General features: G+C 40.7%; 3 protein-coding genes across 3 annotated transcripts; all 3 read left to right on the top strand.

The window, feature by feature from the left end:
• Positions 1-27,950: 27,950 nt before the first annotated feature.
• Positions 27,951-53,433, top strand: LOC139312975 (phospholipid phosphatase 3-like). The gene is made up of 7 exons (XM_070938222.1): positions 27,951-28,227; positions 28,628-28,869; positions 40,479-40,636; positions 41,350-41,630; positions 43,871-43,928; positions 46,348-46,524; positions 51,857-53,433. The coding sequence occupies exons 2-7, from the start codon at positions 28,686-28,688 to the stop codon at positions 51,893-51,895; spliced, it is 897 nt and encodes a 298-aa protein (XP_070794323.1). The 5' UTR covers positions 27,951-28,227; positions 28,628-28,685; the 3' UTR covers positions 51,896-53,433.
• A 31,049-nt stretch (positions 53,434-84,482) lies between these two features.
• Positions 84,483-99,600, top strand: TUBB4A (tubulin beta 4A class IVa). The gene is made up of 4 exons (XM_070938221.1): positions 84,483-84,647; positions 95,881-95,989; positions 96,493-96,603; positions 97,964-99,600. Exons 1-4 carry the CDS (start codon positions 84,591-84,593, stop codon positions 99,019-99,021), a joined length of 1,335 nt encoding a protein of 444 aa, XP_070794322.1. The 5' UTR covers positions 84,483-84,590; the 3' UTR covers positions 99,022-99,600.
• A 13,799-nt stretch (positions 99,601-113,399) lies between these two features.
• Positions 113,400-143,968, top strand: DENND1C (DENN domain containing 1C). The gene is made up of 23 exons (XM_070935250.1): positions 113,400-113,416; positions 115,061-115,125; positions 117,228-117,271; positions 121,141-121,190; positions 125,663-125,782; positions 127,096-127,165; positions 127,290-127,370; positions 128,062-128,151; positions 129,917-129,967; positions 130,343-130,453; positions 131,081-131,181; positions 131,866-131,911; positions 132,156-132,257; positions 134,343-134,468; positions 135,742-135,843; positions 136,641-136,728; positions 136,994-137,034; positions 138,048-138,119; positions 138,895-138,945; positions 139,811-139,948; positions 141,251-141,306; positions 142,790-143,000; positions 143,098-143,968. The coding sequence occupies exons 1-23, from the start codon at positions 113,400-113,402 to the stop codon at positions 143,674-143,676; spliced, it is 2,412 nt and encodes an 803-aa protein (XP_070791351.1). The 3' UTR covers positions 143,677-143,968.
• Positions 143,969-144,179: the final 211 nt, after the last annotated feature.

Raw genomic sequence — 144,179 nt, 5'->3', positions numbered from 1 at the left:
AATCTTTGATACCATATGGTTATGGTTTGTTACCATAATGGAGGGTGGGCAGAAGTGACTCGAAAGAGAAGCTAAAGAGGGAAGGTGGCAATTGGCAACTGAGGACAAGAAATGCTAATATAGTTTTCTGCTGGCTCAAGAACGAAAGAGTTGTACCATAATTCCCTAATGGGGAAAGGCCCAATTATTACATTTTTCAAAGTCAAAATCAAAGTGAAACCCAGTGGATAATTTAATAGGGGAACCACCAACCCAGTGTGAAAATACCTCATGTAACTTCTGGAGAAGGGAAATTCAACATCAAACCAAATTTTCTGCTTTCACTCACTCTCTGATCACTAATTGGAAACATTGGCTTTGTCTGTAGGAATAAAACGTTATGCACAGATGTTTTATTTCATTTCTCCTGAAACCTGGCTCTCCACTCATATTTTGAAAGGCACAGGGTTTCTACCTACTCTCTTGCATATCTATGGCATTGTATAATATTCAATAACTCCATGTGTTATTTATGGAGATGAATGAAACTCCATGATTCAGAAATTATTGAGTTGCTTCTTCTACTACCAACCTGTATCAGAGTTCTAAACTGAATTTTTTAAAATGACTTCTCTGTTTTAATCCAAATCCTGTTTGTAAATTTTTGTTGACTAAAGAGCTTAGTGGAGTTCAGAAACCAATGTATATTCTCAATAAATGTTTTTTTATCACAGTTTGGAAAGAAAAAAGAAAAAGAAACCAATGTATATTCTCAACATACATTGAGACACTTATTCGCATTAATAAGTTGCTCTGTCATCAAAATAGGCAGATAGATAATTTCTGGAAAATAGGAACAAAAGACATTTCCCCTATTACTGTATACCTTGCTCTTCCTCAGCATTACTTGAAGGTGCATTTTTCTGCTCCTCTTCCAGAGTGCTCTTACTCTTTCCATACAAATTCCATGTTATGTCAACTTGCATGTTCTTGTCAATTTGACTTTGAGGTTGTTTGTTTTTCTTAGGAGTTGTGTTTTTTGTTTTGGAGGGTTTGTTTTTAGTATGACCAATACATTTGCTTTATTTTTATTTATTTTTTAAGGTTATACAGAGAATGAAAATAAAAAAGTGGGGGGGGAGAAAAGGGAAAGACAATACATAAATGAACTTCAAAATTTAAAAATTACATAAACAATTTATAAAAGAGTAAAAGAAAATTAGCAACTTTAAAGATATTTATATGACAATTTAACATCTTAAAAAATTAACCAAAACTAATCACAAAAACAGTCCAAAATAAAAAGAATTAACAAGAATTTCTATCTAATTGGAAGTAAACGATTCTTTACAACAGTGTTTGATCAATCAGACAAAACTGAATAGAACAGAATAGAGTAGAGTAGAGTAGAGTAGAGTAGAGTAGAGTAGAGTAGAGTAGAATAGAATAGAATAGAATAGAATAGAATAGAATAGAATAGAATAGAATAGAATAGAATAGAATAACTGAGTTGGAAGGGACCTCGATCTAATAGACATTAGAAAGAAACAGGATTGTAAGGAAGGCATTTTTTAAAAAAAGTGTTATCCATGGGTATATACACATTTGATGCTTTATCTTTGTATATATATATATATATTCAATTCATTTTTCTATACATTCTCATTCTTTATCACAATCAATGATCTATACACATTAACATATAAAAGAATATAAAAACAATTAGACATGTGGTAATATATTATTGATGATATGTCTTGATTGCTGCCAAGAAAAATTTGCCTAAGATATTAGTGATGTTATCATTAGAATCAGAAAATAGAAACTGTATCTGGAATGTTGTTGCAACATAAGTAAAATAAATGAGTTCCTTAGATCCAGATAAAAATTACAACACAACAATTACATGAGATGGTTTCAATTTAACTTGAACTCATACACAAGTCCATTCAAATGTGGCGGTGGTGTGTGGGGGTGGGTGGGCACCCGTGTGCTTGAGTATTTACCCAGCAAGAAATTGCCATTCCCCCAAATGTCCTTCTTCAACTTAGGGAGAATGGAGGATGTCAGACATTTGACCAGCACAGCAGGACACTTTGGAATCCAGTTCTACTATTGTATGGGACCCTACTGACTTCCTGTTGATGTCCCGTATCATTTATCCTCTAAAGGAGTAGACTAGAGGTCTGGTATTATTGTACTTGTATTGTATTGTATTGTAAGGAAGTACTGTAAGAAGTAACTCAGCTGAAAAATCATTGGAAGCTTATTTGGCCCTTGAACTACAAGAGGAAAAGCTGGTAGGGAAAAATGCAAATTTAAATCAATGGCTAATTATCTGTCAGGCATGAACATGACAGATAATCTTCATGTGAAGAGTTCAGTTAGCTGTTTTGTTGCTCAAGTGCTATAACAGGAATCTTCTCAGACTGACGGTTTGAACCTGGATAAAGCCAGATAAGGTGCAATGACATTTAAGGAGGATCAACTTTGCCCTCTTGTGCTCACATAGGGATTCCAGATTAATTTTCCATTTTGACTCCTTCCCCTAGCTCACCCAGCCTCTCTTCTACACCATCAGTCTGGGGCAGCAGGGCTGGCAGGATGAGCAGAGGGCAGGGCAGCAGAGCAAGTGGAGCCCACAAGGGCAGGGCATGTGGAGCTCAAGGATGGCAGAGGTGGCAGAGTGTAGGGTGGCCAAAGGGTAGAGATGGAGGAAGATAAGCAGTTGAAGAGGAGGCAGAGGAGACACTCTCTTATTTTACTCAGACTGAGGGTTGGGGATTGGGGTGTTACTACATAACAACAGCAGGATTGCTGTTGTTAAGTGGTGCAGTCATGTGATATCATATCTTATAACAACATCGCTTAGCAACGGAAATTCTGGTCGCTATTATTGCTGTAACTCAAGGACTACCTGTACCTTTCATTTATGTTCTTTGGGACATCATAGCTAATATAAATATTGTTCGTTTGTTAATTGCAATTTTATTTTCAGAATTTTCTGGATGTTTTCATATATTTCTTTTCAATATTTTGAGAGTATTTTAATCTAACCAACATATATAGTAAAACATTCCTTTCTTGTTGTGGCATTTCTGACATTTATTGTTATTGGATGGAGTTATATACCATCTACTATTCGCGGAAAATTGTGAACCAATTTTCCATCAGATTGCTACTTGGTAAAATTTTATTGATTTTTTTCCCCTTATCTTTTCCCATTGATCTACTGGAATTACTTCTTTGAAATGTTGCATCCATTTTATCATCTTTTTTTAATTTCTTTGGTTTCTATTTCATATTTAAATAACAATTTGTAAATACATCCTAATAAATAATCTTGATTCTGTAGAACTATTTCAAATTCTGCCATCTTTTTCGGGGCCCCTCTTTCTTCTTTAAATCTACTTTTTTATTTTTCCAATTATTTGCAGATACAGTCATGTCATATTCCTTCCTTCATTAAGCAATTCTTGTTGTATCTTTAGTCTATTCCTTATATTCAGATACATGATGATGGCATATGTAATAAAATCTTTCTTACTATAATTATCTTTGAAATAGAAAGTATTGGCTGTTGATTCTAGAAGTAAAAATATTGGAGTGTCTGTGTGTGTGTGTGTGTGTGTGTATACCCTATGCCTCCAAATCAGTGTTGACTCCTGGCCTGGACTAGTCCCTGAAGTTCTCTTAGCCAGAATTCCCCAACATTTCCGGCTTTGTGGATCAGTGGGGAAAAGAGGTGATGGTTCAGTGGTGGGTTGCTACAGGTTCGCCCCGAATCAGGCAAACTGGTAACAGCAGCGGCAGGAGGCTCCGCCCACCCACCTAGACTTCTGTGCATGCGCAGAAGCATCGCACGCGCGAGTACGCACATGCCCATTAGCAAACTGGTTAGCAAACCAGTTTGAAACCCACTACTGTGATGGTTCCATACAAAATGGCCTGCAAACATGTCCGCATTCATGCAGCTCCAGTTGCAAGAGTGGTGTGCATATATGCCTGCTGCTCAAGCAAATGGAACACGCACGCATGCGCTTGCCCACTGCTTGCGCAAGTGAGGATGCACGTGCATGCTCTTGCACTCGCTGCCGTTTCCATGGCCGAGTTGCAATCCCCTCAGTATTTTTTATGTTTATAAATCATTTTTTCTCCAGGAATCAAAGGTTACACTCATAGCATTTCCTCATTTAAATACAATAGAGTAGATATAACGCCTGTCATGAAAATGATTCAAAGGTTGTAATACACTATTTCTGAAAAAAAAACATTCTATCCATTTTTTCTTGTTAAATTGACAAGATGAGGTAATCTGGATATTAACATTGAAAATAGCCCACCGTATTAGATGGACGATCTGGAGCAGAGGTAACAGGTAACAGAGTTGGAAGGGACCTTGGAGGTCATCTAGTCCAACCCCCTGCTAACACAGACCTGTACTAGGGATTCGAAACTCAAGGCCCGCAGGCCAGACCTGGTCTGCTGGGTGCTTAAATCTGGCCCGCAGGGCCGACCTGGAAACATCAAAGGACCAATCCACGGTGCCTCTGCCAAAATGGGCTGTGGGGGGCATGTGCAGCCCCCAGCGGCCAGTTTTCAGCCTCCACAATCCCCTGCAGCACTCTGCTGGCCAAAAACGGGCTTCCACGCAGCCCGTTTTCAGCCAGCAGAGTGCTGCAGAAGGACTGGATTAGACTGGATTACAATTATGTGGCCTCAAGTAAGTGCCTGATCTGGATAGAAAACAAGCAATTTCTTATGTTAATACTACAGTTTAATGCCAGATTTTACACACTGTAGGTCCATTTAATCTATAATCAACAATCTATAATTGACAACCATTTCTATTTACTATCCTGGAAATTTACCTCTGCTGTTAGTTCTTGTATTATCATGTTATTTATGCTATTGTATTTTTATTATTAGTTGAATAATAAAAATGCAATAGTATATAAATAGCTTTTCTGCCTGAAAAAGTAATTTACTATTAAATAATGGGGTCTAAATTTAGAAATAAAAAATTTAGTGGAGTATGAAGAATAAATAATAAATGTTTGCCAGTAATATCAAGTAAAAGAGATAGGAAAATGGTCATTGTAAAGAACTGTGGAAAGAAAGAAGGGGGAAAAATCCATCTTGAGCCTGTGTCAAATGCCCACCATGGCCACGCTCACCCCAGCCATGCCCACTGTTACTATGCTAAACACCCCCCACCCCCAGCCACCCACACCTCAGCCCTCCAAGGTCAAACACTACCTTAATGTGAAATGAAATCGAATTTAATACCCCTGATCTGGAGAATTGCTAGGATTTTTTACTCTAAACAAGCACTCAATAATAATGAAGTGTTTTGTTGCCTATATTAAGAAATAAGTATAATTTGTCTTTTGTCACCCACTGGCAGCAGTTACAACTACAGCATTTACTGCCCTCAGTTTGGACTTCAGCAGCATTTTCAGCTTCAGAGATGTTAGGTTATTAAAAATAATCACCAAATTTTATGAGATTAGAAAAGTCAAAATTAGTATTATAAAAATACTTGATGCATTTTTCTGATAGCAAATATTAACAATTGAATGGAATAAATTTTGCAGTTTCCGATTTTATCTAAACAACAGGAAGCAGAACTAACATCTATGATAAAAATTTAAAGAGTTCTTAGACTACAGCTTATTCAACAACAAATAATATTCATGATTTGTGGACCCTGTTGTACATGAATGAGTAAACGAGTAAATCGTCATATTGTTGAAGCTGCAACAAGAATATTTTTCCAATGTCCTAAAATTGACACGAGTACAACATTCTCCACATCTCTCCAATTACTAAGAAATTTGCTCTTCAAATTTAGAAAGATGAATTACATTTCATTGAAAATGTTGTGTATAATTTTTGTATACATACATTCATATGCATTCAATACATATGGTATTATATATAAACAATTGTTACTTTTTTTTCTTTCTGTTTTCATTTTTACTATTTAATTACTTAAGGGTCAAATAAAAAAGTAACAAACACAGAATAAAATTGTTTCTCAATCATTTGGCCAAGATCTAATGTAAGTATGAAAGCAAACTATTCAATACGAGTTTGACAATAATAACCACAAATTCCTATGTACAGTAGTGAATTTTTCTTTTCTTATTTCTTTTCCTTTTTACATTATTGTGTTTGTGTGTGTATCTCTTTTTAAAAATATTTATCCATTTAAAAGAAAAAAGCAAGAAAAAGAAAAAAATGAGAAAAGCATAAATTAAATAACAGATTTGCGACCATCATAATTAACTCAGTGCAAATCTTCAGAATAATGTTAATGTAATTTGATTCATTCAACAGGTAGTCCTTGAGTTACAACCATTTGTTTAGTGACTATTCAAAGTTACAACAGCAATGAAAAGAGTGACTTATGATCATTTTTCAGTTACAACTGTTGTAGCATCCCCATGGTCATGTGATCAAAATTTGGATGCTTGGCAGCTGTTATGTATTTATGATAGTTGGACTGTCTCAGAGTCATGTCATCACCTTGTGTAACCTTCCAACCAGCTTCCAACAAGCAAAGTCAATAGAAGAAGTCAGATTTGCTTAATGACCGCATGATTCACTTAGCAACTGTAGTGATTCACTGAAGCACTGTGGCAAAAAAAAAGTCAGACAATGAGGCACAACTCATTTAACAAGTGCCTTCCTTAGCAATGGCAATTTTAGGCAAAAATTTTGGTCATAAGTTGAGGACTACCATAATTATTTTTTAAAATTATCTAATTCTCTGGCTTTACAAAATATGGAAATATCATCTAGTCATTTCCATTCTTTTTTTTAAAAAAAAAAGCAAAATAATAGTTTTAGCAATAAATACTGGAATAATATGTCATTAATAAAAACTTTATACCATTTTCCTCTAAGTGTGGTATTCATTGCAATTTAATATTATTTTTCCATTAAAATTCCCAGCCTTGCTTACCTTGTTGTGCCGCAAGTTCTAAAATTTTTCAAAATCATACACTCTATAAAATTGTTCAGTTTTTGAGTCATATTTCAGCAGCAAGTTATAAATTAAACCAAGTTTTGTATGTTATGCTTTTCAAATTCAATCAAATTTCTAAAGATTCTGCCTGTTTTTGCAATAACTTTAGAATAATGTTACCTATATTATCAGAAGATTTTGGATCCGGTCACATGATTCTAACCATATGAAGTCTCAGAAAATTTCATTATTAGTTGACAATTAAATCTTGCAATTTGTATTTTAAATTATTTCTTCACTACCCAAATTCTTTCCATTTTCATCTTAATGAAAATACATGTTTAGGATTGAAGCAAGGAGTAAATCTGAGCTAATTCTCTGTTTATGTTAGTCTGCTGATATGCTGCTTGTTACTAAATGATCTCTTGCAAATTATCTATTACTGTTCATATCAAGCCAAAAATATTTATGAAAACCATCTGGAATTCCCATTCCCATCACAGAGTCATTGTCATATGATCCAGATTGTTATCCAATTTTTAATTTGTACCATATACTAGATTTCACAAAATTGGGTTGTTCGGCATTGCCTGTAGGTATGTGTGTGTGTATTTAATTTATGTAATAACTGTGATTCCGTTATGACCAAAAATACATAATAAAGTATTTAATTTCTTTATTTTCCTTGGAAATGTTTCCATTTTTCTATCATTACTAGGAATGATTTCAGTTGCATACAAATTAATCCAATATGTATTCTTTAACTTTCTAATTCTTTTCTTATTTGCAGTTCCTGCACTTTGGAGCAAAATCCCCTGCAAATACATACAAGTGTCCCAGAAGTCTCTTAAAACCTGACTCTGTCCCCATAAACTTGAATATATAGCTGTTTCACTTTGATATATTCATGTGTATTAGCATGCACGCATGCATGCACACATATGTGCGCATACACACACACACACAGAGGATTGTTTCACAGATAATTATGAAATGAACAAGACCGGGGAGACAGGCAGAACAGATGGGCTTAAGATCCAGAAAATGTTGTCATGCCATAAAGGAACTGAGCAGGACATTAGGGTTCTGTATAAGGAAAAAATATTGCTTGCTGCTTCTCTGATGCCACTAAATTGCTAGTCAGTTTCCTCCATCAGAATATACCTCCATATGGATTATAGTGTTCCTTTGACTTGTAAGCACCATTATAGCAAGCAGAGAAAAGGAATAAGAAGCCAAGAAAATCAAGTTCCCGTGAGGCAAAGGAAAACGGCAGGACATGAGGAGAGAGGAGATGCAGCTCTGCCCTCTCGTTTGTCATCTGAGTCTGGTGACTTGGGTTGTTCATTATACCGTTTTGTAGATTTCAAAATACACACATCTGTGACTACAATTATTACTAAAAGTACAAAAGTATAGATTAAAGGTCAATTTACAGTTGTTTCACTGCAGATTCATCTGAAACTGTTTCTCTTTTGCATAGAAGCTATTTTGTCTTCTGAAAACAGTTTACGATTTCTGTTCAACTGGACAAACACATCCCTCTGAGTTACCAGAGTTTTATTTTGGCATTTCTTTCCATACATGTCTGCTGCATGACAAAAACTTCACAGAATAGTAGTAATTTCTAAAATAGTTCAACTGAATATGATTCTCAATAGCACTCATGACTTCACACGCATGGAAATACAAACATGTGATCTGTTTTTTCCTTTAGCGTCATGCATTCATGAAAAATATATACTGATTTTCATTTAGTGAATAGAAACAACAGATGCTGAGTTTCCAAGTCACAATTCATCAAGGAAATTCAAGAGAAAGCTCATAGAGAAAAATCAAAGAAACATAATCTCTTCCCATCCCTCCACACTCTGCTTTTATACACACATATATTACTTTATAAGAAATGTGCACCAACATGATGCCTAAACTGAGTCTTAGCTATTGATCTAGGGTACTGTCTTACCACAAAAGAAGAATACAAAACTGTTATAAATGAAATAAACAGTTCTAGTTTGGGAGCACCTCTGAATCCAGCCTTGATCTTGGATGCTCAATAAATTTTAATTTTTTAGCTGCCTCATATTACAAAGAAATTGAATCTAGATGCCAACATTATAAAAAGAAATTTCATGAAAGGAGGAATCCATGCAAAGTGAAACTAAATAATGCAAGAATACTTTCTAATTCACAATTGATGAAATATCAGACATATCAGATGAAATAACAAACATATCATCACTTGGAAGGCTTCCTAATTACTTTTCCACTAGACTTCACTGGAGATTTCACTGTAATTCAATGGGATTAATAGATTTTTGCCAAATTTTGTAACTTAATTCAAATCAGATAACAATATCACTACTGCTATAATGACAATCTAAGGACAAAATTAGGGACATCAGAAGTACTACCCTTTTCAAATTGAATTTGATAATATTGTGGATCCACTGGCCATGATTATCCAGCCAAATATACTCATTAGCCTGATACTAACCCATCACTGATTATACATAGTGCTGCAGAGTCTAATATCTCTAAATTTACAGTTGCCAATTGATTTGACAGTGACCATTTTGTAAATATTTTATATTTAATAACATTTGATAGCTTTCTGATATCATCTCCCCATTTTCAACACTAAGAGATAAAATTACCTTAAATTTTCTCATCTTGAGGTTAAGATCATCAAATTTACTGTATCTAAGCCAGCTAAAATACTCATGTAACAACTGTGAGAGGTATCACCAATGAGGCTGTTGAGAACTACCCATAAACTGATAGTTTGGCTTCAGCCCTCAATAACTATCCACATTATCAGAAGATATATCTGTAAGACTCAAGCCTGGTTCAGTCATGATTGTCAACAAGTCAGGAAAGATCTGAACTAATTTTCCACACTATAATTTTCTACTGCATAAAGGAATTCTACTTTCAGAATTACTAAGATTGAATCAGAAGTATAAGCAGCGGCTCCATCAAAAAAAAAAAAGAGTTCATGGCAGCAAATAATAGTAGTTGCTTCTTTAAAGAACTCTGCTATTTTCTGAACACTAATAGTCTGTCCTTCTGAATATTTCATGCCATTCCTCTCCTATATTAGATTATTTTGGAAAGAACCCCTGTTATTTTATGTACCCAGATAGAGCCCTTCTTTCTAGATTTAGACTTACATGTGAACTCCTTAATACCATGTACTCCAGTTTTATATTCTGAAATAACTGTATCAAGGAAGGCTCCCCATGGTGGTTATATAACTTACTAATTGTAAGCATTCATTTGAGTTGGTGACCACTTTTACTATCTTATTTATTCACAACCACAGACAATTCCAAAAAAATCTAGAAAGATGGGTGCTTGGCTATTAAAATTACAATTTATTTATTTATCAAATTTCTGTACTGCCTATCACACTTGCATGCCTTTGGGCAGTATACAAATAAAACAGTAAAATCATATAAAAGCCATAGTTAACAACAAAGTTAAAAACCAGATTAAAACAAAATTAAAAAGATTTGGTTTGTTATATTGAGTACAAACTCCATCCAATTATAAGCTATACTGTAGTTGCTAATGGTTATGTTGCCTTATTTTTTGTTCCTGAGAGCAATTAGCCTTTGTTTTCCTTCCAGGGAATAGCTGAAATGTAGCTAAGGGAATCCACCAATTTCTTTCCTTCATTTATCCTGAATTAAAATGGTAAAGGGCGGCTTACAGTGCGTTAAGCAATAGCCTTCATACTTTTGTATATTTATACAAAGTCAGCTTATTGCCCCCACAAACTGGGTCCTCATTTCACCTACCTTAGAAAGGATGGAAGGCTGAGTCAACCTTGAGCCTTGGCGAGATTCGAACCTGCAGTAATTGCAGGCAGCTGGTTTTAATAACAGGGTGCATTAAACCACTGTACTACCAAGGCTCTGATTTTAGTCACTGACTATGTTATAGGGCAGAAGAGAGGTCACTGATCTGGGTTAAGGTTGCCAGATATTTGGAAAAAGACAGATATGTACTTTTTTGTCCTCATTTTATCTGTCCAGCAGGCATAAAATTAAATATTGTCCAGCTTTTTTAGTTCTGTATCTTGGGATTCCTTTTTTTAAATGGACTGTTTTCATAATAATAGTCATCCAAATTTTTATGTATATGAATTTTGTAAATTATCCACTTCCTTCTTTTCCTCATCTGTTGGTAGAATCAACAGCCTAGATTTATGTTATTTGATTTATTTCCCGATCCAAGTAATCACCTTCAATCCAGCCCTTCTAATCTATGGCTAATGTATTCTATGGTAAAATTTGAAAATCAAATTGTCATCAATTCTACATTATGATTAGCCAGTATTCTTGAAAATAAAGTTTTACTGGAAAATATTAAAAATGAAAAAAACAGTCTTCTGACGTTGGAAAAGATAATTTCATATACATTTGGGCCTAAATTTTGGTCATCACCTTTAAAGTCCTTCATGACATGGGACCAGGTTTCTTGAGGAACCATCTTGTCCCATTTACATTGACCCATCCCACCCAGTCAGGCAAGGAGGGTATAGTATGGACCCTGTTGGTTAAAGAATTTCAACTGGCAGAGTCTACAAAGAGAGCCTTCTCTGCAGTTGCCTCTATGGAATATTTTACCCCAAGAGGTTCAGCCTTCTGGAAGAGTGTGGAGACTTGGTTGTGCCAATTGGCAGGAAGATTGAAAAATACCATGTAACCTTGGGATTGGTTTGTGGCTTGACGGCACTCCCTCTGCCTTTTAATTTGCGTTTTTAACTTACTGTATTTTATTCTTCATTTTGTTTTAACTCTATTTTTAATTATACCTCTTTTTATGATGTTGTGGTTTATATCCGTAAACCACTCAGACTTCCTTGGATAGTGAGATAGGCATCTTTAAATTTGATAAATTATTATTATTTTTTGCAGTTTTTTAGTATAACTTTTGTTGCAGATGTGAAGAAACAGTCAATGTGTCCTCTTTTTCTTCCCATTTGTCCTCCTTTCCAATTGTCTGCTTTCTTTGCCTGTTTTGACACCCGGTAACCCTAACCACTGTAGCCAATTTTATGCCACCATATCTTCTATATAGCACTTTAAGGCTGCCGTGAGGCTAGGTTTACAGAAGGACTGAAAGGAAATTATTTCCATTATGGTGCTTGCTTTATAAATAATTCAGAAGTGCTTTGACCCTCCACACACAACAGAAAACGTATCAAAGGCAGGGGGGAAACTGTGTGATAATATTTGGGGGGGGAAATCTTTGTTAAGAACAATATGCTTACCAGCTAAGGCCTTTGAATTAGAGGATTCTGAAAAATTACTATGTTACTATGAATGAATAGGATGCTGGTGTGTCTGTGTCAGAATAATTTGGGGTTCCAACTCAAGCCAGAGTTGGGCAAGAATAAATAAAATGAAAGCCAGATAGCTGAGAAAAGGAGAATTGTTAATTCCCCAAAGCATAGAGATTTGCCTATGGAGGAAGCTGCAGAGAAAATGAGGTACAAAAGGGTTGTTTCGTAGGGGAGTTTGTCCTAGGTGTGGAAGTGTACATGTACTGATTCTAGGGTGACAGTTGAGGGGCATGGCTGTGTGTAAGTACATGTCATCTATGATGTTTATTCTTGTGAACATGCAATTTCCTTGGGAGACCATTTTAATTAACTCTATTTGTGTATACAGACCTTCTCCTTTTATACGTGGAGTAGGTCTGAGTAATTTATTTGGGGGAGCGTGGGATTAAGGAAGTTTGAGTGAAATATTTTCTCCCATTTGCTATTTTTAATTGATTAACTTAGTTTCAGCTTGACTGGAGAAATAGAATTAAGTGACCGGAAGATTTATTTCTATCACTGAGAATGTGTTGGGAAACACCCAGCCTGGCAGGAGGGAAGCCTCAAGAGCAGAATTAGTCTTGAGTCCTTGCATAGTCGCAAGAGCACCGGAACTGACACCACCCACCCTCACCCACACTGCCGCCTTAATCTCTATATATATCCGTATTTATTTGTTTCCAGGCTAAGGCTGGTGTTCTGGGGAGATTTCTATATAATACGCAGAATATAATAATGAGCTTGAATCTTCTACATTAGGTCTAACAGAATGTTCTAGAAGGCTTTTCAGTATCAGCTGCTTTGAGAAATTCTTTGCTTATTCACAGAGACTTACAAAAGATGGGGGGGGAACTAATCACAATGGTATATTTTCAAGGATCAAATTTTGCAATTTTTAGAGGGAAATCTCCCAATCAAATTGCTGGGTATATGTGAACTTCAGCTTCATTGAATAGCCCCTTGTCCTAGAATTTTAAGAGAAGTGGGGAAATCCTGTCTACCGGCTCAAGGTCATACACCCTTTGTTCATGTTCCCCCTGCCCACATGTTAATCTAAAGCAGTTTTAACCCCTGCAGCTGTAAGATGTGTGGACTTCAATTCCCAATTTTAGGAGCTGAAGTCCACACATCTTAAAGTTGACAAGGGTCTGGTTTAAAGCATCCCAAACAGTTTACTTTTTCTTCTAAGAAAGCTGTTTGCCATCATGATTATGCATTATTGAGCATTTTCTGTTATATCCCAAACTGTACAACTGTACCAGGGATGAAATGTAAAATTTGTTACTACCGGTTCTGTGGGCGTGGCTTGGTGGGGGGGGGGGGTAATGTAACTGGGTGGGCGTGGCCAACTTTAAAAAAAAAACTTTTCAAAGCATTTTTTCTAATGCTTTGAAAAGCCTCTGCCGATCAGGCAACTCAGCTGGGATCGTCAGAGACTTTTCAAAGCATTTTTTTTATCACCTCTTCGGCTAAGAGGTTGCAGAAAAAAATGCTTTGAAAAGCCTCTGACGATCCCAGCTGAGCCGCACGATCATCAGAGGCTTCTTTTTTTTTTTTTTACTTTTAAAAGCATTTTTCCATCAGAAGAGGTTGTAGAAAAAATGCTTTTAAAAGTTTTTTTAAAAAGCCTCTGATGATCGTATGGCTCAGCTGGGCATGGTGGGGGGGGGAGCGCAGGGATTTTTGCTACCAGTTCTCTGAACCACCCGCCGCCATCGTTACCAGATCTGGCGATCCAGTCCTAACCGGGAGCATTTCACCCCTGAACTGTACACCATACTGTACTTTTGTATAAGGGCATTACTATGTTGGCTTTGAAACAAAGATGAGCACCACCCACTAGAGTTGGAAACGACTAGCACATATGTGCGAGGGGAACCTTTACCTTTACCTTTATGTTGGCATTTTAATTTTCAATCTCTTTTGCAATGATAGGATGGAAAAAATCATTACGAACCCTCATTCTTTTTCCAGCTCAGACCACAACAGCAAAGATGTGATGCTGGAATTTTGCTCAGACTGCTTCTTACCATTGTTGTTGAGGTTCACCAATTCAGTTACTTCCAACTTTTTCTGACCAGAACAACATTGTTTTTGCTAAGTTTATCAGTAGATGGCACTGTGTAACTATTGATCTCAAATCAGACAGTACATGCAAGTAAATTAAAACCTTAAACACAAGAGATTATAATTAAGCATACTGAAATAAGTGAGATTTAATTATTACATATTAAATATATTAAAATAAATTGGCCTAGACTGCTCTATGACAGAGCTCACACTTGTTGCTAATTCCTTAATTATGATTTGTTGAATAAATGGTAATTGGCTGAACTCATAGAAGAAATTATATATATTATTCCAATTTTGCATAATATAATCTGCATTCCTTACTGTTGGCATTTTTTTTCTTGCCTCTACTGTAAGAAGCAAGAATGATATCATGTCACTAGCTCTACACTGGAGCATTTAGGACAGTGTTTCCCAACCTTAGTAACTTTCAGATATGTGGACTACAACTCCCAGAATTCCCCAGCAAGCAGAGCTTAAAAGTTGTCAAGGTAGAGAAACACTGATTTAGGAGAATCAATAGATGAGAAGGTGAGGTCAATGTTCTCAAAACTCTCCAGCAACAAAGTTCATTTTTGTCAAACTGTATCCTTTGGCTGAGTCTTTATGTCTAAATGAATTGTCTCCATCAAGAGACAAAAATTAAAACAAAAGAAGTAAAGCATGAGTGGAGTACTAAAGAAACCCAATAGTTGCACACTCCATAAAACTGTTGCAATTAAGACACAGGTTGCACCTAAAGATAGCAATGTCATGCTCTGTCCACAGCTTTCTAGAATATAGGCGCTTTGGACCAATGAAAAAAGCAGCAAACTGCAGTCAGTGTTTGCTGTTCTTCTTAGGATGTAGCTGGATGTTGGCCAAAAATAAATAAATAAGCTTTTCCATTTTGAGTGTGGTGAGAGAATAAAATCTATTCAATATTAGGGCTTGGCAGCTTTTCCAAGCAGTTGGAAGACTATATAATACCAGCCCTTCTCACAATACAGGTGGTGATTTCCTAATTTCAGGAAGGGGAGGACTTGAAAAACAAGCAGAGGTGTAGAGTTTCCCCCCCCCCCTTCCAAATCTGAAATTTCCTTCCAATTACAGAGGTGAGAAGGAAATCTGATATATCCTGTGGCAGGAGCTACAGAATTATGCCCTTAAGAAGAACTTCTGGCAGCAACCAAAACAAAGTTGAAAGTCAGCCCTAACTGGTTCAAACTGCAACTAACACAGGCTGAACCAGTTGTGTCTGTTAAGTAAATCATTACAGAACAGAGTTGTGGCTGTGTTTTGTTTAGCCAGCTATGTGGAAAATAGAGTGGGCCATCCTACAATTGCAAGGTGGATGCCTAGCTAATCAACCATGGAGCAGACTAAGGAAATAGCATGTGGATATGTGGAGAGATTAAAGAATTCAGGAGCAAAATATTAATTATAATTAATTATGACATTGTTTTAAAATTTAAAATATTTTCATCTACACACTGTAGAAAATTATTTGTTTCTTTGAAATGTTTGTTGCTTCTTCGACTTCTTTGCAGATCATCTTACTTATTTAGCCAAATACCACCAAGCTTCGTTGCTTCAGACAAACGAATGGTAGAGTTGGACTGCCAACTGAAAACTGCTCTTCTTGCAGACAAGGGAGATTGGTTTTTTCCCCTCTATCCAGTGATCCATGCTATTAGAACCATTAACTTGTTTTAAAAGATCTTATTGACATCACAACTATGCCAGTCCCATTCAAGATTTATTAACAGGGTCTCTGTGTGTATGTGACACACATTGGCATACACATGAATTGCGTGCACATGAATTTTCTACCATTCCTTGCAAGTTCCCCTTTGTATGTATTTAATCCTTGGGCCAACGTGACAGCTGGAGCACCAATGTGACCAGCATACCTACAGATCACTTATTTGCTTGGAAATGCCCCATTCTTGTCCAGGAAAAAGAAAGCTGAAATGGTAGATTAGCATCCTGAGAGGCCACAGGAGGCAATGACACTCTTTTTAAAATTATTTTCATGGTTAGGTTAATGTGTAATGTCCTTCTGTGACAGCACATATCATATGCTCTCAGAATTGCAAATGTGTCCAAAGATTGGAGACGTTGGACTTAAGTAAAGAGAGAGAGGAAAACAATCTACAGAAGAAGAAATGTCTTTCTCCTATAGCCAAATGGGTTTCAGATTGACATTCTTTTTCTTTATATACTGCTCAAAAAAATAATGGAACACAAGCAGAAGACGTCCGAGATCTGAATGAATGAAATAGCCTTATTAAATACTTTGTTCTTTACATACAGTAATTTATACACTGCTCAAACAACTAAAGGGAACACAAAACTACTGTATGTAATGAACAAAGTATTTAATAAGGCTATTTCATTCATTCAGATCTCGGATGTCTTCTGCTTGTGTTCCCTTTATTTTTTTGAGCAGTGTATATATTTCTTTATATATTAAGATTCCCTCTTGCAGATTTGAGGGCAACTGCACTGATCAGAACATCTTGGTTAGAGAGGTAAAGTAAATTACTCTTTATTTGACAGGAACAAAAAAAAAAGAGGGCAAGGAAAAAAGGAGTGTCTGTAAAGTCATTAAAATGATAACACGTATCAGAAATAGGAAATATTTTTTTTAGTTTTTAAATTTTTATTGGAGTTTTTCTTAAAATAAAATATAAATTGAAATAAATAGGAAAATGAAGAAGGGGAAAGAGGGGGAAAGAGAAAAAATGCAGTGACTTCCAAAAAAAATTTGATGTAAATTTTTAAAAAATTACAAAGTAAATTTACAATCTCTGCTTTTTACTTTTATATAATTCCTAAGTACTAGAAATCCATTTTCTTGTTAAAACTATGTGAGTTTGATACTGTAGCTTCAAAATCTGCTACTCTACTAATATTCTTCCTAAAATCTAGGCAAGAATTCTTGTCTAAACAATTTAGTAAGTTTATTATTATTTTAATTACAAAATTACACTTGCTCCACACAGCTGGAGTTTAAGTACTAATATTTCAGAGTTTTTCAAATTCAGAATATCAGAAAGGTTGGAAATCTAGAAAAATATGTGAACTATTTAGAGAGAAACATAAAAAACTGGGGGTTGAAAAAGGCCATTGAGTCTGAGTTTCTTTAAAATTTTCTTATTTATGTTTGTTTGTTTGCCCTGTTGGCACACAGTGGCTAGAATGCAGTATTGCAGGCTGACTCTGCCAGGAGTTTAATCCTAAATGGCTCAGGATTGAATCAGCCTTCCATCCTTTCAAGGTCAGTAACACGAGGACCCAGATTGTTGGGGGCAATATGCTGACTCTGTAAACCACTTAAAGAGGGTTGGGATTAGGATTATCCCAAGCATTTTAAACTCAGATTGGCCAGCTACCTCTGCTGGAAGTTGGTTCCAAGTTCTCACTAGTCTTTCTGTGAAGTGATACTTCCTACTGTTACTTTTGAACTTCCCTCAATGACAGGTTATGTTCCCTTGTTCTTGATTTTTGCTTAATATTGACAATACTGTCTTCTATTCACACCCTTAATATAGTGAAAGGTTTTATTCATGTCCTCCCTTTCTCTTCTGTCCTCAGGCTGTACATATTCAGTTCCTCCAATCTCTCCTGATCTGTTTTTGTCCCTCAGACCTTGCACCATTTTTGTTGCCAGTCACTCAATATTATCATTATTTTTAAGTGAAGTCTCTAGAATTGGATACACTATTCTAAATGGGGTCTGACTAATGCCCTATATAGCAGGATTAGGACCTCCTTTCTCTTGCTGGTGATCCATCCCAGAATTTTGTTCCCCTTCACAGCTGCCTGGCCACACTGTTTGTTCATTTTGCAGACATCTGCTATGAGCACACCTAAATCCTTTTCTTAATTGTTCTGCCTTACACTGTACCTCCTATACTGTACCCTTCCAGGGAATTCTTTTTCCCCTATGTTCATGATCTTACATTTAAGAGCTTACATTCAAGAGGACTATCTAGAGGGATCTCTTGGCATGAAAAAAGATGAGACACTGCTTCAGCAAGAATATTTAGGGTGCCATCTGGAAGACAAGCAAATGAGGCATGCAGTTGAATAGGAAATGCTTCAGCAAGATGGGTCTTTATTTGTATAGGAGCAACTCCAGGTGAATCTTGTGTCATGTAAAGGAGCACCTGTATATGTGTACAAGGATCATTGTAGAGTATACAGTATAGTTCTTGAGAGAAAAAGGGAGGGAGGGATCAATGGCCCTGGCCCAGAGAATGTAAATCACTTCTGTTTCCTGGAGCAGACATTCAGGTGAGTATTTTTACCTGACAACTCCAGGCAGGTGCTTGAGCTGGAGCTTAAATTTATTTTCAAGTATACAAGATCCCCAAGATTTGACCAGACCAAGAAATCAATTCTACAGGAAAGCTAAATCTACTTTTATTAGGATTGGCTATAGTAACTGTAGAAATTTTTATTTTATATTCTATTTTTTATTTTTTGTCAGATGATGGACATATGTTTATCCCAAACATATTTAACCTGGTCAGCATTCTTTTCTTCTGTGCCCCTGGAATGTAATTTTCATCTTGTCCTCAGCCCTGAAGAAGGCAAACTTATTAGTGATAAAGCAGGACACTATACTGATGATCTACCAGAATTGTGCAATAGGGCATGACTGCTCTGTCAACAGTAGTGTAAGTACTTTAACTTGATGAATTGTCTCTGATTTAGGACAAGGGTGAAGTAGTGTAACAGTGAAAATGTGGGTTCTCACCCCCACACCAATTGTCTCCCTGATACAACCTGGAGGAAGTTACATTTCTTGTCATTACAAAGAAGAGGGAAAAAATTCTAAATAAAAGTAATGCTTGCAGTGGCACCAGGAAAATTCATTCTGGCATATTTTTCTGCTGACTCAAGGAAGAGTGGATATCACTTTAACTCAGCAGTAGGGGGAGGCCCTTTCTCTTTCAGTGGCACCAGTCTTAAGTATTCATTCAAGAAACCAATTAGTTTTTTTTTTTGGTTTAGTTTAAAATTTTTTAGTTTTGTAGAACCTGCTTCTTCTTTTCTTAACTTGTTGTGGTTTAGATCTCCATCCTGGTTGCCTTTCTAAGACTTGTATATCAGCTGATTGAATTACATGCTGGTCTGTAACTTGATAAGACATCAAATCGAAATCCAAAGCCGCCTCTCTTATATTTATAGGTGATCCAGCTATAACCTCTGAAGGAGAATCCAAAAGCGGCTCATCCAAAAAGGCCTCTGTAACTTGTTGTTTTTCCATTACCTCCATCTCCATCTGCTTAGCCTGAGTTTCAATCTCTTGTTCATTTTGCTTTTCTTTATCCCCTTCCTGTGTTCCTAACACTGATGACATACGTGGAGATGTTGGATCCATTTTAAAAACCTTGTAGTAAAATTCTTCCGCTTTTTCAACAGTATTTAGTTGATATATTTCTCCTTGATATCTCAATATTATACCAACTGGAGCATCCCACCTAAATGGGATGTTTTGTTTCTTTAATTCAGTCACCAAAAATCCAAAGCCCTTTCTATCTTTTAACATCTTGGACGGCAGCTCTTTATATATCCAAATCTTCCTTCCATTCATTTCTAGAGTGGAGTTAAAAGACTTTTGCACAACATCATTTCTTATTCCTTTATCAGTAAAGTAAATCACCACATCTCTGGGCAACTGCCTTTGCTTTGCCACCCAAGAATTTACTCTGTAGGCCTTATCAATCTTACAGGATACCTCTTCAGGATTAACCTTTAAAATCCCAGCCAGAACTTCAGCAGACATCTTTCTCAAATCATCTCTGTTATTTTCCTGTATTCCCCTCATCCTGACTGCAAATTCCATGGATCTGAATTGCATCATTGTGACTTCATTTTCAATCCTTTGTTTTATATTATCTGTATTGTAAGTCTCGTGATCAGCTTCCTTTATTTTAGACTCTACTTCTGGGCTATTTTCTTGAATATTTATCAAATCATTTTCAATTCTTTGTATTTTATTATCCAGATTATGAATCTTATAATCAGCTTCCTTCATTTTAGACTCTATTTCTAAGTTGATATCTTTATCCATCTTTATAATTATTTCTGAAAAGTTTTTCAAAGCTGTTACAATATATCGTTTCAGGTTATCATACTTTTGTTGTACCAACTCTTTAATTTCCTGTCTAAATTTTTCAAGATTCTGGTTCACAATCTCATCATGTCTTGCCATCTCCTCCAAAACAAATTCCTTTAGGTCTTTAAAGCCATTCTTCTGCATCTGCAAGCTCAAAACTTGTTCATATGATTTATAAATGGGGGAGCCCCCCCACCACCACAGCTTGGTTGTCTGGCTTTGTCAGTTTTAACGCCATCCTGCCACACAAACAGACTCTTTTTTAAAAAAAAAGGCTTCTCTCCAAACAATATCAATATCAAGTCTCTAAGAAGGAAGAAGCATGAAGTAGGAATTTTTCTCTTCACTTCCAGCCAGCGCTATTGTTTCAGATACTTTGTAACGTATTAAACTATTCAAACGGAAGGACTTTCGCTTTCAGCTTTCTTCTCAAGCCTCAGCCAGTCGCCATTTTAAACTTTCTTTTTTTTCTCCCGTTTCACTCTTTCTTCACTTTTAAAATCACTCATAGGGTTGTTAGAAATACTTGCAATTTAAAGTCCCAGATCCGGATTTCATCCTGCTTGTTCAGACAATCTGTTAGTTTTCGTTGATTGGGTTGGTCCCATCGCCTGGCTCTCCAAAGCGCAGAGTTCCCCCGAAGCCCGGAGCAGTGGCGAGCTGAATAGGGAGCCACATTCTGCTTCCTCCCCAAGAGTAAAAAAAAACCTCTGGGGAGTTCGCAGAGGGCTCTACCTGTTCTTGCCAGCTCTCTCTCACGTCTCCTCAATGAGACAGAGCTTTTTGAGCCGTCTCTCAGCTGTAGAGACGGCTCTTTACAGGTGACGAGGCTGGCGGTCCCGAAAGACTGTCTGGCGACGACGGAAATTTAGAAAAATTTTTTCTTTTTTTTTTAACCAACAGACTAATGCCAGTTACTTAAGAGATGATTAAATATAATAAGCGGGATTTATAGAAGGCTGATACATGAAAATATAACTGAGGCAAATCATAGACTTATACTATTTTGAGAAGAATAACAGATCTCTGCAGTGCTGGTGTTCTTGGGATGTGGAAGATGGCCTTTCATTGAGCGGATTGGAACTTTCTATTTTGGACTCTTTGAAAAATGGATTACGTATATGTTGAGTTATAAGGCAAGAGAACTATGGAATTGGGGCATGCAGAAGATCCGGTTGTTACCCTAACGTGGTGGTTGGAATTAATAATCTAGACAAAAGACACTACAGAAGATACTACATGGAATATAAATATAAAGTCACTCGGGTGGTTTTTTATATATGAAAACATTTATTATTGATGGGGGCAGATGGTAATTGAAGATACTGAATATACTGTTGGAAGCAGAACTTGGTGTTACCCTAACATGGGCGATGGAATTAATAATCCAGTTGAAAGACATTACAGAAGATACTATATGGATTACAAACTTAAAGTCATTTGAGGATTTTATATATATATGGAAATATCTTTTAGTGGTGTGGGCAGAAGAACAAAGATATTAAAAATATTATGTATGGTAGACCTGTAGGAAAGTGGGTGGAGAGAGGTTAGGTTACTGATTGTTTAGCTTAGGAAAAGGGATGTTATGTTCAGATATTAATATACGTAAAAGATTTGAATTAAGAGATATATGTATGGGGGTGGAGGAAATGGGTAGATTATGAGTTGAATAAATGCCAAATTAGGATTTATTATATAATTGTATAGCTGAAAGTTGCTTTGAAATGTATAGTATAGGGGGGATATAATAATAATGTTAAAAAGAAATGGTTAGCATATGGGGGGTGGTGTAAAAGGATGGTAAAGTATTATATAATGTGATATCAATTTGGATTTTATTTTGGAGAAGCCATGGGGGGAGGGGAGGGGGAGGGGGGTTAGGGAGGAGGGGGGGAAAAAGGGGGAAAAATCTGTATTTGAAAAACTTTTTCAATTAAAAAAAAAAAGAAACCAATTAGTTCCTTTGTTTATATTCAATCCGTGCCTGTTTCTTATATTGTAACAGAAAGCTCAGCTAACTTTGACCGGCTTCTGAAGAAACATTCCTCATACCATCAGCACAAAGCAAACTATTATTTCAGGGATAGCCCAAAACACTTGTCAACAAGTCCTGGTTTTCATCGTCAGAAATGTTTATGTGGGAATGGGAATTTTACTGAGGGTCACTCATTCTTGAGTCAGCAAAAATTATTGATGAATTAAGTGCCAGCAACTCCTAATAATGATATACGGTACATAGATTTTTTTTCCTCCAAGATGATTTGCTGCTGGTTGTCCCCTTGTCTTTCCTTTCACTTTGCCTAGACTTCTCCAGACAGCTAGTTCTTTGGGGTCCTTGGTGCTAAGTTTAGTTGCTTTCTTGCATGTTTCATTACCAAACTAGATATCATACCTAGTTTGGTAATGAAATTACTGCAAAACAAAAAACAAAAACCCCAAAACCAGCCAAGCTCAGAGAGCACCAAGGATCCCACAGTTCAACCTTGAGCTACATATTGTCTTCCATTGGTAGCTAGTTCTTTGCATGATATGCTGAAAGTATGATAAATTGAGCATACTTGTTTCAGACTTAAATGGGTTGATTTGTTGATTTGTTGTACCCATTTGTTAATTTTTTTTTGAGGGGGCTACCATGATATTCTCAAGAGTCTCCTCCAACACTATAGTTCAAAAGTGTCAATACTCTTTTCTATCTTGTTTCTTTAAAACCTATTTTTAAAGTCTATATTTTATTTCCATAAATGTTACAGGGCATTTATTTATTATTCTGATCTTTTTAGGTATAAGCAAATCACAGCACCCAAAAATATCTTCTAAGGCTTTCACTGCTACTCAAGTACTAATCTACATGTCTTGACTCCTGATTCTTCTCTGTTGATCCTAAAAAGCAAAAACTACCCACCCCTTCAGTATTTTCATTATTTATTCTTAACTGCTTACTATGCCTGTTATTAGTTTGGTCTTCTTTATATTTAATCTTAGACCCATTTTTTTTCACTATGCTCCTTGAATTTCAGTATTAAAATCTGCAAATCATTTGCATTTTCAGCAATAAGAGTAGTGTCATCAATTTAGCACAGGATTTGAGATTTCTTTCTCCAGTTTTAAAGTCACACGCGTCTTCTTTCAGTCTCATTTCCTTCAATATACATTCCAGATAGAGGCTAAATAAATAAGAGAGTTCACAGCCTTGCCTTACTTTATTGTTTCATCATCTTCTCTTCATACTGTGGCTTCCTAGCTTGTATATAGAACAATGAGATGTTCAGGGATGGATATATTTCACACAATCGGATACCTTTCTAGAATTAATGAAATGTGTATTGACATCTTGGATATTCTTTGGCTTTCGTAATTATCCATTAATGACTCTTGTTGCTCATCTTTTCTAAAGCCATCTTGAACATCTAGTATCTTCCTTTCCCATGTGGGTTTCTAATCTGCGTCAGATGATCCTAAGTATTATTTTGATAGCGGGTAAAATTCCGGATATTCTCTAATAGTTACACATGCTGATATATTTCCTTTCCTGGATATATAATGAAACATAGATATATGTATCTCTTCCAATCTCTTTGCCAAATCTCCAGATTTGCTGGCATAGCTTAGTGAGAACCTTCACTGATTCTTCTTCATTGCTTGACATATTTCTATGAATGTGGCATCAATTCCTATAGCCTTTTAATTTGGGAATGACCAGAGTGCTGATCTAACTTCATCTTATACTAGAAACTTTTGTAAAGTAGGGAATATCTTGTGAGGTATCTTGGATGATGATATCTTTACTGTCCAGAGCTTCTGAATACTCCTTCCATTTTGATTTTTTTAAAAAAATCAGTTATGATCTGTTTATTGGTATCCTCTAGCATACCTATTTAAAGTTGGAGTATCCTTTTGAGTTTAGGGGTTTTGGGGGGAAGATTTTCTTTGTTTTTCCATGCCTGTTTCTATCTTCAGAGGTGTTGCAATACTGTTTATTGTCTCTTCTAACAGTTGTCTGAAACTCTTTGTTAAGTTGCTTCCTGAGATCTTTGTCTTTCTTGCATAACAGAATAACAGAGTTGAAAGGAACCTTGGAGCAGGAGATCCTATATTGTTCTGGACAAATGGCTGTCCAATCACTTCTCAAAAACCTCCAGTGATGAGGTACTCACAATTTCTGAAGGCAAGCCACTCACTGTTTAATTGTTCTCTAGGTTCTTTTCTGCTTGATGAGTTTCTATCCATTGATTCTTGTCTTGCCTTCTGGTGCTTTGGAAAACAGGTTGACCTCTCCCCCCCCCTTTCTTTGTGGCAACCCCTCAGATATTGGAACACTGCTATCTTGTCACCCCAATTCTTCTTTTCACTAGACTAGACATACCCAATTCTTGCAACTGTTCTTCATGTTTTAGCCTTCAGCCTCCTAATCATTTTTGTTGCTCTTTTCTGCACTCTTTCCAGTGTCTCTACATCTTTTTTATAACATGGTGACCAAAACTGGAAGCAGTATTCCAGGTGTGGTCTTACTAAGGCATTATAAAGTGGTACCAACACTTAATGTGATCTTGATTCTATACCTCTGTTAATGCAACCTAGAATTGCATTGGCATTTTGGCTGCTGCCACACACTTCTGGCTCTGCACTTTCTGGTAGAAACTGGATGGCTTTCTTTTTTTACTTCAGCTTTACTGGGAACTTGCACAGGAGCAATTAATTATCTCTTCCACCATCAGTCCCTGCCCATGTCTTGGATACTACAACTCAGCTCCTTCACCTCCTTCTATTAATAATATAATCAGTTTATTTCTACATACCCCATCTAGTGATATCCATGTATATAGGCATTGTTTGAAGACTATGTTGGCAATGAAGAAAGGAGTAGATTGCAGAAATGGTAAGTTATCCTGATTAATTTTAATTTCCTAGGTCATATGGTCCAAATATTTTTTTCCAAATTTGGCATTGCAGTCTCCAACCACAAACAACACATTTTGCCTACATGTTCTGTCAATTTCAAATTGAATTTTATCACAAGACTCATTATCCTCCTCATCTTCTGTATTAGTGGTGGGAGAACAAAGTTCTGTTCTTTTCTCACTATGAAAACAATGCCATTGCTTGTTTTCCATTCCTAAATAGTACACAGCGTGACCTTTTGACTGAAAGAGTCCAATTCAATCAATCTCAAATCCATCAATCAATACAATGATGCCCAAGATGTCAATGTACAATTGATGTCAGGCACGAAAAACCAGGATCGCATGTGAAGGTTCAAATTAGCTGATTTGTTGCTAAAAGCCTATGCACAGGTATCTTCTCAACTAATGGTCAGCACCTGGTTAGAGTTAGATAAGGGACAACAGCAATCAAAGAGGGTTGGACTTAGTTCATTTGTGGCCACTAAGGATTCTAAGTTAATCCCTCTTTTTCTAGTCCTCCCCTGGCTCTGACAATTTATTTTAATTATTTAGCATATGCCAATATTACATTAATCAGGAGTCTACAATGCTAATACAGAGTAGTGTTTTGGCTGCCTAACATGCTAGTCCATTTGGTTCATGCTTGTGCATTTTTCAAGATGCACCACAGGGACAAGCTAGCTCCACCAGAAAGCAAGACAAATAGCATCCTGCAGCGTCATCCAGGGCCTTCTCCCTCCTTCGAAGTAGCCTTCCAAATGGGTGTCTCATCTGGGAAGGTCCAGCACCTGCAAGTTCTGATCATAGTAAGTGCTGGCTTGTCTCCCCACCAAAGTGATACCTATTTATCTATTTGCATATAACATACTTTCAAAGTGCTAGGTGGACAAAAGCTGAGATAAGTGACAGGAGCTTACCCCACCATGTGGTGCTAGAACAAAAACCATCTCATTAAGCCACTGAGCCACCATGCCTCCGCCAATCTTTCTCAAACAGTGAATTCATTCATTTTTCACTGTGTAATTTTACTATGTTCATACTTCTTATATGCCATGTTCCCATTGTAATTCCATCTTTGCAGCTTCAGATTTTCTTTTTCTACATGGCAACATCAGCCACTGGATGTCTCCAAATCTAACCACATCATAAACACCATTAATATTTCAAAGGATGTTTAGGTCTTTCTCAGTAGCATGTTGAGTGCCATTCAAACTTTGGGGCCATCATCCAGTACCATATTGTCAATTGTTTTATACTTTCTATCCATGTGGTTTTGTTGAAGTACAAGAGTGGTTTACCCTTGCCTCCTCCTGTGCAATATGAATGATAACTTTACTATCATAACAAAACTGATCATCTGCCTCTGGCAGCACCTATGTCACTGCTGCCGAATAATAAGTGTTGGGTGACCCTATAGTCCCAACTTATCCCTTCCAACCACCCCACCACCACCACCACAATAGCATGTGGAAGTTTTATAGTATGTCTATGATGATACCATTGGTAAATCTGGAATTAAGTTGCCTAGAAGTCCTTTTCAGTTATAAATAATGCATTTTGATAGTAAATTCAACGAACTTTTCCTTTGGTGAATAATTGACTTACAGGTTGGAAACTTTATTGAAATTAACCCATTCTTGGGGATCAAAATTTCCCTCATACTTTGTTTTATCCCACTTCAGTCCTGAACTGCTTAACTCCAATAAAGGCTCTTTCCTCCCATTTCCTGTAATGATAGTCACTCATCTCTGCATACTTTGGCCATTCTCAGTCCCACCTGTTTCAAATCACTGTAGTCGTTTAACTTAACTAAGAGGTAATAAGGCAACAACAGATTTTAAATGCTTGAGGTTGTCAAAATTGAGGAAAATACTATTGAAATGCAGGTACCATAAAGACAACTTAAGACACGTTACATGGGCTGGGAAGAAACTAAAGGGAACACCAGAGGATTACTGGAGGGGGCGTTGCCAGATCAGGATTGTGCTTTGATTAGGTACAAGTGAGGAAGACCCATAAGTTTTTTCCTCCGTGGTGCCCTTTATGGGTTAAACTACAATTCCCTTTCTCTTCGGATAACTTGATTGGATACACCTGACCTTTGCTCAGGTAGAGCAAAGTTCCTCGGCTAGCAGAAGGCAAGCTGTGCCCTTGGCTCCCACGCAGGCCAAATGGTGAAGCAAGAATATGAGTTTTGAGAAGGGGACGGAGAAGAAAGTGAGTAGCGTCGGTGAAAATAGGGACTATTCTTCGATTTAAACTCCCAGAACTGCCACCTGACCCTGCCTCATGACAGGGACCGCCCTCGGATCTAGGCGTGAGGAGCGCGTCTGCTGCCAGAGGGGAGCTGCTGGCTGATGCGGTTTCTCCCATCTTGGGACTCTTTCGGCGGCTCTGGGCACGGGACGCTTCCGACGATGGCCCATAGCGACGAGGGGCAGAGGGTTGGCTCGGGGTCCCACCGCGCACCGCCCCGATCTCTCGTCCTTCGCCCCTCCCTGTTGATTTCTGCTGCTTCCCAAGAGTTCAGCAGCAGATCGATTCGGAAGTAAACCGAGGGGCTTACGCGCAAGTGCACGTGCGATCCAATTCGATTGTTCTATGACGTGAATTGGATCGCAGCCGCTTCGCGACTTCCTTTCCCGCTCGGACTCTCCGGCAACTCAGCTGAGGAGAAGGGAGGGTAGAGCGGACGCGTCAGGAAAGGAAAGAAACCGACGAAAGACCAGCAGAGACGGAGTTGAGCTAAGCCGAGATTCAGCCCAGCCGGGAAAGAATGGTCCTCCTCCTTCCCGTTCTAGCTCTGCAGTCGCCAACCCGGACGCGCGCGGTTTGAAGGCGAAAGCGAAGACTCCAGGTGGGTCTCTGCCCCGAAGCAGCTGCTTCCTCAGAAATTGCCCCATTCCCTCACAAAGTTCGGTTAGCTCGATTACTCCGGATCTGCCACCTCGTGGCAGGGGAGCTAACGTAAGAAGAACCTTGCAAAACGCCTCCTTCGCGACGGGGCGCGTTGGGCTAATAACTTGTAGCGAAAAGTTACTGGTTGTAGTTTAACCTCGCCCTAGCCCAGCCCACCCCGCCGCCAGGCCCCTTGGAAGGTCGGACAGAATCGCCCGAGGATTCTCAGAAGCCAGGTTTGCTTGCTTTGCCGAACCTGGCATCGCTTTCCTTATTTTTCTTCCAAAAGCTACTGACTGGATCTCAGTTAATCATCTCTCCACCTGGAACCAAAGCTCTGGATTCTGTTTTCCTTGCAGGGGCTAAGAAATTGGCTCCAACTTGATCCTGCAGAAGGCAAGCTGACCTGAACGGACCATGCATAACAATCACGCTGAACTCCTTCATAATCAGGCCCTGCAGCCTTTACAGTGGCGGAATGAACATAGAGAGGTCCGGGTGACTGTGGGGAGCGCAGCAATTCAACCCACTGCCTTTGCTCCTCCACGAACATTGCTGAGGAAAACCTTGGTGGCCGTGGATGTTGTGTGTTTACTTGTGGGTGAGTGAAGGATGGGGGCTCTGCAATTTCCACCTACTAGTACATGACAATTGTTTACCAAGAGATGTTTTGCCACAGAGGAATGAGAAAAGAGAAGGAATTAAATAGTCAACTTCTCTCTGCAATAGAGGTGAGGGACCAGCTTATTTTGTGCTCCTACTGCTACCTCCTTACGCATATAGCTGGGCATTCTTGCGTCTATCATGTTTCTTCACTGAACCAAAGGGAACTGGGAATCTCCAGCTTCCCAGACTCTGAGTAAAAGCATATCGTCTAGAGTTCCCACCATCCTGTGCTTGGCTAGAAATAGCTAGAAATGACAAAGGTTGCAGCCCAACATATCTGGTGGCTAATGGAGTATGGAAGGATTCTTGCAGTTGAATTGGTCTTTATCTGAAAATCTAGAAAACAGAAAGTTGAATCATCTCTGTTTTCATCTCTGGTAATTTGTACATGCTTAATTTATGTGGCAGTCCATTTTATATTGGGTTTGGATAATTGGGGATCTAGGAATACAGGACCAAACTTATTATCATATGGAAGAATCAGAGTAACCAGTACTGGGTGCTCCAACTGGACATACCCAGTTATGTCTACATCAGTCCTGTTCTGAGGACTGAGAACATCAGGCTGTTCTGAGTTGGAACATGCAGCTGAAACTGCTGCTCAGATATTCATTTAATCTTCCATAGAGGACTTTAATTTAGCATCTGCTGTGGAAATTATGACACCATGAATCATAATGGTCCATGGGTGAGATGGAGCAGACAGCTCTTGAGCAAAGTCAAGACTTCTGAAATAGCTTTCTGATAGGGTGTTAAGTTTATGACACTCAGTCATCAGGTTCACTTCCACTTTCTTGCTCTGCAAGTGCTCTGCTATAGAAGTTGCTGTTGGGAAAGCAGTAACAGTGAGCGGGTGCCACTTCCTACAAGATATGTGGAGACCACGTGGCAGTATCAGGAGAGATTGCAATGGATGTCACTTTGCCCATTGTCCCCTCCAATGAGATAAACATCCAATAAGTAGTTGCTTTCTTGCTAACACAGAAACCGCCTATAGCAGTGATGGCTAATCTTTTTCAGACTGAGTGCCCATAGCTTGTGCACACCCCCAAAATGCAATATTGCGCATGCACCCTGCCCCATTGCAGGAACCCCCAAAATGCAATGCACATGCAGCCCAGCGCATGCGCCCTTCCCCCCATACATGCATGTGTGCCCCTGTGTGTAACCTGCACATGCCCCCTGCATGCACCCCACCACCACCCCCGCATGCATGGCAGAGATCCAAAGACCAGCTGGTTGGCAGGAGGCATATGTGCATGCGTAGCACAACTGATCTGGGGTGACGGCTCGTGTGCCCACAGAGAGAGCTCTGCATGCCACAGGTTCGCCACCATGGGCCTATAGAATGGCTCCCTGAAGGTTGAGAAGGTCTGTCGGGGAAGCCAGCTGTATAGCCATTTGTAAGTATGGTACTTTTAGGAGTACTAAGAACCCTCATGCACAGGCACCTTTTCCTTTATTCGAGGGGAGGTGGCCATTTGGAAGTCAGAACAATACATATTTCTGCACATTTGTGCTTCCTGGTTAATGATCTTCTGCTTGTTGGTTAATAATTGTATAGAGATGAGAACAAATTCTTGAGAAGAATGGGCAATCACAGGAAGCAGAACTTTAATTCTGCACTCTACCCACTGATTCGCTTCTCCCCTAAGCATTTCCCCCACCTTCTGCTGGATTCGTCTTCTAGTTAAGCCTAGCTGTCAGAAAAAAAACCACCTAGGGAAGAAGTTTGAAACCTTTTTCCACAGGTCGTTCTCTGCAACTATCCTCAAACCCATGTGGATATTAATAACAAACAAGAGGGTCAGGCCCCTTTTGATAACATCTGATTCTGCCCTGTGGAAATAAATCTTGGTTATAATATATGACGGAATATCTGGAGAAGTTTTGGGTCAAAAGAAAGGGCTATTTGAAAATCCCATCGGAATTAAGCCTAGAATCTGGGTTGGATGAAACTTTCGGAGCCGTTATTGCAGGTATCGGGGTCCTAAAAAGAAGGAACTGGGCTTTATTTTTCCTTGAAGACGTTTTGCTTCTCATCCAAGAAGCTTCTGAAGGAAGCTTCCAAATGACCACTCCTCTTGAATTCTAGTTGCTTTTCAAAAAAGCACCTTTGGTGCTACCATGACCTGGATGACTGAGAATCTCCACAGACTAAAAAAAAGGGAGTGGCAGGAGATCAAGTGATAGTTTAAGATAACCCAATTTTGCTGATCGTGGCAGCAAAGATCAAGTTTCTACTTCTGCTAACCATATGGTACCACTCAAGTCCAGACTCCATTGAACTCGGTTCAATCATATTTCTGCCTTCTGACATTTCCTAAGGCTCTACCCACGCACATGCAAAGTTTATTATTGCCTCCAACCCTAAGGGCTGCTTTTTAAAATGAATGTGGCATTTTCCAGGAACTTAAATTCTATACTTGTACCAGGTTTTGTGCTCACAAACAGCCTCAATTTTCTGCTAGATGATTCTGCTAGATGATTTTCTGCTAGATGATCTATCTAGATGATAGATAATAAGGAAACTTTCAGAAAGAACTGATGAAGGAAAGCTCAGTTTAAATCCAGCCCATCAGAGAATTTTGGCTTCTTCCCTTTTCAGTCACCTTCTGACAGGGTTTTAGAAGTGAGAAGGATGGGTGTGTTCAGTACAAAGAGAAGTGTTTGGTGCTTGGAGACAGAACAGTACACCATCAGAAAGGGCATTAAACAGAATGGCATAAATGGAAAGACAGAATCCTAGGGCTGGAAGGATTAAATAAATAAGGAGACCTTATTTAAAATCTTATGTCCCTGATTCCAAGGGGGATATTCCATTTTTGCATTTCAATAAACCACTTTTTTTCTTTCTGAACTGTGTTGTACATTTTTGAAGGCTAAAGAGTTGTGTTTCAAAACACAAAAGCTGAGGCTGGCCACAGTCCTGATGAGGATGTCTGGGTTAAAAACAGACTACTCTCACTCTCTTTCACTCTCCCTCCCTCCCTGCCTCCCTCTCTCTCTCTCTCTCTCTCTCTCTCTCTCTCTCTTTTTCTCTCTCTCTCTGTGTACACACATGTGCGCCCTTATGTTACTGAAGTCCTTGAAAAAATTCCTAAGGGACTTAGAAAATGACCTGGTTGGTCTCCAAAGAAGCCATATTTTATTTTTATTATTTTTTTAAGTAAAAAGTTCTGATATGAAAACATAGCCCAAACTTGATGGTCTGTTGTGTTCCAAGTTGACATGGAGCCTGAGAAAGCAAAGGGGAAAAACAAGAAAGGCAGACTGGAGCAAAGGGAAAGAATTATTTTCACTGTTTGCTGCTACTGTAGTGACATCAGTTTTCACTGATTTGAAGGAAGCCTTGGGGGACTTTAACCTTCAGGGTAGTCTGTTTTTAATAATAATCACAAGCAAGTATAGAATGTTGTCCAGAAAAGGACAACTCCAGTGTTCCCCAACTAGCACACACACACACACACACACACATTCTAACCATACTTTAAGTAAGGGAATGATATTCCAAGCCATCATGGAGGCAGCAGGTTGTGAGGCTGCTTTGAAGTATTCAAAGACCTTCAGATCTTTTATCTTGTAGTTCTTAGAACAATCTTGTTATCCCCATCCTGCAGATAAGACTAAGAGAAGAAATTGCCTGAGGTCACCTAAGGAGTTCCAGGCAGATATGAATTTTTAGTAGCTAGTTGTAGATTTGGGAGATCAAAGGTATCACTTCAGTTCACAACTGCAGCAGAACAAGGGATAAAGTATGTGACCACATTTGAAATGTGACTCTATCTTTACAAGTGAAGCAGAAAAAAAATGGATGCTAGGAAAGTACCCATTTTTTTCTTCCACAGAATTAGCTGTGAACAGGACCAGGTCTTTGAATGAGAGAACTACATACTATATAGCCTTATTTTTCAGTATAGTTTAATAATTAGGAATTCTATGTGGGAATTCTGGAAGTATTGTAACAATATTGGATTGCAGTCTAGTGAGATTCATTAGGAAAATACCCTTTTAATAGGTATACAACAAATCTCAAACAAGCAACTTATAAAAGAGAATGTCTTTTATCACTGTAGAAACTAGTCTTAAGTGTCAATGCTTCCTTAAGAGTCCCCTGTCTCCAATATATAGCCCAGTTTTTTGTACTAAAGGTATTCGCCATGCTGGTTCTCCTTGTGTAGGAATTAGGAATGGAACCTTCATAAACATCACAGAGATAGAAAATGATACACTGTCTACCATATGTCAGATGGAAATAGGCACACCGGTTTTAGATTTCATTCAGAAATAGTTCTCCTGTGTGGTACGTATACTGTCAAACTATTAGCATGTGCAAACATTTATTTTAAAAAATTGGAAATTGTTCAGCAATGGTCGCTTTAGAAAAACCACAAGGCAACTGCTGCCCTCCAGTATCTGAAATGTCAAGGAGCACTTTGAATAAGGAGGATTCATTTTTAACTATTGCTGCTAACCTCTGTGATGGATAGTTCTGTCTGGGTGCCTGTTATCAAATAATAAAGCAGGAATTCTACATAATAATAATGTGCACCATATGATATAGTATTTGTAGAAGCTAATCCTGAATCTTTTTGATACATTTCATTGGTTCTAGAATTTTAATATTTGAAAAGAATATTATAAAATTTCCATCCAGTTTCTTCATAGTTCATAATTTTATAAATGTCTTATTCCCAGACAAGTGCGTATCTATAGTCAGAGACAGATAAAATAATGCCTTTGGGACAGATCTGGGTGAAAGGCAGAATTAAACTTTGTCTATAAAGCAGGTCAGTTTGAAAGTTTGGGTGATCTTTCCTGTAATGCTGGAATACTGGGAAATTGGGGGTCTTTTCATCCATGTTGTATCAATAATCCTCTTTTGACTTGATACAATTTTAGCCGTGCATTCGATATATGCTAGAGCCAGATTGTTGGGAAATTTGGCCAGACCCTAAGAAGGAAATTTGCACCAAGGTTGTCTAGGTGGATTGACATGGATGGCTAGTAAGGAGCTGACTTGTTCAGGCCACTACTTCATCTGCAGAATTTGACAGAGATCTGGAAGGAGCAAGGGTTCAGGTTGCAGGCAATTTGGCAGGCTGGTAATGATAACAAGGTTGACTCAGTGGTTGTGGGCAGTATTTCAGATAAAAATTGGATTGTCCCTCAGATGGTGACCCAGAAGTACTTGTAGCTAGCAAAGCTCAGGTTGACTTGGGACAAAGTGAGTTCAAGTTGTAGGTAGACAAAATCTGTTCCCAGAGAAGAAAGATTTTGGTTTTATCCTCAGCTGGAACTCCAGACTGCTTCTGTTTCTGCAGCTGATCCCAACATAGTTTTATGAGCATCCTCCAGCCTCCCTCCACTGCTTTCCTACTTTCAGTTCTTCATGAACTTTCTCCTCCTTCCCTGAGCTCAGAAGACATCATAGGCTGAATCTTGCTGTCCTGGGTGTTGCTGTGAGAGGGGGCCAAACAGGCTGCTGCCTGTTTTCAGAGACCAGGAGTAACACCCTGCCAAATAATGTCAAAAGAGTATCACTCAGGACTCAGAGCAAGCCCTCTTTCTTGAACTGTAGGAGATAGTTGCTTTGCAGTTGAAGGCTGGTTTCATGCATTGTGCTAACCCACATATTGTTTCTATCATGGTTTGTTGAGGAAGCTAGAATCTGTCTTGCAAAGAAGCAAAACAGTTGTGGCTTGTTTGGCTTACTTTGTTTTCCCACTTTTTTAGCTGCTCTTGTTTTGTACTTCTAGTGAGTCTATTAGAGGAGAGTGAAACACACAAACAAGCAAACCATGTCCCCCATCTGCTTTGTTCTAAGCCGAAAATGGAATACATTGTGCCTTAGATTAATGTGTGAATCCAATTAGTTCTTCAGATGGGGACCTTCAACTTGGTGGAACTGCTCGGCCAGTCTCACTGTTTGTTAGGGCTGCACCTGGGCAGTTGGCCAAGAGAGGCAATGGGAATACCTCAGGGCGCCAAGAGAAGTGAATATTAATAGCTCCCTCCAAGTGCCAGGAAAGATCTACATGCATGGCAGGACTGGGGCACCATATAAGGTGGGCTTGGAGGGAGGGGGGAGATGATTGCAAGAGATGAATATTGTGGGAATCTGGAAAAGTTATTGTGAGATAGTAAACAAGACCTTCAGAAAATTAGGAAAGGGGGGTTAGGAGGAAAATTTGGATAAGGCTTAGGAATATGTAGCTTCTTAGAAATACACATCAAATAAGATGAAAATATTGAAAAGACACATTGACATAACTGAAACATGTGAGGGAGGCTTGTGTATGACCTCAAAGAATATGGGGCTGTTATTAGCCTCACCCCAGATAATCAACATGTCATCCCTGAAACCCACCTCAATCAGCAGCTGGGGAGAGTGGTAGATTCCATTGCATTTCAATGAAGGAATATGCTCAGGAGCTCTCAAGGGGGTGAGGCAGGCCTTGCCTTATTTTTCTAGTATCTAATTCTAGGTTTGTGGTTCTGGTCTCTGAGTTTTTTGTTTGGTTCACTTCCATCATGTTCTATGTACTGTTGTCTTCATTTTTCTCCTTCTGCTATTTGCTACTCCCAAGAAAGACAAACGAGTTGGATTCCCAGAGGAATCCAGTTGGCAAACTGTAGCCTTATCAAGGCATTCTAGAGAAAGGGAGATTACTTGGGGGTGGGGGAGTGCATAGATGCATATGCCCAGCTCAGCTGTCCCTTCAAGGCTTGGATGGTTGACAGAGAAATCCTGATTGTCATCCTGTGGCATTCTCTGCCTTGATGACTGTTCTGTCCCAGCTGTCTGTAACTTGACCCTAGTTGGATTGCAAAAGGTATTTCTACTCCTGCACAAACCTCATTTGCTTAGTCTACCTGAATCCCATGCTGGCTCCTAGAAGGCTCCCAGTTCTATTAGGTAGAGAATCACAGTTCAGTCATGTCACAATGCATTTGATTTGACCTTGTTTTTGAGCATTGCGCAAACCAAACCTTGTTGTTTGTAAATGGTTGTTTTTCCCCGAGATACTAAATGAATCTAGTCTCAATACTGTAGTTGATTCAATAATCTCAATTGTGGCTTACTGCATTGTGTCAACTCAACCAATGACTTGCCAAAAGCGCATCTATTAAATATTGTCATGAAATCATAAATTTGGGGAACTGTTTCCCAAGTTCAAGTCTAGAGGCAGTTCTGCACTACTGTTGTCCTGTGCTGATGCCAGCTGAACTCTAAGCTAATTTGAAGAAATTCTATGCAGGTTGGGACACTTCAGCAGCAACTTGTCAGGAATTCAGATTGGACTGCTGGCTGCTATGCACACTCTCTCCCCAGACAGTTCCCCTGTTGCTGTGCCCTCCCAGCTTCCCATGCCAGGAAAGCCATTGCCAATCGCTTTATTTTCCATGGAGGGGGAGGGGAAAAGCAAACAAAAGCTGCAAGAAGGGCAAGAAAGAAACTATTATTTTACCAAGTCCCTGTATAGGTGTGCTTTCTGATACTTTAACTTTGAAAATAGTTTTTCAAAAAATTATATAATTAAACAGAAGCAAAAAGTTGTTTTGAAAATGGGGGGAAAGAAAGTTACACTGGTAAGAGTAGCATGCAGATCCAAAATGGTGCCCCAGCATTCCTGCCACTACGCATAGCAACCAATAAAAATGCAAGGGATTGCTTAGAAGAAATGAAAGTGGAGCAAGCAACCTGGGCCTCATCAGTCCAACAGGCACTAGCCAGAAAAAAAACATGTTTAATGTGTAGCCAGGAAACACCAAGAGGAGTTGCATTTGAAGATGATATCATCTGTTTCTACTCTCCAGAAATGGTGGGTGGATAGGTGGCCTATGGTTATGACAGGACAACATGGCTGTACAAATGCTGTGTGCCTTTGTGGCTGCCTCACATGCCCTGCCTTTGCTGTTCTTCCAATTCTCCCTGCTGAAATATCAACACAATACAATGGTTTAGAACAATAAATTTCAACGTTGGTGGCTTTTAAGATGTGTGGATTTCAATTCGTAAATTTCCTAACCAGCATGACTGGCTGGGCAATTCTAGGAATTGAAGTCTAAACATCATAAAGTTGCCAAGATTGAGAAATGTTAGTTTAGAAGCTATTGCTGTACAGTAGAATCTCTGGTCATGAATGCTTCTGACCACAACCAAATTGGGTTCTGCCCAAAAATTCATGATTTTTTTTTTTTTTTTGCAGCCAATTTCTCCTTCTGCACCATTTTTTTTGTAAGTGCCAAATTTCCAAAATTAGGTTCGGGTCACGACCAAATCTGTTTGCGACCAAAGTTATGGAACAAATTATGGTCATGACCAGAGGTTCTACTGTATATGTATCCATTGCACTGAAAGCCAGTGGTTTAAATAGATGATGATCCTGTCCTACATATGTGACTGGTGGCAGCAGAAGAGAGTTTGATTTGCTGCCTCCAAATAAGAACTTCACCATGTGCTTAATCCCATGTTGGAACCAATTTGAGCCATGTTGAGAATCTACGAATAGCCCTAATTTATCTGAAGAACCCAAAGTTGGGGAAATCTCAGCAGTAGCCTTTTCATTAAAAACCCTGTTAATGTGCTGATTATTCAAAATGCAATACTATTCCTCATTATATTGGGCTATAAATCCAATCAATTACAAAAATGTCAAAATTAATCAGACTCTGAGCTACACAATCCTTTTTAAGTGTGGTTCAATGATTAAAGAAATGTGTTCTTAGCAACATTAGCCAAAACAGTATGGCTCCAAATACCCAGTAGAATACCGATTGACAAATGATGCGTTTCAACTTCTGTTTGTATTGGGGGGGCGTGGAATGTGCAGTCGGTTTGGGGGTGGCTGCTTTACGTGACCAGGCTTCCCAAAACTCCTACTCTTGATTGCTAAATGTGATAAGAGCCGTACAGAAATTGATCTCAGGTGTGGTAGCTAGCATATCCCTCAGACTAGGATGGAGATTCTTTGTGCCAAGAGCCCCAGAGGTGGGATAAGTGACACCCATTCCAAGGTTCCTGAGCAGAAAGAGCCACGAGGCACCTTGGCTCATACCTCAAGGTTTATCTGCTTGGTTTCACATTCCACTTCCTTCTGTGTGGCAAGCAGAATTCATCAGCCCTTCCCAAGGAACCTGATGACAGTAGAAAGAAGAAGTAGGGAAGGGGGATGGAGGCTGAGGTAGCAGCAGTTGGTTCTCTGCAGCCATTTCAGTTCAGAGATGTTGCAGTGGCTTTGAGGAACATAATCCTTCTCCCTTCGATGTTCTGAGCATCTCCATTGCTGATGCTCAGAAACCTTCTTAATGTTAAGCACACTTTCCCTGTCCTCTCCATTTCTCTTCAGCCAAATCCCCCTGACAAGAATGTCATAAGATCATTCTCAAGGTAGCTGCTGATGGAAGAGGAGCATTGCATGGTAAAGCCTATGCTCTATGGCAGCATTTCTCAACCTTGGCAAATTGCAAAGTATGTGGACTTCAACTCCTTCTGGGAGTTGAAGTCCACACATCTTCCAGGTCACCAAGGTTGAGAAGCACAGGTCTGCTCTATGAGAAGGGTGTCTTCAAGAGTGAAAAAAGCTTTTTCTGATAAGTGTAATAATGCTTGGGATAGCCAATTAATTATAAAACAAAAATACATTTCATGAGGGTTGTTTATACATAGCATGTTGGGCAAGCCTTATTTGACAAATCATGGATTTTTAAAAAATGGCTTAGCACAAGATGTGAACCGGGACAGAGACTATAAAACCACCATCATTTCAGCAGCAAATTTTCCTTCTATCATTCTTATTTCTTTCCCCGTGGTTGGGTTAGCTTCCCACCTACCTAATTTTGTTTTCAATGCATCCAATCACTTGTTTGTTCCTTTTTTAAAAAATGTGATTTGGAATTGTGGGTAGGCTTCTTGGCAATATTATGGCTCCACTCAAGCAATACACTTAATTAGATTACTAAATAAGGCCATGTTCTTGGTTTGTACATACAATCCCTTGAATCATGTTCAAGATTCAGTGCCAATAGAAAGCTAATCAAGGAGGAAACAAATTGCAGCCTGTTAGGCTTGAATCTGATCTAGCTAACCTGAACATAACCAGTGGATATTAACCAATGGGAATCAGTTAGAGCTACTTTTTCCCACAAATCTAAGTAAATCAAAACTGTAATTTTTTAATTCCTTTGCAACTGCATTCAGGGAAGGAGGCGAACTTAAGTTGCAGAAGTGCTTGTCCTCTAATCCAGGTTTAGATAGTAGATGGGTCTCAACAGAAGGAATAGGACAAAAATGAGTAAACTACAATATAACATAGAGAGAGAGATTTACTTTAAAGTTCCAAAGGAAAATCCTGCTTAAGTAGAGTGTTGGACTAGAAAACATCCAAGGTCCTTTCTCAGTCTGCTATGCTTATTCTGTATTCTAAAACTCTTATATGTATTATTTATTAGCAAAATGTCCGTAATGGCTACAGGTGTTGCATACTTGGGAGGAAGGTCCTGTGAGTTGCAAGAACATTGTTGGATATATTTCATATCCTTGTAGACACTGTCTCGCTGTGCATCCCCACCCCCCACCCTATCCCACGGCAGGGCAGCATTTTACATTTCTCAGAGCAAGGAATACTGCTGGGTGTTCCTTTCTACAGGAGGAATTTAGCCTAGACAGGGATTATATCTGTCTCCTTACTGGGGATCAGCCAGGCCCCCAAGAATTAGGCCAATTTTGTATTTATATGGATCCATATCTTATTCTTGTCATAAAAAAGAATACTTTAATAAAATGTAAGGGCTAGAATTGTTCTCAATACATGACAGCTAATACTAATAGTTCTGGAAAGCACCAAACTGGGAAAGTACATGTGTGTTGTTTTCTTTTCCCCTTTCTGAGGGGTCTTTGGTGCTCTCTGAGCTTGGTTGTTTTCTTCCAGATGTTTCATTACTAAACTAGGTAACATCATCAGTCCTAGTAAGTTTACATTAAATGGCCTGACCAAAGAACCTTCCAAAACAACTCCCATCCACACTGAGAGGGCAAGCCACTAGAATTTAAATTGAGAGCAAACCCCACACCTTACCAGCATTGATGATGTTAGCTAGTTTGGTATTTTATGTTTACAGCATTGTTTACATTTTTCTATGCATTGCCCTGTGATGTTTATATGATATCATTAGAGATTATTAACATTGTATTATTTACTGGCATATAGAGAAAGGGAAAATATATCAGTGTTAATTATCATTTAGGATTTTGTATTACAAGCATAAAATTATTTGGTTTTTTTCCATCCAAATGTAAACATAACACTAAAAAAGAACTGCAACTCGTATCAAATTATCAAATAGATGCTAATGGTTTCAGTCTTAAGCTAATTACTTAATATTAAAATCTCCATTGAATTGTTACTCTGTGTTGTGTGTGTGTGTGTGTGTGTGTGTGTGTGTGTGTTTATATGCTGTTAAAAAAAAAGATAAAGCAAATTTAAAATTATAATAAGTAACAAAGAAAGGAAAAAATAAAAATTTGTCCTGTTTCTGTAGCCTCCATCCCATTCTTCATCTGTGAATTCGGCCTCGTTTCTCCAGTGCGTCGTGGCTTCTTCTGCAATGACAGTAGCATCAGCTACCCCCTGCAGCATCCTGAGACCATCACTGACACAATGCTCATTTCAGCAGGCACCCTGATCTCCTTCCTAGCAGTGAGTCAGGAGGGAGGCAAGGGGAAAGGAATGCTAGGCCTTTTTCTACGGCTAGTGACTACAGAATTCCCATAGCCAAATGATCAAAGAATGAATTGTGTAATTGAACACATTTCCTTCACCAAGATCTAAGCATAATGGCCTCTAGAGGTTTTCAAGAAGAGATTGGACATCCATATGTCTGGAATAATATAGGGTCTCCTGCTTGAGCAGGAGGTTGGACTAAAAGATCTCCAAGGTCCCTTCCAAACCTATTATTCTATGTTTATTAATATTATTTATTTATTATTTATTTATTTTATTATTCATATTTCTATGCCGCCCACTCTCTGAGGACTCTGGGCGGCTTACACCAAAGATAGTAAACTAAATAGCATATTGCCCCCAACAGTCTGGGTCCTCATTTTACCCACCTCGGAAGGATGGAAGGCTGAGTCAACCTTGAGCCGGTGAGATTTGATCCGCTGATCTGCTGAACTAGCAGTCAGCTGAAGTAGCTGCAGTACTGCACTCTAACCACTGCGCCACCTCGGCTCTCTGGTCTAAGAGTCTTTATACCAATGTTCCCTACTTTTTTCATTAAACATGGCCCCCCCTGTTCTCTTTCCTAGTGCATATCCCATATTCCATTACTTAAGAAACATTTATTCTCCTATTTCTACTCCCAAATTTCAGAATTGCTTATAGACCACCATCTCTGTTCTTTCTTGCAGATCACTGTAGGCGAAATCTTTCATGTGCATCATCTGCCTTGTAGATCACGCTCTACAATCTCCAATCCTTATGTGGCTGCCCTCTATAAAGAAATTGGGGCCTTCCTTTTTGGATGCTGCGTGGGTCAGTCACTCACTAACATGGCAAAAGTTGCTGTAGGTCGCCTCCGTCCATATTTTCTGGCTGTCTGTCAACCTAATTTAACTCACATTGTCTGCTCTGCTGGATACCTGGAGGACTATGTTTGCACTGGTAGCCGCTCAAAGGAAAAGGAGGCCAGGTATGTATCATGACAGTCTCTTGAAGCCCAGCCCCCCAATGGCATATAGACAGTGATTCAAAGAAAAGTGATAGTGTGTAGATATTTTTTATTTCTGTTATTTCACATGCAACATAGTCAAATTGCTTATGAAAAAGGACTGAATCTTTGTTTCCCATTTTCCTTCTGATGCTGCATGCAGCAACTTGCCTTGATCTGATGGCCTCCAGCTAAGTTAGTTTACAACCCAGGCAGTGGGACACACTAGCCAGAAAAGATAAGAATTGTGTAAATCTAGCTCAAAGGTGTGCAAAGTGAGAGCCACCTGCAGGTCCCAAGTACCTTTTAGTAGGCCCTGGAGCCACCAAAAAGTTCCCCAACAGAAACAAAAATATCTATTAATGTGTGCAATGGTATGAACTGCAGCCTCAAAAGCTTTTTAAAAAGCATGACTATTAGCCACAAAAATGTGTCCATGCTTGATCTGGACTGTGAAGGAGAACAAATAGGCTCCAACTTCCAAAGAGATGTCAAGAAGTAGTCTAACTGTATCAGGCATCAGTGCTAGGTATGAACCTGCATTCAATTTACTCGCTTCTGTCACTCAGGTTGCAGGTTCATCTCTCAAGTTAGAATAGGTATGGAGGGTCCCATTAGCTTTTATCGTTTTATCACAGACCATAAGAAAGAAATCTCAAAATTGAGAAAGTGAAGCCAATATATTAGGATACATCTCTAAACCCAAGAAAGAGAACTATTTTGGTCTAATAAATAGGAGTTTAAAAAAAAAAGCTTGCCCACAAGGAACATTAGAAGTGAAATATAAGAGAGGCAGCCATTTTCTTGCCCCAATGGCAAGTTTTGTTCAATCAGACTATTGAATTGGATGGACAGTCTCAAGGAGTGGCAAAATGTTTGTCCATATCCATGGAGAAGGATGTAAGTAGTATATCCCTTGCAGAGACACAAATCCAAGGGAGTAGATAGAAAAATCTAGGATTTCTCATTCTGCCATACTCAGTCCTGCAAGCTCCAGCCAACAGGGTAGAAGGCAATTCTTATGGCATCCAAGGTTTGCATTATCTTTGGGGAGTAGGAAATCTCCTTTTTCCTTTGTTTTACCATTATATGTTTCTCCTTCTACATTCAATCTACTCCTCTGTCATTTCCATTCATGTCTTCTGGTTCTTCCTGCTGAAACACACTTCTGCAAATATGTTTCATGTAAGTTCTGGAGAGTATCTGGACTGAGGAGATATAAGATATAAGGAATGATGATGAGCAGTTAATCCAGTCAGAACTTGAGGGAATGGTGGGGAGGTCTATGCAGTTCAGTCTGTCATTATCCCACCCTCAAAGGAAGAATGGGATCAGATTTCATTTTAGAACAGGCAAAACATATGCAGAATCTGTTTTCTACCTGCATCTTACCTCTCTCCAACTTCTCTGTTCTATCCCTGTCTGGCTTTATCTCTGATTTGAATAGGTTTTCTGTCAGCTTAATCATGATGGTAGTCATGAGTAGTGGAGACAGAATGCTTTTTAAAAAAAACAGGACTGATAAATAAAATGGATCAAGTGAGGCTTCTGTTAGAGAACAATGAATTTATTGTATTGCAGTCTTATTATTAGCTTGACCCAAAAGCTACAGTCAAAACCAGCCTTAGCCTTCACTGGGTATCAAACCTTTCAAGGCTGACAAACTGAAGAATCTCTTGGATTTCTGGAAAAACCTTTATTGTTAGAGAGGTAATGTATCAAATTCTCAGAAGTCTATCAAATCACTTCTCTAGATCAACTTAAACCTAGCATAATTAAGATGGAGTTACTCTCTTTCTCATATTTCCCCCTTTCTCAGTATGTTCCCAGGGACTGTTAGACATTCCAACACACTAAAGCTATCCTATCTGGACTACAGAAATCTGTACAAATAGTCTTTTCTCTGTATAATCAAATTAATCTGTTCTCCAAACTTTCAGCTCAATGAAAATTTATGAGCATGTAAGTCTCTCTAAAATAATGGATTTTAATGAAATAGTTAACTGCGTTGAGTCCTGGGGTACTTATGATTAATGTTGGTGGAATTGGAGCCTTACAGGATAGCCATCAAACCATGAAAAGGACATCAGAAGGAAATAGTTTAGGGTAGTCAGAGTAAGGTTGTGTAATGATCAAATTTCATTTGTGGCTGGAGTCAGTATACCAAACTAAGCAGTACATCTTGTGTCCTCTTCAGAGAAATATCTTGTTTTCTCTTCCAGAAAATCCTTTTACTCTGGACATGCCTCCTTTGCCATGTATACCATGATGTACATAGTGGTAAGTTCCTCTCTTCAGGTTTATAGGCGTGATGTTTGAGAAGGGGGCAGATCATCACCACACTACATGAACCACAAAAAAAAAAAAAAAAGACTCATGCAGGCAGCAGCCCTATGTGGTAGCTGCTTAAGCATAACCCAGTGGAGGAAAAGCCTTGTGACATGGGTGGAGGTGCTCTCTTCAAAATTATTAATTAAAACAAACACCCTCAAGGTTTATACTGGTGTGCAAAATACAATTGGAAGATACGTCATATGAAGAGTTTGCTTTATGGAGTAATCTCTGCAGAGCTTGTTTCGTTTTTGCCTATGTAAATGGCAGTCTTCATAGCAACACAAGCCTTCTAGATAGCAGAAAATTCTAGAGACTAGTCGGAAAAAATGTTTGGTGCTGAGTTAGCAGGCATCCTGAAATGTATTTTTGTCTGCCCTCTTCTTGCTTCAGATTCTGATTTTAGTTTCTGAACTTTCACTGTCTAAATACATTGAAAGCATAATTTCATTCCTCTTCCAGAAAGGCAGATAGATATTCTATGCTTTTTTTAAATAAGTGTTATTTTAAAAATAATAATACAAAATAAAAATTAACAAGAACTAATATTTAGAATGAAGGAGAAATGAAAGAAGAAAAGAGCAGAAACAACAGTGCAGTAATCAAAGGAAAGAAAAAAAAGAATTATAAAGAAGTGACCTGATATGAAACACAAAATAACCTCTTACTCTGTGTTTACAGCATTGTTTACATTTTTCTATATTACTTTTATTCTAATCTTCAGTACCATATAACATCATTTTTTTTCCTATTTCCCAAAAATAAAAGATTCCCAATCATCATTACATATAGACATTTAAATCTAAAGCAGTCAGTTTAGCCATCTCAACAAATTCCATCACCTTCACCATCCATTCTTCGTTGTTGGTAAAATCGAATCTTTCCTCCTTTATGCATATATTAATTTTGCTTCCGTCATCATATATAAAAACAAGGTTCCATATTTTTTTTCCAGCTGCTTATCCTTCTATCCTAAAATAAAAGTCTCTGGCTTTAATTGTATATGAGTCTTTAAAATCGTCTGTATTATTATATCTAATTGAGTCCAAAATCTTCTGGCTTATTTTACCCATTCATCAAGAATGATAAAATGTCCTTCTTGTTGATTACATTTCCAGCATAAGTTTGAAGAGCTTGGAGATGGGTTTTCTAGATCAGGGGTCCCCAACCCTCAGTCCACGGACCAGGACCGGTCCACAGCCCATTGGGAACCGAACCGTGCAAGCTGCGGGTGAGCCTACAAAGCTCCATTTGTGCAAGCGGCACATGCAAAACCATCCCCTGCAGACCAGATCTATCCACAAACTTCCTCGATTTTAATATTCATCGTCTCTTCCCAGAAAACTTTGGAATTGAAATTTGGATGGAAAGCTAGGCATGCAGAACTTAATATTCCTCCTGAATTGCCATTTCCATTATGGAGAAAAAGAGCAGGCTACCTGATTTATTGTATGAATTTGCAGTATAAATGGAGAATGGGTTAAACATAATATGAAACAAAATAGTGGTACTATAGATTTATTTGAGTTTGGCCCATTTAAGTGAGCCCAGCCAATTGTTGTGAATTCATGTTCAAGTTGAAATGTGAGTTGCTTGTGGAAATGGATTAGACCACCACCCTGAGATCTTTTTCTAAAACTGAGAAAGGACCTTTTTCCTCCCAAAGAAACCGATTCGGATTCTAAGCCCTTCATCTGAAGTGGATGGCACAGAGGTGCCCATTTGGGATGCCCCATCTCTGCTGTTGGAAAAGAATCTTCCCAATAGGTCCAGCATACACTTTTCTAAAATCTGTCTCTGTCACTTTTGTCATCCTATGCAAGGGATCTACAAAATGTAGCACACTTGGGTAGGGAAGAGGGCAAGCATCTACTACTCTCCCTCTGTTCCCCTCACATCTGTGTTGCTCTCCATGTGTAGAAGGCAGTTATGAACAACTAATTTTCAAGGCAATATGAAATCTGGAAAAATTTTCAATTCTGCATAAATTGTCTAACTTTGCTTTTTAAGATGTTGCCATTAATCGTTTTTAAAGCTGGAAAATATAGAAGGTGAAAACGGTTAAAGCTGTTGCTTTCATCCCTGCTTTCCTTTCTCATAATAGAATCTGAAAGATTTCTGATTGCCAGCATAAGGCATCAATTGGTTAATCTATTAAGATAAGCAAAAAACTCCATTTATTTGTGTTTCCATGCTGAATCTAGCCAGCCCCTTCCTTTAATTCTCTAATTTCTCTGGAGTATTGCTCTGAGATTGCTGGATCATTTGTCATTGCTTCTGCCACAGTGCAGATTGAAACAGATTGGAAAAAAACTTTCTGTGGAGCTACTGTTTGCTAAATACTCAGTTTCCACTGTTTGTCCCCCAGTTCTACCTGCAGGCCCGATTCACCTGGCGAGGCGCTCGACTGCTACGGCCACTGGTCCAATTTGTGTTACTGATGCTAGCCCTGTACACGGGGCTGACTCGCATTTCAGACTATCAGCACCATCCATCTGATGTGATTGTGGGACTGCTGCAAGGAGCACTTGTAGCCTATTGGGTGGTAAGTTACAACCTGTGTTTGTTTGTCAGTCTTGTCTGGCCCTCTTTTGCCTCTCTGCCTGCCTTTCAGAGAGTGAGAAGGAGTTAGTTGATCAATATCTGATATTAATACCTGGGAAAATCCTAAAAAATATAATCAAGCAGCAGATTTGCAAGCACCTAGAAACTAGCAAAGCTATTACTAGAAGCTAACAGAAGTGTGTTAAAACAGATTATACCAGAGAAAACTTATTGCCTTCTTTGATAAAGTGACTTAATTAATGGATCAGGGAAATAATGTGAACATAGTTTACTTAAACTTCATTAAAGAATTTGGCAAAGTAGATCACAACCTACTCCTTGGTAAGGTAGAAAAATGTGGGATAGACACCATCACCACCAGATGGATTTTCAAATGGTTGATCAACCACACTCAACATGTAGTCTTCAATAAGTACATCGAAATAGAAGGAAGCATGAGGTGGGGTACCTCAAACTTCTGTAATAGGCCCAAAACTCTTCAATATCTTCATAAATCATTTAGGATAGAAGAGGATAGAAGGAGAACTCATATAATTTGCAGACAACACTAAGCTGGGGATAATAGTCAACTTTGGAAGATAGACTCAAGATACAGATAGACTTGACAGATTTGAACACTGGGCCCTATCTAACAAAGAGCAATTCAGTGGTGGGAAAAGTAAGGACTTACACTTAAGAAGGAAAAACCAAATGCACAGGTATAGAATAGGTGGTACCAGGCTCAATAGTAGCGACTATGAGAGGAACCTATGTGTCCCAGTGGACAACCACCAAAAAAAGCCAATGCAGTCATAGACTGTATCAGTAGAGCGATAGTTTCAAGATCATGTGAAGGACTGATTTATCCTGCAATAGTAAGACCACACTTGGAATACTTTGTCCAGTTCTTGTCACCATGATATAAAAAAGTTGAAACTGTAGAAAGAATGGAGAGAAGAGCAACAAAGATAAGGAGTGTGGAGGCTAAACTGTATGATGAACAGTTGCAGGAACTAAGTATGTCTAGTCTATCAAAAGAAGGATTAGAAGTAACATGATAGCAGTCTCCCAATATTTGAGGGCCTGTCATAGAGAGGAGGGGGATAACCTATTCTTCAAAGCACCTGAGGGATAGGACAAGAAGTAATAGGTGGAAGGTTATTAAAGAGAGATCCAACCTAAAACTATGGAGAAATTTCCTGACAGTGAGAACAATCACTCAGTAGAACAGCTTGCCTCCAGAGGTTGCAGATGTTCTTTCATTGGAGGTTTTCAAGATGTTCAACAACTATTTGTCCGGAATGGTATACAGTCATCTGCTCAAGTAGAGGGTTGGACTAGAAGACCTCCAGGGCCCCTTCCAACCCTGTTATTTTATGCTCTTTCTGTCATGCAGGAGGAGAGTGATCTAAAATTAATTGAAGTTATCTAGAAAGTTTATTAGTACTTTTTTTCTCTTATAGTTCTCAGAATTCACCATCGAACATGAGTCTTTGGGGAGTTGAATTTCATTTGTGTGGTGGAGAGCAATCCAATTTTGAAAGGCTGGTTTACCTGTTCCTCCCTTAACCTAAACTCTGTCCTTGTTTGTCCAGCATGTTTAATGGCGGTGGGGGGTGCAGGAAAGCATGTCATGCAAACAGCTAAGCCTAATCAGCATTGGATTTAAGAGGTTTAGTTTCTAAGCATCTTTAGGTCCTATGTCAGCTTTAATATCCAGACTGAGGCCTGCTGAGGGCCCTCTGATCTGGCTGTTGAAACAAAGTTGTAGAATAGTCCCCCACCCCAAAGGGGACTTCTGTAGGAATGGTGTATTATGTTTCACACTCCCACAGTCAAAGAAAAGAAAAGGCAGGGAGTGACAGTCTTCCAGCCACTTCTGCAGCAACTGTGAGGATGGTGAAAATTGATCATTCCTATTTGACTAAACATTGTTGACTGTGCCACTGGAAAAGAAGAGGTGATCAGGTTAGCCGTATTGGGCAATAGGGACCCTGTATGGCGATGATGCTTAAGAACAACTTCCCTTAACTTCAACTGAGGCTATTGCCAAAATAAAGCAAGAGATAAGGGCTTCCAGAGTGGGTCAGGACAAGAAACAAATAATAGGCTATGATGGGTTGGGTATAATGGAAGGTGTAGGCCAGCTGATGTGGAAGTGAACAGATGGGGAAAGCTGTTCTCTAACCTCCATTGTTTTAAGTTCTTACCTACAGAGACTGGCCTTACTTATTTTAATTCTATATTAAATTCTATAATATTCTATACTAGTTGATCGAAAATAAAATGAAATTCTGTGCAGATTGTGCAAGTTAAGTGTTATAATTTCCTTTTTATTTGCATTATCTATTTTTCTTGAGAATCCAAGTGTTATAGGATATTAGACTAAGATCAGAAACACAGGATTAACTCTCTATTTGTCTGTGAAGCTATCTAGAAGAATTGGGGCCAATCATTTTTTTCCCATCCTAATTCATCTTCCAGTGTTCTTGGATGCACTTGGTGAAGGAAAGACATATAAGAAAATCTTATCTCTAGACAAGGGTATGCATCCATGGTAAAATAAAGGACAACAGCATGATAGTGATAATAAAAAAACAATATTGAAAATAGAGCCCCAATATATTAATGCCCTTAAATAAAAACAGTAAATGGTGCAACCACATCTAGAAATATATAGGAAGTTCAGAGGAGGGCAACTAAAATGATGAAGGGGATGGAGCAGTTTCCCTATGAGCAAAGATTGCAAGTATTTGTGGCTTTGTAATCTAGAAAGGAAGCAACTAGGAGGGGACATGATTGGAGTTTAAAATTGTGTATGGTTTTGAAAAAGAAGACAAGTTTTCCCCATGCTAGAACCAGAGGTCACCCAATTAAACTGAATCCTGAAAGATTTGGGACAGATAAAGGCAGGGGAATTACACTGCATGTATTTAAACTTTGATATTCATTACTACAAGATGTGGTGCCGATTACCAGTTTGGCTAGCTTCAAAAAAAATGTTGGACCAGTTAATGGGGATCAAAAGCTATTAGGCTCCAAAGCTGTGGGGTTGCCTCTGAAGGCCATCTGCTGGGAGACTCGTGGGCTTCTTTCTGCAGATGGTTGGCTGCTGTGAGAACAGGCTGCTGGCTGATCCAACAGGGCATCGCTTATGCTCTTACTTACACAAACCTATTTGATCAAGCAAGCTTGAAATTGTTTTACGTAAGGCTATTGGTATTTGGGTTACAAATATCATGACCACAAAACTAAAGCAAAGATTTTCAGAGAATTCTAAGCTTTTCCTGCCATCTTAATAGTTGCTGGATGTTTGCAGTCCAGATATGGCAACTCCTAATTTGCAGTTGAACTGATTCTTCAACCAATTGCTCTTCATGTGTTAGTTCTGCTCTCATAGGAAAGCCCACAGACATCCTTCTAGTGTGCAGGGTTGTGCAACAGATAATCCTTATTTTGCACCAGCTAATAAATACTTTTACGCACTAAATACAGAATTGCATGCTGATTGGGCAACTATATAGTACAGCAAAGGCTCATCCGGTTTTGTATCCTGTTTCAAAGGTCAGACATCTGTCTGGTGTTTCTAGACACTCAGAAGCTCAGCTCAAAGGCCACTGACCTATGTTCCCATTTGCCCACCAGTGAATTCTCAATGTGCAGGTTTCATTTGGCTATAGTATTATAGAAAAGTGCTGTTGATGGGTCTGCTATTGACTTTTCTCACTTTTCGAGCTGTCAGTGCTAGTGGACATTGTGGCAGTGAATCTTTAACCAGGGTGGATAAAAATCAATAATTTTTTTTAAAAAAATAAAAAAAAATCAGATTTTTTTTTTTTTAATTTGATTTATATGCCGCCCTTCTCCGGAGACTCAGGGCGGTTTACAATGCGTTAAGCAATAGCCTTCATCCTTTTGTATATTTATACAAAGTCAGCTTATTGCCCCCACAAACTGGGTCCTCATTTTACCTACCTTAGAAAGGATGGAAGGCTGAGTCAACCTTGAGCCTGGCGGGATTCGATCTTACTTTAATTGCAGACAGCTGGTCTTAAATTACAGAGCTCTGTCTGTTGAGCTATCCAGGCTCCTAAATTTAATTTAAATTGGATTTTTTTTTATTTAAATCGGGTTTTTTTTATTTTTATCGAATTTATTTTAATAAAAAACTTTTGGGGTAAAAATCTATCGTAAGATAGTTTTCTATTTAAGATACATAAATAATTTAGTTTATTCAGCATGAAATGGAGCTTAGTTATGTAGCATGAGGCTGTATATTCTGCAACACTGGGACTATCGGTGAGTCAACAGTGGGTCAAAGGAGTAGCAGAGATGACAGTTGCTCTTTAAAAATTATGATTTAAATTGAGTTGATTTAAATCAAGCCTTTTTACTAGTGATTTAAATCATGATTTAAATTGTGATTTAAATCAACTCGATTTAAATCAAATCCACCCTGTCTTTAACTATTAAATATAAGGAAAAACAAGATTCTTCTGCATGTCCTATTTGTAGTACCAATAACATTATTTGAATATAAAATGCATGAGGTCTGCTCTAAACATTGTGAGAGAGGGACTGAATATTTAACCTATAGCAGCTAGGTATCATTTCATAAAATTCAATCAAGCTCCCTCTTTTATTATCCATTTTTTCCCTCCGGCTCCAATATCCCCCCAATGCCTTCACTGTCCTTTGTAAGAGAGGTCCTCCAATTCTTTAATTCTTTCACTTGCCCTTTTTCATTAGCCTTTTCCTGCTTTTTAAACCCCATAAGGATTCTGTTGCTGTGATGTGGAGGAAATTGATGAAGGTTAGCTCAGTTAGAAGGAACTGGTCTGGGAAGTGAGCAAAAACACAGGACTTAGCACAAGCTGCCAGGAAACACACACCCTTGTAAGTATTGTCTGTAGACAGCCTGGAGGAACTCATTCCATTTCCTAGCCAGGTTGTGTGATTCCAGCCCCTCCCATCTGCCTCCAGCACAACAAAGGGAGCATAAGGCTGAGATGTGCTGAAATTCAGAAAATTATGTATGTTTTAGGAAGACACAAACTGAAAGCTAATTTATGGGAATTTGAAATTCATAACATTTTGATCAGTTTCTTCTATTTCTAATATTAATAGTCTAGCCAGTAAATCAGAAAATGGGTATATTTAATAGCTGTATCCAAAAGTTGGAAGGGGCCATTTTGGCCAGAAATTTAAACTGTAGACTCAGTGCAATAATAGTGGAGTTGGATGTTATCTCTTAACTGTGCTGACCTCCTTAGTAGTTACTGTTCAAAGTGGTTGGCTCCCTTATGCCATTTTTTTCATCTTTTCCTCTGCAGGCTTTCTATATTTCCAGCATGTTTCACTGCAAGCAGTAGCCTCATCCTGTGCCATCAAGCATTGTTAATTGCAGGACCTCAACCAACTGAGCCACTAGCTGGACATTCACTGTTAAACAAACTGCATTGGCAAAGTGGCACAGTCACGGCCAGCTTGAGGCTCCTTGGAAGCATTTGATCCCTGTTGTATCAACAGCCACTGCTACATCAATTTCTGGAAGCACCAGGAGGAACAGCAAATGATGCACTGAAGATCTCCCCTTTCTCTGAGTGTTGTAGGGCAGCCTTGTTTTCATTGGGATGGGAAAACATTAGACCACTCTACGCTTGAGCCTCTCTCCTACTGGAAAACACCATGTCCACATCACTGTTCCTGTTGGGCTTTCCTTCAGAACACAAAAATCCACTTTTTACAAACTGGTATTATTCAGGAAGACTCACCCTTCCTCTTCACTGATATTGAGATGATCTCATCCCTGAAGTATTATGCAGTCAAATGATGTTGCTTGGAGAAGGATAACAACTCTGGAATATTTAGTACCTGTTGTATTAGTGGGGCATTTCTACTGCTTTGAAGGTCCATTGAGTGTCTTGCAGAAATGTACTATTATAGAGAAGGAATTAATCACAATTCTGAAATTATAGGATGGGAAGAAAGTACCTAAGAACCTAGCCATTCTAGGCATCTTCCAATTATGTTGGGATAGCATCTCCCAACTGTGTGGCCAAATTTTAAAAATTCAAGGCGTTCAGACCTAATCTATCTCATGATTGCAGAAAACTGGTATAGAAAAAATCATGAAAGACCTGATGAGACCTTCCTCTTTTCTAAACCTGATCTCTTCTACTCCTTATAATGTGAAAGGTTTTTTTTTAATAAATGGTACTGACAATCACATAATTTAATGGTTGCAATTGGGTAAAAGTTAGTTTATAAACCTGAAATAACTTTTTCTGGACTTCAGAGTATTCCTGTCAGCCAAGTGTGTGGAGTGCTAAAAATGAGCAAATCTCTTTTTGTTTAGTATTGATATATGTAGGATTTTGGTATCTGACACAGGATACATTCCTAACATACTTAGTTTTCATTGAAGACAACTTTGTGGTTCTAAGGATATGTAATCTCTTTCCAGCCACGATTCCCTCTAATCACACTTTTCACAGAAAACAGCTGCAGTGCTGGCCGAAGAAGAACCTGGATCTCAGAAGAGATTTTTATGAACAGAATCTTACCAATTATTAGCAATTTCAATGAAGCAAGCAGGAAAGATTCAGGGAATCTTTGCACAAGGACTCATAAATTTAAGGTCCAAATTTAGAAAAGGAGACAAGAAAGAAGGATGGGTATTCACAACATTGCCTAGCAATGATTGAGTAGGCTCACTAATTGTTAATAGACAAGGGTGGATGGCAGAGAAACCAGAAAATGATCGAGAGAGAGAATTGAAAGACTTACCTAGTTCAATTATGCTTCAACATTTTGTTGGTGTTAGCTATTACAAAATAAATTGACTGCTTAAGAGTAAGCAAAAAAAGGGTAGGAACAATGTTTATATCCATTAAATTCTTATTCTGGGTGCCTGTAATTTGGTTTTGAAGTACACTTAAAACTGGGAGATACCGTGTGTCCCCGAAAATAAGACCCTGTCTTGTATTGTTTTGAACTCTGAAATAAGCCCTTGGCCTTATTTTCGGGGAGGTCTTATTATTTTGGGATGCGCGAAGCAAGATGGGGCTCTTCTTGCCATCTTACCTGATTTCCAGCTCTGCATTTAAATATTTTCGGGGAGGGCTTATTTTCAGGGGGAGGCTTATTTTAGCGCATGCGCTCAAAAGCCCGATTGGGCTTATTATTAGAGGATGTCTTATTTTCGGGGAAACAGGGTAGTTACAACCTAACAAAATATGTTTACAAAATACGGTACCTCTTGAGTTGCACTACTAAACCTACTTGAAAGTAAGTATTTTTAGATGAACTGACTGAATGCAGTCCAGGTATGACTGGTTTGCTTCTGCTCATATGCATCACAAAAGGGAAATTGCACCACCAAACACTCAAAAGAATCCACAGATTCTTTGACAATTTTTGAACTCAGAGGCATGAGGAGAGGAAGTGCACAAAAATTACTTATTTTTCATTAAAACAAATACCCCAAACGATCCTTGAAAAACCTTGACTCCCCAATACTTATCCTATCAAACCCCACCACTGTTATTTTTCCTAACCTGCTTCATACCGTATGTCTACTCAAAAACAAGCACCACTGATTCCAGTGGGTTACTCAGGAAGGTCCTGTACAATATTGCCTTAAGCATGACTCCAAGCAGGCAAAATATTATTGGAACCACAAATTGTGGAATGGAGCAGAGACTAGTACAACCATTTTTTTAGTGACTGTTCAAAGTTATGATGGCACTGAAAAAAGTGACTTGTGACTGTCTTCACACATGGCAAATGTCACAGCAGTCACATGATGACAATCCAGGTGCTTGGCAACTAGTTCATATTTACACAAGTTACAGCATCCTAGGGTCACATAATCGTTTGTGACTGTCCAAGCCAGCTTCCAAAAAGCAAACTCAATGGAGAAGCTGGCAGAGAAGATCACAACAGAGATTTGCTTAATGATCACAGCAAAACAGATCATATAATCAGGTTCAGTTATATGATGTCTTGTTTAATGATTGAACCACTTAACAATTTTTCCAGTCCCATTTTTGTCATAAGTTGAGGACTACCTGTAATTCTTCCCTATGCAAGCCTTTACCTAGTGGGTAAACTCTGGACACTGGAGAAACCCATGTTGAGAAGGGCTGTTCTTTGCCTACATGAAAGAGAGAACTAGGAGAAGCTACTGTAGAACTGGTGAATGATAGGACCTTGAGTCAGCCTTGTGTTTCTGTGTACTTAGCTTAATTATTAATCAACCCCTGAATGGAAGCAAACTCTGGAACAGAGTAAGGAGCAATTCAAGTGGGAATGCAGAAAATACGAAATGGAATCACAGTTTGTGGTGGGAACCCATTAAAACAAATGCAGTCCAGCTGAGGGTCAATTGGGTCCTGGTTGCATGTCTGTTTCTTACTTAATAAACCAGCACAAAGGAAAAGGAGTGTCCAATCCCTGGGAGATTGTGATCTGTAACAGATGGACTGCAGGTTGTGCTGCCAAAGTTGGAGACCACAGGCTTCTGGAAAAAAAGATTCTGGTGTTATATGTAGCCAACATGTCACAAGATGCACTGCTATGGAACTTTGAAAAACAAATGAAGTTACAGTTCTTGTTTTTTCACTGATGTGCTTAGTTTGTTATAGACTTTCCCATGCTAACCTTCTGGACAAAAATTGAATGAGAAACATTCTGAGATGAAAGGAGTTTCAGCTTGGACATAAGCTCCAAGCGTTAAACCACCTGCTGCCCTCCAAATATGAATTGTAATTCTTTTCTTCTCCAATCATCAAGAGCTATTTTGGCTAGAAATGTTGAGGTCTGTAATTCAGTGCTTCAGGTTGAAAGCATTTTTGCTCTGAAATCGGATGTTTCAAAATACACTCAAAATGTTTTCAAGCCTCAGACCTTGATTTAAAATGATCTGATCCTAATCTAAAGGTGAATTGGCTAAATGGAAAGTAATGTTTTTACCCTGAGATTTGAGAGAGCTTTGTTATTCCTGATCTGTGGGCTTCTGAGCTTGAGAAGTAGCTGGAAGAAACCAATGCCAGTTTAAAACATACAAATCAGGGGAGAAGGAGTTATGCTGGAAAAAGCTAACATGATAGGAAAGGCAGACTCAGGTTGGTTTGGGGGCTGACTTTATTGTGTTTTAGAAGAACAAGTTCCCCAGGTATCCTTGGAGAGGCCAGCCAGCATGGGGAGTTCTGGGAGTTGAAGTTCACAGGTCTTAAAGTTGCCAAAGTTGAGCACCCCTGGTCTAGAATATCTCAATTTTCACTGAGTGTAAACAGATCAATTCAAAAATACTCTCATATTGTTTCAGCTGGCAACTATAGAAACAGACAGGCGGCTACAGTGCCAAAGATAGACACAATTACTTGTAATTTACAGCACACCTATTCATTACCTGAATGAGAATGAAATGAGGCTAATTATTCCCTGCCTGAAGTCAAGCTATGATTACAAATCCTTTGTAGCATGTACCATGCTGGATTTTAGCAGCAATTGTGCCTGATTTTTTTTTTTCCATTGTGGAAGGAAGTTTAAATTTGTATGGTAAATTAATTACAGGTAATCCTCAAGTTACAACAGTTCACTTAGTAACCGTTCAAAGTTGCAATGTACCTCCGCAAAGTACTTACGACACAGTCCCGAGACTATGAATGTTGCAGCACCACGGCAGTTGTTCACCCTTACGAACAACCGCAGAGGCACTGCAACATTCGCTCTATCTATTCCACCCTTCTCGGGGCCGGGTCCATGGGGCCTGTGGAGGCTCATCTTCCAAAGATCTAGCAAGCCTTTGGTTTCTTTGCCTGCTTTGGTGCATTCACAGAGAAACGAGGCCTAAAGTACCGCGAGATCGCACAAAGATCAGTAGCTGATGTGTGATCTTTAGGCCTCGGTTCTCTGCAAACAGAGGCCTGGATGAGATCCTCAGCAAAAGGCTTTGCAAAGAGAGGGAAGGCTCCGTTTGCAAAGTCTTTTGCCATGGATCTCATCCAGGCCTCCATTCACAGAGAACCAAGGCCTGGATGAGATCTGTAGCAAAAGGCTTTGCAAGCCAATGGGAGGCTTTGAGGCAGCAAAATCACACTGCCTCAAAGTGTCCCATCGGCTTGCAAACACTTTGTGCCCTGAGACTGAAAACTTTTGGGGGAGACTCACCATGGCTGCCCGCTGCTTCTGGAGCGGCAGGCAACCTTGGTGAGTCAGCGAAGCCGAGCAAGGTGCGCTTATCCCGCTCTCCCTCTGCTCTCACCAGTGGTGGGTTGCCCCTGGTTCGCACCGGTTCTATAGAACCGGAAGTAAAACCGGCGGGATGCTCTGCCCACCGACCCCTACGTCATCAGAACACTTCTGCACATGTGCAGAAGAGTGTGCGCGCGAGCAAAGCAAGCATGCACATACGGCCCCATTGCGAACCAGTAGTAAAGGTAAATAGAACCCACCCCTGGCTCTCACCACTCCACTTTTGGAGCTCCAGGAGCAGTCAAAGAAACCACAGCAGAGAGGAGACAGCTGGCTACATCTTCTCAAGGTAAGTGTGTCTCCACAGGCCCAGTGCCTATGAAGACCAGCGCAGCAAGATGGGGCAGGGGAAGCAATTGTGGGGAGCAAGCAGTATTTCAGTGGGTCAGGGGACGCCTTGTGTGGTCGGAAGCACTAGCCCCCCGCCCCATAGCCTTCCCCACCCTGAGATGCCTCGTGCACTTAATGACCCACTCATTCGATTATCGAATGTGTGGGTGAAAGCAGGGAGTTTTCACGTTCATTTTATATGATTCACTTCAACAAATTCTCAGGTTATGAATGTAATTGGCAGACTCCATTACATTCCTAACTCAAGGACTACCTGTATTTGTTTTTTTAATAAAAGGTTATTACCAGGCTCAACCCATCCAAGACCGAGTGGCTGTGGTTTCCAACGTCCCGATATAGTCAGCTGGTGCCATCGCTGACTATTGGGGGCGAATCATTGGCCCCCACGGAAAGGGCTCGCAACTTGGGTGTCCTCCTGGATTCACGGCTGTCTTTAGAAGAGCACTTGACGGCCGTGACCGGGAGGATTTTTCATCAGGTTCGCCTGATCCGCCAGTTGCGTCCCTTTCTGGATCGGGACTCGTTACGCACGGTCACTCATGCCCTCGTCACCTCCCGTCTGGACTATTGTAACACTCTCTACATGGGGCTCCCCTTGAGGAGCACTCAGAGGCTCCAACTGGCGCAGAGTGCGGCCGCGCGGGTGGTGATAGGAGCGACGTGGCGCTCCCATGTAATGCCTCTCCTGCGCGAGCTGCACTGGCTCCCGGTGGTCTTCCGAGTGCGCTTCAAGGTTTTGGTTATCACCTTTAGAGCGCTCCATGGCTTAGGACCTGGTTATTTGCAGGACCGCCTGCTACCACCAATAGCCTCCCACCGACCAGTACGCTCCCATAGAGAGGGGCTTCTCCGGGTGCCGTCGGCCAAACAATGTCGATGGCGGCCCCCAGGGGGAGAGCCTTCTCTGTGGGGGCACCTACTATCTGGAACGAGCTACCCCCGGAGATACGGAGGATCCCGGATCTGCGTACCTTCCGTCGTGCACTTAAGACGTTCCTATTCCATCAAGCTGGCCTGACCTAAATTTTCCTCTTTTTAAATGGGAATTTTAAATTTGGTTTTAAACTATTGGGGTTTTAAAATGGTTCTGCCAAATTTATTTAATTTGTTTTATCTCTATTTTAAATTTTGTATCTATATGTTTTATTTTATGGCTGTTCACCGCCCTGAGTCCTTCGGGAGTAGGGCGGTATACAAATTTAATTAAATAAATAAATAAATAAATTACAATATTATGAGCTTCCTTGGGAAGGCAGAGCACAGATATGTACTGCCTTTTTAAAGAATAATTTATTAATTGTTTTACAGAACATACACATATAAACTAACAATCAGAAAGAAAGATGGAGAGGTGCAAAAAGATATATATACATATATACAGAAAACAAAAATATATACAAAGAACGTCTTGTTATTTCTTTTTCTGAAGATGTAACAACTTCTTCCTACTGACTTCTGAATATCCTTGTCCATATGAAACTGCAACAAAGCCAGCATTTTGTTTTTAATTTGTCTGGTTCTACAGAACCTATGGGCTACCCACATGTTCTACTGATGTGATGTTTTACCTCATCCTGCCTCCGAGCCACCTTTACCCGTCTCCTCTTTCCACAGGGTTTCAGTATCCTGTTTCCAAAGCTTGTCTCTGTTTCTAACGTATCCCTTCTCTCCCAATCTAACCAACCCAGCAATATGCAACCCGGATCACGGTAAATGGGGAAGGCACCCTTGTTGCACAATGGCTGACTTGCTGTCCTTTCACCACAAATCACAGGAGCTTTAAAAAGCAACAAAAGGATGGCAGCAAGTCAGTCAGGAATCTTTTAGAAAACAGTCAGTGTTTTTGTTTACTTTTTTTTTTTACTGTAACTGACTTTCCCTCAGATAACTTGCCACCACAACAGGTGTCAGCTTTCTTGCAAACCTCAAGAAAATGCATGTGAACAGTTTGCTTCCTTTTTATGAGACTTGAAATCAGCTTGAAAAGTGATTCCCACTGATGACCTATCAACTCTTCTAGAGTTATAACTCATAACATTTAACTTGGTGAAGCTTAACTTCGTATCCTCATAAAAAGAAATCAGCTTTTAAGCTCTTGGAATCTACAATAATGCTTAAATTATTTTCCTTCTGATTCCAAAAGAAAGAGAGCCTACCCAAAAAGAACTTTTCTAATTAACATGTTCCCATCACACGTCTTGCAACATCAAGCTCTACTACCCTTTCCCTAGCACATTTGTTTTTTAAGTGGGGAGAATGCCATGAAAGTTGTTCACAGTCTGAAGCATTAAAACACTCCCTCTCCCTCCTCCTCCCTTCCTCCCTCTCCCTCTCCCTCTCCCTCCCTCTTCCTTTCTTTCTCTCTCCCTCCCTCCTACTCCCTCTCTCCCTTCTTCCCCCCCAAGATAGAGATAGATAGACAGATAAAATTGATAATAGATTGATTCAGAATGAAATGTTATATTTTCTTGTGTTTCCATTTTTCCACCCTTTCCCAGCCAAATGTCCTACAAATACATTGGACCAAGTCAATAACCCTTTAGCCAGTCTGCTGGATGATTAAGAGAGTTATCCAACATATGGAAGACATCAGACTCAGGAATCTTAATCTTTGCCTTCTGCAATATACAAGTGTGGAAAACAACAATCAGCTGTTGTTTTCCACACTTGTATAATTCAGACAAAGGGCCATTTCCATGACCTCTGTATATATCAGCCATTCAGATAATACCCACAGAAAGTCCTGGCAGAGCACAAGCCAGCCTGTGCCTCCCTCACAAGGGAATTGAATAGCATAGCCAAGATGCCTGCCTTTGGCGGCCCAACTCTCTCTCTCAACCCCCAATTTGTCATTCTTCATCGCAATCTTCTCTTCTGGGAGAATTTAGGCCTCCATTTAAGATCATGCTGAATGGTTCCTTTATCTACAGATTGAGGCTGTTGGGGGAAGGAGAGGCATGGGATTTCTGGGGCCAAGATGGGAGTAGAAATAGACCCAAGCTGGCACTGCCAAGTCCATCTGAGCATTGAGCACAGCTACTGTTTCACTGTAGGGACAAACACTGATGTTTACTTTTGTTATAGTCATTTACATAGGCTTTTTCATAGGCAAAGCACAGAGTCCAGCCAAGAAGCATTAGCAAGAACAGAGCTGCAGGGATTTGAAAGAAAGCTTTCCTATCAGTGCTACTTCTTTCATCTTAACAGGTAGTATTGACTTTTTGTTTTTTGTCCTCTTGAAAAGAAACTTCTGGAATCCTGGGTGGCAGCGAGGAAAAATTCTGGGGGACTCCTTGCCTCTTCCATATAATGCTTTTCCTAGTTTCTAAAATAAGGGACACAAGGTCTTCCCCTCTCCAGTTCATTTCCATTCTAAGGAAAGCAGGTTTTCTCAAAAATTCCCCTCCCCCCAATCCCAGTGTCTTGGTAACGTAGGGTTTTGATGTCGCTTCAACTAGTCTCACAGCCAACCTATCAGACTAATGCAGCTCCAATACTGTAAACTGAAAACTGAGCCTGAAATGGAAACTATGAGGGGAAAAAAGAATTGGCTATAAAATCCAGAAGCTGCCTCAGGAAGTAAATTGGGAGTAGATTCAGGATGAGCACTGAAGCACACAATAGAGGAGGTGGAAGAGGAAATATATAACGGATGAGGCACGTAATAGCCTCAACTTTTGTTCTTGGAACTGGCAACACAAAAAGCAACTAGTCAGGAATTGTAGAAAAGCCACTGAGAATTACAATTCTCAGACATGGTGGAGCAGCTTGTAAAACCTGACCAATATAGCTCTAGTTTTGGTTTTTCTGCCGTAAATTAGTGGGGCCTGCTTTCCGAAGGGCAACAGAGATCCTCTGGCTACTGAGACTCAATCAATGGCAGGAAAGAAGCCAATGCCTTCAGATATAGGCCTTTCCTGTCTAGGGAGTTATAACGCCTTCCAGCCATCCTTGAGTGGGAAGAAAACATCTGTCTGTGTTGCCTCTCTTTCAAGTCAATGCAGTCCCTGCCTTCCCTTCAACATAACAAATGACAACAGATTTTACAGCCTCCATTCAAGTCCTTCCTCAGTGACAAAAGCTTAGGGAATGACTCTCTTCAGAGAATGGTTACAGTGGGGGGAAATAGTAGAGGAGGGAGTGCAAAATATATCACCTTGAGCTTCTGGAGGAAAGGTGGGATAAAATCTCACAAATAGGAACAATAAAGAGGTGTTGCCTTTGAGGGAGGGCTGCTCTGGAACTTCAGCTCATTTTCTCCACACAGGCACTGGCAAGGTTTGGAAATTCCCCTGAGGTTGGCTGGATTTGGCTGGTTTCAAGATGGGCCTCAGCAGAGAAGGGTAGTGGAACCCAGAACAATGCCAGGCTGCTTGGGTTAAAGTTAATCACTACTGATCAGGTTCAGGTGTTTGTATCACATGCTAAACCCATTCTTAAGCTTTTTGTGAAAATGTAGCTGATATGTATTTGAACTTTGCTGACAACCTTTTTCTTGCATACAGTGTGGTCTCATTTCCCTGAGCACAGACTGTATTTGACAATGGTGCAGTTAACTTGCATTTCAAAACTCCTTTATGTCTCCTCTTATGCTGCATTTTGGAACTGTAGATTCAGGATCCCATTTTACCCTTCCCTTCAATTAAATAAGGCTATCTGAAAAAAAAAAGATCTTGGGGAGATATTTTTAAAGGATTTTTTTTCCTTTTTTTCTGGCAGTCTGGGCTATTTCTTTGTTCACCCTCCCAATCTGTACTAGTGGTTCCATCCTAGCTTCACGAGGCAGGTTTCAAGTGATACTGCAGAACAACTAATCTTTTGTATTCCTGCTGAATCCTGATGCCTCCCTTACATTTCTCCCAGCTAAGAAGGCAGAAGGAAGTGCCTTCCTAATCAGCTCCTGGAGATTTGCTGAGCTTGTCAAAGCAGTCAAAAAAAAAGTGACAAAGAAAAGGCTCATCTTCCTAACCTGGATGGAACACAGTCTGTTTTCCCGGTTTCTTTCTTCACAAAAGGGTAGGGCAATGCACAATTAACCAATGGAACTCATTGCCAGTGGCTAGTTAGAAGAGGCAGTGGTGCCAGTAAACTTAGAAAGGCTTCTATGAAATAAATATTTCCAGTTAGAGATGGTTGCTGGAATCTTCAGTTATGAATACCATTTCACTTAAGCAAATAACACAGTCAAGTATTAAGGGGATACAAAATTTATACTGTACCACGAAAGGCTTTACAAACAAAGCAACTGGTATGTGTGAAAAAAGGGGTTGGATTCCATGCCTCCATGGTGTGAGATGGGAAATTTGGTGGAATGGATATATCATAACTGAGTTGCAAGAAATCCAGACAATTGCTAGATAGCTTCCCTGCCATCTAACAGTAACTATTGCAGCAGATACAATAGGTCAAAAGCAGGTCTATAATTGTCATAAAGCCTTCTTCTAAATAATATTTATGTCAAATCATAGACCAGTATTTCTTAAACTTTTTGCTCTCAAGATGACTCCCCACTTTTAGAAATTATGGAAGAACCTCAAAAGGTTTTTGTTAGTATGAGTTATATTTACTGCTATTTTGATGCTGTTCAGATGCTAAGTTATGTCTGATTCTTCATGACCCCATGGACCATAGCACATCAGTCCGTCCGTCCCCATCCTTCACTGTCTCCCAAGCATCTCATCCTCTGCCATCCCCTTCTCCTTTGGCCTTTAATCTTTCCCAACATCAGAGCTTCTTCCATTGAGCCCTCTCTTCTCATCATATGACCAAAATATTGGAGCTTTTGCTTCAGTATCCCTATTGATATTTACCACATTAAAAATTAAATTGATGCATTCCTAATAGAATCATGTAAAATAACAATATTAAGTCCATTAGATATTAACAAATATTTTTCATGATAAAAACCTATATTTTTAGAACAAATAAAAATAATGAGAAGAGTGTCATTGTTTTAAATTTTTGCAAATGTCTTCAATATCTAGTAAAAAAAAGATTTTTCAGATTGGAGAGGATCTTAGACAAGGGTCCTCAGACCACACTTTAAAAAACACGATTGTAGAGAATCTCCTGGTTTATTTCTGGTAATTATATAGCCATAGTTGCATAACTACATTTCTACCTGAGATCTTGATGGAGGGGAAGAAAAAAAAATCAATAGGTATTGAATAGGCAAATATTTAATTACATGACCAAACAGCCTAAACAAAAGAGCTATCATGCTGGGAGACTTTTCAGATGTGTGGATCCGCAACTGTCACAATTCCTAGCCAATCTGAGGCTTGGGAGGTTGAAGGCTGGTGTAGGAGTTTAATGCAAATGAACATTGCAGCTCTGAAGACATTCTTGCCCTAGAAAATGGGGAGGATGCAGCATGTGATTCCCAGAAATCATGTGGCTCAATGTTGATGTCAGTGTTGATTTCAGTGGTTGAATAGCAGGGTGGGGAAGATACCACGTAACCCTTCATTTGGGATTTTACTGTAAGCTAACCAACATGAAATGCCTCTGTTCCTAACTCAAGGAAACCATGGCTGTACCCACTTTAATGGCATAACTACCAATCCACAATAGCCCTTAGACTCTTCCACACACAGTTTCTTTTAAATTGCTGCCTCTGGTTCTTACTACCTGCACTTAAATTGTGCTATAATTGGCTGCTTAAAGACTTGATGAGAGTTGATGTTATAGCTGCATAATTAACAGGGAGACCACAGCTACTACTGTTCAACTCACAAGACTTGTTCAAGTCAACATCTGTATGTTGTGCTTCTATGCTGATGTAAGCAGAAAGGTGAAGTATTTCTATTATTATTATTATTATTATTATTATTATTATTATTATTATGGTTGGTCGCATAGTCAGCCTTATTATTATCATCATCATCAACCCATAAAGTCTGCTCCTTCTAGGATTGGCCTTCCATTCATTTACCTCTCAGGCACAGAGAGCTGCTTGGGATATATCCCTGTGGAGACAGGGAAGACTCATAACTGGGGTGAAGTTGATGCCTTGGGAAAAGATTCTCTTTGATATCAATAATACAAGTTCTTTGGGATGTCTGAGTAATCATCATTATCCCAGAGCAATTTTAAGAACTTCCCCATTCATTTTAAAGAGGTCTTCTGCTGGGCAGCTTCCTGGGGGTGGTAATCAGCTCTTGACCTTTTTACTTGGTTCTCATTTTTCCTACTGCAGTGGCAATAAATGAACATCTCAAGAAAATGTCAAACACAAAACAATGAAATTAAGGTTAGAGAAAGTCTGCAATTTATGCTGCTTTAATGTAAGTTGGTCAATCATTATTGCTCTGCATTTAGAGTATTTTTGCTTCTTTTGTTCCTCCCATTGTCATGTCTCCTCAAACAGGTTTGACAGGCTTTTGTAGTCCTTCAGAAATCTGGAAACCTATTTGGCTAGCAATGATGGAGAGTATATATTCATGATATTCAAAAGGACCATCAAATAATTTTCACTTCCAATTTTTAAAAAATGCTTTATCTTATGGGTACATTCCCATGACACTCTGGCCCATGGTTAAAAATCATAATTTTAATCAGTTTTCTGAGTTCACTAAGCCATAAACCAAGACAGCCTGGATTCTTTTTTTTTTTAACAGATTAACAGAGTTGGAAGGGACCTTATAGGTCATATTATTATTATTATTATTATTATTATTATTATTATTATTATTATTATTATTATTATTATATTTCTATACCGCCCTTCTCCCTAAGGACTCAGGGCAGTGTACAGCCTATTTAAAAACAGAATCAACATCAATTTAAAATAATTTAAAAATATTAAATAAATTTGGCTTAATTTAAAACCCCAAAAATTTAAAACATCCAATTTAAAATTATGTTGCTAACCCAGCCTGGCGGAACAACAGGGTCTTAAGTGCGCAGCGAAATACCCGGAGGTCAGAAATCTTACGAATTTCCGGGGGCAGTTCATTCCACAGGGCTGGGGCTCCCACAGAGAAGGCCCTCCCCCTGGGTGTCGCCAGCCGACATAACTTGGCTGATGGCACCCTGAGGAGAGCCTCTCTGTGGGAGCGGACTGGTCGGTGGGAGGCTATCGGTGGCAGAAGACGGTCTCGAAGGTACCCGGGTCCTGTGCCATGGAGCACTTTAAAGGTGGTGACCAACACCTTGAATTGCACCCGGAAGACCACCCTCCAACCACCCTCCAACCCTCCACTCAACCCTCCACTCAAGCAGGAGACCCTACACCATTTCTGACAAATGGTAGTCCAATCTTTTCTTGAAAGTCTCAAGTGATGAAGCTCCCACAACTTCCAAAGACAAACTGTTCCATTGGTTGATTGTTCTCACTGTCAGAAAGTTCCTTCTCATTTCTAGGTTGAATCTCTCCTTGATCAATTTCCATCCATTATTCCACTTCCGGTTTGCGAGCCTCGGCGACGGCGGTGTTTCTTTAAAGACCGCCAGCCCCGCCGCCTGTAGAGCCGCCCCGCGATCGAGGAGCGGCTCGAAAACTCCAAAATCTTGAAGATTGAAGGAGAAGAGATAGCAGGGTACAGGTTGAGCCCCTGTAACCCCCCAGGGAACTGTTTCTGGGGAGGAAACAGGCGCGGCTCCCTTCCAACCTGCTGAAACTCCGGGCGGCGTGGGACGTTTCTGCTAATTAGCAGAACAAGCCGGCAGCAGCAAACTCTTAAAGCGAAAGGAACTAATTTTAACAAACAACGGAAATATCAACTTGAATCCAGAAACTTGAAAACTGCAAGTATCAGTGCTTTGTTGACTTTCTAATTTAAAAGAGAAAGTGAGTGAGTGAAAGTGATTTGAAAAAAAAATGGCGCCCAGCATTTGAGTTAACGAGCTAATGAAAGTGGATTTGTGAAGCCTTCCTGCTTTGTTACAAAGTTATAAAGCTGCTACAAAGCTGCTCTATCTAAAGAAAAAATTTCTTTTTCTAAAATTTGACTTTGTTTTACTTCAGCTTCACTTGATTAAATCTGGGGGACTTTTTTAGAAGCTTTTGTGGAAGAGGGAAAGGAAAAAGAACTTCCCTCTTTAGAAAAATTAGCCTACGTGGCACAATGGCTTCAAAGAAGCAGGAAGGGAAGGCATCAGGGGGGGGATCCCCCACACATAAACATCAAACGCAACTTCCCCCTGCTCAACAGTTACAAACTCAGAAAAAAGAACTTGATGTGGGAGATTTAAAAGACTTTATTTCTAAAACTTTGGATGAAAAATTTCAAGAATCTCAACAGGAAATAGATCATAAACTTCAAAAATCACATGAGGAATTTCTGCAGGAAATTAATGAAGTTAAAGATATGGTGAAGCAGAATCAAAATATGGTGACCAAAAAAATATCAGAAGTGGCGTCTGGCCTGGCAAATTTTATTGGGAAAGTTGATTTTAAAGTTGAAGAACTCAAATTAGAAGTTAATGTTAGGATGAAAGATAATGACTATAAAATTGAAGAAGCTGATAATAAAATGCAGAGAATTGAAGATGAGATTGTCATGATACAATTCCGGGCGATGGAATTTGCCATACGGCTTCGGGGAATTCGAGAGGAGGAGAGACAGGATTTGAGACAAGTTTGCTCTGAAGCCCTGGCTAAGATCTTATAAGTTAATCCTGATTTGGTATTTCACAAAATAGATAAAATTTACAGAGTGAACTCTTGGGTGGCCAGACAAAGACAACTGCCTAGAGATGTGGTCATATATTTTACTGAGAGAGAAATTAGAAATGAAATCCTCCAAAAATCTTTTCACACCTCTGTACAAGTGGGGGGCTCACGACTTGTAATTTTTAAAGAATTACCTCCTAAAATGCTGAAAGCTAGAAAAGAATTTGGTTTTCTTGTTAAGGAATTGAAAGACTTACAGATACCCTTCCGGTGGGATGCGCCAGCTGGGATAATTTTTAGATATAAGGGAGAAGGATATCGATTGAATACTGTGGAGAAGGCACAACATTTTTATAGTACTATTCTTAAGGAAAGAACACCATCTCCACGTACATCTACAGTTTTGGAGATTAAGGAGAGTGAAGAGAGGCAATTGGAAGAACAGCCTAAGCAGGAATTAGAAAATGTGCAAGGTGCAGAAGGAGGTTTTCTGAGTGAGCCCTTGCTGGATTCTTCTCCAATTTTGGATTTGATTCAGTTGACTGAAGTTAAAGATCAACGTATAACTAGAGCTCAATCCAAGTTACTTAAACAAAAGCAACAACAACAACAGGAAAGACAAGACAAGAAGGCAGCAAAGAGTACCCCACAAGAGAGTGGAGCTATGGGAGGAGCAAGATCGAAGCTCTTGGATGAACTTCAAATATTTTGCTCTGCGCTCCAGAAACAGGCCGATGACCCTTAAGTGTTTATCTTGGAATGTTAATGGGTTGAATTCAGCACAGAAAAGGAAGAAACTATTTACATATTTGAAACAATTTAATAATGATATAATATGTTTACAAGAAACGCATATTACAACTCAAGATCAGAAATATCTGATAAATTCAAAATTAGGAGTACATTATATATCTTCAACTTCGCAGAAAAAGAATGGTGTGGTTATTTATGTAAATAAAAAATTAACAGCAAAAGTTATAGAAGTAGATCAAGATGGTAGGTTTGTAGCAATTGAATTGCTTACAGCAAATGGTCAAATTCTTTTGATTGGAATTTATGCTCCCAACCAACAACAGGATTGTTTTTACAAGATGTTACATACTAAAATAGTGCAATGGGACTATAGATCTATTTTATTTATGGGAGATTGGAATGGAGTAATTGATTCTAAATTAGACAAAAAGAGTTTGGCAAAGTCTAGAATTAGACTACCGCAGACTTTTTTTGATTTGAAAGAAGATATGGAACTAAAAGATGTTTGGAGAATACATAATCCAAATGAATTGGATTACACTTTCTTTTCCGATAGACATAGATCCTTTTCTAGGATTGATTTTATCCTGTTGTCAAATGATCTACTTATTAAGACAAAAAGAACAAAGATTTTTCCAAGAACTTTGACTGACCATAGCCCTGTATGGATAGAAATTGAGATGGATAAGGTTGAGAGACGTTCTTGGAGATTAAATGAGAATTTGTTTAGATATGAAAAAAATACAATAGAACTTAAAAAGCATTTGAAAGAATTTTTTGAGATAAATTTGAATAAAGGTACCCCAATTGAAATTGTTTGGGACGCTAGTAAAGCTTATATGAGAGGGGTACTTATCTATATGAATTCTAAACATAGACTGTTCCGACAAAAGAAAAGATCTGAGTTGGAAATGGAAATAAAGAATAAGGAACAATTACTTATTAAAAACCCAACAGATGAAAGAATACGAAGTGCTATAAAACTTTTGAAAGACCAATTTCAAATGCTTATGGCGGAACAAGTTGCAACAAGTTTACAATACGCGAAGCATAATACATTTTGCAATGCCAATAAACCGGGCAGATGGTTGGCTTACACACTGAGGAAAAAACAAAGTATACGGACTATTGATAGTATTAACATTGGAGGGAAAGAAATTTTTCAACAAAAATTAATTAAAGAAGCTTTTGTGGATTATTATACTAAATTATATGCCAAAGAAGAGGTGCAGAATGGACTTATAGAAAAATATTTAAAGGATAAGAGAGTTACAAAAATTACTGATCAACAAAAGGAAAGAATGAATTATCCTATAACAGAGGAGGAGATAATAGCAGCAATTAAGCAGCTAAAAACAGCCAAAGCTCCTGGCACGGATGGTTTGACTGCAGTGTATTACAAAACTTTACAAGCTGAAATGGTGGAACAACTTAGAGATTTATTTTGCAATATTCAACAAGGGGGTAAAATACCCCCATCTTGGACAACTGCTTATATATCTCTGATACCAAAGGAACAAGTTGGTCCTAAAAAACCAGAGAACTACAGACCAATATCTCTTTTGAACACAGACTATAAAATTTATGCGAAGGTATTAGCCAACAGGTTGATGCCAGTAATCCAAAAAGTAATTCATGAGGACCAAGCGGGATTTATTGAGGGTAGATATATGAAGGATAATGTAAGGCAAGTAATAGACTTATTGGAATATCTTGATAAGAATAAACAGATTTCTGCAGTGCTGGTTTTTTTGGATGCGGAGAAAGCCTTTGATAGAGTGGATTGGAACTTTCTACTAAAGACTTTAAAAAAGATGGGCTTTGGGGACCAATTTATACAGTCGATTTCAGCAATTTATCAAGAGCAAAAAGCACAGATTATTATTAATGGAAGTTTGACGACAGAGTTTAAAATTGAAAAAGGAACAAGACAGGGATGTCCGTTGTCCCCACTTTTATTTATATTAACATTGGAAGTCTTGCTAAATACAATACGGGACTCAAAAATTTTGAAAGGTATAGTGATAAGGCAAGAGGATTATAGAATAAAGGCATTTGCAGATGATCTGGTTGTTACCCTATCACAACCAATGGAGTCAATAATCCTGATGAATGACATTATACAAGACTATGGTAGAGTTTCAGGTTTTAAACTGAACTCAAAAAAGACTAAAATGATAGTTAAGAATATGACACAAGATCGTAAACACGAGCTTGAAAGGAGGGCAGGTTTTGAAATTGTACCTAAGGTAAAATATCTTGGAATTCAGGTTGCAGAATCAAATATGAAATTGTTTCAAAATAATTATGAGGTGTTGTGGCGAGAGGTTCAGAAAGATATGGAGACTTGGAAAAAGCTGCAACTGTCTTTACTTGGAAGAATAGCAGCAGTCAAGATGAATATTTTGCCAAGATTTCTGTTTTTGTTCCAAATGATTCCGGTGCTTAAAAGTGATAAACAACTGAAAGTCTGGCAGTCTGGTGTGAATAAGTTTGTCTGGAACGAGAAAAAGCCGAGAGTGAAATTGAAAATTATGCAAGATGTTCCAGAAAGAGGAGGCCTTAAACTCCCAAACCTACAGTTATATTATGATGCAGCAGCTTTAACTTTAACAAGTGACTGGTTTGGAAATAAAAAGGCTGGAATATTGAATGCAGAAAGTTTTGATCTTGAATTTGGATGGCATGCTTACTTATTCTATGAAAATAAAGTGGATAAAGTATTTAAAAGTCATATACTTAGAGACTCCCTGATGAAAGTTTGGAAGAAGCACCGACTCAAATGGGATTATAAAATACCGCTATGGCTGGATCTTGGTCATACCTTGTGGAATACAAATATAATGTCACTCGGGGGGTTTTTATACAAAGAGGTTCTTTTTACAGATGCGGGCAGATGGCAGCTGAAGACATTGCAGACACTGTTGGACGAAGGGATTAATTTAACCTGGTTACAATATAATCAATTACAAATGAGATGGAAAGAGGACCAAAAAACTGGTATTATGTTGCATGAGGAAGAATTGGTTAGACATATAAGAGAGAAAGGTCCAATGCATATTAAAAGGCTTTATAATGTTTTGTTAGAAAGAGATTCAGAAACGGAATTAGTTAAAGATTGTATGATTAAGTGGGCACAGAATTTTGAAGAACCAGTGATGCTGGAAACTTGGGAAAAAATTTGGGTTCAGAATGTTAAATTTACACAGTCGCAAAACCTGAGAGAGAATTTTTATAAAATGTTTTATAGATGGCATTTAGATCCTAAAAAGTTGTCATGTATGTACCCTAATGTTCAGCCAAAATGTTGGAGATGCGAATGTTTGGATGCTACGTATTATCATGTATGGTGGACCTGTAGGAAAGTTAAGGCTTTTTGGATAAAAATTTGGTGGGTCATGCAGAATGTTTTGAAGAAAAAAATTCAATTTTCTCCACAATTGTTTTTATTGGGTATAGTTAAGGGTTTTACACGGGGTGAAACAAAACTAATATTGTATATGATAACAGCAGCAAGATTGTTGATAGGTAAATATTGGAAGAATGAAGCTTTGCCTACTATCGAGGAATGGACTTTGAAGATGGCCAGTTTTGCAGAGATGGCGAAGATTTCAGCGTATTTAAAAGATTGTTCACAAGAGACTTATGAATGGGAATGGAAAAGGTGGATAGAATATGTTCAGAACAAATACCAAACTAGAAAGTATCAAATAGCTTTTATTTGAAAATAATGTATTAGAAATATCTTAATGTAAAGAGACAAAGAGGAAAAATTATATAGGGGGAGGGATGGGTTCAGGTTTATTTATTAGTGTTATTAGTTATGAGTATGTAATAGGGAAGTCTGGGGGGGGAGGGTTAGGGAGGGTTAGGGAGGATGGGAAGTTTGGGGAGGGTGGTGGGGGGGTGAAAAAAGGGGTGAAAATGTAATTGTAAAACTTTTGCAATAAAAAAAAAAAAAAATTTCCATCCATTATTCCTTGTCTGGCCTTCAGGTGCTTTGGAAAACACACTTGGTTAAAAGGTTATGTGTTATGTGACACATAACACAAGGCTACACAAGGCTTCTAAATATTTTGGTTAGTGGAACATACCATATTTCTATGTTAAAATTTGAGATATGCACCACTCTAAAAGACTCCCCCATTTTTTTTGCACTCTATGGCAACCGGATTGCCCACCATCAGCTGTATCAATGAACTGGTGCTTTAAGAAAGCACTGCTATGGACTAAAAGCATTTTGCCTAAGATATTGATTTTTGCCAAGGCAGAAGAGGCAAGGTGATTTCCTTCAACAGCAGGTAGCATTAACTTACATCTGTCAGTCATTCCCAAGGTAGACATAGTAAAATTACTTGCCTGGCAGAAGCCTGCCTGGAAGGAGCCAAGCCCAGAGTTACACAGAAGCATTTAATTAGTTAATTAATTAGCTTCTCATAGCACTTTCATGATTCCCTCTGGAAAAATATCTGGTTTAAACTTTGGACAGAAGCTGTCTGCAAAGCCTTGGGTGCTGTCTTCTGGTACCACACATGATATTATTTATTTATTTATTTTGTCGCATTTCTATGCCACCCAACTCCCAAGGGACTCTGGGCAGCTTACAACAAAGAATAAAACAATGCGAACAATCCCATAAAAAATGTTAAAAAGAAAAACATTAAAACATTAAAAACTTTAAAAACTCTTCCACTCTTGTGTTCCTTTAAAAGCATCTAAATTGCCTTTGTACTTTTGAATGTTCAATTTTTAACAATTAATTGAAAAACTGAGTTCCCTGTCATTTTATTTTATTTTATCATTGCATTTTATTTGGCAGAGGGGATGTTTTTTTTGGTGCTGTTGAGTCAGTGTTAACTCCTACAGCTGTCTGTCCGGCAGGGTTTTTTGGCAAGATTTTTCCCTTGCCTCCTTCCTTGGGTTGAGAAAGAGTTACTAGCCCAAGATCACTCAGCTCTTTTTATGCCTCAGGCAGAACTAGAACTCACCATCTTCCCATTTAGCCTGGTACCATAATCACTATAGCAAACTGGTTCTCTCTTCTGACACATTTTTTTAAAAAAATAGATTGTCAGGATGCAGTTCAGATGCCACTTTCTTTCCCCATTAAACAGAGGATTCTTATCAGGGGTGGGTTCTACTTACCTTTACTACCGGTTTGCAACGGGATCGCACGTGGCAAGAAAAGTCGTAAAATGGGGTAAAACTCACTTAACAAATTGAGCTTAGCAACATAAATTTTGGGCTCAATTGTGGCCGTAATTCGAGGACTACCTGTATATCTAAAGTAGGTCTAAAACCTGACTGAGTTAAAGTGCTAGTTATCTTTCCCTAGACCTATCTAGACACTAAGATCTGCAAGAGAGGCCTTATGGAGGACAACTCACTGAAGACTCTTGGCTCTACATCTGGGAAGGAGCTCTTCTCCTGTGTGCCTCACTAGCTGTGGATTGCTCCCACTTGAGAGCTGCATTTGGCAATCTTTCCCTTAGTTTTCAGCAAAAAAAATTTAAATATTTCCTCAAGTGTGTCTCTTAAATTGTTCCCTTTTTTTAATTGTGGAATGAATGTTTTAGAAGCGATTTTCCTATTATTGCTACTGTGAGGGTTTTTATGCCTCATTAAGCATTTCCCAACAGAAGGGTAGTAGGGAAGTAAATTATACCATAGAAGAAGCTCCCCTCATTTATAATATCTGTTGCCCAAGAGATAACATGTGGAAACGCGCCTGTGGTAGTTCAGGTAGAAGTGTATTTGGCTAGACTTGGAACACTGGCAGACCATCTGACACAATCAAACTGAATGCAGCCAACCACCCAGATAGATACTGGTGGTTTTATAAACCTCCAGGCTGTGTTGGCAACCTGCTATTGCAGAATAAAAGCTTATCAGGCATTTGCTTGATCGAACTATAAACTTCTCTCTTGTTGACTTAATGCTACAATGGGGAACCTGGAAGTTTCACCTGGAAGATGGCACTGAGTGCAAAAAACAGGAAAGAGGCAAATGTAGAAATTCAAAAATAGAGCAAGGAAAATCTAGAGGAAAAAAAGAACTGCCAAGTAACCCATAACGTGGATTTGGGTCCGGATGTTTATTTTTCTTTTCTTATTTTTTTCTGTTATTGGTTCTTTTGCTGAGCAAAGAATCTCTGTCCTTTGAGGCACTTTCCGCAAGAGAATTGCTGAAAAAAAGACTTATGAGAAGAATAATCTGGGAATTTTGGAAAAGAGACTCAATATGAAACCAAACATGCAAGTTGCCTGGTCTGTGGTCAGAAAGCAGAGAAGCCCTTGTGACAATCTCCTGGCTTTTAAATGTGGCGCAACAGTGCCACCTAAAGCATCTGGTAAACTTGACCGTCTTATGGCAAATCTTGCTAGCTTTTGTTTCCTCAGAAAGCCTCTTCAGAGAAGCCTTTATATCCAAGGGCACAACTGGAAAAAACTAGACATAAGGATATTTAGGAAGGTGACTTCAGTCACTACCGTATTTTCCGGCGTATAAGACAAATGGGGGTATAAGACAACCGCCGACTTTTTTTTGTTTTAATTTATATGCCGCCCTTCTCCGGAGACTCAGGGCGGCTTACAATGCGTTAAGCAATAGCCTTCATACTTTTGTATATTTATACAAAGTCAGCTTATTGCCCCCACAATCTGGGTCCTCATTTCACCTACCTTAGAAAGGATGGAAGGCTGAGTCAACCTTGAGCCCGGGGAGACTCGAACTTGCAGTAATTGCAAGCAGCAGTTGTTAATAACAGTGCTTAGTCCACTGTACTACAGGCACTTTAACTTTTCCTCTTAAAATATAGGGTTTGGGCTATACTTGCCGTATAAGACTACCCCTCTTCCAATGCACACCAAATAAAAATTAAAAAACATCAACTGGCTCACCCACAATGTAAAAGCAGCTGTGCTAGACCCAAAATGGCTCCTGCAACAAGCAGGAACCTCACACAGCCACAAAAAGCCCAAAAACCCAACTTTCACACTTTACACACACAAAATTCCACATACAGCTTTGTGAGATTTTGTGTGTTTGTGTAGTTAGAGTGAAACACTACAGAAACACACTAAATCTCAGAAAGCTGCACAAATACTATTTTATTTTATTTTATTTTTATTTTTATATGAAAGCTAAATTTAAAACTTCCTAAACTTTAAATGGCTAGGTCTAAAAAAGAACAACTAAAAAAAAAAACCCAATTAACTATTTTTTTGAAAGCTCCCAAAGGGGAAAAAAACTTACCCAATAGAACAGGGGTCTCCAACCTTGGCAACTTTAAGACTTGTAATAATAATAATAATAATAATAATAATAATAATTATTATTATTATTATTATTATTATTATTATTATTATTATTATTATTATTATTATTTTATTTCTATACCGCCCTTCTCCCGAAGGACTCAGGGCGGTGTACAGCCAATTTAAAAACACAAGACAAAAACAACGATTAAAAATTAAAATAATTAAATAGATTTGGCTCAATTTAAAACCCCAAAGATTTAAAATACCCCAATTTAAAATTATTATGTTGATAGCCCAGCCTGGCGGAACAACAGGGTCTTCAGTGCGCAGCGAAACACCCGGAGGTCGGAGATCTTACGTATTTCCGGGGGCAGTTCATTCCACAGGGCTGGGGCTCCCACAGAGAAGGCCCTCCCCCTGGGTGTCGCCAGCCGACATAACTTGGCTGATGGCACCCTGAGGAGACCCTCTCTGTGGGAGCGGATTGGCCGGTGGGAGGCTATTGATGGCAGAAGACGGTCTCGAAAGTACCCGGGTCCTGTGCCATGGAGCGCTTTAAAGGTGATGACCAACACCTTGAATCGCACCCAGAAGACCACTGGGAGCCAGTGCAGCTCGCGCAGGAGGGGTGTCACGCGGGCACAAGTTGCGCCCATAACTACCCATGCGGCTGCATTCTGGACCAGTTGGAGCCTCCGAGTGCTCCTCAAGGGGAGCCCCATGTAGAGAGCATTACAATAGTCCAGCCGGGAGGTGACAAGGGCATGAGTGACCGTGCGCAAGGCGTCCCGGTCCAGAAAGGGCTGCAACTGGCGAATCAGGCGAACCTGAAAAAAGCCCCCCCTGGCCACGGCCATCATATGCTCTTCTAAAGACAGCCATGCATCCAAGAGGACATCCAGATTGCGAGCCCTCTCTGTGGGGGGCAAAGATTCACCCCCAATAGTCAGCGATGGCACCTGCTGACTACATTGGGATGCCGGCAGCCACAGCCACTCGGTCTTGGACGGGTTGAGTTTGAGCCTGTTCCTCCCCATCCAGACCTGCATGGCCTTCAGGCAGCGAGACATCACATCAAGGGCATCGTTGGGGTGGTCTGGGGTGGAGATGTACAGCTGAGTATCATCAGCGTACAGATGACACTTCACCCCAAAACCATGGATGATCTCACCCAGCAGCTTCACATAAATGTTGAACAGAAGGGGCAAGAGGACCGACCCTTGTGGCACTCCCCATACGAGGTGCCTCGAGGTCGACCTCTGCCCCCCTGCCAACACAAACTGCGAGCGGTTGGAGAGGAAGGAGGAGAACCACTGCAGAACGGTGCCCCCTATTCCTAACCCTCTCAACCGCTGCAGCATGATACCATGGTCGATGGTATCAAAAGCTGCTGAGAGATCTAATAGGACTAGGACAGAGGAGCAACCCCTGTCCCGAGCCCTCCAGAGATCATCCACCAATGCGACCAATGCCGTTTCTGTGCTGTACCCCTGTCTGAAGCCCGACTGGTACGGGTCTAGATAGATAGCTTCATCCAGGTGCCTGGGCAGTTGTCGTGCCACCACACTCTCAACAACCTTCACCACAAAACGAAGGTTGGAGACCAGACGGTAGTTGGCTAATTCAGCTGGGTCCAGGGAAGGCTTCTTGAGGAGGGGCCTCACCACCGCCTCTTTCAAGGTGGCGGGAAAGGCACCCTCACTCAGAGAAGCAGTTATAATCCCCTGGAGCCAGCCTCGTGTAACCTCCCGGGAGGCCAGTACCAACCAGGAGGGACACAGGTCCAATAAACATGTGGCGGCACTAATCCTACCCAGAACCCTGTCCACATCCTCGGGAGCCACAGGATCAAACTCCTCCCAGGTAATGTTCTCAAGACCTACCCTCATCTCCTCCCCCGGACTCACCCAGTCGGAGTCCAAGCCTTCCCGAATCCGAGCGACTTTATCATGCAGGAATTGCACAAAATCCTCAGCTCGACCTTGCAAGGGATCTTCCCGCACTCCCCCCCAAAAGAAGGGAGTGGGTCACCCTAAACAGGGTGGCTGGGCGGTTCCCTGCAGATGCGATAAGAGCTGAAAAATGGTTAGATTTCGCCACTTTTATCGCCACTAGATAGGTCTTGATATAAGACCTCACCTGTGTCCGGTCGGAATCGGAATGACTAGTCCTCCAAATGCTCTCTAGGCATCTTTTCCAATGCTTCATCTCTCTCAGTTCCTCAGAGAACCAAGGAGCCAATTGAGATTGGCATTGGGTCAGAGGCCGCAAAGACACGACGTGATCCAAAGCTCCGGCGGCCGCACTCTCCCAGCTCTTCAGTCGAGTCGTGTGTCAGAGTCTCAGGAAACGGCCCAAGCTCCATCAGGAACCTTTCGGGATCCATCAGGCGCCTGGGACGGAACCATCTGGTCGGTTCCGTCTCCCTGCGGCGGGGGGAAGCGGTAGGAAAGTCCAAGTGAAGGAGCGAATGATCTGTCCATGACAAGGGTTTAATATCTAAGTCCCCTCTACCAAGATCATTCAACCACTGACCAGAGATGAAAATCAAGTCCAGAGTGTGTCCCCCTATGTGAGTGGGGCCTTGAACTAACTGGGTCAGATCCATGGCCGACATGGAAGCCATGAACTCCCAAGCCACCTCTGATGCCTCACCCACGGATGGAAGGTTGAAATCCCTCATGACTTCAACTCCCAGAATTCCTCAGCCAGCTTTGCTTTGCTGGCTCAGGAATTCTGGGAGTTGAAGTCCACAACTCCCTGCCTGCTTGATTGCAGGCAGGGAGTTGCTTGCTGATGGAATGGATACAGGCAAGCGAAGCAAGGCAAGCGTTGCGACTAGCAGCTAAGGTAAGCAAGCTGGAGGGGGGAAACTTTTTTCCTTTTACATGGCTCTGGCGATCCAAGCTGAGTTGCCTGATTAGCAGGCAACTCAGCTGGGATCGTCAGAGCTTGGATCGCCAGAACCATGTAAAAGAAAAAAAGTTTTTTCCTTTTAAATGGCTCTGGCGATCCCAGCTGAGTTGCCTGATTAACAGGCAACTCAGCTGGGATGGTCAGAGCTTGGCTCGTCAGAACCATTTAAGGCTCGTCAGAACCTTTCGGGCTGGTCTGCCTGGTTACAGGAGAACGACACCCGGCGTATAAGACGACCCCCAACTTTTGAGAAGATTTTCATGTGTTAAAAAGTCGTCTTATATGCCGGAAAATACAGTAGTTAGTTTCTGATTTTCTGCTTAGATAGCCAATTTGTCTAGTGGGGTTAAAGCACCAGGCCTAAAAGCAGGAAGACTGTGAGTTCAAGTCCCACCTTAGACATGAAAGCCAGCTGGGTGACCATGGACCACTCACTTTCAGCCCAACTCACTTCATAGAGTGGTTTTGGTGGGAAAAATAGGAGAAGGAAGGTGTGCTGGATATGTTCATCACCTTGAATTATTTGTGAAAATAATGAAGGCAGGATATAAATAAATGAATATATAAATACAAAAAAAAATAGATCTAAGGCATCAGAGATGGAGCATTTTCATTTATTGGGCAAAGTAAGAGTGTAGAGGTTGGTCCTCACATATCCTCCAAATTCTATAAAATGGTTGTTTGCTTAGTGATCATTCACAGTTACAATGGACCCCCCCAAAAGGTACTTACAACCCAGATTCAAAGTTCTGATGATCACTGCCACCACACTGCAATCACATGACCAAATTTGAGATATTCAGTCACTGGCCTAATTTATGGCCACTTGCAGCACCCCACGGTCATATAACCTCAATTTATTATGCTTTTGCTGGAACTGGCATTTACTTCTAGTTTCTGGCAAAAGACGCACCATAGCAAACAATAGGTTCCCTTAACAACTGTCACAAAAGATCATAAAATTGGGTGCAGACACACGATGACCCGCTTTTCAACCTTCACAACTTACAACCATAATTATGGGCTTAATTACAGTCATAAATTGAAGACTACCTGTACTTTTTTTACTTTGAATTGTGTACTCTGTTTTTAACAGGACTGTGAATAATTCAGATGACAGACACAAGCGAAATTGAAATAGGAATGTTTTAACTATTGTGTAGCTTGTCCATTTTTGGCACCGAAACGCATCCATTGTGTAGCACTGAGGGGAGATCTGGATGTGTCACATTCAATTTAGTTTGAAAGAACAAGAAAATGAAAAAGCAAGATGTTGGTTCTTAAGCCCTTTATTAGGAGGTTATTGTAAAAAATAATTTAATATCAATATCTGTACAAAGGTGGTTATTTTCCCTTTTTTCCCCTATATTTTCCTTTTCCAAATAAAGCACATCTTTTCTATCTAGAGATCTAGCTTAATAAAGGAATGTGTTCTTCAAAGGTTCACCATTCTCATCCAAGAAGCTTCCCCATATTTCAAACTTAGAATATTTTTCAATATAAAACACATAGGTTTAAAATCAGAGGTCCTAAAGGATAGAATAGCAGCATTTGTTACCTATATGCTCGTGGATACTATTTTTACAGGATGTTTATACCATATGTAACCATCTACCCTTTTACAAATCTCTTCAAATGTGTCCTGAAAAGGGGGGGGGAATATTAGAGGAAAGTAAATAAACATGTGTTCTAGTAAATGAAAAAACTGGATATTCCCTAAAAGAACTTCCAGCTTCTGTTGCTAAAGCATCTTTCAAGCATCTTAAAGGCATCCTTTAAAAAGACATTTGTTTAACATCCTTAACTATTATTCTTTTTCAAATGGAAAACTAGCTGATCTTGTTGCTTTATGCTAGCCAAAGAAGAGTTAACATTAACGCACAAATGCACATATGCTTTTGGACTCTTCCTGTGAATAAAAGGAGAGGGTTGGTTTTTTTAAAAGTACAATGTATCTGGATACCAATGAACAGAAACAAATACATCTACAATGTATTCCACTGACTGATTTTGGATGAAAGCCTGATCTGTTTAGTGTAGCTGGAAGCAACCATTTAAATGGTTGTATTATTGCTACATGCTTTGTTTCATTTGGGGACTAGCTAGCTTGCTATACTCTGTTTTCAACAGGACTGTGAATAATTCAGATGACAGACACAAGAGAAATGGAAATAGGAATGTTTTAATTATTGTGTAGCTTGTCCATTTTTGGCACCGAAACCCATGCATTGTGTAGCACTGAGGGGAGATCTGGATGTGTCACATTCAATTTAGTTTGAAAGAAGAAGAAGATGAAAAAGCAAGAGTTTGGTTCTTGAGCCCTTTATTAGGAGGTTATCGTAAAAAATAATTTAATATCAATATCTGGATGAATCAAAACATGTACAACGTGGTTGTTATTCCCATCCTCAATTTCAGTAAGGAATTAAATAATACTACAATACCAAGTTGCTGTAAATATTCCTTCCCAAATCTAATCATATCATCTGAGAATTCTGGGATAAAAATCTATAAATATGAATTATTTCTAGGAATTACATTGGCACCCACAAATGACACAGATTAAACAGAGGCAAGAGCCAGGTTGGTCTAGTGGTTAAGGCACAGGCTAGTAAGTAGGAAGCCATAAGTTCAAATTCCACCTCAGCCATGAAAGCCAGGTGGGTGACTTTGGGCCACTCAGTCTCTCTCAGCCCAATCCCGCTCACAGGGTTGTTGTGGGGAAAATAGCTGGAGGTAGATGCGTTGGACATATTCAGTTGTCCAATGCATTTGTAAAAATAAGGTATTGTATTGTATCCTACCTTATTTGTAAAAATAAGGTAGGATACAAACAAACAAATGATTTAAAAAAAGGAGTGGGACTGGTTGTATGCTTGGAGCTGCCATCTGGATTTTTTGGATTCCCCGTGCAGTCAAGTCCACTAATCAAGGCAACAATGGCTGAATTTTGCTTCTTTCCAAGCAAAATCCCCAGCAAGCAAAAGGTTGGCCAGAACCTGGTTCAATGTGCATAAAATGCACCTGGAGAGAAACAAAGTCTTTTCTGCAAAAAAAAAAAAAAGACAATAAGACCTGTGCAGAAAAGATGCAGAAAATGGGATGTTTGTAACCTTCTTCATTAGGCTTTGCAAGGACATGGGGGGAGGGTCAAAAAATTCAAAATGGCAAATTTGCATGTATAACCAAAAACCCCAATTCGTTCTGACTGTTCATTCTGTCACCATCTTGATTATTTTTCACTCCACATTTCAAGAAGCATCATCCTCTGAACCAGGAAGAAGCTTGCCCAAGCTTTTCACCTGGATAGTATTTGTCATAATGGGAGAATAAAACTGTGGCAATGAGTTATACGGCACTCCTTATTTGTCGCTCTCATATTGCTTTATATTTACAGACTGCAGTAACAGAATTTTAGACCTACTTATATAAGGTGTTGGAAGGGAGGGAGAGAGGGAGGGAGGAAGGAAGGAAGGAAAAAAAGAAAATAAGTGCAATTTTATTTTTTGAAAACAAATCCAAATTCCTGCCCTTCTAATTTTTCTTTCCTCTTGTATAGTTTCAGACTTTCCATTAATGCCAGCATGTAATATAATAATGGATAATAGATACTCTGGAGTTCAGGTAATTAATACCCTTTGAACAGACTATCACATAAGTATGCAGTACCATTCTATTCATCCAACTTAATACAGACTAAGGTGAAACTTTGTGGAACTGTTTTCCTTTAGAAGAAAGGCTGCAAGCATCAGCACTCCATAAGCCACTGTTACTCTCTTTACTGGTTTACTGAAGGAAACTGAATATTACAGCTAATCCTCAATTTACAACCATTCGTTTAGTGACTGTTTGAAGTTACAATGGCACTGAAAAAAATGACCTATGACATTTTTCACACTTAACTACCAATGCAGCATTCCCCTGGTCACATGATCAGAATTTGGATACTAGGCAACTGATTCATATTTATGATGGTTGCAGGGCTCATGTGATGAACCTTTGACAAACAAAGTCAATGGAGAAGCCATATTCACTTAACATTACTAACTTAAGAACAGCTGTGATTCAATTAACAACTGTGGCAAGAAAGGTCATAAAGTGGAGCAAAATTCACTTAACAACTGTCTTACTTAGCAATGGAAATTTTGAGTTCAATTGTGGTTATAAGTTGAGGACTACCTGTATTTCATTTCAGGAAATGTTTTTTTTCTGAGAGTGTTAATATTTTTAGCTGAATTACAGAAGGAAAGCAAAGGGACATATAAGGCCATAGCCGAAGTAATCCTAGTGGACTACAGTGTGTGGCAGCAGTCAAAAAAGCGAATGCAATCCTAGGCTGCATTAATAGAGGTACAGTACTGGTAGAGGTAATAGTACTGTTTTACAAACCCTTAGTAAGACCACACTTGGAATATTGCATCCAGTCCTAGTCACCACAATACAAAAAAGATGTTGAGGCTCTAGAAAGAGTGCAAAGAGCAACAAAAATTATAAGGGGGCTAGAGGATAAAACATATGAAGAACTGTTACAGGAACTGGCCATGACTAGTCTAGTGAAGAGAAGGATCGGGGGGGGGGGCAGACATGGTAACACTGTTCCAATATTTGAGGGGCTTTTACAAAGACGAGGGAGTCAAACTATTGTCCAAAGCACCAAAAGGAAAGACAAGAAACAATGGTTGGAAACTGATCAAGAAGAGAAGCAACCTAGAACTAAGATTTCCTAAATGTGAGAGCAATCAACCAATGGAACAGCTTGCCTTCAGAAGTTGTGGGTGCTTCATCACTGAAGGTTTTCAAAAAGAGACTGGACTGCCATTTGTTTGGAGTGATATAGGATCTCCTGCTCAAGTCCGGGGTCCCTTCCATCTCTTATTATTCTATGTTCAAAATAGATCATTCTGGAGAGATGAACAGATCTCGGGACAATGGGAGGACCAGACTATTCCTTTTTCTTGCACTACCCTAGTAATTCAGGTTTCTTTTTTATTAAAGAATCCTCAAAATCGTGAGAGCTTCCAGCCAAACAAAAGGATAGATTCACATAGAGAATCTTGATAAATCCAAGTCAAGGCTATTAAACCCTGGATGATATAATAACAAGGTTATCCCAATCCAGAAAAGGGTGTTCTGTAATGGGAATACCAGCTGAAAAATGATAATAGGTCAGGAGTTCCCAATTCTCAGCACCCTTAAGAATACCTAACTGTCCTGCTTCTCTAGCACCACTGTGGTTTTGCTGCAGTGCCTTCAGTGCAGCATTTCAGAACCATAGTAATAGACACTTCTGGCTAGAGAAGTCACGTGGATCTTAAATGATAAATGACTTTAGGGCTACCTAGAAATATAATCTGTTCCTAGGGAATGAAATCAGTCTGTATGGCCATGTCCCCCAATTTCTATGCTTGGAAATGACCTGCCTCTATAGCCTCTGTCTTGTGAAGTGAGACAACCTCAATGTATTTGCCTTTAATACATCACTGCATACAAATGCTGCTTTAAAACATCCTGTCTGTGATGTTATTGAAAATAGACCTGAATGTCAACTACGTGTTAAAATTGTCTCATTGCCCAAATTTCTACTAGCTTTGAAAAGATGTTAAATAGCATCATGGACAAAATGTTGTGGACTCTAAAGCACAGGGACCAGGGCCAAACAATGTAATTCTCTGTAATGATCTTAGTAAATAAAAATAAAACCCCTATCCCAAATGCACAAAGCAATCTAAAATATTGTGATCAGCAGTATCAAAAGCTGCTGAAAAATCTAACCGATACAGAGATTTATTGGCCTCTCATCTCTTCTGCAGAAGGCTAGCCAATAGAACAGGGTTTCTTAGCTTTGGCCACTTGAACCATTCTCCAACCAGCATAGTCTTAGGCATAGCTGGGCTGGCAGAGGAATTCTGGGAGTTGAAGTCCCCATGTCTTCAAGTGGCCAAAGTTGAGAAACACCGCAATAGAGCAAGCTACACTTGATTGGAGTGAATTCAAACTGAAATGAATCAAGATAATCGGGGACCTCCAAGATTTGGGATCCACTTATTTTGTTTGCTAGCAGTGTGCTCCTAACTGCACAGATACCAAGTTACTGCAACTTGGACTACATACATATAAATATGTAATAATGTTATACATACATATAAATATGTAAATCTAAGGAAGGCTTTTTTTCAAAAGTGGATATAATACTGATTTTCCTTAAGGCTGCTGACACTCAAATGATCTATATACACCACTCCTTGCAACCAGGAATGTATTTTCTCCCAGATATGACAAATAAATAAACGAGGGCAAACGACATTAGTACATCAGACAAGCATCTTCTCCACCCCCTCAAAACGGAACTCGATCCCATCCTCAAAGCTAAATGTCTACTTAAGCTTTTATTCATTTTGTAGCAAGAGATGTCCCTTGGTTTTTCATCCCCTCCGAAGCTGTTTCATTCTCGGATCCAAAATAAATATCCCACCGCAGGAGCGGTGCGTTAACACGCGCAGGCAAGTAAAATAAGCGCCTCACTAAGTACAGCTATCCATTCATCCCCGACCCGAACAGAAAAGATCGTCTTCGGAGATGGCCCGAAGGCTTTAGGTATTTCTCCTCTATGAGTTAACCGAAGAGGGACTGAACGTCAACAGGGCAGACAGCGAAAATTTCAGCTCCTGGAGAGACACGCCAGACTCACATACAGCGCGCTACCGCCTGGCAAAGCGCCGAGAAAGGGCGGTGGCAATGGCATTGGCAGTCAACTGCAGCCCATGCGCAGTCGCTCCAAGAATAGACCTTCCCTTCCCGGTGGGGCCCCATTTAAGGCGCATTACCGGAACTGGTTGAAGCCGGAGAGAGACGTGGAGTCGTCAAGTCGCAAGTAGAGCTCAAGTGCAGTTAAAAAGCAACCGTCAGCCAACCATGAGGGAGATCGTGCACCTGCAGGCCGGCCAGTGCGGCAACCAGATCGGGGCCAAGGTTAGAGGGGAAAACGCGGCTGGTGGAGGGAGTCTTCCCGGAGAAATAACTTAGCTCTCGGGCAGGGTGCGATCGGAGAGACAAAGGAAGGGAATGGTATTAACGTGTCCTCCCGGGAGTTTAATAGTAACATTTCGGTCGGAATCGAGGCGCGGGGGTGGGTGGGTAGGTATCAAGCGCAATGCGATCGAAATTCGCTTGAGGGGGCGGTGGAGCTGAGCGGGAAATTTCGCTGCTCTGATCTCTCTTCCTGTCCTCCTCCTCGGGAATGCCTGTCTGTAATGGTTCCCTACCGGAATGTGCCTGGAGCGCAGGGTGGGGGAGATTAGGAAATGGCGAGAAAGCGCGGCGTGGCAGAGGAGAGAGGACTGGCTTGGGTGCTCAGAGCCTTTGGGAGAAGCCATTTTTGCTTTGTGTCGCATTTTCTAACCTGGAACCTTTGGCGGGAGTGGGCGGATCTCTGCAATGCGGCCGCCAACATGGCTTCCTCCGTCCCCTCGTCTGAAGAAATCCCAGCAAAGACGGCAGGGGCAACGCGAGCGTCCATCCGTCTGGTTTCTGCCGGGCGTGAACTGATCCTCGCGTGCTTTTCCCGAAGTCTGCCAAGAGGCACATTTGCACCGAGCTTTTGATGCAAATCCAGCCAGCCCGGTATTATCTTGACTGACTTCATTGCACTTAGTTTACATTACACAGGTTACAATAATCTGAGTTTGTGCAAAATTAAGTCCAGTAAGAAATTGGTCTGCAATAGGGTCAACTGTGTACTCTGGTGCATAACTCTGACTATGAAGAACCTCCCAGCTATCTTCCCCAACCTGGTCCTATCCACATATGTTGTTGAATTGAACCTGGCTAAACAAGGAGTATTATATAACCCAGCAGCTCATTTGTAAAATGCCACATAATGCAAAGCTGGTGCATGGCAGTTATTTAAGACATTTCCTCCTTTGGTACATGGCATATCTGAATGCCATGCACTTCTTTTGGGATGCCTCTTAGATTATGTTCTGCCTTCCAGAAGCTCCCTCAGATTGTTTTAATTGCTTCTGCCTTGGGATCCCTTCCCACAGCCTGGCTGCCCTTGATATCTTAACCCCAGCTCTTACAACTAACATTGGGTTGGAGTATATTTTCTTATCAGAGAGAGTTAACCAGGTACCCTCCAGAACATGCTCCAGCCAACATGCTCCAAAGGCAAGTATGGAGGGAAAAACTCAAAAGCATCTGATATCTACTTTTCCTATATGCCTTAGAATGCCATACAATAGTTGATTATAGGCTCAAGGTTGACTCAGCCTTCCATCCTTTCTAAGGTAGGTAAATTGAGGACCCAGTTTGTGGGGGCAATAAGCTGACTTTGTATAAAATATACAAAAGTATGAAGGCTATTGCTTAACGCATTATAAGCCGCCCTGAGTCTCCAGAGAAGGGCTGCATATAAATCAAATTTTAAAAAAATAGTCCTCATTTAGCAACCACAGCTGCAACTGCCAATTTGGCTGTTATTAAGTGACACCTTGGCTGTGCTTATGATCTTACTTCAGTTTTCCTTTGCTTTACATACCTGCAAAGCTCATAAATGAAGATTGATTGTAAATTTTCATTACCACTGCAAATAGCCACTAAACGTGTTAATCATTATACAAGAACTACCTTCTATCTTAATTCTGACAACTTCTAATATATTCTTCCTGGCCACAGTGGGACTTCTGTGCTGACGTGGAATTTGTAAGGCAATCTGGTCTTTCACCAGCATTTCTAGAAAGTTGAGTCATCTCAGCTGTCGAAAGCTGAGCTTCCTTTCTGTTAATTTGTATCCACAAACTGCTGGCTTAACCAACCAGTTCTAAGGAAAGGGGAAGTTGATCAGAAACACAGCACACCTTTTTCTCCTCCCCCACAAAAGTGCTCCACCCTTGTTAGCAAGGTAATCCTTCACATCAAGATCGAATGTTATAGATTTATGGATATCCTAGAAAACCGAACCTTGATCTTTCTCCTTCCTGCCCTCATGGAGGGATTGGATTGTTAACTAAACCAGTCCTCCTAGAAGATCACTTAACACTTCTGCTGAGGCTGAACTATCATAGAGCAGGTAAAACTGGGCAGTTCTACCTAAGACTGCACCAAAGGGGAGCTGAGCTCACCAATTGTGATTGGTGTATTTCTCCTCCTTGCATAAATATTGGGGAAAGAGGTGCTTCTTCCTGGCTGCCTATTAGCTATGTAAATGAGCTTTTTCTGGTAGGAGCCTTCCCTGCAGTCTGAAGTAAGATGAGTCACCATTGCTCAGCTCATTTTACTTTTTAAAAGCTCAGCAAGCTGTTTCTGGGGTTGGATCAGTCTATGAATAACCTCAAGCTGTTAACTTGTATCTCCCTGAAAAGAGACAGTTACCAACTGAGCTACTGCTTCAGAAGGCATCCTTGACTTTCTAACACATGGCTACCATTCCCCGTAGTTGATGCATCTCTCTTACAGCTATCTTGCTGCAAGGCCTCTCACAGAATATGCTGTGACAGGTTTCTAAACAAAATGAGCAGCTTTTCTCCCGGGCCCCCTTTTAAACAGAAACTTAACTTGTGGCTAAATCTTGTGAGGTTTAAAAACACAGCAGCCCATTCCCTTCACAGAGAACTTAAAAGGCTTGTGTAGAAATTCTCAATGTTGCTTGGTAATGGAATTGTCCCCACCTCTCACATTCCAATCTGCAAAACCAAGCTGGTATCAGTAGCAGCTTCAGCCTTTAGAGCAGGGGCTTTCCAGAGTTGGCAACTTTAAGACTTGTAGACAATTCTCTAGCCAGCATAGCTAGCAGAGGAATTCTGAGAGTGCCAAGTTTGGAGACCCCCGCTTTAGAGCAATGAGAACGAGCAATGGAAAGGCAGCATCTGAACTCTGCACCTTAAGTTTAAACTGCACCTGGACTTTCTATTGCCACCATAATAAAAGTGACTTCATCTCTCTGACTTGCATGTGACTGCTGTTGAACCTGGTCTACAAGCTGTGAAATAGAAGTGGCTATTGTTGGTCAAAATAAACAGTCTTTCTTAACTTTAAGGCTCTGTCAGCCTTAAATCTTGTATTTTGCTACAGAGTCCTCTTTCGGCAACCAGGAGAGTCTAACCTTTGATTTCTCTTCCTAATTTGGGGAGAAAAATAAGAACAAACAGTGGCAGTAAATTCTCAGCCTGAAAGGCAGTGAAATACTGGAGAAGGAGTTTTGCTGAACTGGAAAGTGTCCTTGCCTTCCCTGCTGTCTGGCAAGTGCCCAAGCACCTGATGGACATACGGAGAACTCATCGGCAATCCAGGCGACTGCTAAAGCATGTCATTTGCTCATGTGCTGGATTTATAATTGCAGTTGTTTCCTTCTCTGTACTGCTCTGGTTGTCTTCTCTGAGGTGTGCATGCAGAGTGGGACTTTAAGGGACATGGCGCAGTGTCTGCATCTCTCTAATCTTCACCTTCAGCAAAAGCTTGCTTTCTTCCCCCAGCCCCGCCTGCTTTCCCTGGCAATTGGTATAAATAGAAACTGCCACTCATGCTGCAGCAGAATGTGAGAGAGACAAATATGACCCAGGGATTCCATTTAAAGCTGAGTTGCAGCAGGCACAAAGTGGCGAGAATCAGCTGTACAGGTTGTCTGGGCTGCAAAGCCCAGAAGTAGGCCAGGCAAATGTGGGAGCTTCCCATCTTCTGTGTGGGGAAGTGGGCATGTTTGAATGGAAGGCTTCCTAGATTCTACTGGCAAAAATAAGGCAGGGTACAGAATCAATTTCCAAGTTAAAAAAAAAAACCTAGATAGATTCTTCTTTTTAATTAAAACAGTCAATTTTGCCATCTTTGCCAACATAATTTAATGCAGTATTACAAGCAGCTTTATATTCTTTAAAAGTCCTGTCCTACACAGGTAACATAACTAGTATTCTGAATTCCTCTATTTAAGGTACAATCACAACAAATTTAGATCAAACTGCTTAAAATCCTGTTATGATAGAGGACCTGGTAGAATTAAGATCTTAACACAAGAACTTGAAATAAGAGTTAGTATTTTAAGTACTATGTAGCAGCAACATTCATTACTCCGGCTGGGAGACAGGATCCCCAGCTAATATGCCAAAAATGGGAAGTTCAAAATGGCACTTAAAAAATTTAAACATTTCAAGAATTCCATAGATCTCTTTGCTTGGCTGCCAATGGAGGAAGGAAGTTTTCTTATGTTCCTGTTTAAATTGGCTGACTTCATATTTTCTGCTAAGTCATAATATGGTTTATTTGACTTTTGCTTAATGCGGTGGTGGTTTGTAAATTATAGCTCTGTGTGTGGAACCACCATGAGTAAAAAAGTAGTTTGACTGTATTCATCTTCCACTTGTTGGCTTCCTTGAACCAGTACATCTAGCTCAGTATATTATGACACAAGATGCTGGACCAGCAGGTCTTCATTTTCTTTCCCTTCTTATGCAAAAGGTGGCTAAAAGAAGGCTTTGCAAAAAGACAAGTTTCCCTCACCTTCCCAAGTGCCACTGATCTGGGAAAAAAATAACCCCAAATACAGATATGCAAAATATTATATAGGAAAAAGTATATTATGAATCATAAATAATTAATCATTAAACACATCAGATCTAATCTTTAGCTTACAGTTGAATTCCTAAGGTTGGTTTAAACAAGTAGGTACTTTAATTGGGTTTTTATACTTTTGATTAAACTATGCTACACATATCGTTAAGAGTATCCTGTTGCAATCTTCTCTGGTATGAAAATAAGTACCTTGAGCATACTGTACATCCCATTCTTGCAGTCATCCACTAGATTTCTCCGAGAAAGGAGGAGACACAAGTTGGTGCATAGATCCTGCAGTGAGTGGGGGCTCATCCTTGGAGTCTATAGGACAGTGAACCCACTTTGAACATTTGGAGGCTGTGATGGAGAAACTGTGCTTTTAAGATTATAGAAAGTACAGGTAGTTGAAGTTCTCTACTTAATGAGCACAGTTCAACCGACAATTTCTGTTAATAAGTGAAAAATTTATTAGGAGAGTTTTGCTCCATCTTATGACCTTTCTTGCCACAGTTGTTAAGAGAATCACTGCAGTTGTTAAGTTAGTAATTTATTATTTATTTATTTATTAATCAAATTTCTATACCGCCCTACTCCCGAAAGACTCAGGGCAGTGAACAGCCAAGATAAAATACAGATAATACAAATATTAAAAATCCCTTAAAATTATTAAATATTTTGGCCAAAACACAGATTAAAACACCCAATTTATAAAATCACGAATTAAAAATTTAAAAGAGGAGAGTTAGGCCAGGCCAGCCTGCTGAAATAAAAAAGTTTTGAGAGCATGACAAAACGTGCGCAGGTCCGGGATCCTCCATATCTCTGGGGGGAGCTCGTTCCAGATGGTAGGTGCCCCCACAGAGAAGTCTCGCCCCCTGGGGGCCACCAGTCGACACTGTTTGGCCGACGGCACCCTGAGGAGCCCCTCTCTATGGGAGTGTACTGGTCGGTGAGAGGCTATTGGTAGCAGAAGGCGGTCTCGTAAATACCCCGGTCCTAAGCCATGGAGCGCTGTAAAGGTGGTAACCAAAACCTTGAAGCCCACCCGGAAGCCCACCGGGAGCCAGTGCAGCTCGCACAGGAAGGGGGGTCACATGGCAGCGCCACATCACTCCCATAACCACCCGCGCGGCCACATTCTGGACCAGCTGGAGCCTCCGGGTGCTCCTCAAGGGGAGCCCCATGTAGAGAGCATTGCAGTAGTCCAGGCAGGAAGTAACGAGAGCATGAGTGACTGTATTTAACGAGTCCCGATCCAGAAAGGGACGCAACTGGCGAATCAGGCGGACCTGATAAAAAGTCCCCCTGGCCACGGCCGTCATGTACTCTTCTAAAGACAGCCGTGAGTCCAGGAGGACACCCAAGTTGCGAACCCTCTCCATGGGGGCCAATGACTCGCCCCCAATAGTCAGTGATGGCACCAACTGACTATATCGGGATGTCGGAAACCACAGCCACTCGGTCTTGGATGGGTTGAGCCTGAGTCTGTTTCTCCCCATCCAGATCTGCACGGCCTCCAGGCACTGGGACATCACTTTAAGGGCATCATTGGGGTGGTCCGGGGTGGAGATGTACAGCTGAGTGTCGTCAGTGTACTGATGGTACTTCACCCCGAAACCACGGACGATCTCACCCAGCGGCTTCACATAAATGTTGAACAGAAGGGGCAAGAGGACCGACCCTTGTGGCACCCCACATACAAGGGGCCTCGGGGTCGACCTCTGCCCCCCCTGTCAACACAGACTGCGACCGGGCAGAGAGAAAGGAGGAGAACCACCGTAGGACAGTGCCCCCCACCCCTAACTCCTCTAGCCGGTGCAGCATGATACCATGGTCGATGGTATCAAAAGCCGCTGAGAGGTCTAATAGGACCAGGACAGAGGAACAACCCCTGTCCCAAGCCCTCCAGAGATCATCAACCAACGCTACCAATGCCGTTTCCGTGCTGTACCCAGGCCTGAAGCCCGACTGGAACGGATCCAGATACGACGATTCATCCAGGTACTGGGGGAGCTGTCGCGCTACCACACTCTCAACAACCTTCGCAACAAAGCGAAGGTTGGAGACTGGATGATAATTTGCCAACACTGCCGGGTCCAGGGAAGGCTTCTTGAGGAGAAGCCTCACCACCGCCTCTTTCAAGGCGGCAGGGAAGACGCCCTCACTCAAAGAAGCATTTATAATCCCCTGGAGCCAGCCTCGTATAACCTCCCAAGAGGCCAGCACCAACCAGGAGGGACACGGGTCCAGTAAACATGTGGCTGCACTCAGTCTGCCCAGTATCCTGTCCACGTCTTCGGGCGTCACAGAATCAAACTCTTCCCAGATAATACTCACAAGACCTGCCTCTGTCCTCCCCCCTGAATCTACCCAGTCAGAGTCCAGGTGTTCCCGAATCTGAGTGATTTTGTCATACAGATACTGTACAAAATCCTCGGCTCTACTCTCCAAGGGGTCCTCCCGCGCTTCCTGGCCGCAAAGGCACGACCCGATCCAAAGCTCCAGCGGCCGCCCTATCCCAGGCGGCCACCAGCTCCTCAGTCGAGCCTGTGCCAGAGCCTCAGGAAATGGTCCAAGCTCCGTCTGGAACCTATCAGGATCCATCAGGTGCCTGGGGCGGTACCACCTCAATGGTTCCACCTCCCTGCGGTGGGGTGCGGCGGTTCGAAGGTCAAAGCGAAGGAGGGAGTGATCTGACCATGACAAGGGCTCGATCACTATATCCCCTATCTCAAGATCACTCAACTACTAACCAGAGACAAAAACCAGGTCTAACGTGTTTCCCCCCATGTGAGTAGGGCCATGAACTAACTGGGTCATGTCCATGGCCGTCATGGAAGCCATGAACTCCCAAGCCACCTCAGACGCCTCACCGATGGATGGCAGGTTAAAATCCCCCATGACCATAAGCCTGGGGGGTGTCAACCGCCACCGCAGCTATAACGTTGAGCAGCTCGGGCAGGGCTGCCGTCATATGGCAGGGAGCCAGGTACATAACCAGCACGCCCATCTGCACCCCATGACCCCACTTCACAAGGAGGGACTCACATCCAGCCGTCTGAGGAACAGTGGCCTCCCTCGGACCAAGACCTTCTCTAATGACAACCGCCACCCCCCCACCCCTCCCCTGTGTCCTCGGCTGATGGAATGCATGGAAACCGGGTGGGCACATCTCAATGAGGGGGACCGCCCCTCCTGGCCCAACCAGGTCTCTGTAATACCCGCCAGGTCCGCTCCCCCCTCCTGAACAAGATCACAAATGAGGGGGGCTTTATTTACCACGGACCGGGCGTTGCACAGCATCAGCCGAAGGCCCAGGGCCTGAGGGTCTGTGCAACCTGGGGAACGAGAGGAGCATTGGAGGCCGGAGCGCGCCACCTCTTGGAGCCAGCGGGCGCGCGCTCCCACAACCTGATGTGGACCCCTGCTCCCGCCATATCTGCCCCTCCCACCCACAGTACTGATGTAATGTCCATCCACAACACAAGCTCTAACCCCCTCCTTGACCCCGGTTCCCGCACCTCTTGTGCCGTGCTCTTCAGACGGCTCTGGCCTCCTCCCCGACAGGTTCTCCCCCAAACCCACCGAGCCCACCCCCCTCCCAGAAACCTTTAAAACCTTATCTAAAAATTTCCCCCAAAAAACCCCACAACCCCCTCCTCGCCGCATGCCACCTCTCGGGATTCCAAAATCCATCATCAAGGTAGGCCCTCGATAGTGAGGAGGGCCAAACCTGCGAGAGGGGGGAGTCTCGCAGTGCAGGCAGGTCAGCAGCTGTAAACATCGCACAAAACAGAGGTGGAGAGTCAACTGGTCAGGGCTTCACCAGATCGTCCAATAATACTGGGTCAAAGTAGATCTTCATATCAGGAGCTGGTTCACTGCCCTCTCACAGCAGTGAAAGGGGCCAGTGGCATCCCCCCACGTCTGGAGGATAATTATCCCAGTCACCCTCTCACAGTGACTGGGGCAGATGACACCGACAATAAAGTCACAATAGTCCATCCTTTCATCTGGCGGATGACAAACAGCCCCCTCAGCACCTGTACACCGTTTTGCCCAGTTCTCCTCCAGTTTGGGGTCGCACAAGAAGCCAGCAGTTTGTAAAGTTATTAAAGACAATGGTGATAATTCCACAGGCACAAGTTCTTCCCTGGGGCGAAAGTAGGGATAGCAGACAAAGAACCCAGTCCAAGTCCAAGGGTGGGTGGCCATCAAAGGCCAACACCCACCCATACCTGGGGGAAGAAGGGGGGGAGGAGAAGCCACCCGAGGCGACCAATAGAGCTCTGGTCAGCCTCCCGCCTCTCCTGCCCCAAATCTCCCCAAATCCCCAGTCACAGCTCTGATGACAAAACCCCCGGATAATAGGGGTCATAGTCCAAAAAAAGAGCAGATGGTAATCCTGAGGGCAAGGCTGTCCGTATTCCCCCAGCCACCTACTGCAAGCTCTTTCCTCAGCCGGATGATCCGTGGCTGCCATTGCCTTCCGCCGCTGCCGGCTCACAACCGGCACCCTGGGCTCCTCGTGGCACCCCCTGGACCCCCGAAAAACATCCGGAGAGCGTCCCAGAGATCCCTGAGGGGCGAGGGGGATGAAGGGCACCTCCAAGCCACCACACAGAAATGCCGGCCGCCGCCGAACGCTCCGGCCTCCACTCCTCCCGGCACTGACAAGCCAGAAACAGCTGTTCCAGCAGGCCGTTGCCCCATCTCCCGCGGCGGCTTCAAACAGCGAATCCCACCCTGCCCTGATATTCCAGAGGGCGAAAAAGCCCTCAGCAGGCAGGGCGGGCATTCCCCTCATTGGGACTGGAGCCGGAGATAGTTAAAACAGCTCCCGAAGACCCCTGACACCAGCAACCTCTCCATCTCCTCAGCGGAGCTCAGCCAACTGCCACCATCTTGGGACACACCGGAAGTTAAAATAGCATGGTTCTTAAGTGAATCTGGCTTCCCCAGTGACTTTGCTTGTCAAAAGGTTGCAAAAGGTGATCACGTACTCCCAGGATACTGCAACCGTCATAAATACAAGTCAGTTGCCAAGCATCTTAATTTTGATCATGTGACCAGGGGAATGCTGCAATGCTCGTTAAGTGTGAAAAAGATCATAAATCACTTTTTTCAGTGCTGTTGTAACTTCGAACGGTCACTAAATGAACTGTTGTAAGTTGAGGACTACCTGTATTGTATGAGATGTATATTCACCCTCTCATTTCCCCAAAAGGTTATCGCTTCCAGCTGCAGTTTTCAGATAATGGATAGGTGAGATGTGGGTGTGTTTTATCAGATATATGGCAGTTAAATAAGGCATTAAAATTAAGAATGGACATTTAATTAGGATAGGATAGGATAGGATAGGATAGGATAGGATAGGATAGGATAGGATAGGATAGGATAGGATAGGATAGGATAGGGCTGGAAGGGACATTGGAGGTCTTCTAGCCCCCTGTTCAAGCAGGAGAACCTATACCATCTCAGACAAGTGACTGTCCAGTCTCTTCTTAAAAACCTCCAGGGATGAAGCACCCACCACTTCTGAAGACAAGCTGTTCCACTGGTTAATTTGTCCTCACTGTCAGGAAGTTTCTCCTTAATTCCAGATTGCTTCTCTCTTTGATCAGTTTCCATCCATTGCTTCTTGTCCTGCCCTTTGGTGCCTTGGAGATTGAAACATTTATTGGCATCCATGAGCTTTAGGAGAAAAGATTAACTTCTCCCTATCCAGCTCATGGCGTAAAAAAAAATGTTCCTGGAACACTTAGGATTTATGGCAATAGACCATCATGAAGCACAGTAAAGCTTCTGATGGTCTGTGTAGAAACCTCAGCAGGCAGCAGCGGATACTTAAATGATGAAGGGCAGGCAGCAGGATCCCATCTTCCAAAACCTTGCTGGGACCATAGGAGACATCCTCCACATTGTATTTGGATAAAACTGTTCTTGGGAGTACAGAGGAGTTTGGGGTAGGCTGAGGGTCAAACTGAATTTCTTGTTGCACAAATGAAGTATGGCCTGGAGTGGGTATCTCTTAGATTACCTACTAGACCTTTCAAAAATTGTACTGTAAAGGTAGAAAGCTTGAAAGCCGTACTCCTGAATCAGATGACCGGTTGATGTCTCTGTGGAACTGGACGATGTCTATTCCACAAATTCATTTGGAGGTCAGGATGATAGATGAGAGCTTGTTGAGTGTCAAGGAATTGATGCCTTTGCCTTGCTGGTGCTTGAGGTAATTGGTAGCAGATCCAATATATGCCGTTCGACTGGCAAAAAGATCTGAAGTAGGGGGCAATACTGCAATTAACCTATCCCTCCCCCTTGGTCCTATGTCTGTCCTAGGCAACAGGTGCATACTGACAAATGCCATCAGCTGTAAAGAAATATATCTGCCTGCTTTGCAAGGCTGTGCTGGAGACTCATGGAAAAGGGATTTGTGATTTTGGCTCCTTTAGTGGAAAACCCAGATGGTACCCTCCCTGCTAATGAGCCCAGTCCAGTATTGAAGCTCCTCAGGATAAATTGATGATATGTCGCACTGCACTCCCATATAAAGGCTATCCAAGTATGCAGTAGAACCGTAACATTATAATGGGACCAGTCCGGTTTTCAGAAGGATTTGTCCTGTCACTAACTCTTTGTCCTTTTCCCTGACTTGCAGTTCTGGGAAGTCATCAGCGATGAACATGGCATTGATCCCACTGGCACCTACCATGGAGATAGTGACTTACAATTGGAAAGGATCAACGTCTACTACAATGAAGCCTCAGGTCAGCTTCCGTACAATTCAGAGTGCCAGGGACACCTCTCTTTGCCGTCTCCATTCTGTACAATGTTATCTCCTTTCTGCCCACCTTTATCCTGAAATCAGATATATTCTGTTTTTTTAGTGGAAAAAATAAAACAAACATTTCCCAAGGGAAACATGCTATTTGCTGAGCAAAAGTACAATGTGGAGATATACAAGGGATGGTGGGTTTTTTTCCTCATGCCTTACCTAGCTTGTTTATTGCATATATGATAATTTCAGTTTTGTTCAGTATATCATCTCATTGTCACTTCAGTCCTTTTTATGAATCCAACCATTTTCTTCTCTCTAAATCTGTTAGTAACTCTTGCTTAATGCTGGTCACAGAATGGTCATATTACTATCATAAGGAAGCCACAGTAACCCTAAAAGCAAACCTTAATCAGACATAGCATGTTAGATTAAACGTGTTGGACTGTTTGTGATTGTCAACAAGTGGGTTCTTACAGTTATTTTTCTACCCAGGTGGCAAATATGTGCCTAGAGCTATTTTGGTTGACTTGGAACCTGGAACCATGGATTCTGTAAGATCTGGACCTTTTGGACAGATATTCAGACCTGATAACTTTGTCTTTGGTAAGGATCATTGTTGAACTACTCTGCAATTATTCTCCAGTCAAGTTAAACCAGAAATTTTGCGTATTGCAGCTATCTCCCTTAACATGCTGCTTCTTGCTCTTTTTTGTTTTAATTAGTTATTTACAACTAATTACAAATCTGAAATACTATGATTTATAGCAAAAACTACAAATTCAGCATCTATTGTTTAGAAATTAATTATTTCAGTGCTGTTGAATCAGATTTGTTTTGACTTCCTGTTGAGAAAGGCTCAATTCAGGACTTGTCAGAGAACATGATATATATTGTTACGGCTATTCCAAACGTGTTCGTGAGTATCTTAGTCTTAATTTTTTCCAAGTGTTGAGCAACTATTCTCTTTTGACCCTGTCCGTAAGTCTTGACTGCTAGGAGAACAGACTTCACACATTAGGGATATCACTTAGTAACATGTATATCTTTAACAAGCAATGATCAATGTCACTATGTTTCTACAGTCCGGTGACACTGAAACCCAAATGGAACAAAAGTAGGGCGAGCCAAGATCACACTAGTATTTCTGTATGACATTCAAGTGAAATACAGTTACTACTAACTGGTGATGTAGTTATGGTGTCAAATGTGAATTAGGTTCGTGCACAACTCATTGCCCTTGGACTTATTAGGACACTATTTGCGGACTGTTTCAGAACATTATGTAGATTTTTATATGCATTGACACTGGTATGTGTTCAAAGTATGTCTTTTTCCTTTTGCTTTGGAGTAAAGAGGAGGAAGAAATTGAGGTGTTGAATACATTTCTAATAAGCCAAGCTGTGTATTGCTGTGTCCCGGCAGCAGCATTAAGTCTGCAAAGAAACTCTTAATTTAAACCACTCTCTGTACAAGGTGTGTCTGGAGAAAGAACCTAAAATAACACAGCAACACCTTCCTTTATTGCTGTACTACTTTGCATTCTGCGCACGCTACAAAAGATTACACCATATGTAGAATTTGAATTGATTGACAATACAGTATCAGTAATGTTCCATAATGTGGAAAGCACTTTTGAAGTCCACAACATGGAGCCCAAATGTTTGTGGATATCTTCTTTGATGCCCACCAAGTTCCTGCCCCTAAATCTAATTTTAGAAGCTGGATTCTAGGGCTTGAGTCCATCACATTAGCAGTCTTCTGTTTTACTCATCTGGAAATGATTTGATTCCTCTAGTAACCTAGCAACTGAGGAAGCTTATCTTTAGGAAAAAAGTGTACGAGAGAAAGTGGAAGTAATGTTTGTGTCAAAGCATTCGTTGAACTCATCATTGCAAATGGCAAACAATAAACCAAATATCTTTATCCTGTTCTACCTCCCCCCTCCCCAATTCCTGCTGCTCAGGTCAAAGCGGTGCTGGGAACAACTGGGCCAAAGGCCACTATACAGAAGGAGCTGAGTTGGTCGATTCTGTCCTAGATGTGGTAAGAAAGGAAGCTGAGAGCTGTGACTGTCTCCAGGGTTTTCAGCTTACCCACTCTCTAGGTGGGGGCACTGGATCAGGGATGGGTACCCTGCTGATCAGCAAGATTCGTGAGGAATATCCAGACCGTATCATGAACACCTTCAGTGTGGTACCATCACCCAAAGTTTCAGACACAGTAGTGGAACCCTACAACGCTACTCTCTCGATACACCAACTGGTGGAGAACACAGATGAGACCTTCTGCATTGACAATGAGGCTCTCTATGACATCTGTTTCCGTACCCTCAAGCTAACAACTCCCACTTATGGAGACCTCAATCATTTAGTCTCTGTTACCATGAGTGGTATAACAACCTGCCTCCGCTTTCCTGGCCAACTCAATGCTGACCTTCGCAAGTTGGCTGTGAATATGGTTCCCTTTCCTCGCCTCCATTTCTTCATGCCTGGCTTTGCCCCTCTGACCAGTCGTGGCAGCCAGCAGTACCGAGCCTTGACTGTACCAGAGCTAACACAACAGATGTTTGATGCCAAAAACATGATGGCAGCCTGCGACCCTCGTCATGGGCGTTACCTGACAGTAGCAGCTATCTTCCGAGGCAGGATGTCTATGAAGGAAGTGGATGAGCAGATGCTGAATGTTCAGAACAAGAATAGCAGCTACTTTGTGGAATGGATCCCCAACAACGTCAAGACAGCTGTGTGTGATATCCCACCCCGTGGCCTTAAAATGGCAGCTACTTTCATTGGTAACAGCACAGCTATCCAGGAGCTCTTCAAGCGCATCTCAGAGCAGTTCACAGCCATGTTCCGTCGCAAGGCCTTTCTCCACTGGTATACGGGTGAGGGCATGGATGAGATGGAGTTTACAGAGGCCGAGAGCAACATGAATGACCTGGTCTCAGAATACCAGCAGTATCAGGATGCTACTGCTGAAGAAGGCGAGTTTGAAGAGGAGGCAGAGGAGGAAGTTGCATGAAGATCTCTCTTCTCTACTCTATTCTACTCTTCTCTTGTCTCTCTTCTCCCTTCCTGCCCATTACTCCTCTTCTAATCATCTACTCTAATCTTCTAAGGCTTACCCGCCTGCCTGCCTATCTCAAATTCTGCAAGGTGGAGTCATGCATATAGGAGTACTGTGTTGGTATGAGGAGGAAGAACAGGCTTCTCAGTTGTATTCAGGAATGGCAGCCACTGGTAATGTTTCTAGCTAAAAGCACTAAACAACATATTTTCTCATCTTATCCTCTCTCCCAGTCCCCTCCTCTTTTCCCTCTGCCCAATATCTCATGCACATCCCTCTGTGATGTCTGTCTTGAGTGTTCTGTGCGGTCATGTGAGTTTTTGTTTCCAAAGATGAGTACACGCTAACTTGCATTTGTTTTGCTTTTCTTCATCCATGTTGGGCCTAAAGGAAAGATTAATGGAACTGGGGGGGGGGAAGGTAGTTGAGGGGAATGGGGCACAGTTCTTTAGCATGAAACATAGTCCCCCCCCCCTTTGAGTGTATTTGTTATGAAAGAATTGTATGTCTCCACAATAAACTACTGAAAAATAATTCAGGCTAATGTTGGTTTCAGAGATTGTTTTAATTCTACCTTTCAAATGCATGACTTTCTCACCGTCTGTTACTGTATTGCATTTATATAGCATTTTTTCCCCTCTGGGTGTTCAAGGTGGCATACATGGTGACCTCCTCTAGTTTTTATCCCTACAGCAACCCTTACATTCTCAGAATCTAGGGAAGAAAAATGAGGTTTTTCAGAATTTAGAAGTCAAGGATTTGATGGGCATTTCATCTTTATCTCTTAAGCAAGTTTCTGTCTGTGAGGGAATCTGTGAGAAAGGATGGAACAGCTCACAGAGTTCCTTTCTTAATGTATTCACTATAAATGAAGGCTGGAGAATACTTACATGGTTTCCAAGACTATAGCCTAACCCTGGCATTAAACCTGATAAATGAGACTCTGCAAACCTACCTTCCTTGGTCATGTGTTTCTATTTGGGGCTTGACATTGTGAGATAAGCTGAAGTAAGCTAGAGCAACTGACCCAAATTTATCCAGAGGGTTCAGTGACAGTTTTGGGACTTAAGCATGGGTCTCCTCAGCTCTTGTCCAATCTCATAACCACTCTGCTCTCTCACCAAATGGAAAAGCGGTATGGCCCTCAGAACTGGGAAAGGCATAATTGATTCTTTTTGCTTTACTCTGAAGATTTAACCTGATTGATGATGATTATATACCACCAAATCACTTTCAACTCCTAGCAACCACATAGATTTTTTTTCTGTGATTGGCTAAACCTGGTCTTTCAAGTGTCCCCAACAGTTTACTCATTGATGTCTGTGCTTCACAGCTGGGACTATTATTATGAAGGAAAGGGGATGTAGGTTTATGGGCATCTGTGAGATGAACTTGGGAGGCAGACAGAGTTAACTGGAGTAGCCTCGCAGCAGATGCAAAGGTGAGGGAACTAGCAGAATGCAAAGCTAGCAGGTTTGAGTAGTGGAGCAAGTTATGTCTTTCCTGCTTGGTGTGTGACTACTTGATTAATGATGCATCTCCTTTGGGGTAATTACACTGAGAGTTCCCTGCAGCATTTTCTCTTTACCATTTTCAACTCCAGAATCCAATGAAGCCATTAACTGAGAAAATACTGCTTGGTAAAATTCAGTGCATCCTGGAAAATACAATTATTTTATATAAGACGCAAATTTTGCCTTCCTTAAAATCTTGGCTTCTCTTAGTTTGTGCCTTCCCAAAATATTTGAATATGTGTAAGTAATGCCGATGGTCAGTGTGTACAGTGAATTAGACGCTAGATTAGACTAGGGGAGACCCAGTTGAATCCACTCTGAGTTTACCTCACAATATAATTGCTAAGATAGAATGAAGAAAAATCCCTCTGCAAATCCCCTTGAGCTTGGGGAGGAAATTTGAGATACAAATAAGAATATTGATATAAATAAGCAGACACTTCCAAGGAGGAGAGGTTTTGGGTAGAGCATTTTGCCCACTCATTTCCTTTTTTCTGAGAATAAAGTTGCAATATCAACAGTCTATTTTCCCTTTCATGATAGCCTCAGTCAGGTTCCTCCAAGTGCTATAAATAAGATTTCAATATTCCTTGACACTTTTATTGTAAATCTTTCCTTCTGATTTTCACTGACAAGTGGCTGGGTTTGTAGTGAGCCTCGAGGCAGTCTCATTTTAAGTTTTGTAAGCACAGAGGGGAAGTGTGTACACTAACCCAGCAGCTTGGATCCTCAAGTTTGTTATCCCCCATTAATTGGAAGCCATGTAAAAGTGATCAGGTTTATATTAAAAATAAAAAGATAATGGGAGTAACCTGTTTGTATTTCTTGCAAAGTGTCATCGTTCCCAGTTGTTGCATTATTAACCTTTTATTTACCATTAAAAACTATATATGACCGAAGATGTTACTATGCAAAAATCACTTTGCATCCTTTACCCATTGCACAATAATGCTGGGAAGTAATCGGTAGGCAATAAGAAAAGTAAAATAGAAAGGCAGTGCTACTCTGTCAAGAACGATGCTGGATACAGTAATAAAAGTTTATTGCTTTGGGCAAGAAAATGTCAGATTTGTAACATAATATGAATAGTTAAAATGGCTAAGGAATGGTTAAATAGTTAACTAAAGAAGGATAGTTAAAATACTAAGGAACCACTTGGCCATCTAGCTAGCTCTGGCAGCATCACTCTGAATGAAATTCGCAAACCTAAACTCATCCTTAATTCATTTAACCTTTCATTCTAATAGGATTATTCTTGAACGTGCTTCATTTTCCTCCATGTAAATGGTTCACTGCCCTTCATTCCTTCTAAAGGTATTTCTGCATTTGTTGAAAAAGCTGCAGTTAAAAAAAAAAAAATCTGGGCTTTGTGAGTTTTCTGGGGTACGTGATTGTCCCCTCTTGTGACCTCAAAAATTAGGAGAAGTCTTAATTCTACTGGAGCTTGGAGGGTTGTTAAAACCTGTTTCTTTAGAAGGGTGGGTATCATTAATATGCCATCACAGAAATTTAGCAGAAATATTTCACTAGTGTCAGCCACCAAAAAAAAGACTAGTTTGGCAACATTTTTCTATCCCTTCATCTAGGCTTTCACAGCACTGCATCAGGAATGCTGGCATTTTTGTCAAAACTTCTCGCAGCATCAATCTTTGTTGCCCTTGCTTGGTGGAATCTGGTGTCAGCTGTCCCAGTACAAAGAGGTTGTATTGTAATTCAGTACCCCATGGACAGTCAGGCATCACAATGTGCCTCTGTGTGGGTTGGAAAGAAGAGTGTGACTGGATGCCACCTGTGCCATTCTTTGGATTTTGTTTATGTTCCTTATGTGGAATTGAGTCCTATTTGAATGGCAGGAGCCAGAATGAGAAACAGACATGGTAAGTGTAGTATTTTGTTCCCCAGATCCAACTGAACAATGTTGATGGGGAAAGAAACAGGGAGGGGGCAGACATTTTGACAAGGACCCACTGGAGCCCAAGTACCTCGGTTCCAAAAACTGAAGGCATTCTTGTGACATTACTGAGTTGCCCAGCCACACAGTAGGTAGTAATTCACCCATCCTTTGTGCATGATGGAGCTCAGCAGCCATTACAGCACAATGTCCTTTATTATAGATTCAGTGACTTGTCAGTTTCCATAATGCTGCTTTCTGATTTTCTATCAGCCATCTTCTTGAACAGGCAATGGCACTAGTCATCGTGGTTCACTTATAGTAACACAAATGTTAGGACCTTTTCCTCTTCCCAGGGACTTCTTAGTTACCCATAAATTCAGAGAAATAACTGGGCTTTTCCCCCCATGAAAGCCATCGAAATCAAGGACGCCTACAGAGCATTCCCTCCCATTTTTTAAGTATTAGGGTATTGGTCATAATATAACCAATTACTAACATTGACAATCAGGTTAACGCTACAGTGGCATAATGGTACCCAGGATATTAAGAGGGGAGGAACCTGTGAGTAGATTTGTGTGCAAGGGGAGGGTGTAATGGACTGCCATGATAACTTTGGGAAACAGGAGGAAGAGCTGCAGCCTAGGCAACAGTGATAAGAGACATCTGAGCCCAGGAGAAAGCTGCTCTGAAGGGATCCTTCCTAGCTTTCTGGAAAGTAAAGGCAAGAAAGAAAGTGTTTTCAGACTTGCAGGATTACTGTAACTTTACAATAAAGGTACTGTTAGTACTCCCAGTTTTTGTTTCCTGTTTGGACTACCTCAAAAGGGCTGGCAGGAGGAACATTCATGTGCAGCAGCTCAAAAATAACTAGAGGCAGCCTATGAGTAACTGATCATAAAGTTCATATTTTATCAAAGAGATCTTGTGCTTGCCAATCATCCATGTACTCTTGCACTCATTCCCTAGACTGCTGAAAATAGAGAAGTAGATAAACGTCCCCTCCTGAGCCAGTGGAATAATTTCCTGGGTGAGTCTCTTTTATCACTTCACAAGCTCTGATTTTACTGTTAAGGAAAGCAAGCTGGCAATTCTGGGAAGGGAAATACAATTTTGTCTCCATGAGATAAACCTATTTTTATGACAGCAGCCCTGAGCTCAAAGCAAATTGGTAGGGGTTGTGTGTTTTATAGCTAAAAGGCATTTTTCATTGTCCCAATATTTTTTTTTCTAATCCTCATGATCATGTGGGAGGAAAACATGTATTTAACAAGTACTCATTTTGACTACACCAAGACCACAAGAGTTTACCAGATGAACTGTGGTATTTCAAAGTACTACTTTTAACACTGAAAAGTGACTAATCTCACAGTTGACATAATCTTCAACAATCCTATTGCCAAGACCATAAATCTTCACACTATAAAGTGCACGCTGAATCAGAAGTTATTTTTAAATTCAGAAGCCTTCATCCACTTACAACAAATACGTTCCTTAAATCACACCTTTGTTAAATAAGCCTTTACTTACCTTATTGTGTGCATTGTTCATGGACCTTATTTCCTCCTTAACACAGAAATTACCCATCTGTAATTTAAGAGAAATAAATTCGACGTGATTAGGTAAGGAAAATTCATGTTGTGCATTCAGCAACTTCATCCTGATTACAAGGCACCTTAAGGCAATTTGGACTTGAATAAAGACCATAGTTTCCTGTCTGGCTGTGAATGTTAACTAAGTCAGCATTATTCGGTTAATTGTGTTATGTGCTACTATTGCTATTTGAAAGATCCTGAAGTCTATTCAGATCCTCTAATTCAGTTGCCACTGTCTACATTTATTGCATATAATTTATTTCTGAGTCACTATTTCTAGCTCCTGTTTGGGTGTTCATATGAACCTGCTAACCTAATAGGAACACAGAACATAAAATAACAGAGTTGGAAGGGACCTTGGAGATCTAGTCCAACCCCCTACTTGAGCAGGAGACTCTACCATTTCGGACAAATGGTTGTACAATCTCTTATTGAAAACTGTTTTAAGTGACTCACAAAAGCTTGTGCCAATGTGTTTCTTTAAGGCCATGTATCTGTTTGTTCTAGCTGCAGAGAATCTCCTGCTCAATTTTGCCTGGTGCTCACAGCACAGCCAAAAGTTTCAGTCTTAACAGAGAAGGAGGTTCCTGATTCTGAATGTTATGTTGATTGACTTTTTTCCTGTCCAGATTTTTACTGAGATAATAAAATCAAAACTCCAGTACACTTAGAAGCAAGATAGAGATACATGTTAGACTTTCATGTGATGATACTGCTCCATTTTTAAAACTCTTGGAAATAATAACAACAACAACAAGAACAAAAACAGCAAAAACTACCAGCAGCAAAATTAAGGAAGAACCCCTTTTTCTTGTCCTGAAAATTTGGTATGTAAAAATAACTTTTCTTCCAGAGAATAATGTAGGTTCATCAGCTCAGGAGAGGTTCTTTGGCCTCTGGAATACCTCTTATTCCAGGTTTCATCAAATGTAAACTAAAGTCTGATTGTTGAGCAATCACTTCACGGGTTACCTGGGATTTTGTCCTGACATCCAATTAGAGTTTTGTAACTTGGCCTTTCCTTTGGAGCACCAGTTATAGTTCCCATCCCAGAGTGCATTAGCCTGATGCTCTTCAAAAGCTCCACTGCAGATCCCTGTTTCCATCACAATGAAAAGAAAAAGACATTACAAAGGTATTTTTCTTCCAATTTTGGAGGTATTATCTACGGTATTCCATTCATTCTCCTTGTGCAATGAACCAGTTTCTCAGAAAGGATACATAAATAGAAATTTATTCTGTTACTTAGATAAAAGCAAAATAATTCTAAACAGCTAATCCCTGATAATTTGCCAATCTAACAGTACCCCAGTCTGCAGTAATGACAACAAAAGATTTAAGAGTACAAAATATTTAAAACATTAAAAAGATCCGTATTGGGATATCTATATCTAGGCCATCTAACCATTGAAGTACAACATTGTTTATCTGAACGAAATCAGAAGCTGGATCATATATGCCCTCCGTTTACAGCCGGTCACGATGTGATCTACAGTTTGACATGGGACCCTGCAGTCACACTGAGGGGAGGATGCTATGCTCCATTTATACAGTGTATCCAGAAGACATGTTACAATGCGATAATTCTTTGGGAGAAATTAGAGTGTTTTTATAAATATTTTTAAAACAATCCAGGCATTGCAACTGCTCATCCTGAGTCAGATTCCAGAAAATAACTAAGATGTTCCTCCATCCTCATTCCAGAACTATAAAAGATTTAACTCAAAGCCTTTTTCTCCTCCAGACCCAGCAGCTATACCCTGCTGGGATATCTGCAGAGGAAGCCTAATTCGGTAATTAGCACACACTTTGGAAGTCTCAGCCCATTCCCTGTGAGAGCAACAATCAAGGAGGACCAACAGGTTGAAATGAAAAGACTTCAAGATAAATATTAGAAGGAACTGCCTATGGATAATAGCTGCAAACAATGGTACTGGGGTGGGGGAGAATAGAAGGCCCTCCTTGCTGAAAATTTTCAGCTGGGAATTGGGCAGCTAGCTGTCAAGGATGGTAGAATTCCTGCACTGAGCAGGAGGCTGAACTATAACTATTTATCTCAATAAAATCCTTTTCAACTGACATTCTCAGACTCTGGGGAAGAATGTAACAATGTTTACCCAACAGTCCTTTTGCTATCTTGTCTTGGGGCAACAATAAAAAAGCTGACACCGATAATGGATGAAGTGCTGTTCACTCCATTAAAAACAAAAGGAGAAGCTGAACTGAATCAGTGAGAAATGGAGGAAGGAGTAAAGATGGGGCTCCCGTGCCCTTTTGTCTCTCCTGAGAATCTGGATTGACTTTCTATGTCACCCACGGCTTGGGTGCCATGTTCACAATGGAGCCTTAAAGCTTGAAATGGAATGAGGGAGAGGTATTTTGGCTCCTAAATCAGAAGCATCTAAGGGTATCATCCTCTCCCCATCATAGTCCCATCTGCTACAGGAAGCAGTCAGCTTTGCAAACACATTTGCAGAAGTCAAGCCCTGCTTGCCACCAATCTTTCTCTTTCTTTCTTCTTCCTTCCTTCATGGGAGGCCTCGGCTTTGCCATGCATTGCATTTTGTCTTTCAAAAGCTAAAAGGAAGGGGGAGAGGGAGGTGAAAATGTTGGTAATGGTATCAGACAACTGTGTGATAAAAGTGGGGAGGAGGAATGGGGAGTGCACCAGGAGGGAGAATTGGGAAATAAAACCAGAAAAGTGGCACCTTATCCAAAACCTCCTCAACTCCAATACTGCGGTTGAAGTGGACAGAAGGAATGCCCTCCCTTAGCACAAAATGAGTCCCTCCCTTATGATGACTTATTATCTAATTAGGAGCTACCATATATGAGCTGCAAAACTCTGGGCAACCACTCTAAAATGTAATCATATTAATTTGTTTGGGCACTATAATCAGTCAACTCCCAACAGATGCTGATTGGACCTGTATTGGGAAGCTATGCTAGCGCAGAAAAACATTGTTTTCAGGTTTCAAATATTCGCACCTTCTACATGTGGGGGATATTAAGCATTTCCACTGGAAAGAGTAAAGCAAGCTACTTCCGTGTGAAAAAGATATTCTCAAAAATCCCTAGGAGGCAACCCAGGAGCCACATACGGTAGGATTTTGAATTATTCCTGCAAATCCACTAGGAAACATTTCATGTCCAACAACATAATTGATTTTTGAAGCCCAGTTTTATTAGACCTACCCTAGTCTATTTTCTACAACAAAATTCTGCTATATAGTTATTTGTAATCAAGAGGTTCTTAGCTCCCACCTTGAGGAGCTTTGCAATCAGGATACTGACTTAGTGCAATGCTTCTCAATCTCAGCAACTTTAAGATGTGTGGACTTCAACTCCCACATGCTGGCTGGGGAATTCAGCTAAGGTTGAGAAACAATGGCTTAGAGGAAGACATAACAAAACTGCTTACTAACATTCCAATGAACACAAAATTGGTTAATCATCACCTATTAGTCATTTGGTGTTAGAAGATACCTACCCCGCAGAATGATCTTGATAGCTTTAAAATTGGATGATACAACCATAAAGAAGTTTAAATTGGTTGACCTGGTTGGGCCAGGAGGGGGGAGTTCCCCTCGTAGATATGTGCCCACCAGGCTTCCGGGCATTCCACCAGCCAAGAGCTCAGGGCAGGGGCGGGGGGGTGGCGGTTATTATAAAGGAAGGTCTTGATCCGAGGGAGACCACTGTTCCACAGATAGCCGGATGTGAGTCCCTTCTTGTGAAGTGGGGCCGTGGAGTGCAGATGGGTCTGTTGATCACGTACCTGGCTTCCTGCCATGTGGCAACGACCCTGCCTGAGCTACTTAACGTCATAGCCGAGGTGGCGGTTGACACCCCCAGATTTTTGGTCATGGGGGATTTCAACCTGCCATCCATCGGTGAAACGTCTGAGGTGGCTCGGGAGTTCATGGCTTCCATGACGGCCATGGACCTGACTCAGTTAATTCATGGCCCTACTAACACGGGCAGGCACACTCTGGACTTAGTTTTTATCTCTGGTCAGTGGTCGAGTGGCCTTGATATAGGGGATATAGTCATCGAACCCTTGTCATGGTCTGACCACTCGCTCCTTCGACTGGATTTTCTAACCGCTGCACCCCGCCGCAGGGAGGCGGGACCGACTAGGTGGTTCTGCCCCAGGTGCCTGATGGATCCTGATAGGTTCCAGATGGAGCTTGGGCCATTTCCTGAGACTCTGGCACATGACTCGGCTGAAGACCTGGTGGCCGCCTGGGACAGTGCGGCCGCCGGGGCTTTGGACCGCGTCGTGCCTTTGCGGCCTCTGACCCAGCACCAAACTCACCTAGCTCCTTGGTTCTCCGAGGAGCTGAGGGAGATGAAGCACTGGAAAAGACGCCTGGAGAGTGGTTGGAGGACCAGCCGTTCCGAATCCGACCGAACACTGGTGAGGTCTCATATTAAGACCTACCTAGTGGCGATAAAAGCGGCAAAATCTAGCTATTTTGCTGCCCTTATTGCATCATCAGATAATCGCCCAGCCGCCCTGTTTAGGGTGACTGCTCCCTCCTCCATCTGGGAGCACGGGATGATCCCTTGCAGGGTTGAGCTGAGGATTTTGTGCAGTATCTGCATGACAAGATCGCTCAGATTGGGGAAGGCCTGGCCTCTGACTGGGTAAGTCCAGACGGGATGACTGAGGCAGGTCTTGAGAGTGTTATCTGGGAGGGGCTCGATCCTGTGGCTCCTGAGGACGTGGACAGGATTCTGGGATGGCTGAACGCGACCACATGTTTATTGGACCCGTGTCCCTCCTGGTTGGTGCTGGCTTCCCGGGAGGTTACATGAGGCTGGCTCCAGAGGATTATTTACGCTTCCTTGAGCGAGGGTGTCCTGCCGGCCGCCTTGAAAGAGGCAGTGCTGAGGCCCCTCCTGAAGAAGCCCTCTCTGGATCCGGCTGTTTTGGCTAACTATCGTCCAGTCTCCAACCTTCATTTTATTGTGAAGGTTGTTGAGAGTGTGGTGGCGCAGCAGCTTCCACAGTACCTGGATGAAGCTGTCTATCTAGATCCACCCCAGTCTGGCTTCAGGCCTGGGCACAGCACAGAAATGGCATTGGTCGCGTTGGTGAATGATCTCTGGAGGGCTCGGGATAGGGTTGCTCCTCTATCCTGGTCCTGTTAGATCTCTCAGCGGCTTTTGATACCATTGACCATGGTATCATGTTGCACCGGTTGGAGGGGTTGGGAGTGGGGGGCACCGTTTTGCAGTGGTTCTCCTCCTACCTCTCTGACCGGTCGCAATCTGTGTTGGCAGGGGGGCAGCGGTCGACCCCGAGGCACCTTGTTTGTGGGGTGCCGCAAGGGTCGGTCCTCTCGCCCCTTCTGTTCAACATTTATGTAAAGCCGCTGGGTGAAATCATCCATGGCTTTGGGGTGGAGTTCCATCAGTACGCTGATGATACTCAGCTGTACATCTCCACCCCAGGCCACCCCAACGATGCCTTTGAAGTGATGCCCCGGTGCCTGGAGGCCGTGCGGGCCTGGATGGGGAGAAACAGGCTCCGACTCAACCCTTCCAAGACCGAGTGGCTGTGGCTTCCGGCGTCCCAATATAGCCAGCTGGTGCCATCGCTGGTTATTGGGGGCGAATCATTGGCCCCCACAGAAAGGGCTCACAACTTGGGCGTCCTCCTAGATACACGGCTGTCTTTAGAAGAGCATATGACGGCCGTGGCCAGGGGGGCTTTTTATCAGGTCCGCCTGATACGCCAGTTGCGTCCCTTTCTAGATCGGAACTCCCTACGCACGGTCACTCAAGCACTCGTCACTTCCCGTCTGGACTACTGCAATGCTCTCTACATGGGGCTCCCCTTGGGGTGCACCCGGAGGCTCCAGTTGGTCCAGAACACGGCCGCGCGGGGGATTATGGGAGCGATGGGGCGCTCCCATGTGACACCTCTCCTGCGCGAGCTGCACTGGCTTCCTGTGGTCTTCAGGGTGCGCTTCAAGGTATTGGTGACCACCTTTAAAGCGCTCCATGGCTTAGGGCCGGGGTATTTACGAGACCGCCTTCTGCTGCCAATAGCCTCCCACCGGCCAGTATGCTCCCACAGAGAGGGACTCCTCAGGGTGCCGTCAGCCAGACAATGTCGGCTGGCGACTCCCAGGGGGAGAGCCTTCTCTGTGGCAGCACCTGCCCTCTGGAACGACCTACCCCCACAGATACGCACGATAGCAGATCACCGAACTTTTCGTCGGGCCCTGAAAACACATCTTTTTCACCTAGCCGGGCTCGCTTGATCCCATCCCTTTGGTTTTAAATTGTAATTGGTTTTAAATTGGGTTGTTTTAAATTGATAGCCAAAATTATTTAAATGTTTTTTAAATTGTTTTTAAATTTTATATGTTATGTTTTACCATGGCTGTTCACCGCCCTGAGTCCTGTTGGAGAAGGGCGGTATACAAATTAAATAAATAAAAATGTTATAGATGCTAAACACTTCATTTAGGAAAAGAATCCAACATCCATATACAATCTGAGAAATATCTGACTTGGCAATAATGTGTCTGACAAGCATCGTGCAGTTGGAGTAGATCAGATTGACTATATGTAAGTATTGTAAAGTTGCTGCAAAAAAAGAATTGAATTGCTTTAACAAAACTGTAACTTCTAAATCCAAAAAAGTTATGGGTCTTTGTTCTGCACTGGTCACACTCCATCTTATGCTTTATTCTGGTCACAACACATTATGAACAATTCAAAAAAAAATTTTTTTTTCTTAATTTGATTTATATGCCGTCCTTCTCCGAAGACTCAGGGCGGCTTACAATGTGCTCAGCAATAGCCTTCATCCTTTTGTATATTTATACAAAGTCAGCTTATTGCCCCCACAACTGGGTCCTCAATTTACCTACCTTAGAAAGGATGGAAGGCTGAGTCAACCTTGAGCCTTGGCGAGATTCGAACCCTGCAGTAATTGCAGGCAGCTGGTCTTAATAACCAGCTTAATAACAGGGTGCCTTAAACCCCTGTACTACCAAGGCTCTTCACTGTACTACCAAGGCCATTCACTGAAATGGAATCAAAGATGATGATGATTAGGCATACTTAAAATTGAAAAGAGAAGAAAAGAGAGGTAAGAGAGTGTTTTTCAGTCTTTGAAGGCATTTCACATGAACATGACCAAGTGGTGTTCTTTTTTTACCGTTGTTTTACCATTTACCATTGTTTTATTGTAAATGTCCAGAGAGCTTTGATAATTGAATGAATTGAATTTTTAATAAATACATAATACAGTCTCAAAAGCGGGACATAAAGTAATGGCTTCAAGTTACAGGAAGGCAAATCCCCAAGGAATGCTATGGGGGGGAGGAATGTAATGGTGTTAGCAATTCAATAGTGAAACTAATTACTACGATGGAGGGGTGGAGATGATTTTGAGTTTTTTTTCTCAAAATCTTTAAGAGCCTCTATAGCTATCTATTGAAAACCTTTCAATTGAGTTCCTGTAGGCCACTGGACTCAATGCCCTGAATGGCCCCTTTTAATTCTGATTCCTTGAGCATTTCTACTTTTCAATCCCTCTTGACTACAGCCAACCTCAGAACCTTAGAACAAGGAGCAAAACAACAACAAAAATCACATACTCATCCCAGCTGCTTTTACTCCCAGTCATCTAAAAGAGAAATAAAATTGTTTGCATATACATACTCTGTTTCCCCCAAAATAAGACATCCCCTGATAATAAGCCCAATCGGGTTTTTGAGCGCAATAAGGCCAAGCGCCTATTTCAGGGTTCAAAAAAATATAAGACAGGGTCTTATTTTGGGAGAAACACGGTATATAATTGTTGCCATATATAACACTTCATCCATGTCCTTCACTCATGTTGTATTGATTTGTTTGTCCATGTGGGGAAAAAACAGCCAAATGAGGGGAAGCTTGAGGAGAAACTAGAAATGTATCAACTCATCTTTCCTATTGAAAAATACCAACCCAGAAACAGAGAAGTGGGGTGAGGCAAGCCTTCCTGCAAATGAGGAACATGTTGCCAACATATTCAGCCGAGCCATGGCAATGTGCAAAGGCACCAGCTTTGCTCCAGTTTCAAATACAGTGGAGCCTCAAACAAACTGCATCAGACTGTGTTATTCAGCAGATCTAAACATGATTCTGAACTGTGTGTAGAGTCCAGTATGGAAATGCCTCATGATTGCCACCTCACCATTCTTATAGATCTTTTCAAGCCAATTGAGGTGATGATGGTGCCAAGCCAATCTATATGTTCTCCTAGTGGTAATCCTAATAAAATCATCATCCTCTCAAAACCTCTATAAATTGATAAATAAAATATAGATATTTCTGTAAATACTTCACAAATCGTGGGCGCTTCATCACTGGAAGTTTTTAAGAAAAAACTAGACAGCCACTTATCTGAAATAGTATAGGTTCTCCTGCTTGAGCAGGGGGCTGGACTGGAACACCTCCATGGTCCCTTCCAGATTTCTATTCTGTTCTGTTCTGTTCTGTTCTGTTCTGTTCTGTTCCTGTTCTGTTCTGTTCTGTTCTTTCTCTGTTCTAGTTCCTGTTCCTGTTCCTGTTCCTGTTCCTGTTCCTGTTCCTGTTCCTGTTCCTGTTCCTGTTCCTGTTCCTATTCTATTCTATTCTATTCTATTCTATTCTATTCTATTCTATTCTATATTTTCATGAAGCAATACTGCCCTATCCACTGGTCTGATGGAGTTGGATAACCAAGTATTCCAATTTTACAGCATTGCCCATTTCTCAAGTTTAATAGCATTTTGGTACATCCCAAATTTTATTGCTGTTTCTTTTCAGATTCCCAAACTGAAGATGTTTTCATCTTTGTTGCCTCTACTAAAATACCCCACCTTTTTCCTCTCTTTTTTGCATGCATGCATACACATTAAAAAAAAACCTCTGCTTCCACACAAGCCATCAGCTATTAAAGACCATTGCATCTATCGTATTTAACTGTACAAAATTTTTGAAACAAGATAATTTTGTTTATTAAGAAGTTTGTTTGGCCTTCAAATCTGTTGTCCTTACTGAAGAACAAGAAAGCAATAATATCTACTAATACAGCAGAAATGGACCAAAAGAGTCACCATACCTCCTTCCGTCCCCTGCTGAAGTTTTCACTCTGCAGTGAACTAAGGCTGTCACAGGGTACAAACTTCCTCTAACAAAAAGCCGCAAGAGGAAATACTGCTTTTTGAAACCTACCAAACGGAGCTCTGGAACAATTGTTAGTTTCCAGAGGTTCAATCTGGATGAGAAGGAAGATTTTCATTTGGTGCTTCAGTGAGATGATGGTCTTGGAATGAGTCAAGGACAATGGGATCTCGGATCAAGTAAGACCTTGGGACAGGTTCAAGAAGTAGGGTGGGGGTTGGGGTGGCCTGTCATAACAATCCACTCTAAGTGTACTTCAGTTTTACTTTTGCAATGCAGAAGTCAGCTAAGTCTCTGATCTCCTGATCTGTTGGGAAATAAAAACATTTTGCTCCTCTAAATGTCGCAGGTGGTCTATCTTAACAAGATCCTTTGCAATTCATAAGAGTATGAAATAGAACAACTCTTCCATGCTTTGTTTTGTTGGCACCTTTAAAAATAGTGTTATCCCAACCTACTTCTCACAAAGGCTCTTGCTGAGTCAGCCATATGATGTAGGAAGACTGAAGTTTCCCCAGAGCACTAAAGTTGAATTAGGTGGTACATGGCTAGCCCTCAGAGGCTGTGGGCTTGTAAAGTATTTGGCTCACAAAGATTCTTGAAGATATGGAACTGATTTTAAGAGCTCAGAAGTGGAAATAAATAGCATCACAGAATGGAGATTGGCAGTTACATGTGAAACTGCTTTAGGGTTTTTTCTGCTCTGCTAATTACAATAAAATCATGTCCTGAAAACACATTTTTTTTCTGCTCTGTCCCTCTGACATTACTTTTATTTTATCCTGTGAGTGAAAGAGAGTTAAATACCTTTAGATATTCCAGTGTTAAAATGTCATCTGTTCTGACCTGGATTGTCTTCACAAAAATTGGGCTTTTTATAAGTTCTTTTCTCTGATTTTTTTTTTTTTTTTTTTTTTTTTTTTTGCCTCAGGGGAAGAAAAATGGGATAGAAAGAAATGTAAGCCTCCCTCATCTTTACGGTGCCAAACCCAATTAGGTCACCACTGTCTGAAATATTTTTCACCCTTCCTTTTTTTTTTTTTTTGTTTCTTAAAACAGTAACTTTAAAAATTGCAGGAAGTGATGGCCTTAGAGCTGTCTTTCCAGTGGCTGAGGTTCTTACAAATATGGCCATCTGATCAGGGCATCCCAGGTCTTCTGCCACCAGTATAAGGGGGTGACTTTTTAATCAAGATAGCCGCAGACTGGATTAGTTCTGTCTTACACCACCATCATGCTGTCAACCCCGAGTGGGGGGTGGAAATGGCTGGGAGGATCACGTAGGTTACAATATTAACAGTACAATAGGCACTTATTAGCCCTGTGAGGTAATCCGTACAAGAAGCACAACCAGGAATACTATTGCTTTGTTTATTAAAAAGAATCTTGCAAGTCTGAAAGCATTTCTCCCCTCCCCTCTTTTTGGTCTCTAGAAAATTGGGAAGGGTCCTTCTGAAATGCTTCTCGTGCCCCCCTCCATCTGTGGGCTGAGATACATTTTACACCCCATTGTCTATTCTGCAGCTATCTCTCAAGGCCAATCTCACATGCCAATACAGTAACATGATGCAGTGAGACCTGAAGTAAGACACCACTAAAAGGGCTTCCCCAACTTGGCCACTGTTCTGGCAGGGGAATTATGGGAATTGAAATTATGAAAGTCTAGTTATGAAAGTATGTAGTCTGGCAAAAGATTATTTCCATTCTATACCTTTGTTCTAAGACAAGATTCTCTCTTAGATTCCCAATATAAATACCATATTCTCTAAATTCATATGGCTTCTGGATTTTGCTACTGAATCCACTGATTCTTGTTTCCCCAGGGAAAATCCACAGAAAATATTTGATCTGTTCTTTGAAGTTGCTCGTCCATCACTTGCAGATGATGGTAAGTCTCAATTCTGCTAGTCGGTGGTCTTTTGGGGGGGATTTAACAGCAAGTGAAAATAAAATTATATACATTACTGTGGGAGATTTATAGTACAGTCTGAGATAGCCCTTGATTACATATGTGGAGTGAAAAGAGTTGGATCAAAAATGAAGCTTTTTTACTTTTTTTTTTAAGCTGCTATTGTATCCCTGTTCTAATTTACAGTATTGTCTTCTTCACACATCTTATTACCCTATTATGCTGTTTGTTTTATTTTGTTTTGTTTTGTTTTGTTTTGTTTTGTTTTGGTTTGTTTTGGTTTGGTTTGGTTTGGTTTGGTTTGGTTTGGTTTGGTTTGGTTTGGTTTGGTTGTTTTGGCATAGATGATGTGCAAATCCATGTATTATGGTCAATGAAAGCTACTTTTCATGAGGCCAGGAGCCACACTTCAATTTTAAAAATGTAGTCTCTGAAGACCCCAGAGAGTGTGGTTGCTGCTAACAAGGCTGAGCAGAGTGGATGTCAAGGTTTTATAACCTATTAGACTTAAAAGGTCAGATTAGGGGCAGATATTCAAGGAGAACATCCATCTATCTATCAAAAATGACTTGCATATAAACAATTATTATTAATCAATATTAGTATTGCCCAATTATGCACTGCAGGCAGGTACCAGAAGTTGGATAGATAAATCCATTACAGAGGATTAGAAAGCCATACAAAAACTTTTCTGTCTAACAACACCAAGGAATATTTTATGTCGTTATTTGTATGTATTTATTAAACATATATTTCTATGTTGCCACAATCGAAATCAATTCTCAGAGCTCATATAAAAATATATGAAATAAATCCCATGAAAAATTAGAAATACATTACAAAAATTCAATAAAAGATGGCAACAGCAACTCAAAATCAGGAAAGACCCTTGAGGGGGTGGTGTCTTTAGAAACTTGCAAAAAAATCAACAAAGGGAGAACCAAAATAATATATCCCTAATATAGGTGCTGCAACACAAAGCAGCATCTCTATGCCTCAGCCCTCCTCCCTCCCAGAATCTCCCAAAAGTGTGGGACTTACAGCAGTTTTTCCTTGCTGGATCTAACCAGCAGGCTAAAATGGACTAGAGTTAGACCCACAGATTTAATCTTGTCTCTCCTTTTCCTACTTTTTCAAGGCCATGGCAATGTGGCTCCTCCTTTCCCAGCTTTGAAGGTTTCTGCCAGCTGCCTCTTGCACTTGGATTGGCTTTGGGAGAGTTACAGGGTGGAATTAGTGCCTTAAAGTTTGCAGAATCACCCATTTTGCCCCTTAAGACTCCCCTCCCCTATGGTAGCGGAAGTGCCAACTGTAGTAGAAGAGAATATTTTGGCTGCTTAGGGGAGAAAGAACAAGAGAACGGCAGGAATCAGAATAACTGCTGGCAATTGGTGTCTTAAACTGTGTAGTTAGTCTCCCCCAACCAGTGGTGAGTTGCTCCTGGTTCGGTCCGGTTCTACAGAACCAGTAGTAAAACCGGCGGTTTTACACCCACCCGCCCCAACATCATCATGGGTGATCTGCGCATGCGCAGAAGCGCGCGTGCGTGCTCCCACTGCGAACCGGTAGTAAAAGTAAGTGGAACCCACCCCTGCCCCCAACCCTTACAAAACTGTTCTTTTATTTGATTTTCCCCCTCCCCCCACCCCCTTTGAGATTTGCTGTCCTACTTTTCTTGGCATTTTGATATAATGGTCGAAGTGCTGGATTAATAGCCAGAAGATTGTGAGTTCTACGCCTCCCTTGGTCGTAAAAGCCAGCAGGATCACTTTAGGTCAGGCACATTCTTGTGCAGATTAAAAACATACAACCCAGTTATTAATATAGCTAATACTTGAATCAAATTCCCATCAAGGAACAGACTTTTTAAGGCAGTGGCTGGGGAAAGAGCCGGATATTCAAGGGTCATTTAAAGGATAATAGGGTTGAGACAATTTGAATCTCCAAAATGTAGAAATTGCAAGAGAAAACCACAGTCTGGATAACATGGAAAAAATAGAACCTGGAACTTGCTTTCATTTACAATAAAATGGTTATGCCTGGGTTCTGTATATTGACCTCTGTTCTGTTTTTCTGTGCAGATCCTCAAGTGCGTAGACAATTCCCACTGGACTTCGATGACCAGGTCTGCCTCCTTTGTAGAGTTTCTACATAACTAGTATAGGGTCTCCTGCTTGGGCAGGGGGTTGGACTAGATGACCTACAAAGTCCCTTCCAACTCTGTTAATCTAAATCTCTCTTAGCTCTCCACTCTAACTTCTTTGCCTTCCAAAAATCAGCACAAATTTATATGCCACTTTGTTCTGCCTCTCCTTCTGTAGTTCTGAAATCCTGTCTTATCATGAATATGCTGAATGCTAATGCGTGCCAGCTGCTCCTTTTTTTTTTTCTGCCAGCATGAACATCTAAACTTATTAAAACTCATGATCTCCTCAAACAGCTAGGTTTTGTAAATTAAAAACCTGCCCTGATTTGCAATCATGGAATCCTGAATGTGAATTTGTGCACTGTGTAAACCTTCTACATGATAGGATACAGGTCATAAACTTGGAAAATAGCCATTTATATTAGGAGCTAGCTTACATAGAGTCGTAAGGAACATGCTCAGGGTAAAATTGGAGTTTGGTTGGAATTGTAGCATATATAAATTGGATAAACCTTGAGTTGTTAGCGGAGAATGCTGCCCATGAAATAGGTATAAAAAAGATTGTAACTTAGTCAACACCTTCTCTATCTTACTAAACAGCCTGATGTAAAACCCTCAATTGACCCAAGCCAAGCTGGGCAGCAAATTCACTATCAACTAGAATGTAATAGGAGTTAATTAACCAAGTACATTGATAATAAATGAGATGAGAGAAATGAAGAGAGATATATTGTGTGTCTGTGAAACTAAGAGAAAGGGAAAGGATGTAACCTGAGTGAAGGTGGTCAGATCTTAAAGTGGAGTTGGTGAAGATGCAGATTTAATTAGGAAAGGAAGGACTAAGCTGTATGTCAAAAAATATGAACTGGTGCTATCTAGATTGTTGTGATCTCATGTAAAAGCAGTTTTATATTCCAGAGAATGATGAAAACAGAGGAACTAGAGAAGAGATACGAGGGACTTTATCCAACACTCTCAATGAGAGAGTACAAAAATCTGATTGCGCTGTTTGGGATCCAAGAATCAATGAGAATAGAGATTATTTGGTATTTGCTTAAAAAGGGATTTGTTTACATGGCTTAAGTGTAAGTCTGTTCATACAAACATATGCCAAAGCAATTCGATTAAATCTAAACAATTACTTGACTTGATTGTTTGTGATGAAATCCTGAGTGATTAGTGAAGGATACAAGGGTGATAAGAGGTTCTGGATATGAGATGAGCTGTTCTTTGGCAGTGTCAGGAGTGGATCTTTGAAAAGGAAAAGGAAAGAAACTAGAATAAAAATAGAACAAATTCAGGAAGAAAGATACAAGATTAGTCTCCCAACTGAATGGAATGGAGATGAGAAAAGAGGTTGAAAGAGAGTGAAACAAATCATTTTTTTTTTAAATTTGATTTATATGCCGCCCTTCTCTGGAGACTCAGGGCGGCTCACAATGTGTTAAGCAATAGTCTTCATACTTTTGTATATTTTCAGCTTATTGCCCCCACAAACTGGGTCCTCAGTTTACCTACCTTAGAAAGGATGGAAGGCTGAGTCAACCTTGAGCCTTGGAGAGATTCAACCAGCAGTAATTGCAGGCAGCTGTGTTAATGACAGGGTGCTCTAGACCACTGTGCTATCAAGGCTCCAGATGTTACAGATAGACACATAAGTATTTTGAGTTACAGAAATTGAAAGTATGAAAAAGGATCCTTGTTTGAAAATTAAATAAAATTGTCGTGGATACAGAGGAAAATACACATAAGAAAATGGTTGCTACCAAAATCTGTTTGGAAGTCAGCAAAAAGGACTGAATATGTTACCAAGCCTCTAGCAGTGATTAGAATTGAAAATAAAAGTGATGAAATTATTTAGGATATAGTGAAGAGATGTACAAAGGGGTCCTTTAGAAATTAGCATGGGAATAGCTAATTTCTATAAGAATTAAAATGACATGTTAAAGAATAGAATTTAAGTAAATATTATGGATTGTAAGAATTCATTTCTTGGAATTAATCTATAGCATTTACTTCAATACCACTCTTCAACATATCTCTATAATTCTAAGAATTCATTTCTTAGCATCTATTTAGAGCTCTGGTGGCGCAGATAAACTCTGCCCAGTGCCAGGAGTTTGATTCTCACCGGCTCAAGGTTGACTCAGCCTTCCATCCTTCCGAGGACCCAGATTGTTGGGGGAAATATGCTAACTCTATAAACCGCTTACAGAAGGCTGCAAAGGACTATGGGGTGGAATCTAAGTCTAAGTGCTATTGCTATTTATGGCATTTATTTCAATTCTGCAGTTGAAAGTTTAGATGTCAATAAGTTATGAAAAAGGTAAAGCACACATGAAAACAGAAGGAATATGAATGGCTCAGCATTGAGCAAGGAATAGCCGGGGAAATGAGATGTCTCCTTAGTTGTTTAATGTCTTTATGGATAAATATCACATGCCATTATCTTTTTGGCTGACTATTTCTTACTTCTTTTCTGCACTTTCTCTAATGTTCTTACCCTGAAAGCAAAGAGCATGATGGGATGGGTATATATGCATGTATGAGTTGTGCTAAAAACAGAATGCTAGTTTAGAGAGGACTAAGCTCTTTTTTTCTGTTTTTCTATATTTTTGCTGCCCCCGCCAGTTAGATAATCAAGTACAGCTGGTCCTCAGCTAACAACCATTCATTCAGCAACCATTCAAACTTACAACAACACTGAATGAGTGGTAAATTAGTTAACAACTGATTCTCAAAGATCCAGCCATTGTAGCATCCCTGCAGTCATGTGATCACAATCTGGGCACTAGGCTTATATTTGTTGTCGTTCAGTTGCTGTATGCCACCCAGAGTCACATTTTGTGAGATTGTCAGTTACATAAATTTGATTAATAAAAAATAAATAAAGTTCTGACCATTGCAGTGTCCCGTGGTCATGTGATCACAATTTGCAACCTTCCCTGTCAACTTCCCATAAGCAAATTTGGAAGCTGTGGTCATGTAAGGTCCTTACTTAACGACCCATGGTGATTGGCTTAACAACAATAACTGGACACTATTGGAATTGCCATTGCTAAGACTTGTGGTTGTAAAGCATGACATTATGTGACAATGACAGTTAGCAACAGCAGTCCCTGGTCCCAATTACTGTTGTTAAGCAAGGACTATCTGTAAGATCCTATAGGCTATAACCCCCAGCATATATCTATTTTAAATATTTTAAGGCCAGTTCAAGGGCGTGCATGCCCTAGGCTGTAGCTTGTTCATGATATGCTTGATTTCTTTGAGATTCTAATTTATCATTGTATATTATGAACCTGCACCCAGAAATTAAACTGGCCCAGGGCATTGGCTTTCATAGATAATTGGGACCAGAAGATAAGCAGGACAGTTAGAAGATTCTCAAGCTTGCCTGATATGAGCTCTATTAAAGAGAGTGATCAATTATCTTTTCAGATAACGTGTTATGTGTTCAACCATAAATATATGTTTCTGAAGAATAATCACATAAATTTCTGAAACTGGGGTAGTGGAGTAGAATTTTCTTTGTCAGGGGCACAAGTGGATCTCATAACAACCCTATCCTTATGAAATTTTTCTGAGGGAGATGCAACTGGCTGATGAGGGCAACCTATAAGATATAAAACATTTCTTTGATAAAATATATAGGAGTAACTTGTGGTATTTAAATAATGTAGTCTGAATCGAATTCAGTACAGTAATTGGGAATTCCTTCCAAGTACTCATGGATAGGTTTGCATAATGTTCCATATTTTATGCAAGTGATTTCCTGATTACGCTTTCTTGTGCTTCTGTGAGACTGTTGAGATATAATGATCAAAGATATTTTCTTCTTCTTATAGGAATCAATCCAGATGCTACCCAAGTTTTGCTTCCCTCTTGATATAGAGAGGTAAGCAATGGGAATTCTCCAGTTGATATGGATATGCACTTTAAAAAAATTAAAAAGATGCTTGGTTGCAATTTAAGTTTGTTGACTTTTTAAATCAACCACTGCTTTAATAGAGATTTAACGAGCAATCTTCTGTGACTAGAAAATTTTGCTTTCTGATTTCTGCAAGCTGGCCACTCTGCTTTTTCTGATACACAGATTCATCACTCGGTCTCTTTCTCTGTTTATGTGTGAACCAGGGTCAAACTTTAGCAGCCCAGGGCAACACAAGGTTTGAATGTTTCATTTACACCCAGCTCTAAATTAACATTATAGATCAGGGGTGTCAAACTCACATCATCACAGCGGCATCACCTGATGTATTGGGACTTTTTTCCCCTTTGCTAAATCGGGCATGGGTGTGGCCAGTGCGTGATGCATCTGGCCCATGAGCCGGGAGTTTGATAGCCCTGTTGTAGATGAACTCCTGAAAATCAGATGGTGAGTGAGGAGGAAAATACAGAATGCTTTAAAAGTAATAGGCCTTTGTGTTGATAAAATGATCTAGGAACAAAACAGCCTTGCTCACCATGCAATAAAATCCTACTTTGTAAAATGACTTGTCAACCAAATCTATCCACTGACTAACAAAATCAATGATTAGATCAGACCGAGAATCCATAAACTCAATTTACCTGTTGGCTGTATTACAACTGTATTAGCTAAGGCGTGTACACTCAAAAATCCAATTATCCTGATGTGCCCATTAGCTAATAAGGAGCTGTGTAAGCCTATGAGTAGATCCATGTGCCCCAAATCCCCATTGATTCAAGGCACATACTACCACCAACACCCCCAGGATCAGAAAAGCAGGCAGCAGTAACCTGTTTTATACCCTTAGCTTGCTTCCATCTGCTGAAATGGTTTGCCCTTCTTAGGGCTGACAGACAGTGACTGGCCTAAAGTCATCCAGCTGGTTTTGTGCCTAAAATGGGGCTAGAACTCACGGTCTCCCGGTTTCTAATATGATGTTTTAAACCCTTGCACCAAACTGTCTTTTTCTATACATTACTAACTCTTTAAACTAGCCCTAATGTGAACCGATCTATACTGAAACAAGCTGCATTTAGGGAGAAACAAAATATTCACAATGTCTTTTTCCTGCATGAATGAGCTGTATATGTGCCTAATGCCTTAAATTCTATTGGAAGTATTAAAATTAACAATAATGAAAAAGATGATGTAGTTGTTCTCTGTTCTATTGGAAAGGTCACTGTTTATCAATAATTCTGTAAGAGACAGAAATCAGTATCTAATTCAGGCAAAATCACAATACTAAACCAGTGGGAGAGCATATCTGATTTGGGCTAGAAATCTCCATATGATTGCCAAGTCACATTAGAAAATACTCTTAAATTTTGGTAGTGGCTATGGTCTTCTGGATTCTTGTAGTCCAGATCAGGTAAATTTAATCTCCCAGGATCAGTTATTGATCTTAGAGCAGTAATTCTTTAGACAGGAAATAAACTAAAATAAAAGGCCTACTGTGAAGAGAAAGTTCTCATCCACTGGAAGAGTTTTCCACCTTGCTAGTTAGACCCAGCTTTGTCTATTTGCATTCTGTCTCTACTGAAAACAGATGGTTCTCATTAGAATGGATTGTTCAATCACTCCTTGCAGGAAGATATGTCGACACTTTAGAAAGGGTGCTTCCTCTGTCTCTAATGAGTCATTATTCTGGTTTGAAGGCACCCTCCCTCCCCAGAACTGAATGTAGGGAAGGGGAAGAAAGAACAAGGCTCCTCCCAGAGTGGGCAAATGTTCATCTCATAAGTGTTTTTCAATTGAAAGAATGAAGGGAAATCTCCACTTTCAAGCCAGAGTTGGGGAAAATCTACATAAAAGATACAAAGAGAATAGGAGAGTGGAAGTACTGTAAGCAAGTAAGGGTTCACTGGTGACTTCCTACAACCAACCTCAATGAAAGCCCATGAACAACCAGGAAGGGGAGAATCCTCACCTGCCAGCAACTAATACTCACTGGCAAGCTGCTTCTACATAGTGTCACCAAGAATAACCACCACTGATCTTCTTTTAATGCCATTTTAACCATTTACTCTCTACTCATCTTGTACCAATTAATTACACAGCAGCTTGGCTCACAAATGGTATTGAGTCATCTTTTGAGTTATAGTCTAGCAACCCCACACCCCGTGCTATCTTCACTCTGTAGCTCCCAGATTTCTCAAACCAATTCATTTGACTGCTTGGGGAATCTTGGGGGATTTTTAAAGGGCAAAATAAATGTCATGATTTGAAAAGAAAAGGTATCAGTAACACTCCAGAACCACCCCCACCCCCAATCTAGCACACTTTTATCTCTTCTCCATCAATACTTACTGGGTCCACCAATTCAGGAAGAAGTGAAACCACTGCAGAACAGTTTCCCCAATTCCCACAGACAGCACAGACAGATTCCATGATTAGTGGTATTAAACCAGAGGTGGATTTCAGCAGGTTCTGACCAGTTCTGGAAATCTGGTAGCAGAAATTTTGAGTAGTTCGGAGAACCGGTAGTAAAAATTCTGACTGGCCCTGCCCCCATCTATTCTCTGCCTTGAGTCCCAGTTGATCAGGAAGAAATGAGGATTTTGCAGTAACCTTCCCTGGATTGGGGAGGGAATGAAGATTTTGCAGTATCCTTCCCCTGGAGTAGGGTAAGAATGGAGATTTTACAGTATCCTTCCCCTGCCACACCCCACCAAGCCACACCCACAGAACCAGTAGTAAAAAGTTTTGAAACCCACCACTGTATTAAACCCTGCTTATTAGAGATCTAATAGGATAAGAAAGGGTAGATCCCCTCATCTCCAAATTATAAGTCATCCACAAACACTACCAAAGTTGTATCTATCCCACAGTGAAAAAAACATCTTTTTGTATGTCTCAAATTGCCATTTTTCAAATTTCTTGGTCCTCAGCATTATGAGACATTCTTCCCATTATCTTTTTTTTTTTTTGCATTGTGCATGATTTTATAAATGTCTAATGCAGGCATGTCCAACCTTTTGGCTAGCCTGGGCCACCCTTAGTGAAGGGGCCACATATAAAATATATAACATAGTTAATGTATGTAAATAACAAACTTCCTTTATTTTATTTTATTTTATTTTTTGTTATTATTTTTTTAAATCTCGTGGGGCATTACTATTCAGGGCCACATATGGCCCATGGCTCATGGGTCGGATACACCTGCTCTAATATCTTCCATTTAGGGCTCTCATCTGTATCCAGTTTAGGTGGAAATGCATCTCTTACTTGAAACTTTGAATTCATGTTTCCATTTCAGCTTTGTTCAGCATTCACCTAAATTGTGAAAAACTCAAATTGAGTAAAGAGGAGAGGATGTGTGCTGCTTTTGTTTCCTTCATTCTCCAACCTCCACATGTTCGGTTATAATTTTGAAAAGGAGCTGGATTCACCTTGGCTTGAATGCAAATGCAGATCTCCATGTGAGCTAGGACTTCATTTACTCTACTGGCATTTCCTTGTGGCCAAAGGCAGAAGAAAAACAAATGGTCAGGGCTACTGGACATGGAGGCTTTACATTGCTCCTCCTAACCCTATTGATCCCAGGTTGGGTGCATCCCTGGGATTGTGCAGGAGAGGCTTTCACTCACTACCCCCAGCATGCCTATCCCAAACTCTGCCATGCTTGTCCCAACCTGCTAAACAGGAATTGTCTTTGGCAAAGAACAACTCTCTCCTTGCTCCCAGGAGGGAAAACTTACATATATGCACATGTTTATGTGTTTTTCTGTATGCCTATGTCAGGGGTCAGCAACCTGCAGCTCCGGAGCCGCATGCGGCTCTTTGGGCCATCTGCTGTGGCTCCCTGTCAGGTGATCCCACCACTGGCTGGCCCCAACCCTCGCCCTCCCCTCCCAGTCACTCCTTACCTGGCCTGAGAAGGTAAGGGTGATGGTGGGGGATGGAGAAGCGGCCAGGGCAGAGACAGAGAGATACAAAGAGAGAGGGAGGGGGGGAGGGAGTGGGGAGAGAGAGATGTCAAAAGGATTTTGTGGTTCCCGGTGTTTTTTAACAACTGGTTCTCAGCCCTAATGACTGGCTGGGTAGGCGTGGCTAGGGGGGTCATGTGACTGGTAGAAGTGAGTGATATCGAGTTGGCCACTCCCACCCAGGTTTTGTGGCTCCCGGTGTTTTCTTTTCTGTGGAAAATGGGTCTAAATGGCTCTTTGAGTATTTAAGGTTGCAGACCCCTGGCCTATGTAGATGAAAGGGAGAATGGGGGAATTTATCAGCCCTGCTTATAATTTACCCGTGAATTAAGGAATATAATTAACATAACAAAATAGGCAATGCTTACAACAATGTATGCTGTGATAAATTGGTCAGCCTTTGTAGGATGTTGGGTTGCTTTCTTCTCCATCATAATATCTCTCATTGATATTATTTCCCCATTTATTTCCAAGGGCTAAGGAATGTCCCACAGTCCAGCACTTCACTTTCGCCCTCACCGACATGGAGGGGAAACAGCACTTTGGCTTCTGTCGACTGGCCATCGGCTTCCAAGCCTGCCTGTGTCTACTCAGGTACAAGGGGCTCCTCTTGGGTAGGAGGTCTCAAGTAAGTCCTTTTAGAAGCCCTCTTGAACTTCTTGAGCATTGTGGAAATACTCTATTGGCTCGATGGGAAGAAAAGATTCCACTGAAAATGCAGCAATAGAGATGCACCAGATCTTTCTTTCCAATCTTCCTCTTGGTAGGGGAAATGGGGTCATTTGCCTTCTGGATAAATCCTAAGGTTATTGGTGCAAAGGTCTCCAGTTCTCTCCTTTAGCCTTCTGGATTGTTGGCTGCTAATGAAATATATTTCTCCTTAAATGGAAAAGCACCAGGTAAGTATCAGGCAGAAGAAATTCAGATCATTATTTGCAGACAGTACATAAGGAAGTATTCTAGAAAACAAGTAATAATGTTAAGGTTGAGAGATTATATTATGATTCACAACTTTGCCACCTGAAATCTTGCTTTTTGATTGATGCAAAGTTCACACAATACTGTTAACCAAGTAGTGTAATGATCATGTCAGTACATATTTAGTTTTATTGTCTTAAGCTTGGGGCTAGAGGCATGGAAGTTTTAACATATTGTACAAATCCAGCTCATTTGATTCTCAGAAAATAAATTTAATAAATGGCTAAGCACGTTGAGTAAACACAGCCCATCAGTGGCCTTTAGCTTAGTAACTATTAGCTCTCTTTCCCAACTCCACCTTTTGCAGAATGAGATGATTGAGCTGCTTTGAGTGTTTAAAAATTATTTCACTCTGTAATAAAATTAACCCATAAGATAGCAACAAGCCTTCGATCTACAGAACCACAAATGAAATACTTCCTAAAACCATATAGCTTGCCATGGTCAGTAGGAGATTATGAAGCAGCCTTATACCAAATTGGAATTGTTCCTTTCTTTCTCTGACCAGTAGTGACTGTTGAGGGCAGGATTACTGTTGAAATCATTACACTGTTTGGTTAACATTATTGTGTGAACACTGCCATTGCATGCATTGCAAACATTCATCAATGGTTGATGAATGCAGGAAACAAACAGAAAATTGTTTTTCTGCCATTCTTGCGGTTGTATTTTTGCAGCATACCTGTAATACATTAAGGATTAGCAACTCAATACCAGCCTCCTTGGTATTTAAATAATAATGTCCATAAACCACACTCAACCTATCCAGTGGTGAGGAGTTATATGACTTATAGTCCAAAACACTTTTCTCTGCCACCTGAAGAGGCTTTGATCTGAAATGGACAGTGATCAAACCAGAAAGTATATAGATATAAGACATGTATTTATGATAAAATCATTTTATATGCTGCCATTGCTTCTTCCTTCAGTTACTTACCTTGGTTTGAAGTTTTCTACAAGATCCTGAACTACATTGCAGAAAACGTAGCCAAAGAGCAGGTAAGAATAAGCACTTTGGATCCATTCCAAGGCCAGAGATCCCTCCAGAGACCCTCTTTCCCCTTATTGCTCTTCCTAACATTTTCATTCAAGGGTATAACTTCTGCCTTTATCTTCCTGCCAGTTCACGGAGCTGGATGAGTTCTTATCTGCACTGTATCTCTACCCTGTGCCTAGTCTCTGCAGCCCCATCACCCTTGAATTTGTAAGTACCATACTCACCTTTCAATCTTAATTCCAAGGTGATAATCCACATTGCCATCAGTTTTTAATCATCAGTGTGTGGGAGTTGCAGCAGTTCAGCAAGTGCAATTACACCCACAAGCCAAATGAGGATGGCACCTCATAAGAAATCAGGAGTGAGTCAGTGTATGCATGAGGAAGAAAGAAAGGTAGTATATGCATACTGAGATTCTAGAATCAGCTGGAAGGAGGAGTTCCACAACAAGTTTAGGGATTTAATCCTTTCTCTTTGATCCTGTGGAAAAACTTTCCATTGATCCTGGAATGATACTAATGGAGGGTGGTCACTTTCCATTTGATAAATTTCAAGATTAAATCCTCTTGCCCATTAATTGTCATTGTCCCCCCAGCCTAACATTGTACTTTTAAAAATCTTCTGCTTATTAAATGCAAAGATACATTCATCTCTAGAAACCAGGAGGCTGTGAGTTCTAGTCCCGCCTTAAACATGAAAGTTGCCTGGGTGACATTGGGCCAGTCACTGTCTCTAAACCCAATCCACCTCGCAGAGTTGCTGTTGTGGGGAAAATAGATAGAGGAAGAACTATTAGGCATGTTTACTGGCTTCTGTGATTTCCATTTACTAATTGCCTCTGGCTCAGAATACTAATCCCATCTTTTCTTCATTTTTCAATCACCTTTTGTTGTACAAGGGCTCAAAAGCAACTAAATTGAAAATTTCTACTGAGACAGATCTGAACAGGCAAAACAGAAATAGGGATCTGGACACTGGAGCAGAATTGGTAAGTCACAATCTGATGCCTGCTATGGGTTTACCTGTGCTTCCTTTGTTTATGGAAATTATGTCCCTGTTGCTGTGGAGGAATAACTGCGACCTCCAGGTATGTGCAGAATTGGCTTTACCAGTTGAAGTTGCATGTGGAAGAAATCTTATTCTCATTTTTAAGACTTACCACAATAAACATTTGTGAATAAAAAAAGTAGAACAAAAATGAATGTCAAGTCCAGACATTGCTTTGCCCCTCCTCTGACTACATCTGTTTTTTATTTGCATTTTTTGCATAACGGGATCTTTTTAAAAAATGAGCATAATTCAGTTTTCAGATGCAGTGGAATTCAACTGCCCTGCTTTCTAACAAGATAGCCTCTTGAGTTATGGGAGTTACATTCCAAAACATCTGGAGACCACCCAGTGGGGGAGGGATCATAATTCTACCAGCTTGTTCTCATCTCATTCTGTTGTATGCATGGAGTGTGCCTAGAACTGTTTCTGCTTTCCATTCAGAAGGATCAAATACTGCCTCTGAATAGACTGTATCTTATGCAGGCCAGAAGGTGTTGCCCACGCATAATGTAGTATGCTCTTGTGTTGATGAACTCAAGAAAGTGGACTAAAAAAATATAGTTTGGTTTTTCTAAATGCTTACTTAATTTGTAAGATGTTATTAACTGTATAAAGCCACACATTTCCAGCAATGTGTCTCTGGGTGGTGCAGGTATAAAACTACAACAAAAAAGAAACAATAAATCCTCTACTGTAAAAGAAGGAACCTGAAATGTGGGGCAGGCACATGTTCTTGGGAGAAGACAGTCCCACAAGTAACCCATGCCTATGTCATATAGAGCTTTAAAGGAGATAACCAGCATATTGAATCACACGCAGAAGCGTGTTGGAAGCCGCTGCAATTCACAGAGCAGCATTGTCACATGGGCATAATGAGATGCATTCATTTGCAATGCTGTGTTTTGGACCAGCTGAAGCTTCTAGTTGGTCTTCAAGGACAACCCCATGTAAAGCATTCTGCAATAGTCCAAATGAGTGCCTTTTGTGCTATCTTTTATCTTTATTTTTTTTTTTTTTTTTTTTTTGCTTCAAAACAATGTTGCTGAGAATTAGCTTCACTAACAAATGATGGCAGGGTGACTTCAGGATGCTCTGAAGTTGCCAGATTTGGTTCTGGGATGGCTTATGGGCTGCAAATCACTGTTCCTTATGTTACATTAAAATCCATAATTGTTTTCCATAGATTTGTCATTTAATAAGTGTAATTTTGGGCAAAGATAATCTGATTGCTAATTTTATTGGGCAGCCACTATTTCCTCAATCAAAATTATGAGGTACAATTTAGGAACGAGGGAAGATATGCCTGCAATTTCTTATTCTTTTTTCTCTTTCCAGCTTTGGATGTCTGGGAAGAAAAATAAAATGGAAAAATAATGTACAATACATAGAAGAAAAGTTCAAATATCAACACTCCTTATGATGTTTCCCTAAATTACAATATCCTATGTCTCCGTTTAATTAAATATGAATATTTTAAGATCAGTCACAAATATTGTGGTGTAATGTAGCATGCAGCCTTAATTGGATTCCTTCTATTTACATATCTACTAGATTGTTGCTTGCATTAACTAATGCCACTATTCCCACCTCTCTGCTTCTACATATGCCTACCCAGAGTCTTCTGGAGTAGGCAGTCATTACATTACAAATATAAAAGATTAAATTAGATTAAATTAAAGTAATTAATTATTTCTCTGTTCTAGGCTTATTTCATTGCCCCTGATCCTGGCAAACTGCCCACCATCCCTGACAATGTAAGTTATAGCATTTCTGTCACAGAATATATGGCAATACCTTGCCTTGTATGGACAATTTTCTTCTTTAAGTCAGAAGCCCCCAGCCTTGAAAGATCACCTCCATAATCACAAATCTGCAGGGCTGAATGTGATTACAGTATGGCAAAAACTGCACATGTTTCTCTGTACTATTTTTAATTGCATTTCAGAGTTAAGATCTGGCATTAAAAACAGACTCTGAAAGTCAGTTAAAGCCCCCACTAAAAGTGGTAAAGAAGAGAAGATTAATTGACTTGCTGTGGGTAAAACAGAATAAAGAGGAATGGAGCTAGAGACAGATCTGGTTGCTGAAGCTGTTACCAGAGAACCTAACTAAGTATTGGCTCTCCCCAGAGAAATCTGACCGAGTTTGTCGTGGCAGTGGATGTGAACAACATGCTGCACCTCTACGCAAGCCTCCTCCATGAGCGTCGGATCCTGCTCACCAGCAGCAAGCTCAGCACGGTGAGGCTGAGCGGCTGGAGGAAAGACAAGGCAAAGAGCTCAGAGCTAAGATGGACCTGGGTGGGAAAGAATTAGAAATGACAATGCTTAAGGAATCTGCATTTCTTCCATCTACACAATGAAATCACCTGGCACAAAGCTTTCACAAAGGTGGCTCCTTTGGTCTGATGCCTTGTGAGATGGTTTATCAATTAATTGTATTCCCTGACCCTCCTCCATGTATCCAGTGAAGGTGTAAACAGAGAACTGGGGCATATTCCCTGATTGTGCTCCTTGGTGGCTGCACAGTATCAGTCTATCCTGATATCCTCATAGGGCCTTTTACTCCCTAATGCCCAAAGCAAGGCTGACAGGAAACAGGACAGTTTAGCATGTGGAAAGAGTAAGCCACAGACACAAACCTGCTCCCTCCACCTCCATGTTTACTATCCCTGCATGAGTAGTGACTAGGAGGCTGCTGATTTAAATCTCAGCCACTACTCTCTGAATCCTCTGCATGTCTGGGAGGAAAGTACTGCTCGCATTTTACTTTGGGAAGAAGAGTTACGCAAAGCCCTGTCTCCTTATTCAACTTCCAAGGAGGGTCAGTCTTATCTAATGAAAAGTGTGTCTTTCATCTCCCTATAGCTGACAGCCTGTGTCCAGGCCTCCTCCTCCCTGTTGTATCCCATGTACTGGCAGCACATCTTTATCCCTGCACTGCCTCCACACCTCCTTGACTACTGCTGGTGAGTGATTGCACCTTCCTCAGTTGAGAGTCAGCTTCTGTAGGCTGAGCAGCTTCAATGGTTCTCCATCCAGTACATTGGTTTGGATGTAGCATAGCATAGCATAGCATAGCATAGCATAGCATAGCATAGCATAGCATAGCATAGCATAGCATAGCATAGCATAGCATAGCATAGCATAGCATAGCATAGCATAATTCTTTATTGGCCAAGTGTGATTGGACACACAAGGAATTTGTCTTGGTGCATATGCTCTCAGCGTACATAAAAGAAAAGAAACCCAAAGGAGTATCACCCAAAGGAGACCATTTTGAGAACATTTGTAGGGCTAGGTTGTAGTTCTTGGGTTTACTCATAATCAGTGAGGAGGTGCCTGAAGCTGTCCTGAGCTGGCCACATTTTATTTACCTCTCAAGGGAAGACTTTCTGAAGGGAAGAATGACTTCATTTGCTGCAGAGATCAGCACCAAAAGGGAATTCAGCCCTTTCTTTGCCCCTCTGCGAATTCCTGCCCTTCCCAAATATATTTTCCTCTTAAGCACTTCTTAAAAGAGGGAAGAAAACTGGGACTGGAAAGCTATCATAGTGTATTGTAAGAGAGAAACTGGATCTAGGAGGGCCTAACCTACTAGGAGCCCACAAAGAACTGGTACTAGCTCTAACATTTATCTCTTTCGCCAACAGCGCCCCTATGCCCTATCTCATTGGAGTCCACACAAGCCTTATGGAGGTGAGATTGCAAAATTACCTTGTCCTTAGGATAACTGGCCTAAGATTAGCCTAAGTAAGGTAGTTCCATGGATATTTTTTAGCAGCAGGTTGGAGCATTTGTACACCTTTGGCCTTATTTACTTCTTCATTTCTGTTATCTTTGTAATAGCAGTTGACTCTTGTGAGCCAGGCTACCTAAAGGTAAGAAGATTGAGGAAATGTCTATTCTTCTTGTTTCTCAATTCTGCCTTGGCTTTTTCTAGAGTGTGAGGAGCAAAGCCCTGGAAGACGTCGTCATTCTCAGCATTGATAACAATACAATGGAATCACCCTTCCAAGACCTGGAAAATCTCCCAAGTGATGTTGTTAGTATTACTTTCTTGAGACTTTTTTTTTATGCCAATGTTTTAGAATCCTTATGACTACTCAGAGCCTTCTTTTATTTTTCTCTACATAAGAAGCTCTGTCCTCCTTGCGAGCACTTGTTTGCCCTGATGTAACAATTTAAATGTGAACTTTGATTTCAGATGTTTCATTTTCAAATTAACCAAAGCATTTATGAGTACCGTATTTTCCGGCGTATAAGACGACTGGGTGTATAAGACGACCCCCAACTTTTCCTGTTAAAATATAGGGTTTGGGCTATACTCGCCGTATAAGACTACCCCTCTTCCAATGCACACCAAATAAAAATTAAAAAACATCAACTGGCTCACCCACAATGTAAAAGCAGCTGTGCTAGACCCAAAATGGCCCCTGCAACAAGCAGGAACCTCACACAGCCACAAAAAGTCCAAAAAACCAACTTTCACACATTACACACACAAAATTCCACATACAGCTTTGTGAGATTTTGTGTGTTTGTGTAGTTAGAGTGAAACACTACAGAAACACACTAAATCTCAGAAAGCTGCACAAATATTATTTTATTTTATTTTTATTTTTATATGAAAGCTAAATTTAAAACTTCCTAAACTTTAAATGGCTAGGTCCTAAAAAAGAACAACTAAAAAAAAACCCAATTAACTATTTTTTTGAAAGCTCCCAAAGGGGAAAAAAACTTACCCAATAGAACAGGGGTCTCCAACCTTGGCAACTTTAAGACTTGTAGACTTCAACTCCCAGAATTCCTCAGCCAGCTTTGCTTTGCTGGCTGAGGAATTCTGGGAGTTGAAGTCCACAACTCCCTACTTGCTTGATTGCAGGCAGGGAGTTGCTTGCTGATGGAATAGATTCAGGCAAGCGAAGCAAGGCAAGCATTGCGACTAGCAGCTGAGGTAAGCAAGCTGGAGGGGGAAAACTTTTTTCCTTTTACATGGCTTTGGCGATCCAAGGTGAGTTGCAGGGAACTCAGCTGGGATCGTCAGAGCTGGGATCGCCAGAGCCATGTGAAAGGGAAAAAACTTTTTTTCTTTTACATGGTTCTGGCGATCCCAGCTGAGTTGCAGGGAACTCAGCTGGGATCGTCAGAGCTGTAATCATCAGAGCTGGGATAGCCAGAGCCATTTAAGGCTCGTCAGAGCCTTTCAGGCTGGTCTGCCTGGTTACAGGAAAACGACACCCGGCATATAAAACGACCCCCGACTTTTGAGAAGATTTTCATGTGTTAAAAAGTCGTCTTATACGCCGGAAAATACGGTAACCCAATGTACACACATTTCTCCCCCCTCCCCTTCCTGAAAACAACACTGACATAGAAGAGGGGATACTTCCCAACTGAAACACTTGAAGTGGTGTGGGGTTGTTGTTGTTTTTTACTTGTTGCAAAACTAGCTAGCCACAATTAGGAAAAACAGTGTCAGTGGTAGGCAAGGTTTAGGATTCAAGTTTTATACCTTTGCTGCAAACATCTGGAAGAGTTAGAGTTCTGTATTCCTTTGCTGCTATCTAGTGGTCACAATGTGTTTTGCTTTGCCCAGCTCTGGTATCATTAAAGTCCTAATTCTCAATGTTTAAGATTTATTACACTTACACCAACTCTTTCTTCTAAGAGTTTAAAATGATGCCCAGGTCTATCTTTACAACCAGTCCCATGTGGTAGGCTAGACTGAAGTGGAATAACTTATCCAAAATTACCTAACAAACACCATGACTGAGCCCAATCTGACACATTTAATTTATACTACATTGGTGTGGATCACCAAAAAAAAAAAAAATGGAACAAGACTTGAGACATAGGATAGGATACTGCTCTAGTGACACATGGGGCACTGTGTAGAACTGTGATTGTATTAGCATGACATCTTGGTACATGTAGATCCAACCATTGTCCACTATAAGCCATTCTTTCTAGCATAGCATTGCTTGTGAACTGGACTACTATGGTTTAGACACCAAGTTATAGCTAAAACAAACCATTGCTTAATACAAATGTGTAAACCCAGTCAGTATCTGGAAAGGCCTCTGGATTTAAGGTGAGTATATATTCTTCTCCTTTTCTCTGTCTCCAGGTCTCCCTACTGAAGTTCCAGCTTAAAAAACAATCTGCAGCCACTGGGGATGGGGTTGCCCGAGCCTTCCTCAGGGCCCAAGCGCTTCTCTTTGGCAGCTATCGTGTGGGACTCGTTTGCAGTCTGGTGAGACTTCTGTTCATTCAGCCACCAGTTAGAAGAGGAAGTTCTGCACAGCTCCCTTCTCTTCCACAGAAACTTTGGAGATTGGGAAAAGAGGACAGACATAAGAAAGAAAAATACCCTTCCTTCCCTCTCTCCCTCCCTCCTCCCAATTTTCTGGTGGATTTACAACATGAAATGAATCAAAACACATTAAGTAAAACTCATCCATAAAAAAACATTAAAAATCATAGGTAAACTTAGATTGATTCAGTCTTCAAACTAAGATTGATTCAGTCTTCAATCCTTCCAAGGTAGGTAAAATGAGAACCCAAACAGCTGGGGGCAATATGCTGACTCTGTAAACCACTTAGAGAGGGTTGAAAAGCACTGTGAAGCGGTATATAAGTATAAGGGCTGTTGGGCCATTTTGGGTAGTTGGGAACCACCTTTGTTTGTTTGCTTTTTGTTTAAGCCTCCAAGCTCTTTAGGGGTGATGTCAGTATGGTAGCTTCACAGGTGCAGGAGACTAGGTTTTTATTTTTATTTATTAAGAAAATTTATGTGGCTGCCCAACTTACTCATGATCACTCCGAGTGGCTTACAGAAATAAATCCCCAAATAAAAACACCCAATAGACCTCCCCTCACCCTCGTGGTGGCAACAATTGACATGTTAAGTAGAGTTTAAGCTTTGCCACAAGTAAATTAGTTTGCGGGCGGGGCGGTATTAGGGCGAAAAAATCCTTAATAAGGTTTGGTTAGTCTGTCTCGGGCATGTTTTTCATACTTTGTGAAATACTCAAGGGAAGGCTGTTCGTACAAATGAGCTTTTAAAAAATCCAAACCCTTGTCTCATGCAAAAGTGCCTTTTTATTATTTTGTTTAAAGGGTTTTTAGACATGAAAAAAGCCTACTTAATTCTAGAACAGAGACAAGTTTTCAGTGAAGCAAATCCGTATCTGGTCAGACATAGAGATGACATTCGGTTAAGTCCCTCTCTAGAACCACTTTGATGCTGCTGGACAGAGAGAAACTGCTTAGGATGTGGGATTGCGAGTGAATGCCATTGTTTGGGATAGACCTGTAAAGAAATTCTCAAAGCAAACAGGTTCTGTGATTTCCACTGTTGTGTTCATTATCCAGAATGATATTCCAGAGAGTTCCTCTTTTTTTCTCCAGCTCTAATTTTCTCTACCACTTTTTCTTTTCAGCCTCCTTAGCCCAGTCTCTATCCATCCACCCTGGTCACACTTGCTGTCAATCACATCTCTTTTCCCTGTCCCTCTTTCTCGCAGGAAAAGCACATCTCCTTTTCCCAGGAGAATTTCATACAGCAGGGATCCGGTGCCATGCAGGACTTCCTCCAGCGGGCCGTTCATCTGCAGCTGTTCAAAGAGGTACCACAATGGTGAACCTGGCAGATTCCCAGTTAGTGCTTCAAGCAAATCCTGGGGGAGGCAGAAAATGGACTACTATCATGTTCGACCCACAAAGCAAAAACCTTCCCAAGCCAACACCCAGGCAAATAGAGAAAACATTCAGCCACATACAGACTCCTGAGTAATGCAAGCAAAGAGCCTACAAATTCTATAACAAATAGATGAAGTCCATCACTAAAATATTTAATGCACTCAAATTTCTGATGTATTGGGATGGAAGGCTGAATTGAAAGATAAGATAAAAAAGGAGTGGGGTTTTTTTCTTAACCCCTTTGAAGAATTCAAAATCTCCTTAATATTACTTCCTTGTCATATTTCCACATCTCAGAGCAGGAGCAGACCATAAGTGCTTCTCTGCATTCTTTTTTTTTTTTAATTTTTTTTTTTTTAATTTGATTTATATGCCGCCCTTCTCCGGAGACTCAGGGCGGCTTACAATGTGTTAAGCAATAGCCTTCATACTTTTGTATATTTTATACAAAGTCAGCTTATTGCCCCCATAAACTGGGTCCTCATTTCACCTACCTTAGAAAGGATGGAAGGCTGAGTCAACCTTGAGCCTTGGAGAGATTCGAACCAGCAGAAATTGCAGGCAGCTGTGTTAATAACAGGGTGCTTTAGACCACTGTACTATCAAGGCCCTAATCCCACAGCTGAATAACTGAAATATTTGGTTTCAATAGAAGATGGTTCTTTCCTGTTTATTCTAATAAGGTCCTTCTTTCTATTTCTTCCCAATCTCACAATGTTATCAGTTCATCAATGACCGGCTGGATAAGCTAAATGCAGATGAGGACTTCTCTGACCACTTTGAGCAGGAGATTGACAGCAGCTTGTCCTCAGGTAATGTAAACCCCACCTTGTTTTGTGTCCTTGTTGAGGGACCATGGATATGCAAAGACCCTTAAGCTCTTCTTAACATCCTCTCCTTTGTGGGCTACTTTTTAACTTCTGTTAAAAATACACAAAGAAAAAAACAACCTCCTGAGAGATAGCGGACATTGTAGGTCAGATACATACATTATTCTGAATATGCAGTTCAAGTCCCAATTTCTGTAAGGGTCTGCAGCCAGATTAGCAACTCATCTGTTCCCTTCTTCTTTCCTAGGTAGTATGCACTCTTATCAGCTGTGGGTGGAGAGCCTCAAGGTAAGGAAATACATTTTCATCTAAGAAGGAAGTTTATCTTTTAGTATCAGTTATGTTTTCACCTACAGTAATTATTTTCTCATGTTTATGATGAACTTATTCTTGTATGGGGAGTTATTATAAGGCTCCTGTGGTGAAGATAGATCTGGAAGGCAAAAATCCAGATGACTACTGGATGGAGCAAAGAAGTGTTGTCATTTAGTAGTTGTCTGGATTTTTGCAGCCCACATGCAGTCATTCTAAATAAATAAAAAAAAAAACCCAGTTTGAAAGACATTCCTCTAATATGCTCACAAGTACGTTATGGAGTCCTTGTTGCTCTTTGAGCTTTGGGTTTTGCCTGCAGACATTTCATTACCCAACATCATCATCCATGCATTCATGATCATTGAGCATGGATAATGTTATTTAGTTAATTAATGAAATGTCTGCCAGCAAACAATCAAGTTCAAAGAGCACCAAGGATTCCACAATTCAACCCTGAGCTAAATATATTCTCTTCTATTGGTATCATAAGTTCTCAAGACAAGCCTCCTAAGAATTGCCAGAATTCAAACTAAATTTTAATAATCTTCTAGGATTGGGCTAAAGATGTTCCTTTCTGAATTTTCTCAAATACTGCATGTTGATCCCCAGTCCAACCTACAACTAAAGAGTGATGCTATGAGATCAGGAGGAATATGAATTTTGTCATGAAGCCGCTCTCCAGGCCCTAAGTCTTTTGGCCATACCACAAAGATGTCCCACATACATTTCCAGTATGAGGATAATTCCAATCTATTTTACAGGGAGACTCCTTTAAATAGGCTGCTAAAAGGATTTGTTGCAAGTTAGCAATTCAGCACCATTTTACTGGAGGAGCTTCCTTGTCCACTTGTGATTTGTGGCAAAACTTCCCATAACTTCCTTTTGCTCAGTCAGACCAGCCAGGAGGCTCCTTGAGTGTCTTATTTCAATAGCTGCAGTGGAATGTGCCTTGCTCTTAATAGTTGTCTCTGATCTTTTCTCCCTAGAAAAGTGGAGGAGCCCTAATTAGTACTATGAAGAATAAAACCAATCCAGCTGTCAAGAATGCATACCAATATGTAAGGCAATTTCTCCTTCTTCTTCTCCTTCTCCTTCTCCTTCTCCTTCTCCTTTTCCTCCTTCTCCTTCTCCTTTTCTTTCTCCTCCTTCTCCTCCTTCTCTTCCTCCTCCTCCTCCTCCTTCTCTTTCTCCTCCTTCTCCTTCTCCTTCTCCTTCTCCTCCTCCTCTTCCTCCTCCTCCTCCTTCTCTTTCTCCTCCTTCTCCTTCTCCTTCTCCTTCTGAAATGGCTTACAAGAATATATTTCTTTATTTTTAAATACATTGTTTGCAAAACTTTAAAAAAAACAGAATTGAAAACAATAAATAAATGGCAAAATTAAAAAAAACCACAAGTGCAATAAAAAAGAGCATATATATATATATGGATGGATAAGTGCATGAGATATATAAATACTGGATATAGATGTACATAATTTAGAAGCATTTCAGCTAAATCCCCCTTTGAGTCAAGCTCAATTCCAGAACAATTGTAAATAAATTATAGTACAGTATTTTACTTATTTTACTAAATATATATGCCAAACCCATTTCACTCTGCAAAAATGATTCTGGGCAACAAACAGTATAACAAATATTAAAATCAAACAAATAGAGATGCTTTTAAGATCCTTTTCACAAGACAATTGGTAATAATGGCTCAGGGGGAATGAGGGGAGGGAAACACATGCTCCCCCAGCTGAATCTGTCCTTGGGATGATCCCTGCCTATCTTCTTCCCTCCTTCCCTCCTTCTTCCCTTAAATTATACTTATCAAGATTGTTTTGCATCTTCCAGGCCAAGGGTCATGCCAAAATCCGGCTGAAAAACATACGGAGCCGCATAAAAGTAAGACTATTCTTTCCTATTCCAAACTTCTCATTTTAAAAAGGGGGGTGGGTGGGAATAGTGTGATGGCAGCAGTAGCCTATTTTACTGTACAACTGTTGTTATGCCTGCATGTTACATTACTCCGGTTACAAAATCCACAAGGAAGTAGAAAGAAGAGGAATAAATTCATTGTTAAAAGTAGGTAGTATATCAGTGTTTTTCAACCTTGGCAATTTGAAGACATGTGGACTTCAACCATGCTGGCTGGGGAATTCCAGGAGTTGAAGTTGATCCGTCTTCAAGTTGGCAAGGATGAGAAACACTACATGTAGTATGCTAACATCCAAGTAGAAGGCAGTGCATTGCTGATATGGAGAAGTTTTAAAATTTAGCAGCATCTGATTTAGTTAGTACCTGGATGGGAAACTTCCAGGAAATTCCAGGTATATAGGCTAGAGAGGAAAGTAAAAGGGGAAAAAACACACAAAAAAAATTGCAAACCACTTCCATACTCTTGCTTAGAAAACAACATAGCCATGTAAGTCCCCAAACTCATTGGGAGTCAAGGTCAAACGATGGTTTGTCTAGTTCTTTACTAAAAATTTGTTCTGTTTTGCCATTTTTTTCAGGATAAGTATCCCCATAACTATTGTGAGTAACTGCATGCAATCCATTGCATCATTGCATAGCTTCCTTTCATATTAGGTCTCTTTCTTTGCAAGTTGTCTTTGTTCATATAACATTTATCTAGTTAGTCATTTGGTCACACCAGCAACCATATTTCAGACTTTGTGTGTGTGGCTATTGCTATGTTTGACTCTCCAGAAACAATAGAGTAGGGAGGGAAGGAGAGCTTATGCTCTATGATTCTGTTTTCTTCTAGGATTCCTCTTTACGCCAGCCCAGAGAGCAAGAACAGCCCCTGAATGACACTCAGATCTCCAGTCCCATCCTGCCTACCAGAAATAAGCAGTCTGAGAATCTTCAAAAGCGACTGCCAATCACTCAGCACTTTGGGAAGGTATTGAGAGAATGGAAGTGTTAGTGGCTTAAAGACGGGAAGGAGCCTGATCAGGAGAGCTTTGGGGGAAGGAAATGAACAAGAGCAGAAGAACAGATCTGGTGCTCATTGCTGCATGGCCCAAATATTGGGTGTCCTCTGCAGTAGATCTCTGCAGCCATTCCACAAGATTCTTGGACCACTTGGATCAAAACTCAAAAGAAACAGAGAAGGGCATATTTTTGGAAAAAAGGTGGGCAGGAAGTTTTGAATGTGTGCAACTTGTGTAAGCAGTTGTGAGGAGTAGACCATAAGTAAGTAATCGAACAAATTATAAGGTATCTTAAGGCTATCATGTCTTGTATAGCTCAGTCTCAGTCATTTTGTTTGGAGATTAAAAACAACTTTTATTGTAGCCAGCCAAAGGTTTACAAAATAGACATTAGTAACATTTCATAGGCCCTTAACCTCTCATAATTATTCTTAGAATGCAGTTTTATGCTTTTGTGCCCTGGGGCTGAAGGGGAGAAAATAGCTGGAATATTAATAGCAGCTAACTACAAGTAAATTTTGTATATCATGCAGAAGAAAACTTAGAAGAGCAGCTATGTGAAGTGAAGTCAGTTAATGTCCATCTAAGGCAGTGGCTCTCAACCTTCCTAATGCTGCAACCCTTTAATACAGTTCCTCATGTTGTGGTGATCCCCAGCAATAAAATTATTCCTAAAACCATTGAAAATATGTGTTTTCCGATGGTCTTAGGCGACCCCTGTGAAAGGGTCATTCGACCCCCAAAGGGGTCCCGACCCACAGGTTGAGAACCACTGATCTAAGGTCTAATATGCCAAAACCCCACTATATTATTCATAAAGCAGAAAGTAACAGTGCTACAGGATAAAAAAAATAAATAAATTTCAAGATAAAAACTCTCTCATTCTGTATCAGGTGAACTGTTAATGGCTTTCTGAGTAATCTTGGGAAATATAGCCTGCTGTATAGTGCTAGACATTTTCTATGGCAGATTCTTCTTAATTTCTATAACAGACAGGTATACAGATGGGAAGAAAGTCCCATCTGTAAATATTTTAAGTTACTTATTGTCCTTTTACAATGAATTTAAAAGGAAGCATACAGACAGGTGTATGCTTCCTTTTAAATTCATTGTAAAAGGACAATAAGTAACTTAAAATATTTACAGATGGGACTTTCTTCCCATCTGTATACAGGCAAAACTCAGAACCTCAAAGTACTGTTAAGAAAAAGACAGCTGTTCCCTTACAAGGCCAGGGCTGCATGGGGACTCAGGTTCTCTTCTCTTTTCAGTCTCGCCCGAGGCGACCACAAAGAACAAACAGTGAGACAGAACTGGAGACTCAAAGGTAGGACAAGCTAAGCAAATGGAGGGCAGCTGGGCTCCACTACTTCTTCTTCCTCTGACAGCTGCTCTGCTTTGTTAGCTGAGTTCTCCGTGTGTGAGAGGTCTGTCCCAAGAACCATTGATACCTGAGGGGGAAGAAGGGGCTCAGCCCCCTAGGAAATGCTTCTGCACAAACCGCACTGACAAAAAAGGGAAGACCTATGTAAAAAAAAAAACCTTTGTTCAATCAGCTCTGGAAAAACTAATTCTCCCCTATTGTACAGGGTACATTCATCGTACAGTTACCTTCTTTTCCACAGAGGGAGAGAGAGAAAATAGTAATCAAAAGATTGTCCCTGTAACAAAGCATCAATTAATTCTCAAACCCATTGCAACAGGGGTCACTAACTCTTTTTAACTAGTGGTAAATTAACAAGATAATTACTCTAGTGAATGAGTCAAACCTACACTATTTCCCTTGCATTACAGCTAAATATCTCAATTTAGAGATATCTCAAGAGCCTTGGTAGTACAAGGGTTTGAGGCACCCTGTTATTAAGCTGCTTAAGACCAGCTGCCTGCAATTACTGCAGGGTTCGAATCTCGCCAAGGCTCAAGGTTGACTCAGCCTTCCATCCTTTCTAAGGTAGGTGAAATGAGGACCCAGTTTGTGGGGGCAATAAGCTGACTTTGTATAAATATACAAAAGGATGAAGGCTATTGCTGAGCACATTGTAAGCCGCCCTGAGTCTTCGGAGAAGGGCGGCATATAAATCAAATTAAAATAAATAAAAATAAAATAAAATAAATTTAAATTCATTAAAAATGTGGCAAGGTGGAATTTAGATGAGTACCACTTATCAAGAATTCCTCATCTGGGCAAATGCAGGAACCTCACCCTCCTTGAACAAAAACCAAACATATATCTTTAAATGGGGAGTTTTCAAAAGAGCATGGAACAAAGTCTATAGAGGGCCTACATACAGCCTGTGTCCACAGCAAATATAGAAAATCTTGCCACGCAGGGAGCTTTGTAATATACAGTGATAATGTTCAGAGTTCTCTGCAGGACTGGAGGCTTTTTCAAAATGAAGGAAGTGGCATAGCCCTGTGGTTTCACAAACTCCAAAATTTGCATAAGTGTAAGCAGCACCACACCACATAACCATAACAGGCAGAGACAAAATGCTGCTTTTTAAATTTACTCCTCCCATTTGACCATCCCTTAAATGCCACTAGTGATATTGTGCAAACCCAGACTGAGATTAGCTTATCTGGTAGCTCCCTAAATATTGCCTTTGACTCTCAGGTTCAAAACACATATTAATTAGTTTTCTTGCACCTTTTGTGAGAAGAGTCCTACAGGGAGGAAGAAATGAGACACACACATTTTAGCAAATCCTTTTACTTAAATCCAATTGCTTAATAAAATAGTTTCCCTTGTATTTTATTAACTGCCTCACCTATACAGAAATGTCAAGCTCTCTCATATATTTATTTTCCAGGGATGTTTCAACTCCCTTCAAATCACCTTCCCCGGACTCTTCTGTGGAATCTGCGGGAGGTGAAAGTTACCTGAATGCAGAGAAATTTGACCTCTTAGGTGAAATTTTTGAGACACTAAACTTGCTGGAGTCAAGCCAAGCTCAACAGCCTCTCTACGGGACCCGCAGCTTAGATTTCTGTAACCTAGAAGAGGAGAACTTCTATACTAAGGTAAGCCCTACCAGCTCAGACTCTGGGTACCTCTAAAGAGGTGTAACTGCAATAATGGAGCTGAATATTGACCTTGTTGTCTTCGGACCTGTTGCAGCGGAGGCCCAGTAGAGAGGCCCTTTACGAAGCCCTATCTGAAGAACAGGATGATGCTGAAGATTCTCTGTCTGAAGACAGAGTGTTCCTGGGCTATGTGGATGAAGAGAACATGTCAAACACTTTGCTGTTGTCTGCCAGAGCTGCAAGCACAAGTAATGAGGTGTTGGTCCACAGCGCCCCTGAGCTGCAAGGTTGCCCTGGTCTGGACACCACAACTCTTTCCTTCCAGGAGGCTAGCAATGAGCCATCAGAAGCGGCATTGACCCAGAAGGCAGATCTTGAAACTGCCTTTCCTAGTCCAGTTACACCAGAGAGCCACACTGCTACCAAGTTGCAACAGGAATGTAGGACTGACCAGACCCTTCAACCTCCAATCAACGAGAACCCACAGGTAGAGTCATCGGTTGCTAGTAGTTCCACCATCCAAACATCTGCAGACTTTTTACAAACAAAAGCCAATGACTCTGTGGCAAAGAAGAGCACCCTAGGTAGGGTCACCAGCTTACCACCTCAGTTAGTTTCTAGGCAGTTGATGCAACCTAAGGTGCTGGAACTGAAGAAAAGATTTGAGGCCTGAAAGAGCATCCTGAAAATAGGCTGAATGTTTTAAGAGAAAAAAACCTTCTGTGTTTGAGTCATAATTACCCTTTAAACCTGGAGGCATTTCAAGAGGGAGCAGCATAGAAGTGCTTCATCTGTCCAGGCACATAAAAATACGGCAAGCAGCAGAGTTGGGGGGGAGGCGTCTATCAATAGCACAAAGGAAAAGGAGCACTTAGTTCATGTACAGCCAACTGGCAGGACTTTACTTCTAGAACCTGCATTTTAATAAATGAATTTTTGAGCTGGGCAGAGCGCCTTTCTTCCTTTCAGTGTGGAAGACTGCTTCCCATGTCAACCTTTCTCAAGCAGCATATCAGGAAAAGTAGTTTGGCATGGTGGCATGGTGTGCATATGTAAATGAGTCCCTGAAGTTCAATGCCCATAAATAAAATCAAGCAGTATTATCTAAAGTGTTATGGTAATGATAGGTGTGTGTGTGTGAGAGAGAGGGGGGGAAGGGAGATCCCTCGCCTGCTC

The sequence above is a fragment of the Pituophis catenifer genome, unplaced genomic scaffold (genome assembly GCF_029215685.1).
Source record: "Pituophis catenifer annectens isolate HBS135680 unplaced genomic scaffold, rPitCat1.0.hap2 SCAF_2, whole genome shotgun sequence".
Classification (NCBI taxonomy): domain Eukaryota; kingdom Metazoa; phylum Chordata; class Lepidosauria; order Squamata; family Colubridae; genus Pituophis; species Pituophis catenifer.
Note: the sequence above shows the minus strand (reverse complement) of the source record. Positions and strands in the feature narration are given on the sequence as shown.

What these genes read in the sequence shown, in the direction of transcription:
- TUBB4A (XM_070938221.1), top strand. Translation starts at nt 84,591, where the DNA reads ATGAGGGAGATCGTGCACCTGCAGGCCGGCCAGTGCGGCAACCAGATC. An exon ending in GCAACCAGATCGGGGCCAAG is followed by an intron (nt 84,648 to 95,880) that starts GTTAGAGGGGAA and finishes CCTGACTTGCAG; the next exon opens with TTCTGGGAAGTCATCAGCGA. An exon ending in CTACTACAATGAAGCCTCAG is followed by an intron (nt 95,990 to 96,492) that starts GTCAGCTTCCGT and finishes TTTTCTACCCAG; the next exon opens with GTGGCAAATATGTGCCTAGA.
- DENND1C (XM_070935250.1), top strand. An exon ending in CCAGCAGCAAGCTCAGCACG is followed by an intron (nt 130,454 to 131,080) that starts GTGAGGCTGAGC and finishes ATCTCCCTATAG; the next exon opens with CTGACAGCCTGTGTCCAGGC. An exon ending in ACAGAACTGGAGACTCAAAG is followed by an intron (nt 141,307 to 142,789) that starts GTAGGACAAGCT and finishes TTTATTTTCCAG; the next exon opens with GGATGTTTCAACTCCCTTCA.
- LOC139312975 (XM_070938222.1), top strand. Translation starts at nt 28,686, where the DNA reads ATGCATAACAATCACGCTGAACTCCTTCATAATCAGGCCCTGCAGCCT. An exon ending in CCCTGATCTCCTTCCTAGCA is followed by an intron (nt 40,637 to 41,349) that starts GTGAGTCAGGAG and finishes TCTTTCTTGCAG; the next exon opens with ATCACTGTAGGCGAAATCTT. An exon ending in ATACCATGATGTACATAGTG is followed by an intron (nt 43,929 to 46,347) that starts GTAAGTTCCTCT and finishes TTTGTCCCCCAG; the next exon opens with TTCTACCTGCAGGCCCGATT.